At 32.0% G+C, this 121,896-nt stretch overlaps 1 protein-coding gene across 5 annotated transcripts; it reads left to right on the forward strand.

Moving 5' to 3' along the window:
• The first annotated feature begins 42,263 nt into the window (after positions 1-42,263).
• Positions 42,264-119,667, forward strand: LOC134716089 (myoferlin-like). 5 transcript variants are annotated; one of them, XM_063578845.1, is made up of 54 exons: positions 42,264-42,467; positions 42,690-42,745; positions 54,030-54,121; positions 54,485-54,590; positions 56,833-56,929; positions 57,810-58,000; positions 61,460-61,654; positions 62,330-62,380; positions 63,255-63,401; positions 65,171-65,214; positions 65,642-65,724; positions 66,731-66,831; positions 67,427-67,495; positions 67,864-67,907; positions 70,594-70,670; positions 74,439-74,539; positions 74,832-75,045; positions 75,652-75,854; positions 76,522-76,628; positions 77,033-77,228; positions 79,205-79,357; positions 79,617-79,760; positions 80,440-80,526; positions 81,105-81,184; positions 81,482-81,596; positions 82,382-82,484; positions 83,239-83,369; positions 83,846-83,869; positions 90,431-90,451; positions 93,429-93,596; positions 93,895-93,961; positions 96,130-96,207; positions 96,577-96,758; positions 97,304-97,453; positions 101,049-101,147; positions 101,479-101,640; positions 101,888-102,053; positions 103,563-103,640; positions 105,236-105,312; positions 108,561-108,680; positions 109,005-109,130; positions 109,630-109,785; positions 110,015-110,106; positions 110,587-110,757; positions 111,611-111,756; positions 113,148-113,296; positions 113,742-113,830; positions 114,255-114,398; positions 115,132-115,222; positions 117,197-117,296; positions 117,546-117,745; positions 118,018-118,127; positions 118,570-118,717; positions 119,333-119,667. In XM_063578845.1, the coding sequence occupies exons 1-54, from the start codon at positions 42,371-42,373 to the stop codon at positions 119,363-119,365; spliced, it is 6,231 nt and encodes a 2,076-aa protein (XP_063434915.1). In that variant the 5' UTR covers positions 42,264-42,370; the 3' UTR covers positions 119,366-119,667. The 5 variants fall into 5 exon arrangements, with proteins under 5 accessions (XP_063434915.1, XP_063434914.1, XP_063434919.1 ...); XM_063578844.1 differs by lacking the exon at positions 70,594-70,670 and adding an exon at positions 71,522-71,598; XM_063578849.1 differs by lacking the exons at positions 70,594-70,670; positions 103,563-103,640 and adding an exon at positions 71,522-71,598.
• Positions 119,668-121,896: the final 2,229 nt, after the last annotated feature.

Here is a 121,896-nt window from a genome sequence, read left to right on the forward strand (position 1 = left end):
TTGGTTCTTTAATCTAACCTCCCTGTTATTAAGAAGCAGGAAAAATTGAAGAATAAGAGAGGGAAAATGTCAAATTTGCTTGGTCTTCAACAAAGAAACCCTTTTGTTTTATTGCTGTGCTTCATATACAAGTTGACAGACCAGTCCTTCAACAATGAGAAAATGTTTAAAATAAATTGTGTATTAAAATGTTTTGATTTGTGTACATTAATCTGAATAATAATGACTTTCTTTTATTTCCAATTCTACCAAAGAGATTGACAAAAGAAGCAACCCAAAGTGAAAGACTTGAAGAAATATACTGGCAATGTAAGTAGGATTAAGTGATTTTGCTGTTTGTGGCGTTTCCTGGAAGTAGCTGGTTTATATCTCCAAATGGGACGACAGTCATGGATGTTGAGATGGCCTACGTCGCAGATTCGCGAGGACGGGCGGCTCGGATGTTCGCTAGCGACCTACGACAGCTACAGGCTTCCTGCCTATGCCTGTAGAAGGGGACTTTGAGATGTCATGCTGAAGTTTTCTGGAGATTATCTGGTTTCATTTTTGGGAAGCAGTCCACATGGAAAAATGATGCAGCCAAACTAAAGATATGCTCGATTGGTTCTTTAATCTAACCTCCCTGTTATTAAGAAGCAGGAAAAAGTGAAGAATAAGAGAGGGAAAATGTCAAATTTGCTTGGTCTTCAACAAAGAAACCCTTTTGTTTTATTGCTGTGCTTCATATACAAGTTGACAGACCAGTCCTTCAACAATGAGAAAATGTTTAAAATAAATTGTGTATTAAAATGTTTTGATTTGTGTACATTAATCTGAATAATAATGACTTTCTTTTATTTCCAATTCTACCAAAGAGATTGACAGAAGAAGCAACCCAAAGTGAAAGACTTGAAGAAATATACTGGCAATGTAAGTAGGATTAAGTGATTTTGCTGTTTGTGGTGTTTCCTGGAAGTAGCTGGTTTATACCTCCAAGTGGGACGACAGTCATGGATGTTGAGATGGCCTATGTCGCAGATTCGCGAGGACGGGCGGCTTGGATGTTCGCTAGCGACCTACGACAGCTACAGGCTTCCTGCCTATGCCTGTAGAAGGGGACTTTGAGATGTCATGCTGAAGTTTTCTGGAGATTATCTGGTTTCATTTTTGGGAAGCAGTCCACATGGAAAAATGATGCAGCCAAACTAAAGATACGCTCGATTGGTTCTTTAATCTAACCCCCCTGGTTCTTTAATCTAACCCCCCTGTTATTAAGAAGCAGGAAAAATTGAAGAATAAGAGAGGGAAAATGTCAAATTTGCTTTGTCTTCAACAAAGAAACCCTTTTGTTTTATTGCTGTGCTTCATATACAAGTTGACAGACCAGTCCTTCAACAATGAGAAAATGTTTAAAATAAATTGTGTATTAAAATGTTTTGATTTGTGTACATTAATCTGAATAATAATGACTTTCTTTTATTTCCAATTCTACCAAAGAGATTGACAGAAGAAGCAACCCAAAGTGAAAGACTTGAAGAAATATACTGGCAATGTAAGTAGGATTAAGTGATTTTGCTGTTTGTGGCGTTTCCAGGAAGTAGCTGGTTTATACCTCCATATGGGACGACAGTCATGGATGTTGAGATGGCCTACGTCGCAGATTCGCGAGGACGGGCGGCTCGGATGTTCGCTAGCGACCTACGACAGCTACAGGCTTCCTGCCTATGCCTGTAGAAGGGGACTTTGAGATGTCATGCTGAAGTTTTCTGGAGATTATCTGGTTTCATTTTTGGGAAGCAGTCCACATGGAAAAATGATGCAGCCAAACTAAAGATACGCTCGATTGGTTCTTTAATCTAACCTCCCTGTTATTAAGAAGCAGGAAAAATTGAAGAATAAGAGAGGGAAAATGTCAAATTTGCTTGGTCTTCAACAAAGAAACCCTTTTGTTTTATTGCTGTGCTTCATATACAAGTTGACAGACCAGTCCTTCAACAATGAGAAAATGTTTAAAATAAATTGTGTATTAAAATGTTTTGATTTGTGTACATTAATCTGAATAATAATGACTTTCTTTTATTTCCAATTCTACCAAAGAGATTGACAGAAGAAGCAACCCAAAGTGAAAGACTTGAAGAAATATACTGGCAATGTAAGTAGGATTAAGTGATTTTGCTGTTTGTGGCGTTTCCTGGAAGTAGCTGGTTTATACCTCCAAATGGGACGACAGTCATGGATGTTGAGATGGCCTACGTCGCAGATTCGCGAGGACGGGCGGCTCGGATGTTCGCTAGCGACCTACGACAGCTACAGGCTTCCTGCCTATGCCTGTAGAAGGGGACTTTGAGATGTCATGCTGAAGTTTTCTGGAGATTATCTGGTTTCATTTTTGGGAAGCAGTCCACATGGAAAAATGATGCAGCCAAACTAAAGATACGCTCGATTGGTTCTTTAATCTAACCCCCCTGTTATTAAGAAGCAGGAAAAATTGAAGAATAAGAGAGGGAAAATGTCAAATTTGCTTGGTCTTCAACAAAGAAACCCTTTTGTTTTATTGCTGTGCTTCATATACAAGTTGACAGACCAGTCCTTCAACAATGAGAAAATGTTTAAAATAAATTGTGTATTAAAATGTTTTGATTTGTGTACATTAATCTGAATAATAATGACTTTCTTTTATTTCCAATTCTACCAAAGAGATTGACAGAAGAAGCAACCCAAAGTGAAAGACTTGAAGAAATATACTGGCAATGTAAGTAGGATTAAGTGATTTTGCTGTTTGTGGCGTTTCCCGGAAGTAGCTGGTTTATACCTCCAAATGGGACGACAGTCATGGATGTTGAGATGGCCTACGTCGCAGATTCGCGAGGACGGGCGGCTCGGATGTTCGCTAGCGACCTACGACAGCTACAGGCTTCCTGCCTATGCCTGTAGAAGGGGACTTTGAGATGTCATGCTGAAGTTTTCTGGAGATTATCTGGTTTCATTTTTGGGAAGCAGTCCACATGGAAAAATGATGCAGCCAAACTAAAGATACGCTCGATTGGTTCTTTAATCTAACCTCCCTGTTATTAAGAAGCAGGAAAAATTGAAGAATAAGAGAGGGAAAATGTCAAATTTGCTTGGTCTTCAACAAAGAAACCCTTTTGTTTTATTGCTGTGCTTCATATACAAGTTGACAGACCAGTCCTTCAACAATGAGAAAATGTTTAAAATAAATTGTGTATTAAAATGTTTTGATTTGTGTACATTAATCTGAATAATAATGACTTTCTTTTATTTCCAATTCTACCAAAGAGATTGACAGAAGAAGCAACCCAAAGTGAAAGACTTGAAGAAATATACTGGCAATGTAAGTAGGATTAAGTGATTTTGCTGTTTGTGGCGTTTCCCGGAAGTAGCTGGTTTATACCTCCAAATGGGACGACAGTCATGGATGTTGAGATGGCCTACGTCGCAGATTCGCGAGGACGGGCGGCTCGGATGTTCGCTAGCGACCTACGACAGCTACAGGCTTCCTGCCTATGCCTGTAGAAGGGGACTTTGAGATGTCATGCTGAAGTTTTCTGGAGATTATCTGGTTTCATTTTTGGGAAGCAGTCCACATGGAAAAATGATGCAGCCAAACTAAAGATACGCTCGATTGGTTCTTTAATCTAACCCCCCTGTTATTAAGAAGCAGGAAAAATTGAAGAATAAGAGAGGGAAAATGTCAAATTTGCTTGGTCTTCAACAAAGAAACCCTTTTGTTTTATTGCTGTGCTTCATATACAAGTTGACAGACCAGTCCTTCAACAATGAGAAAATGTTTAAAATAAATTGTGTATTAAAATGTTTTGATTTGTGTACATTAATCTGAATAATAATGACTTTCTTTTATTTCCAATTCTACCAAAGAGATTGACAGAAGAAGCAACCCAAAGTGAAAGACTTGAAGAAATATACTGGCAATGTAAGTAGGATTAAGTGATTTTGCTGTTTGTGGCGTTTCCCGGAAGTAGCTGGTTTATACCTCCAAATGGGACGACAGTCATGGATGTTGAGATGGCCTACGTCGCAGATTCGCGAGGACGGGCGGCTCGGATGTTCGCTAGCGACCTACGACAGCTACAGGCTTCCTGCCTATGCCTGTAGAAGGGGACTTTGAGATGTCATGCTGAAGTTTTCTGGAGATTATCTGGTTTCATTTTTGGGAAGCAGTCCACATGGAAAAATGATGCAGCCAAACTAAAGATACGCTCGATTGGTTCTTTAATCTAACCTCCCTGTTATTAAGAAGCAGGAAAAATTGAAGAATAAGAGAGGGAAAATGTCAAATTTGCTTGGTCTTCAACAAAGAAACCCTTTTGTTTTATTGCTGTGCTTCATATACAAGTTGACAGACCAGTCCTTCAACAATGAGAAAATGTTTAAAATAAATTGTGTATTAAAATGTTTTGATTTGTGTACATTAATCTGAATAATAATGACTTTCTTTTATTTCCAATTCTACCAAAGAGATTGACAGAAGAAGCAACCCAAAGTGAAAGACTTGAAGAAATATACTGGCAATGTAAGTAGGATTAAGTGATTTTGCTGTTTGTGGCGTTTCCTGGAAGTAGCTGGTTTATACCTCCAAATGGGACGACAGTCATGGATGTTGAGATGGCCTACGTCGCAGATTCGCGAGGACGGGCGGCTCGGATGTTCGCTAGCGACCTACGACAGCTACAGGCTTCCTGCCTATGCCTGTAGAAGGGGACTTTGAGATGTCATGCTGAAGTTTTCTGGAGATTATCTGGTTTCATTTTTGGGAAGCAGTCCACATGGAAAAATGATGCAGCCAAACTAAAGATACGCTCGATTGGTTCTTTAATCTAACCCCCCTGTTATTAAGAAGCAGGAAAAATTGAAGAATAAGAGAGGGAAAATGTCAAATTTGCTTGGTCTTCAACAAAGAAACCCTTTTGTTTTATTGCTGTGCTTCATATACAAGTTGACAGACCAGTCCTTCAACAATGAGAAAATGTTTAAAATAAATTGTGTATTAAAATGTTTTGATTTGTGTACATTAATCTGAATAATAATGACTTTCTTTTATTTCCAATTCTACCAAAGAGATTGACAGAAGAAGCAACCCAAAGTGAAAGACTTGAAGAAATATACTGGCAATGTAAGTAGGATTAAGTGATTTTGCTGTTTGTGGCGTTTCCCGGAAGTAGCTGGTTTATACCTCCAAATGGGACGACAGTCATGGATGTTGAGATGGCCTACGTCGCAGATTCGCGAGGACGGGCGGCTCGGATGTTCGCTAGCGACCTACGACAGCTACAGGCTTCCTGCCTATGCCTGTAGAAGGGGACTTTGAGATGTCATGCTGAAGTTTTCTGGAGATTATCTGGTTTCATTTTTGGGAAGCAGTCCACATGGAAAAATGATGCAGCCAAACTAAAGATACGCTCGATTGGTTCTTTAATCTAACCTCCCTGTTATTAAGAAGCAGGAAAAATTGAAGAATAAGAGAGGGAAAATGTCAAATTTGCTTGGTCTTCAACAAAGAAACCCTTTTGTTTTATTGCTGTGCTTCATATACAAGTTGACAGACCAGTCCTTCAACAATGAGAAAATGTTTAAAATAAATTGTGTATTAAAATGTTTTGATTTGTGTACATTAATCTGAATAATAATGACTTTCTTTTATTTCCAATTCTACCAAAGAGATTGACAAAAGAAGCAACCCAAAGTGAAAGACTTGAAGAAATATACTGGCAATGTAAGTAGGATTAAGTGATTTTGCTGTTTGTGGCGTTTCCTGGAAGTAGCTGGTTTATATCTCCAAATGGGACGACAGTCATGGATGTTGAGATGGCCTACGTCGCAGATTCGCGAGGACGGGCGGCTCGGATGTTCGCTAGCGACCTACGACAGCTACAGGCTTCCTGCCTATGCCTGTAGAAGGGGACTTTGAGATGTCATGCTGAAGTTTTCTGGAGATTATCTGGTTTCATTTTTGGGAAGCAGTCCACATGGAAAAATGATGCAGCCAAACTAAAGATACGCTCGATTGGTTCTTTAATCTAACCTCCCTGTTATTAAGAAGCAGGAAAAATTGAAGAATAAGAGAGGGAAAATGTCAAATTTGCTTGGTCTTCAACAAAGAAACCCTTTTGTTTTATTGCTGTGCTTCATATACAAGTTGACAGACCAGTCCTTCAACAATGAGAAAATGTTTAAAATAAATTGTGTATTAAAATGTTTTGATTTGTGTACATTAATCTGAATAATAATGACTTTCTTTTATTTCCAATTCTACCAAAGAGATTGACAGAAGAAGCAACCCAAAGTGAAAGACTTGAAGAAATATACTGGCAATGTAAGTAGGATTAAGTGATTTTGCTGTTTGTGGCGTTTCCTGGAAGTAGCTGGTTTATACCTCCAAATGGGACGACAGTCATGGATGTTGAGATGGCCTACGTCGCAGATTCGCGAGGACGGGCGGCTCGGATGTTCGCTAGCGACCTACGACAGCTACAGGCTTCCTGCCTATGCCTGTAGAAGGGGACTTTGAGATGTCATGCTGAAGTTTTCTGGAGATTATCTGGTTTCATTTTTGGGAAGCAGTCCACATGGAAAAATGATGCAGCCAAACTAAAGATACGCTCGATTGGTTCTTTAATCTAACCCCCCTGTTATTAAGAAGCAGGAAAAATTGAAGAATAAGAGAGGGAAAATGTCAAATTTGCTTGGTCTTCAACAAAGAAACCCTTTTGTTTTATTGCTGTGCTTCATATACAAGTTGACAGACCAGTCCTTCAACAATGAGAAAATGTTTAAAATAAATTGTGTATTAAAATGTTTTGATTTGTGTACATTAATCTGAATAATAATGACTTTCTTTTATTTCCAATTCTACCAAAGAGATTGACAGAAGAAGCAACCCAAAGTGAAAGACTTGAAGAAATATACTGGCAATGTAAGTAGGATTAAGTGATTTTGCTGTTTGTGGCGTTTCCCGGAAGTAGCTGGTTTATACCTCCAAATGGGACGACAGTCATGGATGTTGAGATGGCCTACGTCGCAGATTCGCGAGGACGGGCGGCTCGGATGTTCGCTAGCGACCTACGACAGCTACAGGCTTCCTGCCTATGCCTGTAGAAGGGGACTTTGAGATGTCATGCTGAAGTTTTCTGGAGATTATCTGGTTTCATTTTTGGGAAGCAGTCCACATGGAAAAATGATGCAGCCAAACTAAAGATACGCTCGATTGGTTCTTTAATCTAACCTCCCTGTTATTAAGAAGCAGGAAAAATTGAAGAATAAGAGAGGGAAAATGTCAAATTTGCTTGGTCTTCAACAAAGAAACCCTTTTGTTTTATTGCTGTGCTTCATATACAAGTTGACAGACCAGTCCTTCAACAATGAGAAAATGTTTAAAATAAATTGTGTATTAAAATGTTTTGATTTGTGTACATTAATCTGAATAATAATGACTTTCTTTTATTTCCAATTCTACCAAAGAGATTGACAAAAGAAGCAACCCAAAGTGAAAGACTTGAAGAAATATACTGGCAATGTAAGTAGGATTAAGTGATTTTGCTGTTTGTGGCGTTTCCTGGAAGTAGCTGGTTTATATCTCCAAATGGGACGACAGTCATGGATGTTGAGATGGCCTACGTCGCAGATTCGCGAGGACGGGCGGCTCGGATGTTCGCTAGCGACCTACGACAGCTACAGGCTTCCTGCCTATGCCTGTAGAAGGGGACTTTGAGATGTCATGCTGAAGTTTTCTGGAGATTATCTGGTTTCATTTTTGGGAAGCAGTCCACATGGAAAAATGATGCAGCCAAACTAAAGATACGCTCGATTGGTTCTTTAATCTAACCCCCCTGTTATTAAGAAGCAGGAAAAAGTGAAGAATAAGAGAGGGAAAATGTCAAATTTGCTTGGTCTTCAACAAAGAAACCCTTTTGTTTTATTGCTGTGCTTCATATACAAGTTGACAGACCAGTCCTTCAACAATGAGAAAATGTTTAAAATAAATTGTGTATTAAAATGTTTTGATTTGTGTTCATTAATCTGAATAATAATGACTTTCTTTTATTTCCAATTCTACCAAAGAGATTGACAGAAGAAGCAACCCAAAGTGAAAGACTTGAAGAAATATACTGGCAATGTAAGTAGGATTAAGTGATTTTGCTGTTTGTGGCGTTTCCCGGAAGTAGCTGGTTTATACCTCCAAATGGGACGACAGTCATGGATGTTGAGATGGCCTACGTCGCAGATTCGCGAGGACGGGCGGCTCGGATGTTCGCTAGCGACCTACGACAGCTACAGGCTTCCTGCCTATGCCTGTAGAAGGGGACTTTGAGATGTCATGCTGAAGTTTTCTGGAGATTATCTGGTTTCATTTTTGGGAAGCAGTCCACATGGAAAAATGATGCAGCCAAACTAAAGATACGCTCGATTGGTTCTTTAATCTAACCTCCCTGTTATTAAGAAGCAGGAAAAATTGAAGAATAAGAGAGGGAAAATGTCAAATTTGCTTGGTCTTCAACAAAGAAACCCTTTTGTTTTATTGCTGTGCTTCATATACAAGTTGACAGACCAGTCCTTCAACAATGAGAAAATGTTTAAAATAAATTGTGTATTAAAATGTTTTGATTTGTGTACATTAATCTGAATAATAATGACTTTCTTTTATTTCCAATTCTACCAAAGAGATTGACAAAAGAAGCAACCCAAAGTGAAAGACTTGAAGAAATATACTGGCAATGTAAGTAGGATTAAGTGATTTTGCTGTTTGTGGCGTTTCCTGGAAGTAGCTGGTTTATATCTCCAAATGGGACGACAGTCATGGATGTTGAGATGGCCTACGTCGCAGATTCGCGAGGACGGGCGGCTCGGATGTTCGCTAGCGACCTACGACAGCTACAGGCTTCCTGCCTATGCCTGTAGAAGGGGACTTTGAGATGTCATGCTGAAGTTTTCTGGAGATTATCTGGTTTCATTTTTGGGAAGCAGTCCACATGGAAAAATGATGCAGCCAAACTAAAGATATGCTCGATTGGTTCTTTAATCTAACCTCCCTGTTATTAAGAAGCAGGAAAAATTGAAGAATAAGAGAGGGAAAATGTCAAATTTGCTTGGTCTTCAACAAAGAAACCCTTTTGTTTTATTGCTGTGCTTCATATACAAGTTGACAGACCAGTCCTTCAACAATGAGAAAATGTTTAAAATAAATTGTGTATTAAAATGTTTTGATTTGTGTACATTAATCTGAATAATAATGACTTTCTTTTATTTCCAATTCTACCAAAGAGATTGACAGAAGAAGCAACCCAAAGTGAAAGACTTGAAGAAATATACTGGCAATGTAAGTAGGATTAAGTGATTTTGCTGTTTGTGGCGTTTCCTGGAAGTAGCTGGTTTATACCTCCAAGTGGGACGACAGTCATGGATGTTGAGATGGCCTACGTCGCAGATTCGCGAGGACGGGCGGCTCGGATGTTCGCTAGCGACCTACGACAGCTACAGGCTTCCTGCCTATGCCTGTAGAAGGGGACTTTGAGATGTCATGCTGAAGTTTTCTGGAGATTATCTGGTTTCATTTTTGGGAAGCAGTCCACATGGAAAAATGATGCAGCCAAACTAAAGATACGCTCGATTGGTTCTTTAATCTAACCCCCCTGTTATTAAGAAGCAGGAAAAATTGAAGAATAAGAGAGGGAAAATGTCAAATTTGCTTGGTCTTCAACAAAGAAACCCTTTTGTTTTATTGCTGTGCTTCATATACAAGTTGACAGACCAGTCCTTCAACAATGAGAAAATGTTTAAAATAAATTGTGTATTAAAATGTTTTGATTTGTGTACATTAATCTGAATAATAATGACTTTCTTTTATTTCCAATTCTACCAAAGAGATTGACAGAAGAAGCAACCCAAAGTGAAAGACTTGAAGAAATATACTGGCAATGTAAGTAGGATTAAGTGATTTTGCTGTTTGTGGCGTTTCCCGGAAGTAGCTGGTTTATACCTCCATATGGGACGACAGTCATGGATGTTGAGATGGCCTACGTCGCAGATTCGCGAGGACGGGCGGCTCGGATGTTCGCTAGCGACCTACGACAGCTACAGGCTTCCTGCCTATGCCTGTAGAAGGGGACTTTGAGATGTCATGCTGAAGTTTTCTGGAGATTATCTGGTTTCATTTTTGGGAAGCAGTCCACATGGAAAAATGATGCAGCCAAACTAAAGATACGCTCGATTGGTTCTTTAATCTAACCCCCCTGTTATTAAGAAGCAGGAAAAATTGAAGAATAAGAGAGGGAAAATGTCAAATTTGCTTGGTCTTCAACAAAGAAACCCTTTTGTTTTATTGCTGTGCTTCATATACAAGTTGACAGACCAGTCCTTCAACAATGAGAAAATGTTTAAAATAAATTGTGTATTAAAATGTTTTGATTTGTGTACATTAATCTGAATAATAATGACTTTCTTTTATTTCCAATTCTACCAAAGAGATTGACAGAAGAAGCAACCCAAAGTGAAAGACTTGAAGAAATATACTGGCAATGTAAGAAGGATTAAGTGATTTTGCTGTTTGTGGCGTTTCCTGGAAGTAGCTGGTTTATACCTCCAAATGGGACGACAGTCATGGATGTTGAGATGGCCTACGTCGCAGATTCGCGAGGACGGGCGGCTCGGATGTTCGCTAGCGACCTACGACAGCTACAGGCTACCTGCCTATGCCTGTAGAAGGGGACTTTGAGATGTCATGCTGAAGTTTTCTGGAGATTATCTGGTTTCATTTTTGGGAAGCAGTCCACATGGAAAAATGATGCAGCCAAACTAAAGATACGCTCGATTGGTTCTTTAATCTAACCCCCCTGTTATTAAGAAGCAGGAAAAATTGAAGAATAAGAGAGGGAAAATGTCAAATTTGCTTGGTCTTCAACAAAGAAACCCTTTTGTTTTATTGCTGTGCTTCATATACAAGTTGACAGACCAGTCCTTCAACAATGAGAAAATGTTTAAAATAAATTGTGTATTAAAATGTTTTGATTTGTGTACATTAATCTGAATAATAATGACTTTCTTTTATTTCCAATTCTACCAAAGAGATTGACAAAAGAAGCAACCCAAAGTGAAAGACTTGAAGAAATATACTGGCAATGTAAGTAGGATTAAGTGATTTTGCTGTTTGTGGCGTTTCCTGGAAGTAGCTGGTTTATATCTCCAAATGGGACGACAGTCATGGATGTTGAGATGGCCTACGTCGCAGATTCGCGAGGACGGGCGGCTCGGATGTTCGCTAGCGACCTACGACAGCTACAGGCTTCCTGCCTATGCCTGTAGAAGGGGACTTTGAGATGTCATGCTGAAGTTTTCTGGAGATTATCTGGTTTCATTTTTGGGAAGCAGTCCACATGGAAAAATGATGCAGCCAAACTAAAGATATGCTCGATTGGTTCTTTAATCTAACCTCCCTGTTATTAAGAAGCAGGAAAAATTGAAGAATAAGAGAGGGAAAATGTCAAATTTGCTTGGTCTTCAACAAAGAAACCCTTTTGTTTTATTGCTGTGCTTCATATACAAGTTGACAGACCAGTCCTTCAACAATGAGAAAATGTTTAAAATAAATTGTGTATTAAAATGTTTTGATTTGTGTACATTAATCTGAATAATAATGACTTTCTTTTATTTCCAATTCTACCAAAGAGATTGACAGAAGAAGCAACCCAAAGTGAAAGACTTGAAGAAATATACTGGCAATGTAAGTAGGATTAAGTGATTTTGCTGTTTGTGGCGTTTCCTGGAAGTAGCTGGTTTATACCTCCAAGTGGGACGACAGTCATGGATGTTGAGATGGCCTACGTCGCAGATTCGCGAGGACGGGCGGCTCGGATGTTCGCTAGCGACCTACGACAGCTACAGGCTTCCTGCCTATGCCTGTAGAAGGGGACTTTGAGATGTCATGCTGAAGTTTTCTGGAGATTATCTGGTTTCATTTTTGGGAAGCAGTCCACATGGAAAAATGATGCAGCCAAACTAAAGATACGCTCGATTGGTTCTTTAATCTAACCCCCCTGTTATTAAGAAGCAGGAAAAATTGAAGAATAAGAGAGGGAAAATGTCAAATTTGCTTGGTCTTCAACAAAGAAACCCTTTTGTTTTATTGCTGTGCTTCATATACAAGTTGACAGACCAGTCCTTCAACAATGAGAAAATGTTTAAAATAAATTGTGTATTAAAATGTTTTGATTTGTGTACATTAATCTGAATAATAATGACTTTCTTTTATTTCCAATTCTACCAAAGAGATTGACAGAAGAAGCAACCCAAAGTGAAAGACTTGAAGAAATATACTGGCAATGTAAGTAGGATTAAGTGATTTTGCTGTTTGTGGCGTTTCCCGGAAGTAGCTGGTTTATACCTCCATATGGGACGACAGTCATGGATGTTGAGATGGCCTACGTCGCAGATTCGCGAGGACGGGCGGCTCGGATGTTCGCTAGCGACCTACGACAGCTACAGGCTTCCTGCCTATGCCTGTAGAAGGGGACTTTGAGATGTCATGCTGAAGTTTTCTGGAGATTATCTGGTTTCATTTTTGGGAAGCAGTCCACATGGAAAAATGATGCAGCCAAACTAAAGATATGCTCGATTGGTTCTTTAATCTAACCTCCCTGTTATTAAGAAGCAGGAAAAATTGAAGAATAAGAGAGGGAAAATGTCAAATTTGCTTGGTCTTCAACAAAGAAACCCTTTTGTTTTATTGCTGTGCTTCATATACAAGTTGACAGACCAGTCCTTCAACAATGAGAAAATGTTTAAAATAAATTGTGTATTAAAATGTTTTGATTTGTGTACATTAATCTGAATAATAATGACTTTCTTTTATTTCCAATTCTACCAAAGAGATTGACAGAAGAAGCAACCCAAAGTGAAAGACTTGAAGAAATATACTGGCAATGTAAGTAGGATTAAGTGATTTTGCTGTTTGTGGCGTTTCCTGGAAGTAGCTGGTTTATACCTCCAAGTGGGACGACAGTCATGGATGTTGAGATGGCCTACGTCGCAGATTCGCGAGGACGGGCGGCTCGGATGTTCGCTAGCGACCTACGACAGCTACAGGCTTCCTGCCTATGCCTGTAGAAGGGGACTTTGAGATGTCATGCTGAAGTTTTCTGGAGATTATCTGGTTTCATTTTTGGGAAGCAGTCCACATGGAAAAATGATGCAGCCAAACTAAAGATACGCTCGATTGGTTCTTTAATCTAACCCCCCTGTTATTAAGAAGCAGGAAAAATTGAAGAATAAGAGAGGGAAAATGTCAAATTTGCTTGGTCTTCAACAAAGAAACCCTTTTGTTTTATTGCTGTGCTTCATATACAAGTTGACAGACCAGTCCTTCAACAATGAGAAAATGTTTAAAATAAATTGTGTATTAAAATGTTTTGATTTGTGTACATTAATCTGAATAATAATGACTTTCTTTTATTTCCAATTCTACCAAAGAGATTGACAGAAGAAGCAACCCAAAGTGAAAGACTTGAAGAAATATACTGGCAATGTAAGTAGGATTAAGTGATTTTGCTGTTTGTGGCGTTTCCCGGAAGTAGCTGGTTTATACCTCCATATGGGACGACAGTCATGGATGTTGAGATGGCCTACGTCGCAGATTCGCGAGGACGGGCGGCTCGGATGTTCGCTAGCGACCTACGACAGCTACAGGCTTCCTGCCTATGCCTGTAGAAGGGGACTTTGAGATGTCATGCTGAAGTTTTCTGGAGATTATCTGGTTTCATTTTTGGGAAGCAGTCCACATGGAAAAATGATGCAGCCAAACTAAAGATACGCTCGATTGGTTCTTTAATCTAACCCCCCTGTTATTAAGAAGCAGGAAAAATTGAAGAATAAGAGAGGGAAAATGTCAAATTTGCTTGGTCTTCAACAAAGAAACCCTTTTGTTTTATTGCTGTGCTTCATATACAAGTTGACAGACCAGTCCTTCAACAATGAGAAAATGTTTAAAATAAATTGTGTATTAAAATGTTTTGATTTGTGTACATTAATCTGAATAATAATGACTTTCTTTTATTTCCAATTCTACCAAAGAGATTGACAGAAGAAGCAACCCAAAGTGAAAGACTTGAAGAAATATACTGGCAATGTAAGTAGGATTAAGTGATTTTGCTGTTTGTGGCGTTTCCCGGAAGTAGCTGGTTTATACCTCCATATGGGACGACAGTCATGGATGTTGAGATGGCCTACGTCGCAGATTCGCGAGGACGGGCGGCTCGGATGTTCGCTAGCGACCTACGACAGCTACAGGCTTCCTGCCTATGCCTGTAGAAGGGGACTTTGAGATGTCATGCTGAAGTTTTCTGGAGATTATCTGGTTTCATTTTTGGGAAGCAGTCCACATGGAAAAATGATGCAGCCAAACTAAAGATACGCTCGATTGGTTCTTTAATCTAACCCCCCTGTTATTAAGAAGCAGGAAAAATTGAAGAATAAGAGAGGGAAAATGTCAAATTTGCTTGGTCTTCAACAAAGAAACCCTTTTGTTTTATTGCTGTGCTTCATATACAAGTTGACAGACCAGTCCTTCAACAATGAGAAAATGTTTAAAATAAATTGTGTATTAAAATGTTTTGATTTGTGTACATTAATCTGAATAATAATGACTTTCTTTTATTTCCAATTCTACCAAAGAGATTGACAGAAGAAGCAACCCAAAGTGAAAGACTTGAAGAAATATACTGGCAATGTAAGTAGGATTAAGTGATTTTGCTGTTTGTGGCGTTTCCCGGAAGTAGCTGGTTTATACCTCCATATGGGACGACAGTCATGGATGTTGAGATGGCCTACGTCGCAGATTCGCGAGGACGGGCGGCTCGGATGTTCGCTAGCGACCTACGACAGCTACAGGCTTCCTGCCTATGCCTGTAGAAGGGGACTTTGAGATGTCATGCTGAAGTTTTCTGGAGATTATCTGGTTTCATTTTTGGGAAGCAGTCCACATGGAAAAATGATGCAGCCAAACTAAAGATACGCTCGATTGGTTCTTTAATCTAACCCCCCTGTTATTAAGAAGCAGGAAAAATTGAAGAATAAGAGAGGGAAAATGTCAAATTTGCTTGGTCTTCAACAAAGAAACCCTTTTGTTTTATTGCTGTGCTTCATATACAAGTTGACAGACCAGTCCTTCAACAATGAGAAAATGTTTAAAATAAATTGTGTATTAAAATGTTTTGATTTGTGTACATTAATCTGAATAATAATGACTTTCTTTTATTTCCAATTCTACCAAAGAGATTGACAGAAGAAGCAACCCAAAGTGAAAGACTTGAAGAAATATACTGGCAATGTAAGTAGGATTAAGTGATTTTGCTGTTTGTGGCGTTTCCCGGAAGTAGCTGGTTTATACCTCCATATGGGACGACAGTCATGGATGTTGAGATGGCCTACGTCGCAGATTCGCGAGGACGGGCGGCTCGGATGTTCGCTAGCGACCTACGACAGCTACAGGCTTCCTGCCTATGCCTGTAGAAGGGGACTTTGAGATGTCATGCTGAAGTTTTCTGGAGATTATCTGGTTTCATTTTTGGGAAGCAGTCCACATGGAAAAATGATGCAGCCAAACTAAAGATACGCTCGATTGGTTCTTTAATCTAACCCCCCTGTTATTAAGAAGCAGGAAAAATTGAAGAATAAGAGAGGGAAAATGTCAAATTTGCTTGGTCTTCAACAAAGAAACCCTTTTGTTTTATTGCTGTGCTTCATATACAAGTTGACAGACCAGTCCTTCAACAATGAGAAAATGTTTAAAATAAATTGTGTATTAAAATGTTTTGATTTGTGTACATTAATCTGAATAATAATGACTTTCTTTTATTTCCAATTCTACCAAAGAGATTGACAGAAGAAGCAACCCAAAGTGAAAGACTTGAAGAAATATACTGGCAATGTAAGTAGGATTAAGTGATTTTGCTGTTTGTGGCGTTTCCTGGAAGTAGCTGGTTTATACCTCCAAGTGGGACGACAGTCATGGATGTTGAGATGGCCTACGTCGCAGATTCGCGAGGACGGGCGGCTCGGATGTTCGCTAGCGACCTACGACAGCTACAGGCTACCTGCCTATGCCTGTAGAAGGGGACTTTGAGATGTCATGCTGAAGTTTTCTGGAGATTATCTGGTTTCATTTTTGGGAAGCAGTCCACATGGAAAAATGATGCAGCCAAACTAAAGATACGCTCGATTGGTTCTTTAATCTAACCCCCCTGTTATTAAGAAGCAGGAAAAATTGAAGAATAAGAGAGGGAAAATGTCAAATTTGCTTGGTCTTCAACAAAGAAACCCTTTTGTTTTATTGCTGTGCTTCATATACAAGTTGACAGACCAGTCCTTCAACAATGAGAAAATGTTTAAAATAAATTGTGTATTAAAATGTTTTGATTTGTGTACATTAATCTGAATAATAATGACTTTCTTTTATTTCCTATTCTACCAAAGAGATTGACAAAAGAAGCAACCCAAAGTGAAAGACTTGAAGAAATATACTGGCAATGTAAGTAGGATTAAGTGATTTTGCTGTTTGTGGCGTTTCCTGGAAGTAGCTGGTTTATATCTCCAAATGGGACGACAGTCATGGATGTTGAGATGGCCTACGTCGCAGATTCGCGAGGACGGGCGGCTCGGATGTTCGCTAGCGACCTACGACAGCTACAGGCTTCCTGCCTATGCCTGTAGAAGGGGACTTTGAGATGTCATGCTGAAGTTTTCTGGAGATTATCTGGTTTCATTTTTGGGAAGCAGTCCACATGGAAAAATGATGCAGCCAAACTAAAGATATGCTCGATTGGTTCTTTAATCTAACCTCCCTGTTATTAAGAAGCAGGAAAAATTGAAGAATAAGAGAGGGAAAATGTCAAATTTGCTTGGTCTTCAACAAAGAAACCCTTTTGTTTTATTGCTGTGCTTCATATACAAGTTGACAGACCAGTCCTTCAACAATGAGAAAATGTTTAAAATAAATTGTGTATTAAAATGTTTTGATTTGTGTACATTAATCTGAATAATAATGACTTTCTTTTATTTCCAATTCTACCAAAGAGATTGACAGAAGAAGCAACCCAAAGTGAAAGACTTGAAGAAATATACTGGCAATGTAAGTAGGATTAAGTGATTTTGCTGTTTGTGGCGTTTCCCGGAAGTAGCTGGTTTATACCTCCAAGTGGGACGACAGTCATGGATGTTGAGATGGCCTACGTCGCAGATTCGCGAGGACGGGCGGCTCGGATGTTCGCTAGCGACCTACGACAGCTACAGGCTTCCTGCCTATGCCTGTAGAAGGGGACTTTGAGATGTCATGCTGAAGTTTTCTGGAGATTATCTGGTTTCATTTTTGGGAAGCAGTCCACATGGAAAAATGATGCAGCCAAACTAAAGATACGCTCGATTGGTTCTTTAATCTAACCCCCCTGTTATTAAGAAGCAGGAAAAATTGAAGAATAAGAGAGGGAAAATGTCAAATTTGCTTGGTCTTCAACAAAGAAACCCTTTTGTTTTATTGCTGTGCTTCATATACAAGTTGACAGACCAGTCCTTCAACAATGAGAAAATGTTTAAAATAAATTGTGTATTAAAATGTTTTGATTTGTGTACATTAATCTGAATAATAATGACTTTCTTTTATTTCCAATTCTACCAAAGAGATTGACAGAAGAAGCAACCCAAAGTGAAAGACTTGAAGAAATATACTGGCAATGTAAGTAGGATTAAGTGATTTTGCTGTTTGTGGCGTTTCCCGGAAGTAGCTGGTTTATACCTCCATATGGGACGACAGTCATGGATGTTGAGATGGCCTACGTCGCAGATTCGCGAGGACGGGCGGCTCGGATGTTCGCTAGCGACCTACGACAGCTACAGGCTTCCTGCCTATGCCTGTAGAAGGGGACTTTGAGATGTCATGCTGAAGTTTTCTGGAGATTATCTGGTTTCATTTTTGGGAAGCAGTCCACATGGAAAAATGATGCAGCCAAACTAAAGATACGCTCGATTGGTTCTTTAATCTAACCCCCCTGTTATTAAGAAGCAGGAAAAATTGAAGAATAAGAGAGGGAAAATGTCAAATTTGCTTGGTCTTCAACAAAGAAACCCTTTTGTTTTATTGCTGTGCTTCATATACAAGTTGACAGACCAGTCCTTCAACAATGAGAAAATGTTTAAAATAAATTGTGTATTAAAATGTTTTGATTTGTGTACATTAATCTGAATAATAATGACTTTCTTTTATTTCCAATTCTACCAAAGAGATTGACAGAAGAAGCAACCCAAAGTGAAAGACTTGAAGAAATATACTGGCAATGTAAGTAGGATTAAGTGATTTTGCTGTTTGTGGCGTTTCCTGGAAGTAGCTGGTTTATACCTCCAAATGGGACGACAGTCATGGATGTTGAGATGGCCTACGTCGCAGATTCGCGAGGACGGGCGGCTCGGATGTTCGCTAGCGACCTACGACAGCTACAGGCTACCTGCCTATGCCTGTAGAAGGGGACTTTGAGATGTCATGCTGAAGTTTTCTGGAGATTATCTGGTTTCATTTTTGGGAAGCAGTCCACATGGAAAAATGATGCAGCCAAACTAAAGATACGCTCGATTGGTTCTTTAATCTAACCTCCCTGTTATTAAGAAGCAGGAAAAATTGAAGAATAAGAGAGGGAAAATGTCAAATTTGCTTGGTCTTCAACAAAGAAACCCTTTTGTTTTATTGCTGTGCTTCATATACAAGTTGACAGACCAGTCCTTCAACAATGAGAAAATGTTTAAAATAAATTGTGTATTAAAATGTTTTGATTTGTGTATACATTAATCTGAATAATAATGACTTTCTTTTATTTCCAATTCTACCAAAGAGATTGACAGAAGAAGCAACCCAAAGTGAAAGACTTGAAGAAATATACTGGCAATGTAAGTAGGATTAAGTGATTTTGCTGTTTGTGGCGTTTCCTGGAAGTAGCTGGTTTATACCTCCAAATGGGACGACAGTCATGGATGTTGAGATGGCCTACGTCGCAGATTCGCGAGGACGGGCGGCTCGGATGTTCGCTAGCGACCTACAACAGCTACAGGCTTCCTGCCTATGCCTGTAGAAGGGGACTTTGAGATGTCATGCTGAAGTTTTCTGGAGATTATCTGGTTTCATTTTTGGGAAGCAGTCCACATGGAAAAATGATGCAGCCAAACTAAAGATACGCTGGATTGGTTCTTTAATCTAACCTCCCTGTTATTAAGAAGCAGGAAAAATTGAAGAATATGAGAGGGAAAATGTCAAATTTGCTTGGTCTTCAACAAAGAAACCCATTTGTTTTATTGCTGTGCTTCATATACAAGTTGACAGACCAGTCCTTCAACAATGAGAAAATGTTTAAAATAAATTGTGTATTAAAATGTTTTGATTTGTGTACATTAATCTGAATAATAATGACTTTCTTTTATTTCCAATTCTACCAAAGAGATTGACAGAAGAAGCAACCCAAAGTGAAAGACTTGAAGAAATATACTGGCAATGTAAGTAGGATTAAGTGATTTTGCTGTTTGTGGCGTTTCCTGGAAGTAGCTGGTTTATACCTCCAAATGGGACGACAGTCATGGATGTTGAGATGGCCTACGTCCCAGATTCGCGAGGACGGGCGGCTCGGATGTTCGCTAGCGACCTACGACAGCTACAGGCTTCCTGCCTATGCCTGTAGAAGGGGACTTTGAGATGTCATGCTGAAGTTTTCTGGAGATTATCTGGTTTCATTTTTGGGAAGCAGTCCACATGGATAAATGATGCAGCCAAACTAAAGATACGCTCGATTGGTTCTCTCTAACGTCCCTGTTAAAGAAGCAGGAAAAAATAGACGATCAGTAAAAGATGGAAAATGTCAAATTGACTTGGTCTACAACAAAGAAACCCTTTTATTTTATTGCTGTTTTTCTTATTCAAGTTCACAGACCAGTCCTTCAACAATTTGAAAATGTTTCAATGAAAAAAATTGTGTATAAAAATGTATTGATATGTGTACATTAATCTGAATAATAATGACTTTCTTTTAATTCCAATTCTACCAAGGAGGACAGAAGACTAGCAGCCTACAGTGAAAGACTTAAAGAAATATAGGCAATATAAGTAAACTGACTTGATAGAGATATATTGGGTTGGCTTTTTAAGTTAGGTAAGTGAAAAAGGGTTTTCAAATGGATGACACATTTGCAGTGTTTTGTTTAAAATTTAAAATCAATAAAGAGGAAATATTTTTGTTTTTTTTTCAGTTTTTGGTATATTGAATCCAAACTCATTTAAACAGCTTGAATAAAATTAATAATAATTGAATAATAATTTGCTTTTTAAATTTTCATAAAATTTTGGCAAAATATTTACTTTGAGTCGAACAAAAAATTTAGCCACACTATCAGAATAATTTCATTTGATATATATATAGCAGTTTAACAAAGACTTTTTGATCATTGAGAAGCTTAGCTCCTTAGTTTTATGTTGGCGTCAGACCACCAATTGCTCCTTCAAATTTAGAACATATGTAAAAGAAGGCCTACTCTTACACAAAACAGTGCTTTTGATGTCATTGTTTACTTAATTTAACCAACAAATTTGCAGAAATGAAACTTTTGGTGAAAGAAAAATATATTTCAACCATTTTGAGCCAAAATTCACTTGTCTATAAGTTTGCATTAAAAATTCAGGCTGAATGCGCTCCATAGTATACTAATATTTCCAGAAAACCAGGGTTATTTTTGGAGTACCTCCGTTTCAAAGGTTAGATGTACCACCTTAATAGTAGAAAACAATTTGCTATTGACAAAACAAATATATGATCATTTCAGAAATACATTGTGCTTCAAGTGCAAAGCCTTTTCTAACAATTAACAATTAACATAGTTGTTTTCTGAGCTAGTTCTGATTGGTCAGGTTTTATTGTCTGTTTCTTGCTTTTTTTCTATGGATAGTTCAGTGGTATCTTGTTTTTCAGGACATGGTGTGTGTTATTCAGAGGGATCTTTTTATGTAATTTTGAAATGATATACATTTGATATTTTATATTAATTGAGATTGAAAAGACCAAATATTATAGTGCATTAAGGTGGTACGTCTTTCTATCTATAGCAATTGTCACCTTGTCATTAATTGGAAGGTCAACGATTTGCTGACAAAATTGGCCAATTAAAGTCATAGGAAATTGACCTCAAATGTTAATAATAGGATGCTGCAAAATAAACAAGTATCTCTTAATTAACTTCATGGTGGTATCGCAGATAAATGACCAACAAGCGTGTTAACATGTTCTTGACAAACTGAGCCGGTATCTTTCATTCCCTTAAGAACTAAGTAGGGTTATAAATGTGCTAATTTCTGTTTGATTTTCTATCAGTATAAGGCCACGGTTTTTTAAGTTGTTGGTTTACGAATTTTCTCCATGAAAAAGTCCGGTCGGTCGGAAAAAAAAGAAAAAAAAAGATCTTTCAAGACATAAAACTGATGTGCAAAATAAATATATATATTTCACCTTTCTAATGATATGTTTGTCATACTATTTTGTCATCATTCTTAAATTTTAGTTCGATGAAATAGTATTTCTAAGCTGTAATAAACATCGCATGACATTGTCTAATAATTTCCCGTAAAAAAGGGGTGCACGGACAAAGACAAAATTAAATCGTCTTTCACTGACAAGAAAAAGAGATTCATGTCGCTGGCTCTTAATTAAAACTTGGTGAATAATAATAAGCATGAAAACTGAAAAAGACAAAAATGTAAAAACGTCGTATGAAAATAAGTTTCAACACACGTGTCAAACACGTAATAGACTCGTCCATTGGAAAAACGAAAATATCGGGTTAAATACTAGTTATCATGCATTCCTGTTTTTTATCCAAATGGACGATATTTTTTTATTATCTATGAAAACAAGAAAATTTCAAATGATTTGTTAAAATTCAATACTTTAACTCGATGTCTTGAACTTCCACCTGTCCACATTTGGACAAGTCTATTTCTATGAGAACAGGCATCTTACGGACTGGTGACAAATAAAGGAAACGAACTTATTGTGTAACTGGTTTTAAACACAGGTTTGGTTCCGCAAACAACATTTCAAGGTCATTAATAATTGATTTGTCTATTTTTAGAAACGTAAACTGAAAGTTTCATTTTTTCACAAAAGAAAATGTCATCAATTCTGTAAGTGATTTATGCATTTCCTTTCATATAAAAGGATATTTTAATTATTTTTCAGGGATAAAGCATTTGTTAGGGTCGGCGAGAATAAAAAAGCATGAAAAGTCAATTTTATTTTTATTCTGGAAATCGGCAAAATAGGGTCGGCGGATCCGTAAACCAACAAATTAAAAAATCCTGGCCTAATACATAACCAAACATAGTACATGATGTACTAGTCTCGTCAAATTATTAAATCCCATGGTCAGAATTATGACCAAGGGATTTACGCCATACCTGTTGTCAGTGTAGCGATAAGTGAACACAACAGGGATCCAGTTTAGGTGGTACCTAACACTATAGGGAGATAACTCGTTAAAATCAGCTAAAAAAAAGTTTTAATGACGTTGTGTTGAGGGAATATTAAGCTTCTCAATGATCAAAATTAGTGTTTGTCAAACTGCTAGTATAATTTTTCTGATAAAAAGGTTGGTTCAAATTTTTTTGAAATTTTTATATTTTTGTCAAAGGGTCAAAGTAAATACTTTGTCAAAACTATGAAAATTCAACGAGCCAAATTAATTTTAGTGAAGGTGTTGGGTAACACCACCTTGATCTTTAGATTTTGTTTATAATTTTCAAAATAAAGTTAAAAAAACATTTTGAATCAAAATCTATTTAACATTGTGTATGTTGAAAATGTGACATAACCAATCAATAAAATTAAAAGTTGGAAGAAATAAATGTTTGTTTAAAAAGTGAGGCTTGAAATTTTAAAGTTTCACTGTTTTCAACAATTTCTCCAATGCCCAAGCTAAAGGCTGGTAATCTTTTTATTTATTTTTGAAAAAAATAGGCTATGTCACTAGTCCTTTCTTTTCATGTTTGAATTAATTATTTTTTAGGAAACTCATATTCAATGTCAATCCTTTTTGGTTGGTTAATGTTTTTTTTTATTGGTTGTGTCAATGAATTTAAAATAGATTCTACTCTTGTAAATTAACTTCAAATCCAAAGTTTTAAGTTAACTTTTTCATTTTTACTTTTAATTAGAGGGAGGGGAATGGAGAGACATGTTCTCCATTTATTTGTTTAATATTTTGCATTTCTATGTTTTAAAGGAGATATCTTGCTCATCATTAAAATAAGTTAACCCCAATTAGGAAATGTGTTATATTACCATACAAACCTTCGTTGGTTTTCTCATTTGAATGGTTTTAGGGAGCTACCATTTGATTTTTATGGGGGGGGGGGGGGGGGGGGGGGGGGGGGGGCTAGGATGAAAAATTTTGTCCTGCATTTTTTTTAAGCTGTAATCTCTGTCCTGCATTTTTATTTTTCACTCTGTTATGTTCTGCCTTTTTTTTAAAGTTTAACCTGGCTTTTTTTTTAACCTAAATTGTCCTCCTGACTATTTTTTTTTTTGCAAGTGTCTCATCCTGCCTTTTTTTTTTACTCAAAACTCCTGTCCTGACTAAATTTTTTTTCAAATTTCATCCTAGCCCCCCCCCCCCCCCTAAAAATAAAATGGTAGCTCCCTTACAATAGTAATTTTTAGGCCCTTCATAGATCTTTATAGCTTGTTGTTCGGTGTGAGCCAAGGCTCAGTGTTGAAGGCCGTACCTTGACCTATAATGGTTTACTTTTATAAATTGTTATTTGGATGGAGATTTGTCTCATTGGCACTCATACCAAATCTTCCAATACCCATCATAAGCTTGTTGATATTCAAAAGAAGAAATTCGTTAGTTTTGAATACATTTTGTTCTCTTTTAAAGAAAGCATATTTTTCTCGGAGCATAAACTATTTCCTCCTTGGAATCTTTTTTGAGTCATTTTAAAATTATTGCAAAAAATTTTGTAATGTGGTTTTTAGCTCACCTGGCCCAAATGGCCAAGTGAGCTTTTCTCATCACTTGGCTTCCGGCGTCTGTTAACTTTTACTAAAATCTTCTCTAAAACTACTGGGCCAAATTTAAACAAACTTGGCTAGAATCATCATTGGGGTACCTAGTTTAAAAAATGTGTCAGGTGCCCTGGCCAGCCTATCAAGATAGCCGCCATGGCTAAAAATGGACATAGGGGTAAAATATAGATTTTGGCTTATAACTCTGAAACCAAAGCATTTACAGAAAATCTGAGATAGGTAAAATTGTACAACAGGTCAAGATCTATCTGCTCTGAAATTTTCAGATAAATCGGAGAACCTGTTGTTGAGTTGCTGCCCTGAAATTGAAAATTTTAAGGAAATTTTGCTGTTTTTGGTTATCTTGAATATTATTATACCCCACGCAACGAGTTGCAGAGGGTATAATGTTTTTGACCCGTCTGTCCGTCTGTCGTCAGTCCGTCCGTCCGTCCGTCAGTCCTGTTTCTTGTCATCGCAACTCCTCTCAAACCACATAACAGAATTTCACGAAACCTTTTCAGATAGTAAGGACATACTTTGTAGTTGTGCATATCGACAGGAAATTGCGATTCAATTTTTTTTCTAGGAGTTACGCCCCTTTGAACTTATTTACTATAATGTACTACTGCAACAGTTTGTCATCGCAACTTCTCTCAAACCACACAACAGAATTTCACGAAACCTTTTCAGATAGTAAGGACATACTATGTAGTTGTGCATATCGACGGGAAATTGCGATTCAATTTTTTTTCTAGGAGTTACGCCCCTTTGAACTTATTTGCTTCAATGTACTACTGCAACAGTTTGTCATCGCAACTCCTCTCAAACCACACAACAGAATTTTACGAAACCTTTTCAGATATTAAGGACATACTATGTAGTTGTGCATGTCGACGGGAAATTGCGATTCAATTTTTTTTCTAGGAGTTACGCCCCTTTGAACTTATTTACTATAATGTACTACTGCAACAGTTTGTCATCGCAACTTCTCTCAAACCACACAACAGAATTTCATGAAACCTTTTCAGATAATAAGGACATACTATGTAGTTGTGCATATCGACAGGAAATTGCGATTCAATTTTTTTTCTAGGAGTTACGCCCTTTGTACTTATTTACTTTAATGTACTACTGCAACAGTTTGTCATCGCAACTCCTCTCAAACCACACAACAGAATTTCTTGAAATTTTGTAGATAATAAGGACATACTATTTAGATGTGCATATTGGCAGGAAATTAATTTTTCTTATACAATTTTTTTTCTTTCACTTATTTAATTTCTCCAATGACAATGAGGGGACGTGGGGTATGTGGGCGTGCTCACTAAGGTTCTTTAATTGTAGAAAGAGATAAACTGTAAACAGCATTTATGTTCAGCAAAGTAAGATCTACAAATAAGTCAACATGACCAAAATGGTCAAATGACCCCTGAAGGAGTTATTGCCCTTTTAAAACAATTTTTAGCAATTTTTTGTAAATTTTTATAACCTTTTACAAAAATCTTCTTCTATGAAGCTACTGAGACAAATTTAACCAAACTTGTCAACAATCATCATTAGAGTATGTAGTTTAAAAATGTGTCCTTTATAGTCAATTTTTTACATTTTTCATAAATTTTGTAAATTTCTACAATTTTTTTTCCACTGTAACTTCTGGGACGATTTAATTATAGATAGATAATTGTAAGCAGCAAGATTGTTCAAGAAATTAAGATGTATGTACAAACACATCACCAACACCCAAGAACAATTTTGTCATGAATCCATATGTGTTTTGTATAATATACACATAGACCAAGGTGAGCGACACAGGCTCATTAAAGCCTCTAGTATTTGACTTTAATTTCAATTTTATTAAAACTGTCTCTTATATTTGTAGTAGATGCAATCTTTTTATTGCTATACCATGAGTATGTAGCACTATTTCATAACTAGGTGCAGTATTAATCAATCAATGGTAGTACGCCGGAATAGAAGAGGTATTGTATACAACTATTCTGTCAAAGGAGTAGGTCCGGTAAGGACCGATTTTGGCCTCAAATTTCAGGTTCATCTGACGAATGATTTAAGTGTCTATTTCTTTTGAATCAATTAGTTTATGTGAAAGATTTTTACTGGTTTAGTCATTAAAAACGATCCGATTCAAGCTCAAATATGAAAATCTACCAAATATGTCGAAAAATTTCACTTTTTAGGTTGTTTTTGTCAAAAATGAAAGTGGCCGCATCCGTGTTCATCCAAAACCTTTGTACAACGTATATGTTATGTATTATCATAAAATACAACTCCCATTTCAATTTTAAGGATGAACACGAATGCGGCCACTTTCGTTTTACACGAAAACCGTCTAAAATTTAACTAAACTGATAGAATTGTGAAGATTTCTGTAATTTAGCTTGACTTAATGGTGCTAGTACTCGATATATGTGCATTGTATTGCCAAAAACAACCTATATTTATGTAGCAGAAGCATTCTACTGTCCAATAAATGACTAAAAGTTTTCATTTTGACAATTTTGTAAAATTGCTATATTTTGGGGCCTAAAAGGAGTCTTACCGGACCTACTCCTTTAAGAAATGGTAGATGATTTATTTTAAACGATTAAATTTTGATGTGGGGGCCTCAGTGGCAGAGTGGTTACTACTGTAATCACTAGCTATTTAACACTGAGGTTGTGAGTTCGAACCTGCTCTTGTGTGTGCACTAGACTCCAATCTTAATTGACTATAGGGTTGCCAGTTTCATTATCAAAGGTCAGTGGTTTTCTCCTCGCACTCCGCCTTCCTCCACCAATAAAAACTGGTCACCAAGAAAAAAACACCAGCAATCAATCAATGTTTCTGTGCATTGTTTTGTCTAGTCTTGGAACATTTAGAAAGACAATTGACAAAATTAATTGATTTTTGATTTTAAATTTCATATTTATATATAAACCCACATATGTTACTATTAACTGATGATGTTTTTTGGTTATTGTGGTATCCTAGCAAATTTCATAGTAGGTTGAAATTAAGGGAAGGTAATACCCCTGTTAACTTCTCATTATTTGATATTTTATGCATAAAATTTTTAAAAGGTATTTGATAATTCATGCATGAAATATTTAAAAGGTATTTGATAATAAATTGGGGGCATAATCTTTGTGTTGAGTAGTTATTTGGTCCATTTAAAAAAGGTCAAAAACTGAAGCTGTCAAATTGAATTTTAGAACCCCTTTCCATAGAATTGTCAATATTTTGAGTTACAGCTGTTTGATATTATAAGGGCCTTAGGCCAATAAAAATTAATTGATAGATTTTCAACCCAGCCCTACCTTCTGAAATTGCCCCGCTCTGATTTTTTTTATTTTGCAAAAATTTACAATTTCTGGATTTTGTTCATTTCCGTTACCGGTAACTGTCAATAATGTTGTTTCATTCAGAACATCGTTTCATTTGATCCAACATCAGCTCAACTTTTTTATCCACCTGCGTTTTATTGTGGTTTTTGTATTTCTTCAAGAAAGGTAACTTAAATGATTAAGACGACATATTCTGTGCTCTAACACTAAATTTGCGTTTTGCATAAGCACCAATCCTAATATTTTCAACACTGTTTGAGTTTTCATTTTATGATGAATTTATAATACTTGTGTAGCATACCAATGCATTTGCTTCATTTCCTGGGGACTACATACCATCGCTTAGAAAGCAACTCACTAGATGATGATTTTTAAGGGTAGACTAAATTGTGGTTTACAACCAGTTTTTTGCAAATTTTACAAAATATTAGATATGTTTTAACCCACATCTGGTACATAATGCGTAATATTATAATTTAATCCAATAAATCATCATGATTGGAAAACAGAAAGTATTGTGAAGAAAGAAATAAACATTTTTGTGATATTTCAGTTATTTAAATGGACATAGGATTTTGATATCATAAAAACCAATACTGAAAAGCTTTTCGAAACAGCTTTAAATCAATATCAGCTCTAAGAAAGATGGTTAGAGAGATCTTCAACCAAATCTGAGGCTTAACCATGAACTAAATCAGGCAAGTTTATTTAAGCCGTACAATTTTTATAGATTTTATAGAAATGAAAATGTAGGTCAAATTATTTGTTTAAACATTATAGATCAGCTTTGGGTTTGTCCATAAGGATTGAGACTAGAAATGGCAATTGAATCAGACTTTTAAAGAAAGTTTTATTCATTACATAGATTTTTGAATTTCTGAACCCAAATGATGTAAAATGTGAATTTGCTTTGGGTATATTATGTTTTTGACCTGTCTGACAACCTTGTTCTTGTCATTGCAAGTCCTCTGAAAGCACACAACAGAATTTATAAAACAAGGTAGAACATACACAATACTATGTAGGTGTGCATGTAGTACATACACAATACTATGTAGGTGCATGTGCATGTTTACAATAAATTAGGATTTTTTTTAGTTATGTTATGCCCCTCTGAACTTAAAATTTTGGCCTATACTGTTCCAACAGTTTCACTACAAGTCCTCTGAACCTGCACAACAGAATTTCATGGATCTTTGAAGTTAATGAGGACAGAATGGCATATCCACAAGAAATCTTTATCAGTTGACTTTTTTCTATCAATACAAACACAATGGATTTGTTTAACAAAAAAAAGTATGTGTTAAAAGTAAATGTTTTGTGAAAGATATCTATGTTTGGATTGACCTGTAATAGGAATATTTCATACAAGTATATTGCTTTTATTATTTGTTTATAGGCTGATGTGATAACTGATTCCATGGTGTTGGAAGAAAGAACTGGTGATTTGATACAGCTAACATATTGGTACATATACCCCAAGTTTTTATCCCCCACGCAACACATAATACAAGGCATAATATCACAATAATGACAAGTTCTATAAAGGTGGACAATCAACTTTTTTTAAAAGAGTTATGTCCTATGGAAATATAAAATAAGTGCAACAAGTTACATTGGAACTATATTCTTTAATTTTAATCTAAAAGTGTTTGATGTCAATTTAATAATGGTTCAGGTATCATAAAGATTGAATTACATGGAGATATTCAGCTCCAGAGGAAAGGGGTACAGAATTGTCCAAGATAGTAAAGATACTGTCAAGCTTTGAAACAGAAATTGTTTTTGCCTTTTTTTCTATTTATCAAGATTAAAACTAAATATCCACTGGATTTCTTTAGTAATTATGAACCACAAACTGAAATGTTCAAAGGACCAATTTTCTATCAACCAACTTTATCAAATATCTACAGAAATCCAAGTTTTCCTCAATCACAATGAAAATCATTTAATCCACTTTAGATTTTTGAAGAGTTTAAATAACTGATTCAACTTTGTATTACAGGTTAGTATCACAACTTGTACTTTTGAAAAATGGCTGGAGTAGAATTTGGATCTTTTTGAGGTGAGAATATATTATATATAACCAATAATTGTAAAATTTATTACTGAAAGATGTAAAATTTGGAGCATGCAACAAAATGTAATCTTAGATAATGAAAAACTCAAACAAATTTTGATAAATCAAGTGTTATTAATCCAAAAAATAATGGTAACGATCATTATTTGAGACCTCCTTACAAATCATGAGAAGGAAATTTTTCAATCAATTTGATGCTAACAGTAGCTGATAATGACTGCTTGACGCCTGATGGTAAAGGGCATTACTACCCTCATACAAATTTAATTAATTGATGGAATCTTGTGGACAGTTTAAATTTCTATAAATCTTTATTATTTGCAATTATATTTATATTTTCTACTGCAGCCTTTATAGATGTAAATCAGATGTTTTTAATGTTCAGAAGGATTATAGTCCTTTTTAACCACTTTCTCTTATACCATTTTTAAACTTTTACCTAATAACCATGATCTGAATCATGAAGAGAACCACTGTTTTTATCATATTTAAGAATTGTGAATACTTGAAAAGGGGAGATAACCTCACATTTATTTGCAATAAAATGGCAAGTGCTGTCACATGGATAAGATATTAAACTTTTCTTCTTAATCACTATTGTATTTCTTTCAAATCAAATTTCTAAATAATTCATTTCTTCATTCAATATATGCAGAAAACAAAGTAAATGTCATAAAATTAGAACCAAACAATGTAAGATTATCCAAATATCCTGAATAACTATAATTTTATCAAATTTTCAGTTTAATAGGGTCTGCTTTTGTTTGACACTCAATAAATGATTAATTCAATATTGGTAATAGTGATGTTAACACCTTGAAAATCAAAATTAACTTATCAAACAAATTCGGCTGCACAATCTCTATTGCAATATTTTTCGGTAAAGCAATAAATTTGAATAGAAAACATGTATTTTTATATACAACAAAATCTGTCTATTTATATGAAAAATTAACACTCAAATACTTAAACATTACCTAATTCATATATTTTAACATTACTTGAAATTACTATGGATTGTCAAGAAATGAAATATCATTTTATTTCTTTTACAGGTGCCCTTGTGTGGTCAATCCAATGGACAATAACAATCATGCAGACCAGATATATATTGCTCTTTTGAATATTATCTTTAAAAGATAATTCTGAAAGCCAACTGATTTATTTTTTTTATGCTGTTATTTTTTCCATTTACTGTAAATTAACAAATTATTGTTTTTAATGCTGTTATTTGTTTGGCTCCAAAGTAGTATACAGATATTTAGTTCCAGCTTTTGATATGTATTCCTTTGCAAATAAAAACTGGTAGTATAGCTATAAAAAAAGTTAATTTATACTTATCATTTTATAATTACTATTTGATGAAATGGGAAATTATAATTGTAATGGTTGACAATTTGATAGAATAAAATAGTCTTTTATGGTAGACTGGTGATCATTGGTAGACAGATCAACAGGTTGACAAGTCAACAGATGCCTATATTAAGATGGTACCCAACACTTTCACTAAAATTAATTTGGCTCATTTAATTTTCATAAAATTTTAACAAAGTATTTACTTTGACCCTTTGACAAATATATAAAAATTTCAAAAAATTTTAACCAATCATTTTGTCAGAAAAAATACACTGGTTATATAGCAGTTTGGCATACACTTATTTTGATCATTGAGAAGCTTAATATTACCTTAAGACACAACATAATTAAAATGTTTAGCTGATTTTACAGAGTTATCTCCCTGTAGTGTACCACCTTAAGGAAGCTCACTTGTCATATTTTGGGAACTCTGGTCAGATTTTCGGAATCCTCTGGTTTTATCCATTTGAATGCCTTAACAAATTTTGCTTGGTGACCCCCATTTTTTTTTTATTATTATTTTTACATGTATACTTATAAAGCTGTCTGTTATAAAAGTCTTATAAAATTTTAAATTTTAATTATTTTTTAATAGTTTTTGAGGTCAATGATAAAGCTATTAAAAGTTAAGAGAGAACATTTTCCCGCCAAAATGTTAATGGCTTATTATATCAAAACGAGCATGATGACCTATGTATTTTTTTGCTCTTTGGATTCCTTTATTAATCCCCTATCAATATAAACTAATCTTTTGAAAAGTTAATTATTTTAAAACAGAGACGCAAACTCCCTTAAAATAATCTCTTTCTTTTTTATCTCACTAGTTAAGGTCACTTAATTACACATTAATAGAACATTTCTTTAACCCTAACCCTCACCCTTAATCTAACCCTTAAGGAAGTTTGTTGCTCAGTTTTGAAATAAATTACTTTCCATAAAACTAGAATATATTGATAGGGGATTAATTGAGGAATAAAAAAAGCCAAAAAAAAATATAGGGTTGATGTGCTTATTTTTAAGCCATTGGAATTTTTGCGGGAAAATGTTCTCTCTTGATTTTTCATAGCTTTATCATTGACCAGCTAAAGTTCTCTAAAAGTATTTAAGGCCATGACTAATATTTTTTCTTTCTATGAAGAAATAACTTAAAAAATTTGGTGCACACTGAATAATGCGTGTAGCGGGTTATTTAACAGTGTGCACCAAATTTGTTATGTTATTTCGAATAGACAGAAAAAATATTAGTAATTTCTTATAATTTAATAGAAACCATGAAAAAACGTTGATGACGTCACGGTCACATGACTCAATTATGTATATGGTCTCATAACAAAATAACGTCAGCCAATCAGAAGACATGTTACATTCAAAATTAAATTATTAAAAAATAGATTAGATTTCATAAGAATTTTACAATTTATGGCTTATAATACATGTAAAAGATTTATAAAAAGAACAAGAATGTGTACATAGTACACAAATGCCCCTCTTGCACTATCATTACACATGTTCAGTGGACCGTGAAATTGGGGTCTATACTTTAATTAGGCATTAAAATTAGAAAGATAATATCATAGGAAATATGTGTACTAAGTTTCAAGTTGATTGGACTTCAACTTCATTAAAAACTACCTTGACCAAAAACTTTAACCTGAGCTTTGCACTATCTTTTTATTTTTTCAGTGGACTGTGAAATTGGGGTCAAAACTTTAATTTGGCAATCAAATTTGAAATATCATATCATGGGGAACATGTGTGCTTAGTTTTAAGTTGATTGGACTGCAACTTTATCAAAACCTACCTTTTGATAAAGCTGAAGTCCAATCAACTTAACAATTAGTACACATGTTGCTTATGATATGATCTTTGTAATTGTATTGCCAAATTAAAGTTTTGACCCCAATTTCACAGTCCACTGAAAAAATAAAAAGATAGTGCAAAGCTCAGGTTAAAGTTTTTGGTCAAGGTAGTTTTTAATGAAGTTGAAGTCCAATCAACTTGAAACTTAGTACACATATTTCCTATGATATTATCTTTCTAATTTTAATGCCAAATAAGGCTTTTGACTCCAATTTTACGGTCCACTGAACATAGAAAAATGAAAGTGCAAGTTCCAGGGTTAAGTTATTGGTCAAGGAAGTTTTTGAGGAAGTTGAAGTCCAATCAAATTGACACATAGTACACACATTCCCTTTGGTATGGTCTTTCTAATTTTAATGACAAATGAGATTTTTATGCCCCACCTATGATAGTAGAGGGGCATTATGTTTTCTGGTCTGTGGCTTCATCCGTTCGTTCGTTCATTCGTTCGTTCGTCCGGCTTCATGTTAAAGTTTTTGGTAAAGGTAGTTTTTGATGAAGCTGAAGTCCTATCAACTTGAAACTTAGTACACTTGTTGCTTATGATATGATCTTTCTAATTTTAAAGCCAAATTAGACTTTTGACCCCAATTTCATGGTCCATTGAACATAGAAAATGAAAGTGGGAGTTTCAGGTTCAAGTTTTTGGTCAAGGTAGTTTTTGATGAAGCTGAAGTCCTATCAACTTGAAACTTAATACACTTGTTGCTTATGATATGATCTTTATAATTTTAAAGCCAATTTCTAATTTTAATGCCAAATTAGATTTTTACCCTATTTCACGGTCCATGGAACATGGAAAATGATTGAGTGGGGCATCCGTGTACTTTGAACACATTCTTGGTTTTTTTAAATTTCACAGTCCATTGAACATGTAAAATGATAGTGCATGTGGGGCATCTGGTACTTTGGACACATTCTTGTTTAAAGTTAAATTGTCTTCCTGTGAATTAAAACACTTAAAAAAAATATTCTACTGTCAACTTGACGACTGTATCACATATTTAAGAAAAGAAGATAGTCAGTAAGGAACTACATATTTGTATACTCTAGTTTATTCATTTATTTTCCAACAAGGATTTGTATATAAATCCTTGTTTTCCAATGACTAGAAATTCACAGATTTTTGATTCATTTATTTTAATGAAAATTGCTACACCAGTATAGATTTCACAAAATAAAATTATATTGCAAGTTTCGATAGCATGATTTATTTTGGACACGTCCTTAAATGACAATAATTATTTATTCTTCTTGTCCAATGTTTGCAATAAATACTTGGAAATTTTGTTTGAATTTACAGTATAAATATGTTTTCATTTTTTATATATCCATGATATTATTGTACATTTTATTTTGCTATATAATAAACAAAATTGTATAATTATTGTTGAGAAGTACCTATTTTACAAAGCATCCTTGAGAACTTCATCTGTTTACAGTAGTCATTAAAATTTTGCATGTTGGCACAATGGAACAGGGTGTGTCTGTTGAAGGTGACTACCTTTGATATGATTGGCTTTATTTTAAAATAAAAAGCCGCTTGGTACATCATGAACAGTTGGAGCAAGTATGGACACAACATTCAAGATTGATACAGGTCGAATTTGGATTGTGGTTAAATATAAGATACAGAATAGGTTTCTGACACACAATAAATGTGGTCTAAGAACTTATAAATTTAGTAGAGGGGCAATATTTACGGATTATAAAAAGTTGTGGTATGATGCCAATAAGACAACTCTCCACAAGAGACCAAATGACAGAAATACAGCTATAGGTCACTGTACAGTACAGCCTTCAACAATGAGCAAAGCCTATACTGCATTGTCAGCTATAAAAGGCCCGGAAATGACAAATGTAAAACAATTCAAATGAGAAAACTAATGGCCTAATTAATGTTGAAAAAATGAATGGAAAACAAATACTTGTATGTTACACAGCAAAAAACCACAACCACTGAATTACAGGCTCCTGACTTGGAACAGGCACATGCATTCAGAATGTGGGTGGGGTTAAACATTTTAACTGGAACAACATTAGAAAAAACTATAAAAATTAGTTGAAAAGGGCTCAACTCATCAGATGGATACCAATAGAAATACATCTCACAAAAACAGAGTGGACGTGACTGGGTACTTGTTCATCCCAAGAACAAAAAAGACCCTTAGAACAGATCGGAGAGTACTCACATATACTGATGGCAAGTTCAAAGCCTCAAAAACTAATCGATTATTCATGCAACTATGATTAAATAATCAATCAGTGCACATCCAATAGATTTAGTATAAAGATAGTCAGAGGAAAACATAACCTTGTGCAATGACAAGATACAGGAAAAACGAAAAAATATCAAGATAAAGGGAAGTGTTGTTGAATTCATCAATTTAATGCAATTTAGATGGGTCTCTACTGAGTTTGGTCATAAACGTTTCATAACAGTACATTATTAAATGGGTGCAATAAGTTCCTGTAGGAATACCTATATCTGTCGATAAACTTTGTTATAGAAACCTACATAAATATTATCTAGGAGAAAATTAACAGCTTCAATCATCTCATCACACCTTCAGTACAGTAAGTATATCTAGCATAAATACCTTTCTCATTAAGAAAAGAAGGCTATGTACTATATTAGATCATATGCCTAAAAACCTAAATCTCAATACATTTTTAGATTCAGCTTATGAAAAAACTCTGAATATCCAATCCTTGTTGCAACCAAACAATGTTTTAGTTTTGGAGACCAGTTAGAAAACCGAGTTAAAAACTAGAAATCTAAATAAATGGTGAGATTTTCACAGGCACTTGTCTCAGAATTTTTTTCTTATATACCTTAATAAAGGTATATAATCTATATCTTAATAAAAGTATGTATGTAAAAGAAATTCTGTTGCCTTAGAATTTTCCCGTATATACCTTAATACAACAATTAAGTTTTGGTGATCAATATAAAAAAGATGTTGTATTATTGCCAATCCGCAAAAAGACCAAAATGACACAAACATTAACGACTAAAGGTAACCGAACGGCCTTCAACAATGATCAAAGCCCATTCCACATAGTCAGCTATAAAAGGCCCCGATAAGACAATGTAAAACCATTCAAACGAGAAAACAAACGGCCTTATTTATGTAAAAAAAAAAAAAAAAAAAAAAATATATAACACACAAACAAACGACAACCACTGAATTACAGGCTCCTAACTTGGGACAGGCACATACATACATAATGTGGCAGGGTTAAACATGTTAGGGGGATCCCAACCCTCCCCCTAACCTGGGGCAGTGGTATACAGTACAATATAAAATGAACTATAAAAATCAGTTGAAAAAGGCTTAACTCATCAGATAGACAAAAGATGCAAGACACAATGAACAGATCTGAGAGTACTCACAGTTATCTGACAGTTGGTTCAAAGCCACTAACAACTAATAAAAAAATCATGCATCTAAGACTAAACAATCAATCCATACACATCCAACATCCAATGGATTTAGTGTAAAGACGTCATAAACAGCCAGAGAAAAACATGACCTTGTGCAATGCCAAGTTACAGGTATCGAAAGATTGTAGATCCATGAATATGTATATGTATATAACATACTAGTAATATTTAGTTAGCTTTTAATCTACTGATAACAAAATCAATATTTATACCAATAAAAACACTATTCAATTATCTCATTACAGTGTTGAATAGGTAACCTTTTAGAATAAGTTCATTTAAAGGAGCGACAAGTTTACATGGATCATTTCTAAATTTCTGAGCACGGTTAACAATATTTCCGTAAAAATGAGGATGCACTATACCGTTTGAAATAAGTTTTCTACAGGTTCAACCAAACTTCAAAACCAAATCTTTATATCTATGGAAAAATTTAGTAAATGTTTTAAGTAATTTATGGTAACGATATCCCTGGTTTAATAATTTACCAGTAATACATAGGTTGCGTACGTTAAAGTAAAAAACGTCACAACAGACACGGGCATAACGAACAAGTTGTGAAAAATAAACATCGTAAGATGGTGCCAAAGGAACATCGCCATCTAAAAATAGAAAATTAATAATAGGGAATGGAAAATCATCTCGCTCATATTTCAGATACTATAAGCAATAGGTCTACTATATTTGGTATATGGAATCATAAGATTTTATGACCTATTTGTCAGTCGAGCAGTGTTTTTTTACCTTGACCTCATTTTCACGGTTCATTGAATAGTGTTAAGCTTTTGTGTTTTGGTCTTTTTTTTTTAAACTATAAGCAATAGGTCAACTAAATTTATATTTTTTGTATGGAAGAATTGTTAGCTGTACATGCCTGCCCTTTAACTCATTTTCATGGTTCATTGGTCAATGTTTAGTTTTCTTGGTTAATGTTAAGTTTATGTAACAGTGTTATAAATCTTCAAATTTAGGACGATCAACATATATAAAGCCTTAAATTTAGGACGATCAACATATATAAAGCTTTAAATCTAGGACGATCAACATATACAAAGCTTTAAATTTAGGACGATCAGCATATATAAAGCTTTAAATTAGGACTATCTATAATAGTAATCAATGATTAATAAAGAAGGTGAAACATTTCAGTGTGTTCACTCTTGTGATGAAAAGTAATAAGAAAAAGTGGTATAATTTCATTCCAATGAGACAACGGCTTTCCACCAGATACCAAACGACACAAAAGTTAAGAACTATAGGTCATCGTACGGCCTTCAACATCTAGTTTAACATTGACAAAAACAATTGTACTGCACCATATGTGAATTTCGACAATAAGGCAGCAACCATTTGATTTTCGGGGGGGGGGGGGGGGCTACGGATTTTTTTTCCGGACAATCTACTTTTTTGACAATTTTAGCATTACATATAGTGGCAGCTGATGGTGAAACAACCAATTTTTTTTTCTCAGTGTCAAAAACTAATTATTTTTATCTCCAAAGTCTGAAAACAAACTTTTTTCCCAAAAAAAAACCATAGCATAACACCCCATCCCCCCCTCCCCAACAACAACAACAAAAATAATGGTTGTTGTCTAAATGTCTTTCCAGTGATTCTAAAGGGCAAAATACTTAAAAATCAAAAGCTTATTTAAAAGATGAAGAGCTATAATAATCCAAAAGGTTCAAAAAGTATAGCTAAAGCCGGGAAAGGAATTAGAGCTTTGCATGAGGGAGATATATTCCTTAATTCAAAATTATCTCTTACATTTTGTAACAGCAGAATTTAATAATAAAATAAAATCATATGTTCATGCTTGCTAGTACCGAAGTCACTCAATCTAATTAATGGAAGTCACTGGCTACTGGACTGGTGATAACCTCAGGGACTATCAGGTCACCAGCAGAGGCATCAACCTAGTGGTACTAATAACATTAAAGCTAAAATGTTTTCTGCACCAGATGCGAATTCAGTCTACAAGTAATGTCTCTTCAGTGATCATGCTCGAGTCCAGGCAAAACGTTAGTCACAATGTTGTCTTTCATTTATTATTTTAAATAAAACAACAAAATATCCGTCTGAAAATTTTAGAGCATAACCAACTAATTATTGAAAATGGGAACATATTTCAGCTCGTACACCCTTGTGAAAGGAGTTCCAGTGTTGAAATTTTTAGAGCATTACCAACTAATTATTGAAAATGGGAACGTATTCCAGCTCGTACACCCTTGTGAAAGGAGTTCCAGTGTCGAAATATGCATATAATCACCCGCCTTAGCGCCATTTTCAGATTGTCAATGTAAAATATCATTGAAAATTTTGGCTGAGTATCAATTAACAGTATCTCTGTCGAATAATCTTCATGCTGTCCCCGTTAATTTCAAATAGACTGATGATTATCCACTTAATTTTCAGCTAGGACTTTTGTCACTGGATTCCCAGCAGAAAATATCATCTTTTTTTTATTAATGAAAGCGATTGCTCTTCAGACGACATTCAAACAAAAAGGCACGGTATTTATGTAATATTTGTCTGGTATTCCCCAAAAAAGAATAAAAAGGGTGCCAGATAATAATAATTAATTATCAGAATGTTCTATTTAAAAAAAATTGTTACTGTTGCTGATATAAACACTTAAACTTCTTATCTAAAAAAAAAATTAAAATATAAACTGTGTACACATCGAAAATTTGACAATGATAAAAATATGGTGAATCTATTATGAATAAAAGTGAAGTAATAAGATTTATCGCTATTTAGCGCATTTTTCTTTTGATCTTTTTTGTGATAATTTTCATATCATTCTTCTCGCTTGAGATGGAAAAATTATCACTAGAAACTAAGCAAGCACGTGGCGTTGCTAACGAAATTGACATGAAATTGACAACGTTGTCATAGGTAAAATAGCGATAAATAGATTATCATTGGTCATCTCAACTCGATTGCTTTTCTCACTTTCGCTGTACCAGCTCAAGCGAGAAAATCAATCTCGTTGAGATGATCAACGATAATCTATAAATATTTAAAAGTAAAATACAAATATGATAATAGCCACTTTGTAGCTATACTACATTCCGGACACTAGTATACTTTTTTCATTTTCGGTCGGAACCAGCATTGTGATTGTGTTGTGGATGCAACCGCATAATGGTCTTTCAGTACCATGAGAAGACTTGAGAACTACAATTATAATCAAGCGAGTATCTGGCTTGGACTTTTAAACAAAAACCGTGAAAAAATTAAAATTTCATCAGACACATTTTTTTTCAGTATAATAAGGAAATGTTCCTTGATTTGTAGAACTATATTTGAGAATGAAAAGGTGAAAAAGACTAAAACAAAGAGAAAAGTAATTGTATTCATTTATGTATTTTCTCATTTTGAAAAAAAAGCATGTAAGTTGCACAGACGCTGCTACTTATTATCAAATCTAGCTCACCCCAATACACATTGGAAGTTTGTTTTTCTCTAATTATTTTTTTTCTTCAAATTATTATATGATTTTTATGAGGTCATGTTAAGTTCCAGGAAATTGCGAGAATGCAGAATTTTTCACTATTAACACCAGAGCTTCCAGGGGCTTTGAGGGGGCCCCAAGACCCCTCGCGATATGACTTAGCCTCGGCTTTGAGTACGCATCATTTTGGCCTATCTACATCCCTGGCTGTTTAGAGAGTATATAAAGAGGAGAAAAGGAACCCTTTCTACATATGTAACATATGCACACAAGATGTAGATTCAAAGGAAGTCAAGCCAGTGATATATCTAGTTCCTGTTTTGAGTGGCAACATTTATCTTGTGCTAAACTAAACAACTTCCAAAGGCAAAGAATTGGTTTTGTAACAATTGCAAAAGTTAAATCATGTGTCCATCTAAAATTCATAGCAAACGACTATTGATATTGTCTGTCATATCTGTTTTATGATGTAGTTTTGCATAACACTATTTTTATCACTGGCAGAATATTTAAACCATAGATTTTACATAGATTTAAATTTGAAAATCAACATTTTGTTATGAATATTTTAGAAAAAAATATATTTAATAATGTATTTACAAATGTGTTTTCATGCTTTTAATTAATATTATAAAGTTATAAATTATTTATTTATGAAAAAATATATTTAATAATGTATTTACAAATGTGTTTTCATGCTTTTAATTAATATTATAAAGTTATAAATTATTTATTTATGAAAAAATATATTTAATAATGTATTTACAAATGTGTTTTCATGCTTTTAATTAATATTATAAAGTTATAAATTATTTATTTATGAAAAAATATATTTAATAATGTATTTACAAATGTGTTTTCATGCTTTTAATTAATATTATAAAGTTATAAATTATTTATTTATGAAAAAATATATCATACAGTAATGTATTTACAAATGTGTTTTCATGCTTTTAATTAATATTATAAAGTTATAAATTATTTATTTATGAAAAAATATATTTAATAATGTATTTACAAATGTGTTTTCATGCTTTTAATTAATATTATAAAGTTATAAATTATTTATTTATGAAAAAATATATCATACAGTAATGTATTTACAAATGTGTTTTCATGCTTTTAATTAATATTATAAAGTTATAAATTATTTATTTATGAAAAAATATATTTAATAATGTATTTACAAATGTGTTTTCATGCTTTTAATTAATATTATAAAGTTATAAATTATTTATTTATGAAAAAATATATTTAATAATGTATTTACAAATGTGTTTTCATGCTTTTAATTAATATTATAAAGTTATAAATTATTTATTTATGAAAAAATATATCATGCAGTAATGTATTTACAAATGTGTTTTCATGCTTTTAATTAATATTATAAAGTTATAAATTATTTATTTATGAAAATCTTTTATTATTTATTGTCGTTGTATTTTTAATGCTTGCTATTGTGATAAAATGATTTTAAATTATTATTAAGCATTTTTATTCCATACTAATCACATCAATGAAAAGTTTTATTAAATGCCGGCTAAATAGCAAATTTGCTATTTTGCCGGTGCCGGTCAAATAGCCACTGCCATATTATTAATACTATAGGTACAGAAGTTTAATATAAGGAATTTATAAATCAATTACATGCTACAAAAACTCGATATTCTTAGAGCTGATAACCATGCTAAGCAGTTTTTGGAAAGCTGCTCCTGACAAATTTACTCTGATACATGGGTCACATCATTTTCGTAATCTTCACTCTGTAAGTGATAATTCATTCTATTTCGGCTTAAACAGTTGGAAACCCTACTGAGTGACAAAGAAAACTTTTCAATCTTATAACGTTTTTGTTAGCCATAAAATACTTAACTTTACTTTACTAAACAATCAGCAAAAAAAAAATATTTATCAAGCTGTGAAGACAATCAGGTTCTTAATGCTATTGGAAAATTTATTCAAGTCACTATATGAGTTAGATGAGGGTCTTAGATGTATTAATTTCTCATATAAATAAGTTATGCATTATAAACCAAAGGCTTGATTATTTACCGTTTAATTATATTGTAATTGTGTATGTAAATTCTGTGAATCTATGCTAACCAATGTTTCTTTTCTTTAAACTTGTATTCTACAGTGGCGGATCCAGTGGGGGAGAAAGTGGTCCGGGGTTGGAACTCCCCTTTTTTGCCCTATCAATGCCTAATTTGAATGGTGACATACCGAGTTGGACCCCCCCTTTAATCCTTGGTTGGGAAGACACCCCTTTTTAAAATGGCTGAATCCGCCCCTGTTCTCTATATCTCTATATGCCCCCTGTGGGCCCTTAATTGATATGTCGCAGAAGGTGACCATGATAATCTCTAAAGTAAATTTGATTGGGAGTATTCGAAACTGAAAAAAAAAAACAATCAGGTAACTCGTAACACGGATAAATTACATGCAGGTTCTTAGTATCAAATGAATCCCCCCCCTCCCCCCCATAAGACCACATATTAATAAGTGGTGCTTTTAGTGACGTCCACACTCGCTTAGTGGTGCTTTCGTGGAGGTTCGCTTCTAGGTAATCTAATGTATTTAAAATTTCGCGGTATTAAAAGTTGTGTGGGTGAATCATTCGGAATATTTCGGATGACACTCATCAATAAACATTCAGGAAATTGGTTCGTGTAGACCATTACAACCGAGGGTGTGGACGTTCGATGTAAGATGAAGTAGTGAATTCTTAGGAGATACAAAATGTCCATGCTTCAAGTAATTGTAGTAGGTGCTACTAATGTACCGAACGTTGAAAAGTTTGGAGAAAGTGACCCATATACCACCGTTGAATTTAAAGGTGAGTTAGTTGCAAACTTGCTAAATTTCCCGAGTGCATCCAACCAAAATAAATACACCTGTTTACCTACATACACATACGTAAAATGCCGGTATTGTCAGAAAATGAAATGTCATATTAAACGACTGCATTACTTTGCATTATATTCGTACATGTAAAGCATTATATTCGTTCATGTAAACTTCACTTTTTAACATGAAAACTTTCACTTTTATATTCCAGGTGAAAAGAAAAAAACAGAAGTTCAAAAGTCATCACTAAATCCTAATTGGGGAGAGGTAAATAAATGAGTAATATTAAGTAACAAGCTACAACGGTTTATGTTTTCCTGTTTAGTTTCCTACATGTCATTCTTTATGTACATCTTTGTTGTGACATTATACAATACATATTATAGGTGTACTTGTTTCATTCATGACTGCACCATTGCTGGGGAATCTGAGGGGATACACCTGGGACTATAATAATATACTATAAGTATATAAATAATCCCAGGATACACCAACACATATGTGACAAGAACTTTCAAACATAATACATGTACAATGTAATATAAAAATAAAATGAAATACATCGACTTTTGATCTACACATGTACCATATTTTTGTAGATACATGTTACACATATGCGGATCCTGGGGGGCCCGAGCCCCCCCCCCCCCCTTTCGTGGGAATATTTGGTTGCTTATAAAGGGAATCACTGAAGCATGACTGGACCCCCCCCTTTAGGAAAAGTTCTGGATCCGCCACTGATGTATCAATTGCTCTTTAATGTAAATCAACAAAAAAGGATTAAATAGATTGTAGATCATTTAAACTATGACCGTAGACTATTATAACACAGTTATAGATTGTTGCACCAAATTCTATGCTTAAACAGATTTCCTCATATGTATCTTTGATTCTTAGCTTCCTTCAAATAGATTTGCCAATAGTTTGTATTATACTTTTCTGCTTTTTGCCATAGCAAAAGTGCTAAGCTCAGAAAATAGAAAATTCAAATTGAGGATTTTACCCGTTTCCACAATATTGGACAGAAATTATTTTGTCTTAAATTGGTCTATTAGTCACTGGCCAGTAGTTCAGTGGTTGTTTGTTGGTTCTTGTCTATCATATTTTTGTTTGTATATTATTATCTTATTAATTAGACTGTTCCTTTTCTCAATTGAATTGTTTCATATTTTTCATGTTTGGGCCTTTTATAGCTGACAACATGTATATCAAATGGGTCTATCCAAGAACATATTTCTGATCAACATACATTGTACATGTGACACTTCAAATAATGGTATGGTTATCCTTTGACCACAATTCATGTTATGGTACCTATTACTGAGCTATAAGATTTTAACAAAATTTTTGTGGCACATTAATTTAAGCCTCTGTTAGTATTGTTTACATTTTCAAGTTCAGCTTCTTACATTATATTGTTAAATGCCCTTTCACTTAGTTGAGGGTTATTGTGGCAATTAAGCATTTTTGTGCTGATGCAGCATAAAGCAATCACCAACCAAATTAATCAATAGTTTAGGGAAGTATAGATGTGACAATACAATGAGTTGTGTCCCTTTGAACCCTGTTTACCCTTTCATACATGGGTCACCATACTGCTCCATTCATTGAATGTAGTGAAGGATTGATACATGTTCATGTATACCATACACATTTAAATGATAAACTTAATGATAGTTGCAATTAAATGTGCATAAAGTCATAACATACACTTTGTATTTCAACTATCTTTTAAGTTTATCATTTAGATATGTATGATAAATATGTTTTAATCCTTAGCTATTTGGATGCACCTTATGTACACATCCAATTGATTAATATAAAGTTTTCTTTAGTTTTGTAATTAATTTTATAACAGCATATTTTTGTTATACATTTACCCAAACTGAATTACAATAGGCTATGAACGGTAGAATTTTTAAGATATAAAACAGTTTACTTTTTGTAATATGAAAAACAAGAACTATCTTTAAAAAAGATATCCGAAGTATTCAAATTTGAGTATATGTTTAAAACTATCATTTCGATAACCTTCAGAAGCACAATGACTTAATGATGCAGGACCTCTTAAATAAAATCTCCATCTGAATGTAACTACTAGAAATTCTTTACTAAGTCTGGTTATATTAAGGCAATAACATAAATAAGAATATTGTGATGACACCTAAAAATTTTATTTGTCAAAATATCTAGTACAAATAAAACGAAACACATATACTACTGTTTACATTAAACTTAATTCATGATTAACAAAGCTAGAAACTATTGGTAGTGTAAGTAGTTTCATTCTGTTAACATTCACCAAAACCACACGGAATTCTCACATGTGTAGATGCGTTCTAAAAGTCATGCACGTTGGTACAACAAAGTTTTAAATTACAGTATAAATTAAATAATTATATAATTGTCCCGAATAAACAGCTGTCATGGATGCAAAGAGCTATTGGAGAAACAATTATTTTTAGTAAAAATATAAATCTTTGTAAGATCTAGTTCAAATATGTATAGTTTTTCACTTGCTTTCCATCACGATATAATATTCGAGACGTTTTTTCAAACACAACCAAATCACCCATCATGACAGCATTTTGTCCAATCACAGAAAGGATTTTTGAGCATGCGTAGTCTGTTGCCATAGTGAAGCGTCCTTAAATTCAATATGCACAAACCGAAACTATACCGACATGAAAACATACTAAAGTTATATTAATTCTGATGAGATTATCATAAACCAGTAGCTTAAACTTTCATCAATAGCATCTCAAAGTAATTTTCAAGAATAAACACTCTTTTCACATTTACAAAGAGACATTTCAGTGTGGGTATTCTGCTGGGTTGCTCCTGTGAGAAAACAGCTACATTTAGCTGCCATTATCAATAATTGACATCCTAACAATATATATTCTAGGACATTACTTTTACATTAAGTTTGGCCTTGTTGGCCAAAGGAAACCTAATATTGCTTTATATACCTGTGAAATTGTTATTTATGACATCATCTCTACTCAGGTGTGACACCATATATGTATAAGTATCTTTTACATATCTTTACATTTTATATAGATACCTCCGTATAACATGTCTAGTCAATTTTATGTAGATTTGTGTGTTCTTTTACATATGTATATCTAATCCTTCTTACAATGTAAATACTCATTCTATCGCAGCTTACAATGTCACGTAAACTTGATAGAAATATATCTTGTAACATTTAAAGAATAAAAACTGATGTGAGAGAAATGTCAATGAGACAGAGACCCAACAACACAATCAAATCCTAACCTTGGAAGAAACAATTCTGAAATCTATATTTTTCCTCTACCATTTGTAAGTTCATTGCATTACACCTGATCAGAAGGCATATTTTCATGTACATAAGTTCATTTGGTTGAACATGCAAAATGGAGCATGAATCATTATTTAAAGTACCAGAAATTCAAGCTTAATATGAAAAGAAATACATACAAATTTCAAATACATAATTATTTTGAAGCTGATTGGCATTTCTCAAGGTACATGTATATTAAAGATGGTAATCCTTATTCAAGAAAAGTTTAATTTTGAGAGCCTTGGACACTTTACTTTTGCAACATTCTAAAACCATTTTTGAGGAGTTAAAAATTTATCACTGACTCGATCAATTTTACTTTAAGATGTTTATTTGTGAAATGCAGGCTTGGTCATTTAGTTTGATTTTTTTTTTGACAATTATAATAAATGGTCACATTTGATTTAAAACTGGACAATTCCAATGATATTTCTATGAAGGAATTTAGGATATTGTTTACTTTTTATGATAAGTCAACAGATTTGAGCTGTAATCTGTGATAATTTAAATTTACATAAGTGTGGGCTGTAAATACTGGAGATAATTGTGTAAATACACCCATGCATTTTATACTTCAATCTATTATCTCTACAATTCATTGATATTTCAATCACACCCTTGATAACAATTTTCTTTCATTTCAACCTACAAACATGACAAGTATTGTTTTATACTAAAAAAACAAAAGTGCAAACGGAAATGACAGTGTGCAGTGCCTTGCTTCAATAAATTTTGTTTATATTTAGAAATTACCAAATCTAGCAAGTTATTCAAGTTAATGTTTGAGAGAGCTAGCAGCATTTTAGCCGTCTTGTGTATTCATTTCAATTCTTTACAATGCAAATGGTTTTACACTAGTTAATTGGCAACAGCAATTTCCTTCCCCTTTTGAACTTACCTTCTTTTCCAACATGTTTTAAACAAAAGGTATAGTTACTCATATAATATATATCAATTCATGTACCAAAAGCAGACAAATTTCTTACATAACAATTATAACATGCAAAGTGCATTAAGAAGGCAAAGTTTATAGCTTAATCATAAAATTGTAGAAAAATATTGCACATAAATGATACAATAATAAGTACATATGTACAAAATGTACTTAGTCATTTTATGTAATATTTGGTAATTTTGACAGTCACAGTGTCCATGGAAGGTCATCTCGTAGTATTTCACACCAATAGCAGTAGTACATTCACCATTAGCCTGAAGTGATATGCTTTTACATGTATGTGTAATCATTGTCAGATTATTTGATAATGACTAAATATGCATGTCATTTTCATCTTCAATTAGAGTACATGTATACTTTGAAAGGACAGCCAGGGTTAGCTGGAGATTGAGAAAAGGAGGGTTGTAAAAGCAAGGTGTAATCTCTTATATAATCATAACAAAATGGGAGAAAATCAAAGAATTTGAAAAGGAAAAAGGAATTTTTGGATAGTGATATAAAAAGGGGATACAGGGTAAGGGAGAGATTTTGGTGTCACCAAACTGAGCTTAACCCTGCCACATTCTGTATGTACCTGTCTCGACTCAAGTCAGAACCTGTAATACAGTGGTTTTAGTTTGTTGAGCAAGTGTATATTATTTTTTTTCTTGCATTGTTTTGTACATAAACCAGGCTGTTAGTTTATCTTTTCCAGGCCTTTTTATAAAGCTGATTCATTATGTAGTATGGAATTTGCTCATATTTGCCATACAGTTCCTAAATTTGTAAACTTTGTAACAATTTGGTCTGTTGTAGAGAGTTGTCTCAATCATACCACACCTTCCTATCATAATATGAGATGTGTTGTGTACAATTAGTTTTCCTACAACATAAAGAAGATATGAAGTATGATTGCCAATAGTTAAGACAATTATTTAAGGAAGATTGTGAATAACTACAGGTCATGGATCGGCCTTCAACAATGAGCAAATTCCACACATTAACATTCATGGGATTATAAAATATTAAATGAATTAAATTAGAAAACCAACAGCCTAATATAAATTTTTCATACATATTTCATCCTGTATGGATTATATTTCACAATAAGAAAAATGTGTAGTAATTTTGTAAGAGTTATATTTCAGCTTCTCACACTGTGACACATATGCATGTACCTATTTAATTCAAATATTTACAAGCCAAATGGTTTAGAATTAATAATTAAAACTTTAAGAGAGTAGAGGTAACCCTGCTTTGGTAATATTGTAAGAAAAAGTAATGCATACACATGTATATTTAAATCTCAGTGAAAATGATTATCATGATTATTGACAGGTATATTTATCAAAATTTTCTTTTCTTTTCCATTTGTCATTTTGACAACATTATAATAAACATTTATTCATTTATTCATGCATTTTAACTTATGTCAATGTTTGCTGAAATAGACAAGGAAAAATAATTATGTAGAAAACATTGTGATCTAAGTTTTATGATTGTTAACCCTCATGTTTTGTGGTCAGAATTTAAAACAAAATATGTAGAACCTTCGCCTTTTCTTCAGCTCTAGAGTGATTGATAACAAATGTTTCAAGTTGGATTCACATCCATTGTCAAATACATATACAGTTGACCCTTGTTATCTCAAAATTCCTTTAATAGCAAAGAAGAATTTTAATTGAAAGTTTTGTATGATATATTTAATCCTGTTATCTCCTATTATGTTTGTTAGTCTGATTGAAATTCATCTGTTCTCATTTCTGGAAATACTAAATGTTGCTAAATACTGTAAATATGGACAGCATCACTTTAAAGGTGCGAAAAAATTTCTCCCTCACAAGAGGATAGAGAGTAAAGGAAAACCAATCCTTCCGCAAATTTTGAAAAAATTTTCGTCGTATATTGCTATCACGTTGTCGTCGTCGTCGTCGTCGTCGTCGTCGTCGTCCGAATACTTTTAGTTTTCGCACTCTAACTTTAGTAAAAGTGAATAGAAATCTATGAAATTTTAACACAAGGTTTATGACCATAAAAGGAAGGCTGGTATTGATTTTGGGAGTTTTGGTCCCAATATTTTAGGAATTAGGGGCCAAAAAGGGCCCAAATAAGCATTTTCTTGGTTTTCGCACTATAACTTTAGTTTAAGTAAATAGAAATCAATGAAATTTAAACACAATGTTTATGACCACAAAAGAAAGGTTGGTATTGATTTTGGGAGTTTCAGTCCCAACAGTTTAGGAATTAGGGGCCAAAAAGGGACCCAAATAAGCATTTTTCTTGGTTTTCGCACCATAGCGTTAGTATAAGTAAATAGAAATCTATGAAATTTAAACACAAGGTTTATGACTATAAAAGGAAGGTTGGTATTGATTTTGGGAGTTTTGGTCCCAACAGTTAAGGAAAAAGGGGCCCAAAGGGTCCAAAATTAAACTTTGTTTTGATTTCATCAAAATTGAATAATTGGGGTTCTTTAATATGCCGAATCTAACTGTGTATGTAGATTCTTAATTTTTGGTCCCGTTTTCAAATTGGTCTACATTAAGGTCCAAAGGGTCCAAAATTAAACTTAGTTTGATTTTAACAAAAATTGAAACCTTGGGGTTCTTTGATATGCTGAATCTAAAAATGTACTTAGATTTTTGATTATTGGCCCAGTTTTCAAGTTGGCCCAAATTGAGGTCCAAAATTAAACATTGTTTGATTTCATCAAAAATTGAATAATTGGGGTTCTTTGAAATGCCAAATCTAACTGTGTATGTAGATTCTTAATTTTTGGTCCAGTTTTAAAATTGTTCTAAATTAAAGTGCAAAGGGTCCAAAATTAAACTAAGTTTGATTTTAACAAAATTCAAATTCTTGGGCCTCTTTGATATGCTGAATCTAAACATGTACTTAGATTTTTGATTATGGGCCCAGTTTTCAAGTTGGTCCAAATCAGGATCTAAAATTATTATATTAAGTATTGTGCAATAGCAAGTCTTTTCAATTGCACAGTATTGTGCAATGGCAAGAAATATCTAATTTCACAATATTGTGAAATAGCAAATTTTTTTTTAATTAAGAGTTATCTTTCTTTGTCCAGTAAAGTAAGCAAGAAATATCTGCAAGAATTTTTTTTAATTGGAGTTATCTTTCTTTGTCCAGAATCAACTTAAATCTTTGTTATATACAATATACAATGTATATTCACTTTTTACTACCAACTGATTAATTTAAATTATCTTTACCATTCAGTGATAACAAGCAGTTTTTATACATCTTAATATTTTATGATGTATTTAAATGAGTAGTAATTGTTGCAAACTCCATTAGCATATTTTAATTGAAATTAGTTTTGGAATAAGGGAAAGGGGGATGTGATTAAAAAATTGGGTTCAATTTTTCTCATTTGAAATTTCATAAATAAAAAGAAAATTTCTTCAAACATTTTTTTGAGAGGATTAATATTCAACAGCATAGTGAATTGCTCTAAGAGAAAACAAAAATTTTAAGTTCATTTGAATACATTCATTCTGTGTCAGAAACCTATGCTGTGTCAACTATTTAATCACAATCCAAATTTAGAGCGGAATCCAGCTTGAATGTTGTGTCCATACTTGCCCCAACTGTTCAGGGTTCAACATCTGCGGTCGTATAAAGCTACGCCCTGCGGAGCATCTGGTTGAGGATGTAACTGAAACCAGTATTAGTTACGACTTTTGTCACGAGAAAATATCTTCTACCCATATACATGTATATTCCTTAAAATATACATGTATTGTCAACATATATTGATTTACATTCATGCTTTATTTCTCTGGTTGAATCATATACCTTTGTGGATTATTTGACGGTTAATAATTTACAAAGATAATATTATTATAATGTGACCTTGAAATTTAAAGATATTTATATACATGTACAAAAATGTATCTTCATATATCTTAAAAATTATATGCACTACAATGGTATCTTGTCTTCCATGTCCTATTAATAATTGATTTTGAAGCAGTTTGGAGATATCAATGTCCATGTCAAAAATATTGAATGAAGACTAGGTTTCACTATACAAATTTAATAATTTCAATATATCTGCCCACGTAAATATAAGGAAGTACATAAGCTACACACACCTATGTTACCTGACAGATTTCTACCTGTCCGCCTTTGATCTATCTATTGTAGAAAAATATTTTATTCATACCCTGTGAATTAATGAAAATATTTTGAAACATTGTTGTTAAAATGTGGGGGAATTGATTAAATAGGATGTGGACAAAAAAATTATATCATTTCATGTTGTTGTTTTTAGGATTTTAATACACATATTTGATCCTTAAAAGGTCGGCTCTATGTCATGAACATCCTATTGCCTGAATGATAAAGATTTTAAAATGTTTAATAGGATCAGAAAAGAAAAATTGCTGAGCCACATATAATCATTTCAACTGAGGTACAAATGAGGACAGATTCGTTCATTTTGTCATCTGTAATCTAAAATTAGGATTTCATAATCAGGATAAATAGATCGAATACATCATATATTTTTCTACCTTCAACATTTTTTTTACACTTTTAATTCATTATGTAAAATGGATCAATAGGAGCAACCCCCACACTGATGTTAAACAAGGATAGGTGAAAAGAATTTTTTTCTGGTTCATAATTTTAATTGCTCCCTTTTTTCACGAAAGAACCATCTTAGCTCTGTCACATTCTGTTTGTGCCTGTCCTAAGATTGTTGTCGATTGTTGTTTGCTGTCTACAAAATTTCCCTACTGTTTAATTGCTTCTTTGGTTTTCTAGAACTCTTTAACTGTTTTACATATTATTTTGTCAGGGCCTTTTACAGCTTTCTGTGGGGTATGAGTTTTGGTCATTGTTGAAGGCTGAACTGTGACACATAGCTGCTTACATCCACATTGTTTGGTGTCTGGTGGAAAGTTGGCCTAGGCAACCAAACCATATCTTATTTAAAATATACTTGTTCCTGGAATGTACTTCACTCTTTCACCTGGATAAAACTCACATCACTTAAAAAGCTAAAAAAATAAAAATCTCTGAATCTGACCAAGCAGTTATTATTGATAGAAATTTATTCTGAAATTAGACCCTAGTAGATCTTTTCCCCCTCCATGTCTTTATGCTGTTTAAAATAATTATCTTCTTTCTATCCATCTTTTTGCTCCCCTTTTTCTTCCTCATTCCTTTCAACTGTTTTATTATTATTATTCCTTCGACACCAAAATTGTTGATTTGTGGAAAAAAGAAAGCCACAAAAATTGTCCTGTCTTTCCATTTGTAAGTCATCCATTTTCGTTTCTGAATTCTAATTTAAGTTTTCCTCATCCAGATTTAATGTCACCAGGTCGGCAGGATATGGTCAGACGTCTTTGTTGCTGATGCTGAGTAAAAGCAATCATTAATCAATTAATGATAATCTTATAAAATTCTTAATCAATGCTGAGAACCAAAATATACAGATTGAGTTTGGGCAATGATTAACATACATTTCTAGAGTTATCCTTCTTTTTAACTTTGAAAATTGCAAAGCTTGATCAGGGTTTTTTTGTGTCCTCTGGTACATTCTTTTTTTTTAAAGTCTACACCTAAAATATTATAGATATCTTTTTTCTTCGTCTCTCATATCTCATAACCCATACTTTTCAATGTTGAACACTATTAGCAAATGAAAATATCCTAATCATTCTTTCAATTTGATTACTAAAGATAATAAACAGTGTACATATTGACAAAATCTCTTATTTTGGTTGAATACAAATAAAAATTGTAATAGATACAATAGAATTATATTCAAATAGCATGGAAGACTTTCCTTTTTACCATGAGTGGACCCTCTGTTGACCAGTTGTACAATTTAAGCCAGTTCCCCTTATTCTATTTTTTACCCAAGACAACATGTTGTAATCTAGAATTTATATATGTATATTTAGTTTAATTTCGGAAATACTTTTTACATGTATAAAATGTTGTCTATTTATGTCTGTCTTGATAATAGTGTCTCATAAGGTCATTTCAGTTGGCATCCCTTCACTAAATGTTAGGTTCTTATGACTTTGTGGGAATATATAAAGATGATGTAATGGATGGTGACACTTTAATAACATTAATTATCTATTACTTATCTATTAGCTGCTACTCAATAATTATACCCAGGCTCAATTAGTAATGTGACCAAAATATCAAACATGAATCTTAAATAAATAAGCTTTTGACAAAGAATATAAATGGAACTTAAAAAAGTCATGCTGTAAGGGATGAAAATAGCGTGAAGCTTTAAGGGCATATAATACAGTTACAGGGGAGGTAATGACCTTTTAACATAAAAAAAAGTTATGTACTTCTGTCGAAAGGAAAAGTATGTTCACAAATCTGAATTTTTAACAAATATATAAAATTGGGATCTCATTTTACTCTAATAGTAGCAAATGAAAGTATATTTTTATGCCCCACCTACAATAGTAGAGGGGCATTATGTTTTCTGGTCTGTGGCTCTGTTCGTTCGTCCGTCCGTTCGCTCGCTCGTCCGTTCGTTCGTTCGTCCGCAGGTTAAAGTTGTTTGGGCAAGGTAGTTTTTGATGAAGATGAAGTCCAATCAACTTGAAACTTGGTACACTTGTTGCTTATGATATGATCTATCTAATTTTAAAGCCTAATTAGACTTTTGACCCAAATGATAGTGCCAGTGGGGCATCTGTGTACTTTGGACACATTCTTGTTTATTATATACTTGATTTAATCAGGCAAAAAATAGCCCATATGCAATTCTCAGCAAAATTTAATAAGGGATCAAAACTTTATTGTATGCCCTTAAATCAGTATATGAAAATTGGGCTACTAGCATACTGTGGTATACCAGTTTATGCCTTTTTTTGGGCAGGGGTATTATAAGCATTGACATACAGGTGAACATGGTGAAGAAACAGATTCAAATGGTTTCGTGCCTAGCTGTTTACATTACATTTATACTTATAAGATAAGGGACGACATCAAAAGATCGATGTAGGATAAAAAACTTAAATCAAATTTGGTGGTGGTAGTGGGGGGGGGGGGGTCAACATTGCTGCAAATTTTCAAGTTTTGTTAATCCAAAATCAATTTTACATATATAACTTTTGATGTCGTCCCTAAGTGAAGCAGTTGTGTTAAAATCCTTTATAGCCACATCCCAGTCTTTCTAGCAATCACAATGGTTCAGATAAATGAACAATGATATAAAATTAACAATTTTTTGAAGTCAACATGTTCTGTATTTATTAAAAGAATTTGTTTTTTTTATCTTTCAGACATTTGATTATGACTTAAAAGGTCAGACGTTGGGTGGTAGTGATGAACTTTTGGTAGAAATCAAAGATTGGGAAAGAGTTGGAAGAAACAGGTTTGTGTTACTATATGATAAATGTATTGTAGCAGAGAGTCATATGCATGAATCTGTCATTTAAGATATTCCAATAAGATTTTTAGATGACTTTCAGATCAAGATTTTGTTTCATTCAGAGTCACCAACTCTTCATGATGAGACTGCAGGGGGTGGGGTTTTCATGTTGATCCTATGTATCTAGTTTTAAAATCTTCTACTTATAGAGGAGAAATCTTAAAATAGTGTTCAATCACCAACTTAGTTTGTACTAATGATTTTAAAGATGGAAAATGAAGTAGAGGTAAAAATTGATACATTGATTTTGTATGACATAATTCTTATGAATAGATATTATTGAGCAAATCATCTTTTCAATTTCAGATTACTAGCAAAATGCAAAGTACCTTTAAGGAATTTACTGAAGGGTGGAGCTCAATCGGAAAATATGAATCTGACCATGCAGGATGGCAATGGGAGACCAACACAGGTACAGCATAAAAGATATGTGTTTTTATACACATTTAACTGTATAAATAAGATTTAAGTTTAACCTGAGATATAATATTTGCAGTTTTCCCTTATTGGTATTGTTTTGTTTCCTTTTTGTTTTTTAAACCCCATTTTCATAGATACATCTATATATATATACCCCCTTGTTTTAATTTTATAATTAGGTTTATTTTCCATTTAGCAAATTTGAGACACTTTTTAAGTGATTATTGAATATTGAATGTCTTATGATAAGACTGACATTTATATGAAACTCTTTGGCCATTTTCTTCAAAAATCTTGTGACAATCCCTTATAATGAAAATAATGTATAAATAACAAAAAAAAGGATTTTTTGGGGGATTCTGTTTTTGAAAAAAAAGCTACCGATATAGTAGAGATAAGTTAAATTAAGAGTCTCTCATTTATATGATGATCATGATTTCTATCATATAGGCAGGAAAGGAATCTGTATGTATCAGAGTTCCATACAATAAGCATAGCGCATAAACGTTTTATTACAAATTCTTTTTGATTCTATGTACAAAAATATATCTACATAAGACTCTATTTTGGACATTATTATGATTATTACTTCACCATTATTATGATTATTACTTCAACATATTTTATATACGAATGAAAGTGTTATCTATAATATACTGAGTAGTATCAAAAATAAAACACTTAATAAAAATTTAAGTCTCTTTAAAAGTTGACCTTTTGTTCTCAGATTTAGCAGATATTTTTAGTTCATGCATGTGGGTAATTTCTGGCAGTAAACGTTACTTAAAGAACTTACTACAATTGAAGTATTATTATTCAATTGTGACATGGCCTTCTATTTATGATATGTAGGGATTTTTCTTGTCTCTTTTTGTATTATTGTTACATAATTTTAAAATCTCTCTACACCATGATATTTAAAAACTTTTTTTATATGTCAATTTCAGGACCATTATAGATGAGTGGAAATTAGTATTTTCCTATTTCGAAATATCTGTTCTATTTAATTTGTACGATTTAAAAAATAACCATAAGTAAAATTTGGATCAACATGTATTATTTGGTAGTTCTTTGTCTTGGGGAATATTAAACCTATTATTTCTGACCCTCAAATTTTTCAACTGTTTATAGGAAACACAACGATTAATTATGTTGTTATGCCTGCAGTAGGAAGAGATAATAGAAATTATGAGATGTATTCTCAAGGACATATAACTAACATATCTAATATAAGTCCTTGGTATTCTGAAGGAGATAATTTTTATGAAGTGACAATTGATTTTCATAATTATTTTTTTTTTAATAAAGAAGAATATAGATAATTATAGATAAAATGAATAATTATATTTAATATATCCATATTTGTGTAGTATATTTTATTTTATTTAAAAATTATTGATGTAGAATTAGTCATATATGTGTTTAAGTATATATTGCATATCATATAAAAATGAATTTCAACATATGGCAATAAATGTATTATAAAATCATTATCATTGTTCAAAGTCTTCTAAATGTTCTAATTCATAGTTATAGTAAAAGGTTTCTAGGAAAAATCAATTGATTTCTAGCAAATGAAGGTTTGAATTGAAAAATAATTCTTGTCCAGCTTGATTTGACATAGATATCTCTTAAAAAGAATACAAACCTATTAAAATTATTGTAAAATCCCAATGAACTTTCCTATGCAGTATATTTGATGCAGTAAGCATAAACATTTATATAGATACATGCGTTCCTGACTAATACAGTTAAGAATGCTAGTTTTTTTCTAAGTAATGTATTTTGAATATAAATATTTTTATGATTAAGTGATTTAAAACTTTTTATTTTGGAAAGATTTTGTGAGATTTAGATGTTGTTTCACCTGTACTCATGAAATCCATGAAATACACGAAAATTGAGATCAAATTTGAAATTAAGCAAATTTTCATGGATTTTTTTGGTATAGGTTAACCACAAATTTAAAAGTTCAATAAAGTACACATTTTCTATAGGAAAAAAGGCTTGGTATCAAGATTGTGCAAAGCCATGAAATGAAATATCCCTGAAAATATAATATATATATCCTTATTCCATGAAAATTGATCCACAGAAACCTAGTTCTATATGAAAGTTTACAAAACGTATAAAGGATTTCTGTATTTGATGGGTTTACAAGATTTTCAAATTTACTCAAATGAGTAATTTTACAGTATTGTGTTAGATCTGAACATTCTTTCATTTTCATTTAGTGTCAACTGAATATCAAAGTAAACTACAAACCACCGCCGTCTGCTCAACCAGCAGCTCCATCTGGTGGTGCCTCAGGACAGATAGATCAAGAAGGAGGTTAGTCCATATTTTTTCACTTAACGGATTGGCAAACTGGTTAAGCAAATTCTCTTTTACCAAATTGACAGCATTTCCCCTAACGGATTGGCAAACTGGTTAAGCAAATTCTCTTTTACCAAATTGACAGCATTTCTTAGCATATAAAACCAAGTGTAGGATGACAATCTACAATAAATTCTACAGACTGACCCAAATACGTAGAATTTGAATATGGCAATTTTCAACAACATTATAAGAATCTAACTGCATTAATTCTATTATGGAACACAATTAAACAGTCAATTGGTGGGGAAAATAATTGATGTTAAAATTCCATTTAATTGCCATGTTCCAGTACATTTATCAGAAATATAACCATATTTTGGAATATATTTCCATACATATTCTTTATTGACAAGGTAATTTTGATATAATTTGCTGACTGCTATTTTCCATTTAGGAATTTTCCTTTAACAGTTCATGTGGATCACAAGCATATATTATCCGAGGATCGTTTGCGCAATTTTAAGACTTAATTCAATTCAAATAGTGTTAGTGTAGTGAGGGAGAATGTGTTGTATAGAATTTTTTATACATATATATATAGGAATATATTTCTAACAAATTAGGAAAATTCACATTTTTTTGGAAACATTTGCTGTGTAAAATTTCTCAATTATAAATGGATATGCTAAAAATGTTGAAATCCAAGAAGGAGAAGGAACCAGACTACTTACTGGCTGGTATGTTTATTATACAGTGAATGGGCTTTGCTCATTGTAAAAGGCCATACAGTGACCTGTATTTGTTATTTTCGGTGTCATTTAGTCTCTACTTGGCTGTCATATTGTGTCAATTTTGCTTAATATATAACCAAATATTTTTTTTTATTTTCCAGGGGATGTGCTAGGAGGTAATATGATGGACTTGGCTGATGGAGAGGAGGAAGAGGAGGAAGACACGGGACCTCCACAAATAGACCCTACCACTGGACAACCTGTTCCTAGACCTAAGAAAAGGAGGAGAGCTAGGGGCTCCATGGCAAGAAGGATGCTGGGTAATCTGTCTACAAAGGCTACTGATTTCCAGGTAAAGGTTATGATATGTCAACACACTTTCTAACAAAAAATACCAAAAAATATGCACAACTGCTATGTATGAAACAAAAAATATAAATCCAAAGTGAAAACATTTAAGCAATAAATATTCAAGAAATTTGTAGACAAATTATGACAACCTTTTGATGACCACCTTTGGAAACTGTGCCAGAAGAATTATAATCACTAGTCAAGGTGAAATCTTTTATTGCAGTTAGATAATCTGGGACGGAACTTAATTTTAACAATAAAGGACTAGGGGCTATAAGGGCCATTTTTGGCCCCACCCCCAAATTTCATTTAATTGGTCATGTTGTAAGTCTATACCATAGACCTTCAGAAAATAATTGAATTTAGGGACTAGCTCGTTTATTCTGTTGCCTAGCAACCAATATAATGGTGGAGTTAAACTCATGAAATATGATTATTATACAGCTTTAATTTATCTATATTTGATATTAAACCTGTTTAGCATGTGGTGAACTTTACACTTATACACTATTTAAGTATTACATAATTAAATTCACAGTTTTGCCAAATTTACTGTTGTTTCTCCCTAGCAACACATCTGTGTCCATGGCAACCGCAATTAGTTTTCTATTTTACCAGATTTATTTTTAAATATGTTGAAACAGCAAGGCAATTTGAGATGCGAATTGTAAAAAGTAACAAAGACTCCAAAGTAAATGTTAAGGGGAAAATCAATATTGAAACATCAACAAACAAAAGAAAACACCGGTTATTGCTGATTGTGCATCTAGTGCTGGGTGTGGTCTCACTCATCAGCGACAAGAAGAATAATACAAAGACAAGAACACATATTTAGCGCTAAGAAATCTTAAAATTTATGATCTAAAGTAAATAAATACAGACACATGCATTAAATGGTGTTTTAAATGTCTGTGTATTTCCATTACAGTAGTGATGTTTCAGGTAGGGTTGAGGTTGGAGGGGGCCACTTCCATATTCAAGATGATAGGACGTGCCTCTGAAATAATTCACCTTTTGAAGCTTAAAATAAGTGAAAAGTTAAGAAAACTATCAGATATAAGATAAGGACAATAAAGTTCCTATAACTTCATTGACTGTCAACTTGTTTGGTGTTCCAGCTGTGTCTTTCTTTATCAACCAATTTTTCTCTTTTGACACTTGAATATTCCTCTTTTACATAAAACCACATGAAACTAAATCAATATGGCAAAAGGTAACTTTTCCTAAGCAATATATGAAAACGTCTATATTTTTTAAAATGTAAAACCGGGTGAGGTAACAAAACAGTGACACGTATACCCCTATCAATTAAGTGTTGAAGTACATCCCCCCTCATCTATACATATGAAGAGGATCGTTATATTGATTTTTCGAAATTCATCTTATTTTGATTATATATTTCAGATGTTCAGATTTATATCGTTCATATCATTCTTTAGCATTGCAAAACTGGTACATGCTACTACATTTTGTATCTCAAAAAATCTGTATTTTTTTTTTTTCTATATTCATTATATATATTATTTGTTTTATTGTAGTTCTTGTCACTGTGACTAGTCTGTGTGATTTTAGTCACTTGTGGACAGCTGTCTCATTGACAATCATACCACATCTTCTTTTTTATAGTTTATCTTTCGCCTTCACTAACCATAGTGTCGTATGACCTTGGTCTTTGATTATCATGACAATATTCATTTTGCAATGTATATATATTACGTCAAAATAGTTGAAAACAAGAATATATCTTTAGTACATGGATGCCCAAATCGCAAGACTTACACAGGCCAGATAATCTTTAATTGGGACAGGCGCGAAAATCGGCGGACTTAAAAATGTTATTTTGAGATCTCAAACCCCCTCCTCCTTTACCTCTAGCCAACGTAGAAAATAATAAAACACACAACAATAGGTACAATAAAACATAGTTTAAAAGAAGTCTGAGTCTGATGTCAGATTAAACTACCTTGACCGTAAACTTAAACCTGAAGCAGGACACAAGGACGATCAGACGAACAGACAAACAGACGCAAAGACCAGAAACATAATGCCCACAAATGGGGCGTAACAAAATTCTTAAAATTACACTTTATTTATACACATGATTATAAAACTATTCAAAACATAACCTTTACAAAGGTAACAGACATGTAGGATGCGTACAGACTTCAGGCACTTATTTCTATACATGGGAAGGTCAACTACTAGTATCCATAAATATATATACATGTAGATATACAGATATATGGATAGTCTACCTCATGCTGTTTCCGTTCTCTTACCATCAAATTTTATATAACTTGTTCTCTATGCTCATTATCAACAAAGACACATCCAATTGGAATATAGGTAAATTGTAGTTTCATTTTTAAAATAAAAGTCGTTTTTTTTGCCAATTTGTAAATTTAAGGAAACTAATCTTTTTAAATCTCCCCCCCCCCCCTTTTCCTGACATAAATCATGGTTCCGACCCTAATACCAGAGAGAGAAGATTGCCCCATACAAACACCAAATTTTGAATTGATAATTAGCAGAAACATAAGAAATATACAGATTGATTATTGATATTGAAGGTCTATCTATAATTTCATAATTAAAAAAAATTTGTCCTCGAAGATGTTATTGGCTACCTTCCAATATGTAGTTTATTGGTTTCGTATTTTTTTAAGACATTTAACTAGATATACTTATGGAAATAATATTAGGAATACACGGTACATTCATAAACAAAAAAATAAAGTTCCTATAGGCATACAAATGTATAAACTAAACTTTGTCAGATGAATAGGGTAAATTTGGACGTCATATTTCAGCTTTGTATTGCTCTGATTGGCAATGAAAACAATAAAATAAACTATCGCACCAACCTTGCACCAAAAAGATTTTTTGTCCGAAGTTTGATATGTATGAACTTGTCAAAATGCTAAAATTTCTTTTTGGTGCAAGCATGGTGCGGTGGTCAACATTTAGAAAAAACATCAAAATTTCTGTATTTTTGCTTATTTTCCCAATTATGACCTCATTTGCACCTACCATTGTGACGTCATTGAACCTTTTTTTGTTAGATAAAAACATTTTTTTCAAATCATTGACTCATATTCTAATAATTTATGGAGAAAAATCTGCTCTGTTATAATTTTTATTATCTTGTAAATCTGGGGCCATTTTAGGCCATTATAGCCCCTACTCCTTTGATGCCATTTTTTCTGATGATGCATCCAGTCTCAAAACCAGTTTTTTAAACAAAGTTCCAAATAGGATTACAAATTTGAAGATTTATCCCAAACTTAAGTTGAATATTATTTCCATATGTAGGTATTTTTGTTGATTTAGTGTTGGACATATTGTGTTGATACATGTCTTGTGTCAAAGACTTATACCTTTAAATATCTATTAAAAAAAATACTGTTGCAGCAGTAATTGATTAAACTGAAGATTTTTTTTTTTTTTTTTTAAATTTCAGATAAGAGTGAAGATCATAGAAGCTCGCCAGTTACAGGGAGACAATATACAACCATGTGCCAAAGTAACAGTTGCTAATCAAACAAAAACAACCAGAGTGAAAAAATCAACAAACAGTCCTTGTTGGAATGAACCTTTCTTTTTTAACTTCCATATGTCACCTTTAGAACTTTTTGAAGACTATATAGAATTCAAGGTAAGAATTTACAATAGACACTGGAGGATGATAATTCTTGACTTTGTCTGCAGTAACAAAAACAGTGAAATGAATATTGATTGAACAGACTTACAGTCACTTAAAGTGTGATCTTAAAATATATAAGAGTGACAAGCACAAAAGGAGAGAAATTATTGAGATAAGGTTTCATAAGGAATGATGAAATAAAGGCTTCCACTGAAATTCGTAATTTCTAGTGATATTTTTTTTTTTTTTAAAGAAAAAATGGATTCATTTGGTCCATTGAGTCTTTTAAGAATAAACATTGATATCATAGAAACCACATTTCATAGTGATTTAGAAAAAAAAATTTGGTCCACTTTCAGGACTATCAACATTAGTTCAATCACAATTAGTAAAGCAGGTTTTGTAATGTTTGTGTCATTTTGGTCTCTTGTGGACAGTTGTCTCATTGTTAATCATACCACATCTTCTTTTGTATATTGTCATAAATTTCAGCATGTGTATGAATCTGTATGAATAGACTAAAAAATCCTAATTAATTGGTGCATGTCTATGCAGAACAAATGCACTGAATAAGTTGGATGTATGAACATCTCAACACTCAGATCATCATAGTGGTGTCTTCTTATAAAGTTACAATAACTTCAATTATATAATGGTCACTGTATTTCTTTTGTAATTCTATTTCAGGTGTTTAATGCCAAAACATTTAGAGCTGATTCAATGATTGGATCATTCAAGGTTGGTACAGATTATAGAACTAATTACACCTTATGTAAGAATCAGGGGTTTTGATTGGTTGATAGCAGGTGTATTTTTCTCCAATTTACTGTTATCAAATGAATGTTGTTCATTTTTAACGCCTTTTTTGATTTGCTTAAAGGATATTCCTTTTTTACCCTCTCTGCCGTGGTATTTGCCAAAAAATACTCTATCCGACTGGACGCTTGTAACGTCACAATCATCAATGCGTTTTAGTACATTAACATTCGGTTTTCTTAAACAGATATATCATGTTATTGAGGGGTATTTGTGAAAAATACCAGTCTTGAGATTGAATTTCCCTCGCCTTACGGCTCCTGAAATTTAACATTCTCTCGACTGGTATTTTTCGCAAATACCCCTCCTTAACATGATATATCTTTTCAAAATTTATTTAAGATGTAATTGAAAGTTTTATTTTTCTGCTGTAAGAACACTTTTGCATAGTGATAAAAGATGACTTTTTTATACGTATACCCATATACATGTATGTCTATATTTTATGATGTGTTGACTGTGACTGTTTTATATTTATAGGTGATTTATAATTGAATACAAATTTTCATAATGTAACAAAAAAATTTACCCAACCATGTACTCTAAATTTCAATCTGATACCTATTTTTTTGTCACAAATATGGAAACTAGAGAAAATATCACAAAACATCATTTATTTAAAACCAAATATTCTTATGTAAAATCTGTACACAAACCTCTAATACTCTTAAATTTAATATGTAAATTTTTTATTGTCTAAAAAGTTTACACTTTAATGTCATGATAGTTATTTTGTGGTTTAGACATTGCTTTATCACTTTAGAATGTTTTAATGCTTGCTACTATTTATCAACAGATGGAAATAGGTCAGGTATATTTAGAAAATCGACATGCTTACATGAACAAATGGCTGCTACTTAGTGATGAAGAAGCAGAAATGAAAGGGGCCAAAGGTTACCTTAAGATGTGTGTTTGTATCGTAGGACCAGGAGATGATGCTCCCGTAAGCTAATTTTACAGTATTTATAACTTGTAATCTGCATTATACAAAATCAGATATCTTCCTTAAAATCTCCTTATTCTGAGAATGATTGTGAAAAAAAAGAAAGAAATGTGAAATGATAAATGTAGTGTCTTCCTCATAACATTTTCTGTCTTCAATGTATAATATTTATAAGGTTATAACAGCAATTATTTATTGTCCCTGTGGGATGCATTGTGGGAGATATAGATTAACCAGGCGTCATGTTGTGTTAGCGATCTAAAAAAACAACTCTTGTCATATTTTTATGAAACTTATATCTTAGGTCTATATCAGCAATGTCTTGGATGAAAATCATTGCTAATGAATTATTTTTAAAAGAGTTATGTCCCTTGGAATCATTTATTCTAAGGAAAACTGCATTTTTAGTGGTCTTATGTGTACAATTTATGCCAGAGTTCTGTGACACTGCTTATCAATAATTTTTAAAAAGTTATGCCCCTTGGAATTATTTTAAATTATTTGGCAATTTGCCATTTGAGCATTTAAAATGTGTATTTTAGGCCTTTATCGTCAATGTCTTTGATCAGTTCAAAGAAATTGCATTGTTAGTGCTCTCAAATGTTCACTTATTGCCAGAATTTCATGAAACTTATTTCAGAAAAGACTTGACCCTTTCAAAAATAAATTTTGATAAAAAAAATCAAAGTTATGCCCCTTGGAAAATTTTACTTAGAATTGAAATCGTAATGCATTTGCTCTTAAGCCTTTATTTCTGTAGGTTATTAATAAAAGGTTTTAAAGAACATAAGAGCACACTTTTAGTTAGTATCCTTGTAAGTTGGATAGATACTGTGAAAGTACTTTAATTCGTGGGTATCAATTTTCGTGGTTTGAGCAATATTTAAGTGTTCCTGGTTTTTTAAAATTTGTGGATTTTAGTTTTCTAAAAAAAAATAAAAAAATTAAAGCCTTCAGAAACGAATTTACAAATAGTCTTGATTGAAGGAAATTGCAAAGTAAAAATTGACCTGTTTAAATTGTAGTGATAACACTAATTAACCCATTATAAAGTGATCAACAGATTAAAGACCATCAAAAGTGTTAATTAGGCCATAAACACGTCACCTAAAGAAAACAGTAACATAAGCAAATGCACTAAATGTATCTTGAATTGTCAAAAGTCTTATTAAAATAAAGCCAGCATGAAAATATTATTTCCCATATGTACGAGAACTATGAAGATATAAAATGAACACTTTATCATACTAGCATATCAACACCAGAAATCTTGACTTACATCGATCAAAAATGTTTTTATGAGAATTAAAAGATAAAAAGTTGTACAGTTTAGGTTAGAGAAAATCAAATGGGTATAATCCTGCATGCATTTGTAGTTCCGTGACTGTTATTAAAGTATTCTCAGATTTGGCGTTATTCTATATTCTCTAGATCATACCAGTAGTCAAACCTACCGATGGGGATCTTTGCATGTCTTGATTTGGACAATGGATGTTTTATTTCGTTGGACACTTATATTCGTGGATAAAGTCATCCACGAAAACCACAAGAATTGGTTCCCCACGAATAAAAGTACTTTCACAGTAAGATATGTGCAACGTGGTGGGACAATGGAACTCTGTTCTTTAATCTCTTCCGCATGTTAAAGTATTGGGTTTTTAATTGTTTTATAATTTTTTTCTGAATTTGTATTTAGTAGGGTAAATAAGATGGTATATTGTAAGAGCATTGTGAGAATTATATAACAGTGCAAAATAATTTTATTTAAGAGTTTTAAAAGTTTACCAGCAGAAGGAGAGGATGATATTGAAAGGTATGTATTGTTTTCTGTTCTAATTTTATCTTACAGATTTTGCTTTTACCTTTTTTTGATGATGTCATATTTAATTAGCTCTTGATTTTATTTGCCTGACAAATGATAATATTTTTATAAATGAGAAAAGACTTTTTTTGATTGAATTTAAAGAAATGAAAAGTGTCTGTCAGCAGTTTTTAAATCTATTGATAAAAGTTTATAAGCTTAAATGTGATCAACCCAGTATAATCTATACAATTGTGCCACTGTAAAAATACAATAACCATTCTTGAACTCTGATTTTTGGGGAGGAGAGGGTTGAAAATTCATTGAAGATATCTTGACATTAGCTTTTTTATTTGACCCATAACCTTTACTTATAGTTATGTGATGTGATGATGAGGATAACAGTAATTTAACTGACAAATAACCTTTTTCTTTACAGTAATCTATTGAGACCAGCAGGTGTCCAGTTACAGCCTGCCACATTTACAGTCAATCTGTTTAGGGCAGAAGATATACCAAGAAGTAAGTAGCATCACAATTATAGAAAGAAATCCTTGAGAAATAAGAACAGTTGTTTCACAAATTAAAAATATTTTTTTGTTACAAGTTGTGTCCCCTCTATTTATTTAATTACCCTTGAATTTGATTATTGATATCCGGAGTGTAACATAGAGAATAGAGTTAAAGGATTAAAAGTTAAGGCCACAAAATGTGTAACAATTGCTCATCTTTGATATATATTTACCAGTTTAGTGTGCTCCCTATTTTCAGTACCTGTTTGAGTTTAATGATATCATTTGTTATGAAGATTCAACATAATCAGAATAAGTGTTCTCTCAAAGGAGTAGGGGCAATAAGACCCTTATTTGGCCCAAAAATTACTGCAAATTTTAAAGTTATCATACATATTCTTAAATTACTGAAAACTTGTCTAAGGTATAAGGTACAAACAAAAACACAAAAAAAATTGACATCAAACAAGTTACCATGGCAACAAATCATAACCTAATTTGCATATTTTGTTAAATTTCGTGATTTTCCTTGTTTTTTCATCAAATTTTAAGTATATTTTAGACTGAAAAAGTATGTGCGCACCCAAGAAACAACTTTATATTTGATGAGATAATGCCAATAGTTATAATAAAGCTTTTGTAAAATTATTTTGTTGTTTCTAAGCTGCGCAGGATGTTTCCACAACGGAAATAAAGTCAGAAAACAGCATAAATTCTGTATTTTCATGGTTTTTCTGAAGACAGTACTTTATTATGACGTAATTGTGACATCATCAGATAAAAATCTTAATGTTTTTCATTTGTACTTCTTGACCCTGTGCATTTCTAAACATTATGTGCCAATTTGAAATAGTTATCAAACATTTCATTTTCTTGGGCTAAAACTAGGCCTTAACACCTTCCTATTATTAAAAGAGAAAGAAACGGAAGTATATAATTTGTAGAGTTTTGATTTGAAAGTATCATTCAATAAATTGAAAGCAACAACAGATAATAACAAACATATTTGTTTTCAGTGGACTCTAACTTCCTTCAAGGAGTAAAGAAATTGTTTGGTTCAGATGACAATAAGGAGTTAGTCGATCCTTATTTTGTGTTGACATTTGCTGGAAAACAGGTTTGTAATTTTTGCTGATTTAAAAGTATTGATTGTTCCTCTGGATTCTGTTAGATTCAACATAACAACATCCAATTTCAGTTAAATTTGTAAAATTTTGAAATAAAGAGGCTTTGTCAAACCTATTCTAAAATTTGAAATTATATGATTGATTGAGTTATTGTTGGCGTTTAATGTCACTTTCGGTACTGTTGGTTGTATCATGACTTCCTGAAATAGAAATAGAAATGTCTTGAGCTAGATAATTGAAATGTGTATGATTAAATGTGGTTTAAGTGTTTATGGACCCTAAAAATTACATTTTGAAATCAAACCAACTTGAATATAAGGTAAAAATGCACCATCACAGAATTTTTCTATGAGACTACTCTAAAAGCAGAAATTTTCGTGGACGATTTAATTTCCTTTTTTTTCGTGAAAAGAATATAACCACAAAATTGAAACTCCCATGAAAAGTTAAACCTACAAATAATATCACTTCCATTTACAGGAAACCATGAAATTAAATCCCAATGAAATCTTATATAGGGACAAAACCCACGAAATTTTAACCCCCAAAAATTAATGTTTCTACAGTATATACATTTTTTTTCAGGCACAATCAAAGATTATGTATAACAATGACCATCCTGATTGGAATCAAGCCTTAAGTCTGGGAATACAGGTAAACTCATTATTTCTTTCAAATTATGGAAATCAATACAAATGGGCCATATATCATAGTCAGCTATAAAAGGCTGTGAACTGACAGCTTAATTTATGTACAAAATTATGAATGAAAAACAAATATGTAACACAGCAACAAATGATAACCACTGAATTACAGGCTTCTGACTTAGGACAGGCACATGCATAATGGGGCAGGGTTAAACATAACCCTCCCCTTATCTGGGACTTACTATGTATCTTATTCCCTTTCATTTGTGATATCATCAAGTTTATTTTAGATGATATTTTTTTTTTCTAGTTCATTTCCATTTGTTATATATGATCAAGTCTATTTTAGATGATATTTTCTTTCTATTTTTCTAGTTCCCATCCATGTGTGATAAAATCAAGTTCATTATAAAAGATTGGTAAGTTGAAAATAGCTCTTAAAATAGTTGATAATGTCAGGGACGTATATAGTTCTTGATAATGTTTAAATAATTAAAAAAAAAAAAACTCTAAACAAGGACTTATATTAGATATACGTCCCTGCTCTAAATAGTTGATTTTGTTTAAATAATTTATTAAAACCAAAGGCATGCAACAGTTTTGAAATGCTATTACAGAAAAAAATATGAATGACATTTTTATTTTTTTTATTAAAAACTTCATATTGCAGTTCTCAAATATGAATTTTCACTATCGAATAAGATAGTTTCTTTATTAATTTGATAAGCATAATTTGATTAATTACAATACACATCTAATGCAAAAGATATTTGAGTAAACATCAATATTTATTATATGTACAAGTAGAAAGTATTTTGTCAATGATTAAATAGAAATAGTCCAACTATGTACTCCAGTTATATGTGCCTTTGCATTTATAGAGGATATTGATATTTGTTTATTATATGATCAAGCTAATTACAAGTTATGATTAAGTGGCTACTGTGGATTCTTTATTTTTGTGGGTACCAATATTCATGGATTGATCAAAACATTTTGGTTTCTTGGTTTTGACGAAGTCTGTATACTTGCTTATAGAAGATTTGTAATATGTTTAACATTTAAATTTGTAATTCACCTGTACATGCAAAACTCATGAAAATTAGCATCCCACAAGTTATATTGAATCCATAGTTATATGTTTTAGGTATTATTAATTCACATTGTTGCACAGAGTGTGATAGGTTCTCATAATGTTCTTGTTAACACTACAACATTTAGATAACTAATACGAGTTCATATACTTGTCACAGTGTTTAAAAAATTTATGGTTGAAATTTCAACCCCCCAAAAATACTTGTATATTACATACCACATTTGACATCTGATTTCCTGCATATAAATAAAATAAACTTGTGGTGTTATCTTATATCATTGCTTCATTATAAGTCACTAAGGTAGGTTTGTTAAAATTCTCAAAACAAGATATAAGAAATTTTAAAATTACTTTAAAAATCGTGTTAATAACTTTGGATGTGCACAGGCAGATAGATAGCCTTAACAGTTGAATAAAAACTTCCTTTATTTTTCCTGAAAGAACTTCAAATTCTATCAAAGTTTGTGCAAGTCGTGTACCAAAAAGAGAGAAGCATTTCTAAATTTATTTTATATATTTTTTTAATATTTTGGTATTGTTCTGGATACTCATGAATAAAACTTTGAATAAGTGATATGCTATAAACTTTGATTATCCTACATCTTTATAAGTCCTTTTTGAATGAAAATATATATACCTGAAAAAAATCTTCCTCTTTCAAGTGAAAAAAAGCTTTTTGATTAAGACACACATTTTTATTCCTTTCAATGTTCAGAAAGACAAGGAAAATGGTATTACACTGTATTTTAATGATGTTGTCACATTTTCATTGCTTGGTTTTTATCATATTGATGCAATACAGTTTTAAGCTATGCTATGTAGTTCAAGATTAATAAAAATATGGACTATGGTATTTAAATGATGTTGTCCAGTGATTTTTTCTTTGCTTGGTCGTAATTGGATAGAAACAATACAGTTTAAGCTTTGCTATGTAGTACAGGAATATAATCTTTTTGGATTTTTTAGTAGTTTATTAATTAGCTTTTTTTAATCAGCTTTTTTTTTAAAATTTAAAAATCTTTTTTATTTTCTTTAAAATAGATAAATTGTAGTAATGTGAAATAACATATATTCTGGCACTGAAGGGTTGTTAAACAATACTTTTTTGCTTAAAAAATGAAGTTTTCTAATATGAAATGCAGGGCATGCCAAATATTTGAAATTAAATGTCAGTGTGGAAAATATATATCTCATGAAAATTATTATATGATATGGAGTCAACTTTTATCTTTTTTAATGAAATGCTAATAAGTTGTTTCCATTCTCTGAAATTTCAAACATCAAAACCACAAATAGATTAACAAAACCAGTGGCAGATCCAGGGGAGGGTTCCAGATGTTGGAAACCCTTTTTTTTGGACGATCAATTCATTTAAATGGGGACATATAGTTCGAACTCTCCCCCCCCCCTTTTAAAATGGCTAAATCCTATCCTGAAAACGGCAATTGTCAGATAAGGTGACGAAAATAAATCATTTAATTAAAAAGTTCTGTTTGTTGACGACTGTTTGCTTTCATAAGGATTTTCTATACTTTTTCGTAGGATTTCTTTTTTCTATACTTTTGCTATATCTATAACAGCTGCTGCAAAGGTGCTTTTGTTACTTTAAATGAAGTAATATCTGGCACAGCATTAAATGTTAGTAATGAACTGGCTTTTACTTTTCATTGACGTCTTTAAATGAAATTACGTAAGCTTTTATTCAACTGATTAATTCCGTTAAAAGTGGTTTTAGTAGAAGCACTGAACAACTGCTTCCTGCTTGATTTTTTAAAAGTTTAAATATCAATACCACCACTGTGATTTAACATGAATAAGATAAAGTTATAATAAAAAAAAAATTCACAAATTATCACATGTATCAGAGTCTACAAGTTAATATCTGCCAATGCTTTTATTTATTTATAGTTCGACATTTTTTAACAGTTCTTCTTGTTTTGAAAACTATGTTGCCAATTCCCTAAAACCTGATATTTCTGTTAGTTAAAATTATTGCCGATTTGCTTTAGGGATCGTATTAGCGAGGATGATCCTATCTCATCTGCCAGACTTGAGATACCAACGATATCTGTGGCTGGGGAAACTGGTTGGTTTAATCACTTATAATTCATGCATGTTTTCTGTCGTTTATTTTTAATTATTTTCTGTTCAGTTTCTTAGATCCAAAAGGGGAGACAACAATACATACAAAAATATATTTTAATTTTGAACCAGCTCGCTGTTACCTTCAATTTCCAATTAGAAATAAATATAAAATATTGAAATAGTTTCAAAAAAAAAAAAAAAAGAACTTTGAATAAAATCTGTCACCAGAATTTTTATTTAAATAATTTTAAAATGAAACTTTTCTTAGTTAGGAAATAGGTTTCAAAGTAACCAGGCTTTTAATTTGATATGCCAGACGAGCATTTCATTTTGAAAAAGATATGAATGAAAATGTAGTAATATTATACTTTTTATGTAAGTTTTCATACTTTTGGATCTAAACTATTTTAATGGTTATTGCTGTAGTCCACACGCTTCTGCACCACTGATAACACATACTTTTATCCAGACAACAATTATACAACCCATATCATTATAACACAGAAGGTAGGTCCAGTATCACAATGTTGTTTACAAAATAACAGGATTGAAGCGTGTATATTTGAAAAGAAGTGGCATAAGTATATCAATTTATTGATTCCACTGATTTTGAAAGCTTATTAAGAAGAAAAGATTCAGATGAAATTTTGAAATTTGACTTTAACGATTTTTAAATGCTTTAGATGTGTTTATCTTTTAATAAACCACTGACACACACAAAAAACATGGCCATGCAGTTACTTTGTAAACAAAACTTGTGATCTTGATGTTTAATATTCTTATCAACAATTATGAATTAATGTATAGTTATTTATGTGTATTAATATTATATTTGACTTAAAATTTCTGCAGGGATCGTGTGACGGAAGATGATATCATCGGAACCTATGCGCTACCATTATCACTTCTCTCTTCACCGGGTGGCGAGGGTACCATGTTTTTTTTAGTTTCTCTTAGAATGTTTCACTATTAATCTGTGCACTGGTATTTTGCTACTCGAATGCTTATCAATGACAAATTTCTATAATGAAATCTTACTGAGCAAAAATTTAAAGTTTTTTTGTAAATTACCTGTTGTTTTTAGGTTTTTAAACTTGTATACCTCCTTTGTAGGTCATTACCTCAAATAATTTATATATTTTTTTTATATATATATTTTTCCTAACAGTATGTCATATCTATATCACAAACAAAGGAATATATATATTTTAATGAAATTCATATATTTAATTTGCTTTTAAAAATTTAAGTATATGCCATTACTAAAATTTATTATGCTGTAAGATTGTCATCTCTTACTTTACTTATATTCTGCTTTTTATGTATCTTGTTATTGTGTTTGGCTTCTTAGAAGTGAAAAATTGAACATTTTGCATACATTTATTTTCCTTATTTTCATAATTCTGAAAGTTTTTTTGACAAGAGTTGTCTCTCTTTATTGTTTATTTTTACCTGTGATGTATGATTTTAGGGATATCATTATTATTTTAGACAACTTTAATTATTTCAAAACACAAGTAGAGAATGAGTTGAAAATTTAGAAATATTATGAAAATTGATATGTAAAAAATGGCTTTTCATGTTCGCATTTTTGAAATTTTATACCAGAAAGGAAACTCACTCTTTTTGAAATTAAATTATGAATAAAGGAATAAGTTGAATGTCTAAATATGCCGAAATGAAATTGTCTTTAGAACTTGTATATAAAGTAGGTTATATTATGCATACTTGCAAGCCCAAATAGTTTATCATATATATGGAGCGTAGCTACTGTTTAAAATCTGGTAAAAGCAAATATGCATGAATATATAAATCAGTTTGATTGTTTGATAAAGAATTGAAGAAATTGGAATTAAATTAGAAATTAGATTACAGGAGAGTATTTGTATAAATACGTTTTTTCTTACGGAGGTTATTTTATGATTAGTATGATTTTGTCTAAATGGAGCATGTTTTTTCATTTATTTGCTACAAGGCTAGTTTTACATAAACAATACTTACCAAGAGGTTTCATCTTATCAATTAGTGCTGTTTACTTTTTCAAATATAGAATATTTTTTCAAACATTAGGATTTTGTCATTGATTTAGTATATTGAAAATTTTTGGAGTGGACATTGGGTTAAGGTTTGAAAATAATTTAATATCACAGATGATACATCTGTTTATATGTTGTTTACTTTATTAATTCCCCCAAAATAGTGTTGTATTTCTTTATACTAACCAAAAATAAGTATTAGAAATCACTCTCCTGATTCATCCTGATATTAGATGCTCTTTTTAACGTGACACATTTCATCAAGTCTTTTTGAAATGATCAAATTATCTTTTTTTTGGGGGGGGGGGAGGGGGGAGTGATCATTTAAAGTTTAGGGTAGTCTTTGAGCATGGGGTAGGAGTTCTTAGTTTTATGGTGCAAAATAAGTCATTTATTGAGCATATTCCTGTCAAGTACATTGTCCCCCTAGCTGGTAAATTCTTAATGTGTACTCAGATAAAGTTGATATCTGCATAAAAAAAGCAACAGATAAAAAAAACCTGATTTTCTTTAATTTTTTTCTGGTCAAAACGATGAATTTCAGACAGAGGTCTGCAGCAAATATATTGATGTTCAAAATTCTTAGGAACTGTAAGACTGTTATTACTGCAGATTCTTAAAAATTGTATTTAATATACAATGTACATGACTTCAACTTGCTGATCTGTCTGCAATGTTCTCTAATATTGCATTTTATATTCATTTATATATGCAAACTTTTTCAACTAGAATGTATCTAAACATATACATTTATAATTATGCTGCATGGCTAATGAAGTCTTGTCCCATGTAGATCATAATTAAATTTAATATTTAAATAAAATTGTAAAAATACACAGGATTGATAGGAAACAAGCTATATAATAAGGTATATATATAAAACTTCAAAGATTAATTTAATGGTATTTCTAAATACATTTTTGTAATGTTTTGATAAAAGGACACAAATTAAATGCCAATCATTTTATATGTCAAAGTTATTTTTGTGTTTTTATTCCTTTTAAATCGGATGACTTTATGAAATCTGCCTGAGCAATATTGCTTTCATCAATTGGAAAGTTTCAAATGGGGCTTGATAATATTGATATAGACCATTTGCAAGAAACGTTTGGTAAAGCAATGATAGTTTCTGGTTTCAATCTAATGATAATGCCCCTCTTCCCTAAACCATTTCAACCACCTGAAAATTATTATTTTTTAGTTTTTCCTTAAGTGTGATTTTTATGGCCTTTTCTATTTGGTGTTGAAAATTTGGATTATGATATCATCCATATATTCAGTCCATCATTAGTTTGGTATCACTGTTTTATTTATTGTTATCCCACATGTCGCTCTTTTATTGAGCATAAACAAGATGGCATGGCTTAAGTGAAAGGAAAGGATGAGAACATGATTTTACTTATCACAGCATATTAACTCTCTGTTGTAGCTACTAACAAATATATATGTGTGCTACTATATAAGTCCATAAAGGATGAAAAACAAAACTTTATATATTCTTGACTATATGACAATAAGTGTAATGTATCTTCAACTTTTATAGCTTTATTAACAATTATGTATTTGGAATATAAAGTATTTCTTTAAAAATAATATTGTTCTTTAACCTTTCAATTGTAATTTGATTTGAATTTAAAAAAAAAAAAATTAAAGTTGAACTTCAAAATGACATGCAAAGTAATAAAAACAATTTGGATTTCAATTTGACATATAAATTATTCTGTGTATTGTAGGCTTCCTACCAACATTTGGACCATGTTATGTTAATTTTTATGGATCAACCAGAGAATTCTCAGAACTTCCTAATGACTATGAAGATCTTAACTTGGGAAAGGTTTGTGTAAAAACTTTTATTATGATACATGTGATTAGGCCTGTAAGTGACATATTCATATATACAAGTCATTATAGTATCTATTATAAGTGATACAATGAAATTACAAATGTATTATGAAAATCTTGAATCTAAGACTGATTTTTTTAGCAGGATTGAATCCAAAATCCTAAACTTATATCTGGTTTCATTTAATTTTACCAGTATTCCATTCCTTTTAGCACATAAGTACAGAGATTAGTAAGAATTGAGTATGATCAGAAAAGTTTTGAATTTACATGTTTTTTTCCAGGGAGAAGGTGTGGCATACCGTGGAAGGGCTTTAGTAGAACTGGCCACCACATTGGGTCAGATGCCAGATCAAAACGTTACCGAGATAGAAAGTGACAATGTGTTAAGAGTACAGAAATTTATGAGGAGGAGGAAGTTTAAACTACATGCTGCCTTCCTTAATGCTACTATGGTATCAGCTATAGATGCTCCTGTCGAGTTTGAACTTAGTATAGGTAAGGCATAACAAACCTATGAAATAAAAAAAACAAAAATAAATGATATACTGTAAATTCAGAAAATTTTGCGTCCATTTATTAATGCGATTTTGCCAGTTTAGATTTGAATGCGATTTTAATTTTTTACGATTTTGAGAAAAATCCTGTTCAATTCTTATAAAATATTTCAAAATGCAAGTTTTAGTTAATGCATTTACAACTCTGTCACATTTTTTGCAAAAACAAAAACCTCGCAATTATTTCTGAATTTACAGTAGATGTTACTACAGCTTTTCATGGACTCTTTTAGATAGAGCTTAGAATTGGTTGGTCAATTATTGAAAATTATGTATTAAAAAGTGTAAAGAATTTCTGAATATATAATCTACATTTTTTTTGTCTCATTTTCAAATTGCCAGACGAGGGTATTGATTATACAGTACTACAAGTATGATATAAGAGAGCATGTTTATCCCACAATTTTTCTTGATGTTTGCCCTATGATTCTTTTTACAAGTATATAACTCCCAACATTTAACCAGAGCTTTAAAACAATTCAAATACTAAATGTGGAAAACTTTTTGTTTTTGTTTTTTATTTCTGTAAATCTATTTATTTTTACAGGTAACTATGGCAACAAACTTGATGATAATGTACCACCATGTTCTTCAACAACTCAGCCAACTAATGCAGTATTTGATGGATGTCATTATTACTATCTGCCATGGGGAGGAACTAAGCCTTGTGTGGTGGTGGACTGCTCATGGGAGGATATTAGCTTCAGATTGGAAACTCTCAATTTACTTCTTACCATTGTTGATAATCTGGTATGTTTTATTTTTTGCTTCCTTCAGATATGAAATGAGAAACAAAAAGATAAATGATACTGTTTTCAGTGCCCAAAGAACATTTCTATAGAATACTTCATCAAGTACTGTCAAGCCCAAAAATATATGAGGCTAAAGTTATTAAACAATTATGTCCATTTCTATATTAAATTGTTACAACCTTGAACAAAATCCATGAAAATACAATTTGTCCTTAATCCACTTAAGATTTAAAAAAAATCCACAATTATATAAAGTGTTTATTCTGGATTATGATTAAAAGAATATATATTATAGATCATTTTTGCAATTAAGAATTGAATGCTTCTTTTTGTAAATTTATTGGGTGGTAAAAGCGTTGACCGAAGTACATTTTGTATGAAGCGCGGAAGCGCTTCATTCTAAAAATGTACGCACGGTCAATGCTTTTACAACCCTATAAAGTTTTTTTAGCTAGGATCATGAAAACATGATTTTTATCCAGTTTTATTTAATTCACCTGTGCACTTTATTGTGGGACCTCGTGTCAACATGCATGATAAATGTTATTGTCTCATGCAATTGTTTACGGAATAACATGTGATGTGCAGTTAGCCAATCAGAATACCGTATTATAATGAAACTTACATCTAATGTAATTATTTAAATATGTTTCTGTTTTTTTTAGGAGGGAAATATAGAACAAGTGAAAATAGGAACCAAAGCCAAATTACCAACCCCAGAGCTGGCTCAGTTGTTAATGTCATTGTTAGAACAACTTGTCAATGACTGCAGGTTTGTAACTCAATACTAAGTACTACTGCTACTTTGAGTAGTGGCATGAATTTTTTAGATTTGTTTGATTCCATATATAAAGATTGAAGAAATATTCTTGTATTGTCATCCATTGCCAAAATAATAGGATAATGTAACAAGAAAAACTGCTAAGTGCAAATTCATTGTGATAAAGAATGAAATACTTTGAATTATAATACAATTTATTATTGCAAAAAAATAACAAATAACTAAAACACATCCAACATTTAAACCTCACATCTTAATTTATGATGGTTATATTTATGACAACATGTAACGGAATTACAATTTTGATGTTTGTCACTGATTACCTCAATAAAAACACAACCAGAATCTATAAAATAAACAAGATTGTAAAAAAATATTGTGTACTATTTGAATAGGAAGCAAGTGGCTTTACCACAACAAGGTCGACATGTGGAAAACAACCTGGACAAATTGTTACGTACTTATCGTAAAGAAGAGTTACAGTATATTATAGAAGAGGCAAGCAATCTGAGAGAAAATGCAACAGATATCAATGAAGCCATATCTGAAGTGGAAGGAATATTGCAACGTCTAAAGAACTTAGCACAAGAGGTAAGACATTTTATAAATGGATTTTTGAATAATTGATTACTTTAAGAGAGCCAAATCCCTTATGCATTCTGAAATTTACAAAAAAAAGTAAAAATTGGATGACTATTACAGCTTTTACATTAATGCTAGCAAGACAAATCTTTGTTTGTCTTGCTTGCTTTGCTTGTATCAATGTTTGCTCAAGCATGGCCATTAAGATAGGCGGGGCTTCAGCTTGTATACATCATACTTAAATTTTATTGGGCGTTATGTTTGAGGTTAAGGACACTTAATTTTATAACATCACAAGATGACAAACATAAAGTGTAATCGTAGAAATGGAACCAAAAAAATGTATTTTTTTCCCAAAGATATGCATTTTCATCATCCAATTTAAATGACTGTCGTCAAGTACTTTTAGTAAAACAAAATAGCTATTCGAACACACCTACCCTGATTTTGTGGTTCATTACATAGGTATTTCATTTGACCCATATATTTCATCTTTTAGTACTGTGAATTTTTATGTTAAAAAAGTCAACCTGTAGCTTTGCTATATAAAAATGATAGAATCTGAAGCGAGATGATGTATCAAATATTCTTGCTTTGTACGTTTTCAAGACAAAATATTCATCTCAAACACACCCTAACAAAAGAAAGTGCACTCGATTTTATAATACAAGGGATAAATTTAGTAGGGGGAATTGACTTAATTCATCCCTTTTATTTATTATGAACATTGTCATTGAATATTGCGCACTTTGGATTCATTTGCTTTTAAACCTTCAAACTGATTATTCTTTGTTTATAGAGAAGGCGATAAATGCTTTGAGTAAGGTTTCTACAGTAACAAAAATTTTAAAAGTTAATAGAAACAAATAAAATAACGATTTTCTTTTCAAATACGAAGTGTTTTTATTGTTAAAAACAAACATTTGCATAAGTTTTCAATTGATCTACTTCATAGTTAAGCAGAACAATTATTATATATCAAGTTGACGTCGTGGTAATCTATTAAGTTGGATGAAGAAAATGTATAACCTCCGATTTTTTTAAATAACCACATACGGAAAACATGATATCAATCTATAAGTTCAGTTATTTTCGTGTCTGCCCTTCCATTATGTGACTCAAGAAAAAAAAAGAAAAAAAATGGTAATAATTGTATCAAAAGAGAAAATCGAGTGCACCTTCTTATATTAGCCAATTAGGGTGTGTTTGAGATGAATATTTTATCTTGAAAACGTACAAAGCAAGAATATTTGTTACATCATCTCGCTTCAGATTCTATCATTTTTATATAGCAAAGCTACAGGTTGACTTTATAACATAAAAAATCACAGTACTAAAAGATGAAATATATGGGTCAAATGAAATACCTATGTGATGAATCACAAAATCAGGGTAGGTGTGTTTGAATAGCTATTTTGTTTTACTAAAAGTACTTGACGACAGTCTTTTAAATTGGATGATGAAAATGCATATCTTTCGGAAAAATAATACAATTTTTTGGTTCCATTTCTACGATTACGCTTTATGTTTGTCATCTTGTGATGTTTTAAAATTTAGTGTCCTTAACCTCAAACAGCGCCCAATAAAATTTAAGTATGATGTATACAAGCTGAAGTCCCGCCTACCTTAATTGCCCTGCTTGAGCAAACATTGATACAAGCAAAGCAAGCAAGCCAAACAAAGATTTGTCTTGCTAGCATTAATGTAAAAGCTGTAATAAAAATTATCATTAAAAAAATCAGCTTTAAAAGTTTATGATTCCAGGAAAGTTTACTATCACATTAAATAGTGACTGATACAAAGGCTCACTTACTAATGTTTCTTTTGAGCTTGGTGTAAGTTTTTATTTATTTTATTGCAGTTATTACAATTCTTGTTTGAATTTCATATAAACTTATGTATACATATGCTCAGTTACTAAATGTTCCTATAGAGACTTGTGTGTATTTAAATAGCAGTTATTACAATTTTTGTTTGAATTTCAGCCTCAGAATAGCATGCCCGATGTGATACTATGGATGATTAGTGGTGACAAGAGGATAGCTTACTATAGAATACCAGCCAATGAAGTCTTATATTCCTCACATCCAGATTATATTGGTAGAAAATGTGGCAAAATACAGTCAATTCAAATGAAGGTAGAATAACACATATAAATCTTTGTGCTATAATAATTGAAGTACTGATCTTGGTAAATACAACAGGTAATTGAAAAGTGCTAAAATGTTTGATATTATTATATCTTGATTTTTGCATGATCATTTTTTAACGGGATAGGAGAGTAATAATGATATGATTTAAGTTTAGATTTCGGAAAAAAATAATTGTGGTTATTATTTTGTTAAATTTTTGTTTCTGCAAAATGAGTCTATTAATTTTTATTTTCTATAATTTTAGTACCCTGGACGACTGGGTGATGAAAATAAGAAACCTGAAGTTCCTGCTCTTGTCCGATGTAAGATCTGGCTCGGTCTAGTCAATGAAGAACAAGAATGGCATAAAATGCAAACAGAAGGAGAACTAGCAGTATATGCTGAAACTGTAAGTAATAAGTTATCTTAGAGATTGGAATCCTGTGTAAGGCTGTTTTTTTTAATAAAAATCAATGAATTTGATACTATAGATTATAGAAGTATAAAGGATTTTGTGTCACCTGGTGTCCCATTCATTATAGAAAAATAATTTAATACTTATATATTCATAATTAGACACATATATTTAGAACTTGTAATTCTAAATATTTACTACAAGAATAGCATTTTATGGCGGCTTTCTGTGCTATAGAGTTAAAAAATTTAGTTTAAAATTTGTCCGATGTTTTAATAGCAGAGTAATGTGTTATGACATTATTTTATTGCCAAGGAAATTTTCTTCCTCTCTGTTCCTCTGTAACTTATATTACATTTTCAGTTTGGGACTCTTTAAAAAAAAAGTGAATTATGTATAAAGACTGGCCACAATTAACCTATCATAAATGACATTGAATTGGTCCTATGTCAGACATGTCAGAAAATGTATAAAAGAAAAACATTTTTTTATGGATTTTTTTTGTGTGTTCCGTTTCAGGTTTTTGAATTTGATATTATAAGTATTATATGAGGACATTGTATGAAGTAGTGGCTTTGGGATTTTGCAACAAAACCATAGTTTCTACTTTTTGAAAATGTAATGAAATAAAAACATCAGCTCAGTTTATTTATTAAATGTTGTATAATTGTAGTATGAAAATCAACTGTCATTACCAATTGTTGGATGGACAAGCAAGGGACCATTAAATAGACCAAAATGGTCAGACAGTCAAGGAAAAGTAAGATTTTAATCTTGTTGAAAAAAAGTACTTAAGATTATAATGCAAGGAAACATATGGTCTGATACCGTATAGCGGGTTATTTTCGCGGGGTGCAAATTTTCGCTTATTTTCGCGGACAGAACTTAATCGCCAAAATAAATTCCGCCAAATTAAAAGTGTACATACAATGGTATTAATAAAAGTTTTAATCCGCCAAAATAATAACCGCCAAAATATTTCGTATACCTTGTTCAATGAAAATCGCGAAATTTTACACCCGCGAAAATAACCCGCTATACGGTAAATGTTTTACAGAATACTATTTAAATTAAGAATATTAGATTTAAAGATGAAGATCGATTTCAGTTATATGAAATTTTTTGTATTAACCATTTAAGAAAATTACTTGTAAAGATTCCCTGTTTTATTATACATATCAAAGAAATCTCTCAATAACCTGAATTTGATAGGAATTGACTTCCTTACTCAAATGCAATTTATTATTAAAGTGTACTAGAGAATATTTGTTTTTATTATATTTATTATGACAATTTAAGTATGAAACCAGATATTTATTTAGAGTATGCTATTTATAGGTTAAATCTCCTAAAGATAAATTTGATCCACCACCTGGATGGAGATGGGACAGTGAATGGTATATCAGTCCAGAATTAAGGTAAATGTAATGATTACATGTATCATCAATTTACAAGTTCAACCACTGGTATTGCATAATCTTCATATCTTGTTGTATGGTGTCAGGATGATAAATGTCATAGATTCCAAACTAGTGACTAGAATTAGTGTGTCTTAATGATGGCCTCATCTACATTTGCATGGCCAATTTTTTAACTACACCCTTCTGCAACTTGGAAAATTTCCCTCAATATTAATAGAATAACTTCACATTCCAGAGTTTCACTTAAATGCTATTAAAGTACATGATGTTTTATTGTATGAATTTGTTTTGTAGTATGTTGTATGACAAAGATGCTGGACACAAGACTTTCATGGAGGATGTATATGAAGTACAATCTCGAATGCCAGGAACTCGTTGGGTAGAGGCTTCTAGACCATGGACAGATGTGGTAAGTACAATCTTGAATGCCAGGAACTCGCTGGGTAGAGGCTTCTAGACCATGGACAGATGTGGTAAGTACAATCTCGAATGCCAGGAACTCGCTGGGTAGAGGCTTCTAGACCATGGACAGATGTGGTAAGTACAATCTCGAATGCCAGGAACTCGCTGGGTAGAGGCTTCTAGACCATGGACTGATGTGGTAAGTACAATCTAGGATGCCAGGAACTCGCTGGGTAGAGGCTTCTAGACCATGGACAGATGTGGTAAGTACAATCTCGAATGCCAGGAACTCGTTGGGTAGAGGCTTCTAGACCATGGACTAATGTGGTAAGTACAATCTAGGATGCCAGGAACTCGCTGGGTAGAGGCTTCTAGACCATGGACTGATGTGGTAAGTACAATCTAGGATGCCAGGAACTCGTTGGGTAGAGGCTTCTAGACCATGGACAGATGTGGTAAGTACAATCTAGGATGCCAGGAACTCACTGAGTAGAGGCTTCTAGACCATGGACTGATGTGGTAAGTACAATCTCGAATGCCAGGAACTCGCTGGGTAGAGGCTTCTAGACCATGGACAGATGTGGTAAGTACAATCTAGGATGCCAGGAACTCGCTGGGTAGAGGCTTCTAGACCATGGACCGATGTGGTAAGTACAATCTAGGATGCCAGGAACTCGTTGGGTAGAGGCTTCTAGACCATGGACTGCAATATCTGATTTTGTGCCTAGACAAATTATTTTAATTGTTTTACAGAACTTTCCATCTTGCATCATTTATCATTGTGTTTTACAGAAAGGTGACCCCCTTCCCAGTAGAACAGAGATCCAGTTACCTATAGGCTGGTCCTGGGAAGATGAATGGGACATAGATCTTAGTAGGGCTGTAGATGAAGAAGGTAAACAATAATACAGTAGTCTCCCTTTTCTCTAATTTTTGTGCTATTTTCACATTTCCTGACCGGTGTGAGAAAAATATTTCTCCTCACTGGTGAAAAATCTGTTCTCAGCAAATTATTGGTTGAATTTTAATTGTGATGTTAAATTTTCTTGTGTTCTTCTGAATTTTCTTATTGTGACGTCATGAAAAAAGGCGACCATGCCTGATAACTTCATATCAAAAGTACACAACTTTCCTCAAACCTTTGAAAAGGATAGATAAAAATCATTAGAGAAACAGATTCCATCACTGGAACTTGTGTTTTACCATATTTCTCCACTCTCAACAGTTAAATTTTAATTATTTAAAAAGCTCAGCAAGCCTTGTGCTTTGAATATTGAAATTTAACTGTCTTGATTGGAGAAATATCTTCATGCACTTGTTGCAGTTGTGGAACCTATATTTCTACAACCGATACACAAACAGTCACCTTATGTAAAATAATATTCACCTGAAATGCTTTCCGCTCTCAGATTTCAAGCCAATGAAATATCTCATGTGTGTATCCACGTAAGGACTGTTCCAAAAATAAATGTGTGGGGAGGGGGGACATTTCATTTAAATGTTCAAGCAATCTTTTTTAAATAACCACCACCCATCAAATTTTAATAAAGTGCCTTCCTTCTCCCCATACAATTAATTCTAGAAAAGCCCTAATGCAAAGATGTGAATAAGATAGGTGTTAGAGTTCTACATTTGGTATTTGCTTACAGGTTTTGAATATTGTGTAGAAGCTACCATTGGTGGGTATGGGCCAGTAGAAAAAACCTACCATTTGTGTAGGAGGAGACGGTGGGTTCGTAACAGACGTCTGGTTGACTCATCAAAACAAAAGAAACAGGAAGTAAGTAAATTTTCCGAAATAATATAGTCACAAGCAAATTATGTTAATGCTCAAGAATTGACTTTCCATTTAAAAAATCCATGATCCCTTTATTCAATCCCACTTCCTATGTTTTATAATCTTGTTAGTAATTTTTTCAGTTCAAATTAAAGATTGTTTTCCTTCTGAAGGATATCTTTCATTATAGGTTTTACTGAGTTTTATAGACCTAATATAGTCTGGGGAAACTTTGATGCATTTATTAAAAGGGATCCTAGCCCTCATGTATATTTTAGTTACTGATAGCTTGTTCAAATCCTGATTTAAATTGATAAATAAACCAAAACTAAAAATATTAAAAAAAAAGATTGTGCACACATGCACACAATATGTTCAAATTCAAGACAACGTCATATGAAATATTTATTGCTGATATTAGATATTATTAGTTTACCTATGGTGAAGAAAAAAAAACCTAAATTGATTACAAATTACAGATGAGGTCTAAAGCTAAAGCTAAAGTGAGTGAATTGAAGTGATGAACATTGTCATCTTATTGCATCAGGCCTGATTGTTTAATGTTGTTGACTTACTAATGTTTGAAAAGTCGCTTCCAAGTGGTTGCTTTTTTCTTTTGAAAATAAAAATGCATGAATGTAGGGACATGAAAGGTTGTTTATAATAAATCAAGCTAATGTAGCATACTGGTGTTTACAAAGAGTTCTATATTATACTAATACAATGTTTAAATCTATTTATATCCAGCCATCAGTTTATTTACTGACTATATAAAGCTTACTTATATGAAGCTTTGTTACATACATCTGCAGTAGATATATAAAGCATCTTTTGGCGCAAGACAATGTTTTTTCATAAAATGTTTCGTTGTTATCTATTTTGTTGTGCTGTTTGTTAATGAAGTTTTGTGTGCAGTAATTTTCATACCCCCACTCCTGATGAAAGAGGCTAACTGATTGCATTTACATTGTCTGCCTGTCTGTTTGTATAACAAACAGGTTCCTCATGCTTTTCTTAGGAACTGCTTAATAAATAGGATTTTAAAATGTTCTTTATATTCAGATCTGTACGAGACTAATTTTCAGTTTGTGGATATTTTGAAATGTTCAATATGCTCAAGCATTATTAAAAAAATAATAAATTTGTAACCCTTTAAATCTTTTCAGAGCTGTCATACATATAATTTATGGCTTTCAATATTTGGAGTTAAAAGTGAGCTTTTCTCATCACTTGGCGTCCGTCCTCCGTCGTCGTCGTCGTCGTTAACTTTTACAAAAATCTTCTCCTCTGAAACTACTGGGCCAAATTAAACCAAACTTGGCCACAATCATCATTGGGGTATCTAGTTTTAAAAAAGTGTGGCTTGACCCACCAAACCAACCAAGATGGCCGCCATGACTAAAAATAGAACATAGGGGTAAAATGCAGTTTTTGTCTTATAACTCAAAAAGCAAAGCATTTAGAGCAAATCTGACTGGATAAAATTGTTTGTCAGGTCAAGATCTAACTACCCTGAAATTTTCAGATGAATCGGACAACCCGTTGTTGGGTTGCTGCCCCTGAATTGGTAATTTTAGGGAAATTTTGCTGTTTTTATACGACCGCAAATTTTGAAAAAATTTTCGTCGTATATTGCTATCACGTTGGCGTCGTCGTCGTCGTCGTCGTCGTCGTCGTCGTCGTCGTCCGAATACTTTTAGTTTTCGCACTCTAACTTTAGTAAAAGTGAATAGAAATCTATGAAATTTTAACACAAGGTGTATGACCATAAAAGGAAGGCTGGTATTGATTTTGGGAGTTTTGGTCCCAACATTTTAGGAATTAGGGGCCAAAAAGGGCCCAAATAAGCATTTTCTTGGTTTTCGCACTATAACTTTAGTTTAAGTTAATAGAAATCTATGAAATTTTGACACAAGGTTTATGACCACAAAAGAAAGGTTGGGATTGATTTTGGGAGTTTTGGTTTCAACAGTTTAGGAATTAGGGGCCAAAAAAGGGCCCAAATAAGCATTATTCTTGGTTTTCGCACAATAACTTTAGTTAAAGTGAATAGAAATCAATGAAATTTAAACACAATGTTTATGACCACAAAAGGAAGGTTGGTATTGATTTTGGGAGTTTCGGTCCCAACAGTTTAGGAATTAGGGGCCAAAAAGGGACTCAAATAAGCATTTTTCTTGGTTTTCGCACCATAGCGTTAGTATAAGTAAATAGAAATCTATGAAATTTAAACATAAGGTTTATGACTATAAAAGGAAGGTTGGTATTGATTTTGGGAGTTTTGGTCCCAACAGTTAAGGAAAAAGGGGCCCAAAGGGTCCAAAATTAAACTTTGTTTGATTTCATCAAAATTGAATAATTGGGGTTCTTTAATATGCCGAATCTAACGGTATATGTAGATTCTTAATTTTTGGTCCCGTTTTCAAATTGGTTTACATTAAGGTCCAAAGGGTCCAAAATTAAACTTAGTTTGATTTTAACAAAAATTGAAACCTTGGGGTTCTTTGATATGCTGAATCTAAAAATGTACTTAGATTTTTGATTATTGGACCAGTTTTCAAGTTGGCCCAAATCGAGGTCCAAAATTAAACATTGTTTGATTTCATCAAAAATTGAATAATTGGGGTTCTTTGATATGCCAAATCTAACTGTGTATGTAGATTCTTAATTTTTGGCCCAGTTTTAAAATTGGTCTAAATTAAAGTGCAAAGGGTCCAAAATTAAACTAAAGTTTGATTTTAACAAAAATTAAATTCTTGGGCCTCTTTGATATGCTGAATCTAAACATGTACTTAGATTTTTGATTATGGGCCCAGTTTTCAAGTTGGTCCAAATCAGGATCTAAAATTATTATATTAAGTATTGTGCAATAGCAAGTCTTTTCAATTGCACAGTATTGTGCAATGGCAAGAAATATCTAATTTCACAATATTGTGAAATAGCAAATTTTTTTTTAATTAAGAGTTATCTTTCTTTGTCCAGTATAGTAAGCAAGAAATATCTGCAAGAATTTTTTTTAATTGGAGTTATCTTTCTTTGTCCAGAATCAACTTAAATCTTTGTTATATACAATATACAATGTATATTCACTTTTTACTACCAACTGGTAAATTTAAATAATCTCTACCATTCAGTGATAACAAGCAGTTTTTTACATCTTAATATTTTATGATGTATTTAAATGAGTAGTAATTGTTGCAAACTCCATTAGAATATTTTAATTGAAATTAGTTTTGGAATAAGGGAAAGGGGGATGTGAATAAAAAATTGGGTTCAATTTTTCTCATTTGAAATTTCATAAATAAAAAGAAAATTTCTTCAAACATTTTTTTGAGAGGATTAATATTCAACAGCATAGTGAATTGCTCTAAGAGAAAACAAAAATTTTAAGTTCATTTGAATACATTCATTCTGTGTCAGAAACCTATGCTGTGTCAACTATTTAATCACAATCCAAATTTAGAGTGGAATCCAGCTTGAATGTTGTGTCCATACTTGCCCCAACTGTTCAGGGTTCAACCTCTGCGGTCGTATAAAGCTACGCCCTGCGGAGCATCTTTTTTGGTTATTATCTTGAATATTATTATAGATAGAGATAAACTGTAAACAGCAATAATGTTCAGCAAAGTGATATTTACAAATAAGTCAACATGACCAAAATGGTCAGTTGACCCCTTTAGGAGTTATTGCCCTTTAAAGTCAATTTTTAACCATTTTTCGTAAATTTTATACATCTTTTATAAAAATCTTCTCCTCTGAAACTGCTGGGCCAAATTTATCCAAACATGGCCACAATTATCACTCGGGTATCTTGTTCAAAAATTTGTGGCGTGACCCGCCAAACCAACCAATATGGCCACTATGGCTAAAAATAGAACATAGGGTAAAAAGGCAGTTTTTGTCTTATAACTCAGAAACCAAAGCATTTACAGCAAATCTGACATGGGGTAAAATTGTTTATCAGGTCAAGATCTATCTGCACTGAAAATTTCAGATAAATGGAACAACCCGTTGTTGGGTTGCTGCCCCTTAATTGGTAATTTTAAGGAAATTTTGTTGTTTTTGGTTATTATCTTGAATAATATTATAGATAGAGATAAACTGTAAACTGCAATAATGTTCAGCAAAATAAGATTTACAAATAAGTCAACATGACTGAAATGGTCAGTTGACCCCTTTAGGAGATATTGCCCTTTATAGTCAATTTTTAACCATTTTTCGTTAATCTTAGTTATCTTTTACAAAAATCTTCTCCTCTGAAACTAATTGGCCAAATTTAACCAAACTTGACCACAATCATCATTGGGGTAACTTTTAAAAAAATTGTGTCTAGTGACCCAGCATACCAACCAAGATGGCCGTCACAGCTAAAAATAGAACATAGAGGTAAAATGCAGTTTTTGGCTTATAACTCAATAACCAAAGCATTTAGAGCAAATCTGACAGAGGGTTCAACTGTTTATCAGGTCAAGATCTATCAGCCCTGAAATTTTCAGATGAATCTGACAACCTGTTGCTAGGTTGCTGCCCTTGAATTGATAATTTTAAGGAAATTTTGCTGTTTTGGGTATTTATCTTGAATATTATTATAGATAGAGATAAACTGTAAACAACAAAAATGTTCAAAATGGTCAATTGACCCCCTAAGGAGTTATAGCCCTTTTTAGTCAATTTTTAACAATTTTTGTAAAATTTGTAAATTTTCACTTACATTTCCACTGAAGCCATTGGGCAAGTTCATTAAAGATAGAGATAATTTTAAGCAGCAAGAATGTCACCAAAACACAATTTTGTCATGAATCCATCTGCTTCCTTTGTTTAATATTCACATAGACCAAGGTGAGCAACACAGGCTTTGTAGAGCCTCTAGTTTTTATACGACCGCAAAATTTGAAAAAATTTTCGTCGTATATTGCTATCACGTTGGCGTCGTCGGCGGCGTCCGAATACTTTTAGTTTTCGCACTCTAACTTTAGTAAAAGTGAATAGAAATCTATGAAATTTTAACACAAGGTTTATGACCACAAAAGGAAGGTTGGTATTGATTTTGGGAGTTTTGGTCCCAACATTTTAGGAATTAGGGGCCAAAAAGGGCCCAAATAAGCATTTTCTTGGTTTTCGCACTATAACTTTAGTTTAAGTTAATAGAAATCGATGAAATTTTGACACAAGGTTTATGACCACAAAAGAAAGGTTGGGATTGATTTTGGGAGTTTTGGTTTCAACAGTTTAGGAATAAGGGGCCAAAAAAGGGCCCAAATAAGCATTATTCTTGGTTGTCGCACAATAACTTTAGTTTAAGTGAATAGAAATCAATGAAATTTAAACACAATGTTTATGACCACAAAAGGAAGGTTGGTATTGATTTTGGGAGTTAAGGTTTTAACAGTTTAGGAATTAGGGCCCAAAAAGGGACCCAAATAAGCATTTTTCTTGGTTTTCGCACCATAATGTTAGTATAAGTAAATAGAAATCTATGAAATTTAAACACAAAATTTATGACCATAAAAGGAAAGTTGGTATTGATTTTGGGAGTTTTGGTCCCAACAGAATAAGGGGCCCAAAGGGTCCAAAATTAAACTTTGTTTGATTTCATCAAAATTGAATAATTGGGGTTCTTTGATATGCCGAATCTAACTATGTATGTAGATTTTTAACTTTTGTCCCTTTTTCAAATTGGTCTACATTAAGGTCCAAAGGGTCCAAAATTAAACTAAGTTTGATTTTGACAAAAAATGAATCGGTTGGGTTCTTTGATATGCTGAATCTAAAAATGTACTTAGATTCTTGAATATTGGCCCAGTTTTCAAGTTGGTCTAAATCGGGGTCCAAAATTAAACTTTGTTTGATTTCATCAAAAATTGAATAAATGGGGTTCTTTGATATGCCAAATCTAACTGTGTATGTAAATTCTTCATTTTTGGTCCTGTTTTCAAATTGGTCTACCTTAAAGTCCAAAGGGTCCAAAATTAAACTTAGTTTGATTTTAACAAAAATTGAAATCTTGGGGTTCTTTGATATGCTGAATCCAAACATGTACTTAGATTTTTGATTATGGGCCTAGTTTTCAAGTTGGTCCAAATCAGGATCTAAAATTATTATATTAAGTATTGTGCAATAGCAAGTCTTTTCAATTGCACAGTATTGCGCAATGGCAAGAAATATCTAATTGCACAATATTGTGAAATAGCAAATTTTTGTTTAATTAGAGTTATCTTTCTTTGTCCAGAATAATAAGCAAGAAATATCCAATTGCACAATATTTTGCAATAGCAAGATTATTTTTTAATTGGAGTTATCTTTCTTTGTCCAGAATCAACTTAAATCTTTGTTATATACAATATACAATGTATATTCACTTTTTACTACCAACTGAAAAATTAAAATAATCTTTACCATTCAGTGGTAACAAGCAGTTTTTTTACATCTTACTATTTTATGATATATTTAAATGAGTAGTTATTGTTGCAAACTCCATTAGAAATTTTAATTGAGATTAGTTTTGGAATAAGGGAAAGGGGGATGTGATTAAAAAAATTGGGTTCAATTTTTCTCATTTGAAATTTCATAAATAAAAAGAAAATTTCTTCAAACATTTTTTGAGAGGATTAATATTCAACAGCATAGTGAATTGCTCTAAGAGAAAACAAAAATTTTAAGTTCATTAGAACACATTCATTCTGTGTCAGAAACCTATGCTGTGTCCACTATTTAATCACAATCCAAATTTAGAGCTGAATCCAGCTGTGTCCATACTTGCCCCAACCGTTCAGGGTTCAACCTCTGCGGTCGTATAAAGCTACGCCCTGTGGAGCATCTGGTTTTCATTAGCAGCAAAAAATGAGGTTTATTATTTCTTAAAATGCTGCATACAACTTTTAATGAGAATTAAAAATCTTAAATTATATTTCTGACCATACTAATCCAATCGCATTTATTAACTAAAAAATACATTAGAACATGAACCATTTATTTTATAAATCAAGAAAAAGTTTTAAAGTGATTTTTGCATGTCTCTTTAATAATTCATAACACTTTTTATATTTAAACCTTTTTTTGTGTAGAAAACCAGTGATAAAAAGGAGGTATATTTCTAAGTCTGTTTTAACAATTTACTCATTCTTTAGAGCTATTCTTCTGTAATTTTCTTTAAGAAATAATATATTATTATTTGAAACATCAGAAATTAGTTTTTATTATCAGAAATTTAAGTTTCTGGTTATTACAAATTTATGCTGATTTATCCAGAAAACCTAAATTTGTGGTAGTAAATTTTAAGATTGAGGATAGCATGAATAACAGTTGTGTGTAAAATCTAATGCACTGGACAAAATTTTCATTATGCAGGGTTCTTTAGTAGTGGAAGATTTCAGATGAAGACAAAATTTAAATAAAAAAAGAAATAATATCCAATTATGTATAAAATAGAACATTGCATTAGTAGAACTACATTTTGAATGCCACTGTTTTAGATCAAACCAAAATTTAGAATTGAAGAATCATTGACTCTCAAGCATGTATTTTTACTCCAAGAACATTACAATAGTTTTTTGGTTTAAAACTTTTTATACGACCGCAAATTTTAAAAAAATTTTCGTCGTATATTGCTATCACGTTGGCGTCGTCGTCGTCGTCGTCGTCGTCGTCGTCGTCGTCGTCGTCGTCGTCGTCGTCGTCGTCCGAATACTTTTAGTTTTCGCACTCTAACTTTAGTAAAAGTGAATAGAAATCTATGAAATTTTAACACAAGGTTTATGACCATAAAAGGAAGGCTGGTATTGACTTTGAGAGTTTTGGTCCCAACATTTTAGGAATTAGGGGCCAAAAAGGGCCCAAATAAGCATTTTCTTGGTTTTCGCACTATAACTTTAGTTTAAGTTAATAGAAATCTATGAAATTTTGACACAAGGTTTATAACCACAAAATAAAGGTTGGGATTGATTTTGGGAGTTTTATTTTCAACAGTTTAGGAATAAGGGGCCAAAAAAGGGCCCAAATAAGCATTATTCTTGGTTTTCGCACAATAACTTTAGTTAAAGTAAATAGAAATCAATGAAATTTAAACACAATGTTTATGACCACAAAAGGAAGGTTGGTATTGATTTTGGGAGTTTCGGTCCCAACAGTTTAGGAATTAGGGGCCAAAAAGGGACCCAAATAAGCATTTTTCTTGGTTTTCGCACCATAGCGTTAGTATAAGTGAATAGAAATCTATGAAATTTAAACACAAGGTTTATGACTATAAAAGGAAGGTTGTTATTGATTTTGGAAGTTTTGGTCCCAACAGTTAAGGAAAAAGGGGCCCAAAGGGTCCAAAATTAAACTTTGTTTGATTTCATCAAAATTGAATAATTGGGGTTCTTTAATATGCCGAATCTAACTGTGTATGTAGATTCTTAATTTTTGGTCCCTTTTTCAAATTGGTCTACATTAAGGTCCAAAGGGTCCAAAATTAAACTTAGTTTGATTTTAACAAAAATTGAAACCTTGGGGTTCTTTGATATGCTGAATCTAAAAATGTACTTAGATTTTTGATTATTGGCCCAGTTTTCAAGTTGGCCCAAATCGGGGTCCAAAATTAAACATTGTTTGATTTCATCAAAAATTGAATAATTGGGGTTTTTTTGATATGCCAAATCTAACTGTGTATGTAGATTCTTAATTTTTGGTCCAGTTTTAAAATTGGTCTAAATTAAAGTGCAAAGGGTCCAAAATTAAACTAAGTTTGATTTTAACAAAAAATAAATTCTTGGGCCTCTTTGATATGCTGAATCTAAACATGTACTTAGATTTTTGATTATGGGCCCAGTTTTCAAGCTCGTCCAAATCAGGATCTAAAATTATTATATTAAGTATTGTGCAATAGCAAGTCTTTTCAATTGCACAGTATTGTGCAATGGCAAGAAATATCTAATTTCACAATATTGTGAAATAGCAAATTTTTTTTTAATTAAGAGTTATCTTTCTTTGTCCAGTATAGTAAGCAAGAAATATCTGCAAGAATGTTTTTTTAATTGGAGTTATCTTTCTTTGTCCAGAATCAACTTAAATCTTTGTTATATACAATATACAATGTGTATTCACTTTTTACTACCAACTGATAAATTTAAATAATCTTTACCATTCAGTGATAACAAGCAGTTTTTTTACATCATGTATTTAAATGAGTAGTAATTGTTGCAAACTCCATTAGAATATTTTAATTGAAATTAGTTTTGGAATAAGGGAAAGGGGGATGTGAATAAAAAATTGGGTTAAATTTTTCTCATTTGAAATTTCATAAATAAAAAGAAAATTTCTTCAAACATTTTTTTGAGAGGATTAATATTCAACAGCATAGTGAATTGCTCTAAGAGAAAACAAAAATTTTAAGTTCATTTGAATACATTCATTCTGTGTCAGAAACCTATGCTGTGTCAACTATTTAATCACAATCCAAATTTAGAGCGTAATCCAGCTTGAATGTTGTGTCCATACTTGCCCCAACCGTTCAGGGTTCAACCTCTGCGGTCGTATAAAGCTACGCCCTGCGGAGCATCTGGTTTGAATTTTTAAGTATATCTTTACTAGCATGAAAGATTTTTCTGATTCTTATAACTCAAAATTGAATGATAGTTTTGATACTTTAGCTATCTTTTAGAAACTAATGCTATCTTTAAGAAACTAATGTTTTATTTATTTGTCTTAGAACCATATGCATCAAGAATAAACATTTTGTGGATCAGTTTTCTAAAATATTTGACATATTTTTTTTTAAATGAATTTAAATAAAAAAATAAATAAAGTGGTTTTGGTGGAACAGTTCCTGGACAAATATGTCAAAAATTATTTTTTTTAAATTTAGAAAATCATAGGAAAACAAATGTCCAATAACACATTCTTAAAAATGTAATACATTTGTACTGTGGAATCAATTCATTTTGATAATTGAATGTTTATTATACAATGTACACTTTGAGGTATTTTTGAAATCATGAGCTGATTAAAGAATGAGATCATAAAATGAATGTAAAGTGGTATTTAGAAATGTTTATTTTTATACATTGTACTTAATTTTTGTAGGCAAAGAAGATGGGTGAAATGAAAGAGGGATGGGAGTATGCTCCCTTGTTCAACTTGAAGTTTCATTTGGAAGAGAGAACAATGGATCTGGTCAGACGAAGAAGATGGCACAGAAAGATGGTGGCGGAAACACTAGGGGCCCCTTGTTTCTTTAGCCTTCAAGTAGAGGTAGGCTAAGTTTGATTTTTCATTGATTGAGTAGTAGACACAGGGGGAATACACTATACATTTAATAAAATAATTATACCCTGTTAATTCAAAGTTTTGAATTGAATTTATATATTATTTCACAAGCGTTTGTTTACGAGTGGAGTCTCAAGTCAAATACAGCTAACTTTGAATCTATAACAGGGCCAATACAGAAACAACCACTTAATAATGCTATAATGCAACAATCTGTATCTTTTTCAATGAACCCCTGAAGGACTTTAATTTGAAATAAACCAACTATGTTGTATTGTTGTAGGATGAGGATGATAAGGAGAATATTGAGTCTAACCTTACAGCACCTAGAATGTTTCTGACATTTGATAGTAAGTATATCAAGGGACCATTAGAATATAGTATTACATAAACTGTTTTGGGGCTCTCTTTGTGTTAAAACATTAACAAAAGTGCACATTTCCTAGGTAAAAGTGCTAAAGAGGAGGGGTTAGACAGCGGTAAGGGGTATAAGTAAGGAAAAAAAAGGGATGTTCTAGGGATTTTTGTATTGGAGTAAGAAGGAGGGAAGTGGGAATGAGGGACACCGTGTTCACCTCCTCACAGAGGAGGGCAGAAAATCATGTAACAGCTAAATGATATCCCATAGTGATAACATCTCTATTACTTTCCAAATTTTGAATTAAGGATGGTAAAAGCAAACTGATTAGTTTTTCCTTAGATTTATAAAATTGGAGTAGATATATAATTTATTAATTTGCACTAAAATCAGTGCGATTCATACTGGTCCATCTAAAGCTTGGCTTTTAGTTGAGCCTTCGACTTTAGTAAAAAAAATCGAGACTTAGCGATCCTACATTCCGTTGGCGGCGGCGGCAGCTGCGTCCACAAATATTCACTCTGTGGTTAAAGTTTTTGAAATTTTAATAACTTTCTTAAACTCTACTGGATTTCTACAAAACTTGGACAGAAGCTTGTTTATGATCATAAGATAGTATCCAGAAGTTAATTTTTTTAAAATAAAATTCCATTTTTTCCGTATTTTACTTATAAATGGACTTATTCTTTTCTGCAGTGAAACATAACATTCACTCTGTGGATAAAGTTTTTAGAATTTTAATAGCTTTCTTAAACTATCCTGGGTTTGTACCAAACTTGGACAGAAGCTTGTTTATGATCATAAGGTAGTATCCAAAAGTAAATTTTGTAAAAAAATAAATCCATTTTTTCCGTATTTTTCTTTTAAATGGACTTAGTTTTCTGCTGGGCAACATTACATTCACTCTGTGGTTAAAGTTTTTAAAATTTTAATAACTTTCTTAAACTATCCTTGGTTTGCACCAAACTTGGACAGAAGCTTATTTATGATCATAAGATAGTTTCCAGAAGTAAATTTTGTAAAGAGATAACTCCATTTTTTCTGTATTTTACTTTTAAATGGACTTAGATTTTCTTCCAGTTAACATTACATACAGTCTGCAGTTAAAGTTTTCAAAACATTTATTAGATTTATCAACTATCCTAGATTTTTACCAAGCTTGGACAGAAGCTTCTTACAATCATAAGATAGTATCAAGAAGAATATTTTTATTGATTTTTTTCCTCATTTTTGTTGAGTCTGCGATTTACAGCAAAAGTAGGCGAGACACTGGGTTCCGCGGAATCCTTACAATTTTTTTTATTACACTTAGAAAATAAAATAAAGATTAATAGCAACAACAAAACAGAAAGATGATTAATCTATTAAAGATTTTGCGAGTGTCTGGAGACATCTGTAATATGTGATTTTATATAATATTGATAACTGTAAACCGGAAAATTTTCGCGCCGTCTTTATTTCGCGTATTATGACCACAATCTAAATTCGCGCCGTTTTTAATTCGCAATTTCCTTGTGGCCATATATATTTTTCATACGGGATATAATAAAGCTTTACATGTATAGAAAATCAAGTGATAAAATCAATTAGAAATCTTTTGTTTTTTCTGTTCATTAATGTTAAAAGAGATCAAAAGTTGTGTCCTGTCTGCTTGTAAAAACACATACACAATAACAGAAAAGAAGACCTAATTAAGAATGAATTAAATGCTGTCAGTATTAAAGCTAATTATTCGATCTTTTGAACTGATTTATCTGTGAAGCAGATTCAACTAGGTAAAACTTTTATAACTGATTGACAGGCGTCATTAACATATTTGTACCAAGTGTTGATTTCATAACAATATCCGTCATGTTCGCTTGCTAGATATGTCTTCAATTCTAGTGAGATTAACTTGAGTTAAAGTAATGATTTCTAACATTGCTTTCATTTAGAAATACAGTTACGATTTCAGTTATATATGTGTGGTCTGTAAAAATCCGTGTTATACAGTGGTCCTTTACATATCCTAATCATATATGTATTCATGTCTGGTATTCATTTAATTAATGAATAGAGTTTCCTTGAAATTTTCGCTGTCGTTTTATTTTCGCGTTTCAAGTCTTACGGCGAAAATTTCCCTGTTTACAGTATGTTAAATAAGACTTTCTTTAATTATAGAACCCTACAAGTACCAGTTGAGATGTTATATATACCAGGCTAGAGACCTCTTGGCAGGAGATGAGTCTGGATTATCAGGTAACCAGTTTTCATAATGAACATTCATATAATACAATTGCATGATATTGGTTCGAGTAAGTCTGACACTTGTTTTTTTAGTAACAATCATACATAATTGAATAAAAAAAATGGTGCCAAATAGACTGTTTGTGAGCATAAAAAAAAAAGAACAATTGCCAAGTGGCATAATTTTCCAGTTAATAATTTCCTTGTAAATGTTATTGAGTTCATCTGTTTAATTATATGCATCAATGGCTTAAAGATAAAGAATAGCAATAAATGCTATGTTCCTTTGCTTTTTATAGTTTTTGCTGTTCATGTCTTGATTTTGTAATATGAATGGATACCTTTTCTATTATCATCTTTTTTAATTTCTGCTTTACACAGATCCTTATGCAAGAGTATCATTCTTGACTAACAGTATGGTAACTGAACAAGTGAAAAAGTCTCTTTGTCCAGCCTGGGATCAAACACTGATATTTGAAGAACTTGATATTTATGGAGACCCTAGAGTAATTGAGGCTCAGCCCCCAAATATTACCATAGAGATCTATGATCATGATAAATTCGTAAGTACTTATGTAAATATGTTCTACATTGTATATTTTGATAAATTTTACATATTTCATAAGACTTTGACTTCAAAGCACACTTGAGTTATCAGAAAAAGTATTTCAGAATTAGTTTAATTTTCAAGGCATGATAGGTCAACTGTATTTGGTATATGCTTTTGTTGCTAAAAGTATATGTTTGTCTGGCATATATCATTTAACCTTGACCTCATTTCTATCTGTCATTGAATTTTGTTGATAAGGTAAGTTGCACAGAATTATAAATGACAGTTTAAAAGCTTTCTAATTAATTACATGTACTTAAACATGTGTACTGAACAGATTTTATTTGACCAGTGATTTTGCCTGTTTATGAGTTCAACAACCTTTAACAAAATTTAATTGCAGCTGGCAATATATTTTAGTTTGTCACTCCTGTCTAACTACTAGCTATTTTTTTTAATCCCAACCACTGCAAACTTTAGCAACACTTACATCTCAAGGAAATAAGTTTTAAGATTCGTTTTAATATAGAAACCTGATGTTTTGAAACTCTCTTTCAGGGTGCAAATGAATTTTTGGGAAGATGTGTGGCACAACCAATGGTCAAACTTGATCCTGCAGATGCTCGCATGCCAGTGTTACAGTGGTATGAAATTAAACGCAACAATGACCATGGAGGAGAACTTCTGGCAGCTTTTGAATTATTTTTGGTAAGAGAAAGTATATTTTGCTGTAAATTCTGATCGAAACATAATTAAATTAATAGATGAGAATTCACATAGTTATTGATTTTTAAATTATTTATAGACAAAATGGGTCCTAATAATAAGATTAATAATAAAAAAGAAAATGGTATCAATTTGAATGATAATAACGTTTAGCCATTTAAATTATTGGTTTAATTGTATGTGAAATGGTTAGGGTATGTTTTCATAATTTCAAAGAGAACCATAGTAGTTATTTTTATAATTTTTTGTTAATTTTGTACTGTTAAATGCATATTCAATAGGCCCCAACCAAACAAAGTAGTTCTTCAGAGTCGGTTAGTACTAAGTAGTTTGCATCTTGTTTGTAATTATTACTTCCTGGTTGAAGTTTTGCATTGTAGCTGATTTGTAGTTAACTATAACCTATAGTAGTTAAATATACTGAAGTTCACAAATGATACACAAGTAAATTCTACATTTCTAAAGAGTTTTCAACCTGGGAATTCCATATCTTCTATTTAAATTTATTTGTTAATCTAAAAAGTGTTTTTTTTTTTTATCAAACTCATTCACAAATTGAGATCTTACAAACATGTTTAACCCAGCCGCATTTTTGCGCCTGTTCCAAGTCAGGAGCCTCTGGCCTTTGTTAGTCTTGTATTATTTTAATTTTAGTTTCTTGTGTACAATTTGGAAATTAGTATGGCGTTCATTATCACTGAACTAGTATATATTTGTTTAGGGGCCAGCTGAAGGACGCCTCCGGGTGCGGGAATTTCTCGCTACATTGAAGACCTGTTGGTGACCTTCTGCTGTTGGTTTTTTTATTTGGTCGGGTTGTTGTCTCTTTGACACATTCCCCATTTCCATTCTCAATTTTACAAAATCAGATGGTAATCAATTGGGTTTTTTTTTATCAGAAATTTTTCTTAATTATACTTTTTTTTAATTTTTATTACATAATAAATTTTGTCATCTTTTTATAATAATTGGTAGTACAGTCAAATCTGCTATAACGGTCATCTCTATGAAACAAAAACTTGTCTTTTTAGGCCAACCTCTTCTTAGTAAAAAACCCTTTGTATTTTGATGCTAATTCACAGGTCACCTGCAAGGTCAATTTTCTTTTGTGGGTGAACTTTATATTCAGGTTTGACTGTATTTTTTTCCCCCCCATTTTGGTATTTGCTGTAAATCAATAACTTTTATGAAAGTAAATGAATCATTCTGATATTTTGACACATTTAATTTTATCTGAAATAAAGCTTTTAATAATTAAAAGCAGAAATGCACATTCAGCCACAAATATTTCTTTTTTCTATGAAAATGTCTATTTCAAAGCATGCAGATAATTAGATTTTCCCTCATTTATTGCTTGGATCAAGGGCAGGCACTTCATAACCAGAATGTTTATATAGGGAAATCACAGGATTATTTAGGGCCATGATGCTCTGACTTAAATAGTAAAACTTCAGTTTGAAAGGTCAACTTAAAATGTCGACTAAGCACAGACTATACAATATTTCATTTCTATGCGTATGTTTAAATCAAAATGCATTTTTTCTTATTAATGACTTTCAAAGGAGGTGAGAATTTACTATTTTTATTGTTGTTGGCTTTGAACAGTTGTTGTAAATTTTCTTTTTCTTATTCTGTTTATTTTTTAAAAAGGAAAACAAAATTTACCATTTTAAGAGGTATAGATGGCACATGAGTATAATGTACATATATAAACTTAAGAATAAGTTCAGACCACCTAAAACATTATGGTTATTTGGAAGCTATACAAAGTATTGTCTAAAAATATTGTTGTTACTATAAAGCTTATAGATCAATATCACAATATAAGAATTGGTAAAATGATAAATCAAGAGAAAGGATTAACCAGTAATAATATCAGGGTCAAAGGTCCATAGTCAAGGTCACCTAATAGTGTGAAGGAAAAACTGTCAAGGTCACCTTATAGTGTAAAGGAAAAACCATAGTTGACCTTGCTGAGCTTATCAATTTAATCCCATATTTATTGTTTTTTGGCAAAATTAGTCCAATTGCAAAGGTTCCCATATCAGAGCTATGGTGTCTATTATGGCATAACATTAATTTAATGGTGTAAATTTGACAATTGATGCTTAAATTAACTGCTCTTGCTGGTGGTAGTACAAAAATAAAAAAAAGGATAATGTCGCTTTCCAAAAAAAAATGTTCTTATGTTGAAATTTTCAACTTATTTCATGCTGTTCTTTGTTCAAAAGAAAGAAGAAATTTATAGGTTATTTTCAAAAAGAAAAAAAGTAATGGATTGTTGATTTGGTTTATAGATATAATGTTGTACATTGCATTTCAATCCTTTTTCTTAAGCATGAAAAATAAGTGAATAACTGTATTTGAGAAATGTAATTTGTGTTTATTAAATTGAAGCAAACAAACTATACAATATTTCATGTGTTTGTTTAAATTGATATGAATATTTTTCTTATTAATGGCTTCCAAAGGAGGTGAGAATTTACTTAATTTTACTATTTTAGACTTTGTAGAGGTGTTGTACACATTCCTCTTCTTATTCTAATATCTCTTTCCAAACCCTTGTTTCTATTTATAAATGTTTAAAGGTTTAAATAATATGATATATTAACATTAAAATCATGAATATGTAAGAAAAATATCAACAACAAACAATACTGATTTAAAAAGTTCAAAATAAAATTGAAATAAACTTAATGCTTTGCCAGGTTAATTAGCATGATTGGATTGTTGGATACAATATATATGATCACTGTTAATTTTACATTTTGCAAATATTATGCAAATATAAAGAGTGGTATATTTAAGAAACTAGAGTTACCTCTTTGTTTTCCTACTTGAATGATTTGTGTGTCCATGTTTTCTGTTTCTGATGTGAAAACTTTGCAGTGAGGCTAAAAGTATGCTAAATTATGAACAATAGTAAATGCTTATTTAAGAAAAATTTGATAAGCATTCTCATGATAGAAAATTATTTTCTTAAACAAGAGTTCTTTTATTTGCCAGTTCAGAATCTACCGATTTATTAAGAACAAAGTGTTGTTTTTTATTGCAAACGTCATATAACCAGGATATAATGCCAATGAGATGATGATATTTTCATATTGATCTACTCAATGAAATTGACCATAATTCTGAAATGGTTTACTGTATGTATTCATGATTACAAAGTCACCTTAATTAATCCTACATAATTTGCTTCATACATCTACTTGTGTGGCTTGCTCTTTTATGCACTACATACAGATTGAAAAATATGTAAAGTAAACAAATAAAATGGTATTTTCGATTTGTGCTTTTTAGTGTCTTTTTGGCCAACTTTTCCACTCACTTCAGTGGATAATACTGATAATCATTGTATGATTAATTGTGGCTGATAATATGTGATCTTTTGGATTTAAAGTGTAGCACAACTGGTATGCTATTATGTGAATACAATATAATTTGTGGGGTACGATAGTTTTGTTTTTAGTTTTCTTGAGGTAAACAACAAAATTCAATATTGAGGGATAATTATGAATTTTCTCAATGATTATAGACAAGGATAAAATAATTGATGTTGAATATTTTTTTGTAGCTAAATGGTGCAGACTTGCCATTCTTGCCACCAAAGAAAGGATCACTATATCTTGTCCCTAATGGTATCAGACCAGTCATGCAGAGAACTGGAATTGAGGTTTGTTTAGTTCCATAATGCAAGTAAAACAAGTGACTAAGAAAGAATTCAATCTCAACTTGAACTTAAATGATACCAAACATCAAACTCTTTGTTAAAATTTGCATCGGTGCTAATGAAATTGAAAAAAAATCTCCCACTTTTAAAAATGTGCAGCAAATTAAAAACATCAATATGTATTTCTTTTTATTGATGAAGGTAGTATTTTTCAACAGGATAATTAAGTTAACATGCACTTTTCTATTCAACCATAATACCCCAATTAAAGCCCTTAATGTCAATGTTTTTTTTCATGTATAAAATTGATTTCTATAATTATTTACTATTTTAGGTACTATGTTGGGGTGTCAGAAACATGAAGAAGTTCCAGCTTTCATCAGTTACCTCCCCTAGCATTGAGTTTGAATGTGGAGGACACGTTTTGGAATCAAAGATCATCAAAAATACCAAAAAGAATCCAAACTTTGAAGAACCAATTCTATTTTTTGATGTGGTAAGTTTATCATAAAAAAATGGGAGAAATCTTGGGAACTGGTTACTAGTTCCCAGTTATAGATGTACCTGAAGCATAAAAATTGGAGAAATATTTAATGATGCAGAAAAAGAAAGATCAAATGTATTCAGTGTTACAAAGACTTGATTAAGACATTGCACGATCTTCGATCAACATATAAGAAGAAACCGACAGTATGTTGATCATGTTCGTTTTAAATTTTAATGTAAACATGTATTTATTCCAGATGTTACCAAGGGAAGAACTGTACATGCCACCTATGAATGTAAGAATCAAAGATCATCGTGAATTTGGAAGAAAGCCAACTGTTGGTATCCATGTGATTAAATCATTGGAGACCTTCCGTTGTAATCCCCTCATGCCTGCCGAGGAGGAGCAGACTGAAGTTCAAGGTAACCTTGGATATTCTAATTAAAAATGGAAATTGCTAGCTATTGGCAGGCTGCTATTTAAATAAATTTTCAGTTTCATATGTTTATAGAGAGGTAGGGGTTGCTTTATTGAAACAATTTTTGCTTAATCATAATTTACAAATCCAGATTTTCAGTGCAAATAGGTCATGTGTCCATAACTGCTTTGGATAATTTAAAGTTGGAATTTTGTTTTAATGAATATAAGTGATATTCCGAAATCCTTCTCATTATTCATGTTTCATTTATATTGTTTGCATACTTAAAATAGGTGTTAAAATATTTACCCTGACAAAAAGTACCCCATGAATAATAATGAAGTAGCTAGTGATACAAAACAGACTGCATTTTTATTGTGATTCTTAGTTTAATTATTATTTTAGAGACATTCATGTATTATATTCATGAATTGAAACGAAAATTTTAAACTATATGAGAAAGTTTTCACCAAGAAATCATCACTTGTGTTTGACAAAGTTCTATAGCCAACTGCATATTTATCCAAAGGAGAGTTTATTATCAATCTGATTAAAATTCAGATCATATGTCCGTGCTATACTTACAATGATCAGATGACACTTCAGTCCTTTCAAGATCCTTTTAGTTTTGTCTTATGATACACACCTTCAAAAATTTGAAAGCAAAAGTTTCATTGGTTGATGTAATAATCACCAGAACAGAATGCTATCAGAACCTCAAATCAAATCAAAAATCAAATATGTTTATTTCCTAATCAAAGGGCCCTTATAGGCATATGAATTACAAACAAAATGGATAATAGACAAAACATAAATTAAAATACATATTTAGAAACAATATGAAATTTAAACAATAAAAAACCTTCTAAGTGTAGTATGGACACAGGACCTGGATTTAATGTGATTGGTTTATTATATACTTTTTAACATTTTAATGTTTTAATGTCATTTTAACACTACATCATATCTTTGCATGTGTTTCTCTTTAGAATTAAAGCTAGTGAGAAGAGGATTGTTTCAAATGAACTTGTTGGGATTTTCTAAATTATATAAATAAAAAATTAAGGGCATTGTTTTATTTTAGGGGTACCCACCTGTACAATGTATTAAGAGTGATTTTATTAGAGTTTGATAGGAGCTTTTGAATGAAAGTAAAGATAAGGAAGTTCATAGGACCACCTGGACCCCATTATTCATAGAAAAATGTTTAGTGTTGATGGAAGGTCTTTGAAAGTCACTGATAAATTTATTGACTTTTTGCTGACATGCTTTTTTAGATAACCTCTGATAAATTGATTGAATTTGAGAATGCAATTGAATAGTTTGTTTTTGGTGTATGTGAAATTTACAAGGTTTATTATAAAATTTTATTGAATACCAAATATAGATTTCTTACTAATAGTTCAAAATTTGTTTGCATTAATCCCTTCAAAAATTGGTTATGCTGTAGTTTTAAGTTCAGCTTGTCAAAATCTCGATACATTCTGAAATTTGTCTTCTTTCCTTTTTACAGGGGAATCCCAATCCCATGCAGATTATGTTCAGCTATTAGACGAGGCAGTGAGCCGAGTGCAATCCTCCTCCTCACAAAGTAAAAAATAAAATCGCCTAAAATCTTTCTGCTAACGACTAATACATATTAACTGCTAAATTAGTGATTCTTTTTGTACTGAAGTACTTACTCTGCACTTCTCAATTACTAATGGCTTCATTACTAAATAAACTGGTCATCCGCTGATTGACACAGCCTTAGAGCTGTAGATAACAGTGGAGCAACTGCAGGAGTACAGTTTACATTACTAAATAAACTAGTTACTTATATCTGGCTACTAATCTACTAATATCTCACTTTTACACAGCTGGAATATTTAATGACAGATTATTTAAATTTTCACATTATGACTTTGAATTTTATAGCTTTGAGTCAAACATGACATGATTTATCTTTATGTGCTTTGTAGGAGGCATTCAAATTTACAACATTAATTTTATTTTATTACCAGATATTTTTTAATTATTTATGATTTTTATTTGTTATGAAATTTTTGAACTTATTTTGATTACTTATGTTATGGTTGTTTATTTTATATCAGAATTTGGAATTGAAAAAAAAGCAATAATTTATACTCTTCTTTGTACTCTGAACTACAGTGCATGGTCATCAAAGAACAGAAAAACTCTCGATGAAATATATGATGTTATGACATGCTTAATTTCTAACTTAATTAGTGGTAGTGCAAACATTTTAGTATATAGTGAATCGTTTGCTTCTTTATTTCCCTCCAAAATGTCATTAGATTTGCATGGTAAACAGCATGTTAAAAGTATTTACCATTCTACAATAGCCAGTGTTATATTGAGAATGAACTATTAGAATGAAAAGGTGGTTTTACAAATAAACAAGATATTTTTAGTGAAATAAATGTTATTTTTTATGTTGAAACTTGATAACTAGATTCATTTAATTGGTCTATCAACCAACAAAGAGATAAGATCAAAGCTTTTTTTTTTTTGGAAACGCTGTATGAAAATAATTTTGTAATCTAAGAAAGATGAATTTACATTATTACTTTAGTTTGTGAAATTCTGGCTTTTTTATATCCTTTTCTGCAATATTTGTTGACGTATACTGAACTGTACTTTGAATATAACTATATCCACTAAGAGTTTTTTTTTTTTCTTCAATGTCTAATAAAAAGTTGAAGTTGCTTCCACCTTTAGATTTTTGTCTCTTGATCCCTATGACACACTTTTTTTTTCTTGACTTCTTGTGGACAAGTAATTTCCTGAAATTTATATTTGATTGATAAAATTGATATGTCAAGCAAAAATAAAAAAATAGATAAAAAGCAATCTCATAGGTACTAATCAGAAAGACATTCTTCACAGAGAAGCATTTTTTACCATCAAAGATTGTTTTATTACACCTGATAGATTACAAGATATCCCTCTTTAGCATGAGTTGAAGTTCAAGGTGGCACTTTTTCTAGATCCTTTTCAACCATGGGAGTCAGAACATTAGTTTATCAGCAACACAATGGGCAGGCTAATAATAGTGATAGCAAAAGCCAATGTTATTAATTCCGCTGATTGTTACAAGTAGAGGCTTATCATTTTGGTGTATGTTGTATTCTGAATTGGTCATGTATAGTACTTTTATCTACCTTTATTTTATTTATTTTGCAGGAGCAATAATGCCAGTAAATGGCCCAAGTGGAGGGGAACATGTTGTAGAAATGCCAGACAGTGGGGAGAAAGGACAGGTAAGGGATTTGATTCATTATAAAGAGGGGTGGGAACTTTGACCAGGGTTTGACAAGTAGTATAGGTAATTGAGTGAGGAGAATAGTTTAAAAGATGAAGAGAAATCTGAACTATTGTACAAAGGACAGGTACATGATTTTTGGGATTAGTAGATTACTAAGATAGTAAGAATGTTGTTACTGTATGGTGGTAAGGACCTTGGTCCAGAAGTAAGCAAATTGATTTGGAGCATGTAAAAGAAATATCCAGATCAAGGGATTAGATTAAAAATAGATATTACCTCAATGAGAAATCATTTACAAGAAATGTTTTTGTTCAGAAATTCAAATGATAGAAGGGAATGGTCCTGGCTAAGAAGAAATGACAAAAAATGCCATTGGTTATACTTAATATATTTAACATTTGACATTTTGTAGATATAGGGAGATGTGGTGTGAGTGCCAATGAGACAACTCTCCATCCAAATAACAATTTAAAAAAGTAAACCATAATAGGTCGATGTATGGCCTTCTGTACATGAATTTAATATCTTTTGGAAACCATTAAAACATTATTTGGTGAAAAGAAAACTCATTACCGTATGTTATCAGATTCATAGTTTATCTCTGTTGAGTCCCTATTACTTTTTTTGGAGGTTGCATCATTCATTGTTCTGTATTTTTGAACACCATGTGAATTATATTCCAAAAATAATTTATCTTGTTTCTATAAACTACTTAGATTCAATAGAGGTTATAAAATTACATGAACTATAGTTATGATGTGATTCAGAAATGATAAGTTGCTACCATTCTATTTATGCTACCAAGGATAATCCATCATTTGATCCATTGGGTGATCTTGTTGTACAATTTGAAATGGTAACCTTTATAATGTTGCTTTATTATGGTACTCCTTGGAATTTGGATTCTCCTCATTTTGCATTATTTATACTAAATATTTACCATTTTAATAATAAAATATTGGTATACATATGTGACATTCAACACTTGAAACTTTGTCCCCCAATTCTTCCTTGCTAAACATTACTGGTAATGATACCATGAAAAGTTGCTTCAACTCATTTGGTGGTGGTTTGGGATATTTTATTTTATTCATAATTTTATGCTTTTTGTCTTATAAGAGGAAGGAAATGCTTTATATACTACTTCCATAAAGTATGCGTACTATCAATAATTGCTTACTTTCCCTCGTTTGGAACCCTGGTGGATATTTATCTCATTAACTATCATACAGTATCTATTTTTTTTCACAATATATACATGACAATGTAGTTAATCAATTTTAAAGATCATGATATCAGTTTCATAGCCATATGCATTTTAGTCACCTACAAATAGCTTCACTGTAGTAATGTAAAACCATTGCATACAACAACAAACAATAACCAAACACTGTAATATTTTAGTCAACTTATACCTTGTCCTTCTTTACCCTCCACTTTCCCCTTTTCCAGAAGAAGAATAAAATATGAAATGTATTAAAACTTGCATGTTTTATATAAAGACTTTTAACAATGTTATTTACTAACAATAGTTTGTAATATTTGTACTAACAGGGTATATGTAATATTTGTACTAACAGGGAATATTGGCTAAAGCTAGAGAGTTTGTGCAGGCTAAACTGCCTACTACGTTTTACAGAGACAGAAAGGTGACAGCATGTTCAAACTTGGAAAGGGGTTCAGAATTATTTTATTTTATTACGTATGGCAGGTGCTGAGGGAATCAAATTTATTATTTTGATTTTACTGTCTTATCGACTGCTTTTGTCATAGGAATGCATTGAGATATATAAACACTTAAAACACAAAATCTCCAAAAATGTTATAGCATAAGGATGATCATATACTTTGTCAAATGTTTTGGAGTAAGCAAAATGAAAAGAAATAAGGCTATGTTTTGCCATTTATTTGCAAAATATTTCATTTTGTTTTAGATGTACGTTTTTGTACTTCCATGTATTCTTCTAAATTTTCCTTTACAACAATGTAAAGGGCTATTAAGCATTTGAATTCAATGATATTTGTACAAATCATAAAAAATCTTTCTAGTTTATAAATTAAATAATTAAATTTTCTAGTCTAGGTTTCATAACCTTTCTGATTTTGACACTTAGTTGAGGAAATACAGAGCGAGTAACCATATCTCTTTGTAGCTTGTAATTGCATGGCATTTTAGTAGACAAGTTCAAAATACCTTAATTTTTGTTGAAAAATTCCTGCATGGTTTGAGAATGAATTTTGATTTTGATACCAATTTTGTTTTTGTTTTGTTTGAAGCAACCCTTGCTTGACGATGTATCCCTTACTTTGGAAGAATTGCCACCATATCATGCAGTCTGGATGGAGGTTGATATTTGTTTGGAATATTAATATTAAAGCACTAGTACTTGTTTTCACATGTCTTATTAATTACTACTTGACATGACTTAACCTGCTTCTGTTAGTACTACCTGTAGTTTGGATAATTATGTTTGTGGTGTGGTTATGCTTCATTCTCAACAGCTATTGGTTATTGCAAGTTTTCCCACTGAAGTGAATATTCAACTGGTTGATATTCAATAGACTGGTCAGCTAATAATTTGCAACATACATGTGGTACAATCTTTCAACAATAAAACAAACAAATTTTATTATATATTAAATTGTTGGGAGGAAAAGTAAGATTTTATTTTAATAAATCAAATTTGATATAAATTTCGCAAGAGATTTAAAGAGAACTCTTAAATCACATGCACTAACTAATCCTTTCATTTTAAATCTTTAAATATTATTAAAATAGATAACTGTACCACATGTATGTACAGGTGCTAAGATGTTTTAGTAGCAGTTTGTAGCTATTGTTTTTTTTATCATTGATGCTTCTGAATTATTTTACTATAATAACTTATCATGGCCAACTGTCATTATGATATTTTTTGCCATTTATATATACATTAAAGTCATTTATTCTCATTTGAAAAAATCATTTCATCATTTGTTAATCATCTTAACAACATAAATGAATGGACTATATTGTTGTGCTATTTGGAAGACAGTTATGGTTTTGAATTACTTTGTGATCTGGTTTTAATGTTTAACCCTTGATGTTGATCTCACACATTGGCAAACAAATTTAGATTTGCTGCAAAGTTTGAAAATTGTGTGCTCTGGCACCTTACATGGTTATTGAGTAAACTCTGTTGACATTGTTTCACTAACAGTTTTATTTGTTATTCTATAATAAGAAAGGATTTGTCATTTCAGGCTGAGGCAGCAGAAGCAGAAGCTGACCTAGATTGGTGGTCTAAATACTATGCATCTGGTGACCCTAAAGACAAGGATAAGTGTGCTAAATACTTAAAGAAAGGCATGGATAAACTCAAGGTAATAATTGCAGTTTAAGTCAAAATTTCACCAAGTATTTAAATAGTTCTATTTATACTGGCCATGTATGAAATTTTTGTCTTTTTTCAACAGAACTACAATTAGTCGTTCTTGATATTTGCTATCAATCTTCATGTGAACATGCTATACTGTGTAATGCATTTTTAGGTTCATTCTTGTGTATCATAAACTTAAAGCATGTGTTTCTTTAGTGAGCAATAGCTTCCACTTTACTTTATTTTAAGTTAAAAAAAAAGTGAGTACAAAAATTGCTTGTGAACCTATCCAATGTTTTATTAGTGTTTATATTTTTGTTTGTTTCAGATTTATGACACGGAGTTGGAGAAAGCTGACGGTCATGGAGACTTTGCAGATTTCTGTCATTCCTTTAACTTTAGTCGAGGGAAAGACGAGGAGGATGAAGAATGCAATATTGTAGGAGAATTGAAGGTAGAAATCACATAGATATTATAACTAGACTAATTTAAATTACAAAGTAGACCGTTAGTGAGATCCACAAGAAATCATATAGTTTTGAATGTTTAATATTTTTTTCTGGGTCAAAAAGCAACAAAAATGGTTTTAATTTCCATTGCTAGCATGTATCATTATGGTGGGTATTTTATGGGTGTAAGGGAAACATGGAAAAAACAACATTAAAACATGTTGTAATAGAGATATTTCTTATAGAAGATCACTTGACAAAATCATGTCACCTCATAGTTCATATCTAATGAACCTGTATTTTGACACATTAACTTAAAAAACATTTTTTATTGGTCAGAATTGTTAGTCTTCAAAATTATATACAGAAGCATAAAAAGGGTGAAAATAAGATAAATGATAATAGATATATTTGACTCCCTTTGATTATCAACATCACATATAAATAAACCATTCCTTTCAAAATATTAATGGCATCATATTAACCTTTTTTTTCCTTTTTTAGGGAGGATTCAGGGTATATCCTCTTCCTCCAGATCCCAATGAACCAGTACCTAAGAAGATGTTTAGTACTCTACCACAGCCAGACCCAGAGGAGTGTACCATTAGAATCTATGTTATAAATGCCAGTGATTTACAACCTGCTGACAGTAATGGAAAGGTATGCACAGTTTTCTCCCTTTTAATATTATGCTTCAATGTTCTAACATGATATAATCATTATAAGAGAAATAAATATTGAAAATACAAAAAAAATATAAGTTTTATTTGTACTATGTTTTATATGGTTTTCAATATTTCCTCGGCTGAACATACAGCATCATCTGTGTCCCATGGAAACATTCACCATTTATTTATACCTTAAAAGTATTTTTTCTCTTCCATTTTAGGCTGATCCTTATATAGAGATCGAGCTTGGTAAAAAGAAGATAAATGACAGAGATGATTATGTTCCAAATACCACAGATCCTGTCTTTGGAAGGTATGATTAAATGTTTGGATTGATAAACATGATTACTTATGAATTTTCTTAAGGAGTTTGTTCAGTGGCAATGTAGTCTTTAGGTGGCTTCTTGACCAAAAGGGGTGTAAAAGACTTGTAACTGCTAATATATATAGTTTTTGAAATGATGATAATACTTTACTCAGAAGAAGTACTAGAGAATAGCAGAGACCTCCTGATAGTTTAAAAAAAAAACCAAAAAAAACCATTAAACTGTTTGTTAACATCAGCCTGTTTAGTCTATTATTCTTGTATTCTTGTTTCAATTATTCACAAGACCTGAATAATCTTCATCCATTCATAGTGAAATTAGTAAAAAAAAATGTGACAACTGCAGATGACAAGCTTTGGTTTTGATTGATTTTTGGAGATGAAAGCAAAATGTATGGGCATAAAATTCACTTAACACACACTTGATAGGGTTAATGTTAAATTCTTTAAATAAAGGTGTTTTTTCAGAATGTTTGAGTTAAATGCTGTATTACCTGTGATGAAGGATTTGACCATTCGATTGTTGGATTATGACATCATCAGTAGTGATGATTTGATTGGTGAGACAGTTATTGACCTTGAAAACAGATATCTGTCCAAGCAGAGGGCAACATGTGGTATACCTAAGACTTACTCAATGTAAGTGTTGTAAAATTAGAGTGATCACACTTTCAATAAACTGTTCTCCTGGATGATTAAGAAAGAATGAAATCTTGATATATACCATTGTACATTGTATACTTATTGTATGGGTATGAGAGTAATAGTAAGTTTAGTGTCCTGAGGAGCAACTTTTGTCTTGAGGTGAAGCCAAGGGCAATTAGTTTTATCCGAGGGACAATGAACTTACTATTCTATGAATACCCAGTCAGTAGGTGTTTTATTATATGGAAAAAAAACAACAGACAAATAAATGGCAGAGATAAATCAACTATCGTAATATTTAAAAGAAGAAACCAAACCATAAAGTTTACTTCATAGATATGTTCAAATGCTAAGGCTATGTCTTGCACCGACGTCAACCCTATACTAGATACAATAGATATATCACTACATGATTACTCCAGCATTATTTTCAAAATCCTCCAATAGCGCAGCTGCATTTAAAATTCCGCAAAATAAAATGACGCTTGCAGTCAAATAGTTTTACCCAGGTCCAATAGTTATAATTTTTTTACCAGTCCAATAGTTTAAAGCTTGGAATTTGAAAAATAGTGAAAATATAGTGTACTTATTTTATATAGAAAATGATAACTCAGAGGTATAATAATTTCTAGTGTTGGACAGTACAGTGTATATAGGACTTCAAAAACTAAAAGAATATTTGTATCTTTGGTTACTGAATTAAAACTTGAAATTAGTTTAAGAATACAAACATAAACTATTGAAAAAGAGGTTCCATTTTGTTGAAAAAAGAAATGAAAACATGTCAAAGCTATTTTAGCGAAAAGTAAAAAGATAATCTGTACTTTTGTCCCTTGTTCTCTTTCAGAGCTGGTATAAATCAGTGGCGTGACAGTCAGAAACCAAAGGAGATTCTAGAGATGTACTGTAGAAAGAACAATATAATAGGACCATTGTTTCATGGAAACAACAGTGTTAAAGTAGGCAGCAGGGTTTACAATATCTCAGATTTTGGTAAGTTAGGAAAAAATAAAAAATATTGAACATAAAACTTTCTGCATATGTCTTTTGTAGTCCCCCAAAAAACAAAGATTGATTACTTCAGGAAGGACTTATAATAATCCAAAAAGGGTTAACTCCATATGTTATGACCTTTCCACTGATTACTTAGTTGGCCATTTGTAAATTTTGATGAATTGAGTACGCTTCAGTTAGTATTTCACTGTAAACTTGAAGGCTGATTGCTTCACTTAAAAAAGAACTTTTAGGTGATTAACGCTATAGCAACCTTCCTTAAAGTCTACCTCTTTGAATACAAATATTTAGAGTGTATGCCTAAAATTACATTAATAATTGTCAGTAATGTTTGTTGTCATAGGTGTTGGTTCATTTGTCTAGTATAGTAATGCATGTTGCAAAATTCATGTCTTTAAATCAATAATGAGATTACAATTAGACATATCCCAACAAATTAAAGCATAATTGACTTTTAAAAATTTCTGTCATTATCAATTTTGAATATTTGAGAAAAAAGTCAGCTACCTTGTGAAAGTGACCTTAAACAATGCATAAGTGTCACTGATTTATGTGATTTTTTTACACTTTATACCTTGTGTATGATATATGAGCATGCTATCTCTCAACCTGTTAATCTTTTATTCGTTCATATTAAAACTTGCACTAAGGGATTGAACAAGTATAACATGACGGTACCCAAATTACACCTATTTTGACAGTTTTTTCACCTACGTTTTTTTATGATCAAGAAAAAAATGTCCATACTGTGTTTATTTTGTAGCCCTATCCTTCTTTATTGAATAGGTACACCAGTTTAATTTTTAATCCATATTGAGTCATAAAAAAATTGGTTTGAATCAACCTCCAAACTATCCATGATTCTGTAATGAGGAGTACCCAAATTGCATCCATGCATAAATTCACATCGTCAAAAGTCTAGTAACCGAGCTTTTGTTTAATTTCTTCAAATATTTTGAACAATTGGATATTAGTCCATGCTTACTCTTCATATTTTACGAAATGGATACTTATGATATATTGTATTTGCTTATTTGCCTATCACGTTTTGATGACGTCGCATGGTGACCTTTGCGTCCATTTTACTTTTTCAGTAAACAGTTCATCTGTTGATAAATATTGTTAACGTTTTGTGTATATCTAACTATGTTTACTTATGTTGAAAGACGTGCATAGTATCAAATCATAAAAGTACAAATTGTTTAGTCTCTAGGAAATTTTACAAGATTTCCTTTGCTATTTATTCTAAATAGGTGCAATTTGGGTACTCGGTGCAATTTGGGTACCCTTACGTTAAGTTTATATGAGTATTTCGGTCACATTAACCTATATTATAAATTTTGTACTCAACAATTAACTATTAATTTCAGAAAGCCAAAACAGATCAAAGAAAGATTATCCAAATGATGGACCAATAGATGAAAGACTAGCTCTTCATGTACTGAACACATTCCCAATTGTCAAGGAACACATTGAATCTAGACCACTGTTTAATCCAGTCCAGCCTAACGTTGAACAAGTAAGAAACAGTTTTGATTTACTTTTAAACCAGTTCAATTTCATATTAAACAGATATTACGTATATTGTAACTACAATCTGTTCAATTGTATCATAGATTTATTAAAAGTTTGGAAACACACCTAGATAAAATTCTGCAAGACCAAACTAAACAATTTAATTGTACCGTGGATGAATTGATGGTTAAGGAACACGCTGAAATAAAACTTATCTAAGAACCTAATACACTTTTCAATTATAACAATGAATTATTGATGGTTTAGGAACTAATGAAATAAAACTTCTCTTATTAAGATGTAACTGTTAACTAAACCATTGGTGATGATTATGCACATATATTTAGATTCTTAAGTTCGACAGCAGTATATCAAGTTCACTCTGGAAGAAAAAAAAGCATACTAATTGTAAATACATGACAAAAATTTATGTGACTTTTTATTTTCAGGGAAGAATACAGATGTTTGTTGACATATTCCCTACCTCCCTTGGACCCCCTGGTCCACCATTCAAGATAGAGCCCCGTAGAGCAAAGGAGTAAGACATTCATTTTATTTGAACCTCTTGTACAATATATATTGGCCTTTAACAATAATAGATAAATACAATATGCCTCAGTTTATTATAACCATTCTGACAGATATTATTTTCAAATGATGGTAAAACATTCAGGCAGCTGATAGAAAAAAAATCATCAAGGTACACTTTTAAAACATGTGACAATAATTTAGTGACTGAAAATTTCATGCCTTAAGTTCTTATCAGATTTTAATTTGATTCATGTCAAATATTTGCAGATTTGAAAATCAATTTAGTTTGTATAGAAATTATGCCCCTTTTTGATTATAAAAGATATGGAAAATTACAGTATATTGATGAGGTCATTGGCTACTCTGTAGCAACCTTGTTGATTCTCTTATGTGATAAAAACAAAGACTTATTGAATACTTTATTTCTGTAGATATGTGCTAAGATGTATTATATGGAACACAGTAGATGTCAAACTTGATGAGACGTCACTGGTGGGAGAATCTATGAGTGATATTTACGTCAAAGGCTGGGTATCTGGAATCGATGAGAAACAGAAAACAGATGTACATTACAGGTTAGTAGAAAATTTATACCAGCAAATAAAACTGCTAACTAGCCTCAAATTTAGTATTTTGTGTTGTACTGTGGACTCATTTATTTTTCGTTGAGTGAAGAAACTTTGTATTATATGCAAATATTTGATTTCATGATTTTATCAAGTTCTGCATAGAAGCTTAATGAAAATTGGTACTTAAATGAAAATTTAATGTCATGGTTGACCTGTAACTACAAAATCCATGAAAATTGGTATTCTATAAATCATTATTAATCTACAGTATATATTTGATACATTTTCAATAAATACTCTGGATTCATTAGTTTTCCTGATTCCTATTTTCACAGATTTACTAAGGTATCAATGCATAGTGAATTTACATGTTAAACAAAGCACACATTTTTAATAAACTTGTCGCGAAACCTATTATCTAAGAAAATACAATTTTACCTTAATCCGGAAAAACTTGTAATGCATGAAACTAAATAAATCCAAAGTATGCAAGTGTGTAATTTTGTACTTCAGTAACATTTTACAAAAGAAAACATATCTTTTTAGATCATTTTGCCAAGTGCAGCACTTATTACATTTTTTGGTAGTAATGCAAATCAAAATGGAAAATTCTAAGATCTTAAAAAAGAAAGATCAAGAATATGAATGTGTAAGAAAAAACTGCCACCTTAGGTTTTCATAACATTCAGTAGTAAAAAACCTTGTCATCAATTGAGTAATACTTATGTTTGTATTACAGATCATTAGATGGAGAGGGAAACTTCAACTGGAGATTTGTCTTCCCGTTCGAGTTTATCCCTGAAGAACAGCAAATGGTTATCAAGAAAAAGGTACATTACTTAAACAAACAGTTAGATGAGAGTTTTTTGCTCTATGTTAAAGGCCTCACTGTGACTTTGAGATGAAAAACAGCAATAAAAGCACTGTTCCATTACTATTTTGTGGATGGATACCCGATAACCTTTTTTTAGCTCACCTGGCCCAAAGGGCCAAGTGAGCTTTTCTTATCACTTGGCGTCCGGCGTCGTCCGGCGTCGTCGTCGTCGTCCTGCATCCGGCGTTAACTTTTACAAAAATCTTCTCCGCTGAAACTACTAGGCCAAATTTAACCAAACTTGGCCACAATCATCATTGGGGTATCTAGTTTAAAAATTGTGTCCGGTGACCCTGCCAACTAACCAAGATGGCCACCATGGCTATAAATAGAACATAGGGGTAAAATGCAGTTTTTGGCTTATAACTCAAAAACCAAAGCATTTAGGGCAAATCTGACGTGGGGTAATATTGTTAATCAGGTTAAGATCTATCTGCTCTGAAATTTTCAGATGAATCTGACATTCCGTTGTTTGGTTGCTGCCCCTGAATTGGTAATTTTAAGGAAATTTTGTTGTTTTTGGTTATTATCTTGAATATTATTTTAGATAGAGATAAACTGTAAAAAGCAATAATGTTCAGCAAAGTAAGATCTACAAATAAGTCAACATGATCAAAATGATCAGTTGACCACTTTAGGAGTTATTGCCCTTTATAGTCAATTTTTAACCATTTTTCATAAATCTTAGTAATCTTTTAGAAAAATCTTCTCCTCTGAAACTGCTTGGCCAAATTATATGAAACTTGGCCACAATCATCATTGGGGTATCTAGTTTAAAAATTGTGTCCGGTGACCCTGCCAACTAACCAAGATGACCGCCATGGCTATAAATAGAACATAGGGGTAAAATGCAGTTTTTGGCTTATAACTCGAAAACCAAAGCATTTAGAGCAAATCTGACATGGGTAAAATTGTTAATCAGGTGAAGATCTATCTGCCCTGAAATTTTCAGATGAATTGGACAACCTATTTTTGGGTTGCAGCCCCTGAATTGGTAATTTTAAGGAAATTTTGCTGTTTTTGGTTATTATATTGAATATTATTATAGATATAGGTAAACTGTAAACAGCAATAATGTTCAGCAAGGTCAGATTTACAAATAAGTCAACATGACCAAAATGGTCAGTTGACCTCTTTAGGAGTTATTGCCCTTTAAAGTCAATTTTTAACCATTTTTCGTAAATTTTATATATCTTTTACTAAAATCTTCTTCTCTGAAACTGCTGTGCCAAATTGATCCAAACTTGGCCACAATCATCTTTGGGTTTTTTTGTTTAAAAAATGTGTCCGGTGACCTGGCCATCAAACCAAGATGGCCGCCACGGCTAAAAATAGAACATAGGGGTAAAATGCAGTTTTTGGCTTATAACTCAAAAACCAAATAATTGAGAGAAAATCTGACATGAAGTAAAATTGTTAATCAGGTCAAGATCTATCTGCCCTGAAATTTTCAGATGAATTGGACAACCTGTTTTTGGGTTGCGGCCCCTGAATTGGTAATTTTAAGGACATTTTGCTGTTTTTGGTTATTATATTGAATATTATTATAGATATAGGTAAACTATAAACAGCAATAATTTTCAGCAAAGTAAGATCTACAAATATGTCAACATGAACGAAATGGTCAATTGACCCCTGTATGAGTTATTGACTTTAGTAGTCAATTTTCAATCTGCTTCCTTTGTTTAATATTCACATAGACCAAGGTGAGCGACACAGGCTCTTTAGAGCCTCTAGTTTTATTACAGTACAAGAATTGTAAAATTTAACAAATTGGGTTTGGTTGCCAATAATTACGGTAGTTAATGTGGTTAATGTCAAAACTAGTCCAGAGAAGATTACTTTAATATCTGTTTAGAGCCTGAGCATTTTAGTTATTCATCATTTTTTTGGTTTGGAATATAAATCTTCATTATATATTTTTATTTAGGAACATTTCTGGAGCTTGGATGAGACAGTACAACATCTTCAACCCATTATAATGATGCAAATCTGGGACAATGATATCTTTAATCCAGATGACTTCTTAGGTAAGTTATATTAAAATTGATGTATTATCAATAGGTAATTCCAGTTTGAGGACTTTATAACAAACATTACGTATTAATGCATTGTTTTGGACCAATAACTTGAAAACATTTATTTTCATTAAAAACTTTGTTTATATATCTTTTATTGCACAATATATCTTATTTTGAAAAAAAATAACGCTATGTTTTCATCTTGATATGTGATGGCATCTTTTACAGTTACTCAATATATTTTTTATTATATTTCAGGAACATTATCTCTTAACTTGAATGCAATGCCTAAACCAGCAAAGTCCAGTTCTAAGTGTCAATTAGACAGACTTCCAGACTTTAACCAACAAGTGGAACTCGTTTCATTGTTTGACCAAAAACGTCTGAAAGGTTACTGGCCTGTTTATGGCGAGCAGGTTGGAGAAAACGGTGAAAAGACAGGCCAAAGGGAACTTACAGTAAGTATAATACTACTATAAACACAAGATAGCAGAAGTTTATAGTATTGATAAAGCTACTATAAAAGACAAGATAGAGGCTACAACCAATACGTAGAAAATTACTGATAAGACAGCAAGAGAATGGACTTTAAAATCACCAGGTGTGAGTTATTGAACAGCAAAAAATGTTCAGGAAGTAAATATAAATCTATTATACTTGTAGTTTGCTGAAAATAAAAGAATTGTGAGAAGTAGATGAAAAGCATATATGACTTTTTTTTTAATTTCAGGGAAAAATAGAAATGGAATTAGAGTTAGTAACAAAAGCAGAAGCAGAAGAGAGACCATCAGGTCAAGGTCAGGAGGAACCAAACATGAATCCTAAACTGGATCCACCAAAGTAAGTTGTTGTTTAACAATAAATATACAATCAAGTGTGGTTATTTTGTTTTTTCCATTCATTTGTGTTCTTTGTTGACTTAAATGTACTTTCTTAATGACTTTGTTGACTTAAATTTACACATTTAATGACTGTTGAATTAAATGTAGACACTTAATGACGTTGTTGACTTAAATGTACACATTTATTATGTTGTTAACTTAAAAATGCAAGATGGATGATGGTAAATAATTTAATTAATGTTGTTGTGCCATGATTTATAAAAGTATATCAATGGATGTTGAAAAGAATTTAAGGCTTTCAATAGCTAAGCAGCTGAACTCTTGAAAGGAATTTTGATTCTATCAAAAACTTTATTTCAGGCAGCTGCTAAGATATCTTTTTGCATGAATTTAAAATGTCAGATGCAAGTTATTACATTTATCATCAATTTATTTTACAGACGTCCAGAGACCTCCTTCTTTTGGTTGGCATCACCATGGAAATCATTCAAGCATATAATTTGGCGTAATTACAAATGGTGGATCATTGGTTTTATTGTGCTAGTCTTGGTTCTTCTCCTGTTATTCCTGTTCATCTACTCATTACCTGTAAGTATTACCAAAATTAAAACATTTCATCTTCATCTTCCATTTATTCTTGTAGATTTGAGGGTGACCTTGCGTTGTAATAAAGCCTCCAGTTTATGCAGTCTGCTATAACTTCAGTGTAATGTGTGAAAAATAATTTTAAAAAAACTTTACAAAATATAAATATATATATTTAAGTCTGAAAATTACACACAACAGTTTTAGAGTTAGATTTTGTGCTGAAATTTATTTGTCTGTTCCTCAACGGGATTCAAACTCACACCTTTGACACACCACAGCACCAATCGCTTAGCCTAATGTCCAGCCCTCTAGACCACTCGACCACATCTGCTTTATAAAAATATAACTTTAATAGTCATAGTGTTACCTTGTCACAGAAGGTGAATTTAGTGATAGACATAAGACATGTGTTTTAAGCTGTGTAGATGTTATATTATAATTTTATACACAATGTAATCTGACTCAACAATTTTTATATATTGTATGGGATCATGATTCAATTCATACATATTTATATGTACAAGTTGTTAAAACTTCTGTTTTGATATGATACTAATACCTGTTAGTGTTTTCTGTTAATAAGATTTCAGAATATTGTTTCTTTTTATTTTTCAGGGAGACATTTCTGGGAAGATAATTGGCAATTAATGATACTGTCTGAATCACCTTTTTGGTCTGAACTTTAGAAATGTTAATAGTGGTAAAAGTGTGGTGTTTGTCAAAAGACAATAATGAATGTGAACAGCAACTATTGCATTATTCAATACAGTTTTATTAGCTGTAATGACAATTGTTTTTTTTACTGGATAAAAATATCGGCTGTTGATCATTCATGTGAGATTTTAAACTTTATGTACAGTTAGACCAATTATATTCTAGATCCTTTACGATCATAAATTATAGTTTGTAGAATAGTATTCCATTAAATGAACATCTAGTTGGATTTATCTTCAGTTAAAAAGTATTAAACGCTTAATAATTTGATACAGATGGGGAATCTTGAATTTTTTAAAAGGGGTCATTTGCAATATTGGTGGACTAAAGACCCAAATAGTCCTTAGTGGATTACTACCACATTTAAAAATAAAATACCAAGAAAGGAAGGTATTTTTGAGACCTCTTCTCCACCAATGTATTATATGTCACGGTCAAGAAGAATTGGTAAGGCTGTAGTCTGGGCCAAATACTTTTCCATCAACTGCTCTGGAGCATCAGACTAGTGGCTAACAGTACAAACTATAAGGGTACAAGCAGCTGTAGGTTGCTTTTTCTTATTTAGTCTTATTATGTATTGTTAAAGGGTTTCAACTTTTCATGTATAACTACTTACTTACTTTGTATTAGCATTGAGCTTATGTATTAATTGTTTTTAACATAGGTCATTGAAATGAATCTGGAAGTTCAATGTTTACTATGGGAATGATGGTACAATTGAGCAGAATGTTATAACAAAATAATTTATTTTTATATGATTCTTTTCTTTTTTAATAAAAAACCAAATTAATTCTAAATCAAAAATTACATTTATCCTTGCAGAAATCAAATCTGTTGTTAAGATATCTTTTAAAAGGTCAGATCAAATTTAATTACAAATATGTGAGTATGTCATAACCTTATTTAGATACACTTTATCGCTATTTGTCCGCCATTACTGGACAACACGCTGGTTCCCATAATATTTTGAAGTCATAATACAAAATATCTGAAACTATTAGGGAGAAGTGATTGTTGTATGATGTCAATAGTTATGGCAGGACCGATTCTTTGATCAGCCGGGAATAGCAATAAGGTGTATACATAAGGTTCAGATAATATGAAATGATAATTGTTTTTAATTTACTCTATAAAAAAATCAATTTAGATTATATTTGAACATTTATTTAGAAAACTAGTCAAAAATATGTTACTTGTATTTTTCTATGAATTTTAATGTACATTATGTATAAAAATTGCAAGTATCCGGTACATGTATTTCTATCTTTTGCGTTGTAATTGGCATTTTTGATATTAAAAGCTTTTAATATTTTAGTGAAACATGGCATTGGTTACTATTTTATGAATTTTTTAAATGATTGTTTTAGAAGATATATGTAGCATGACAACGAATAATGTGATGTGTTTGTAATATAAATTTGATATATACAATCTAACTTTTTGAATTTATTTTCATAGTTTGTGATATTTTGTGGGATCTTCCTTTGAAGAGATATTGTTATGGGACAGTTTCACTATGCAAATATGTTATCTTATTTATATAATTTTTTTTTACATAAAAATAGTGTTAAAAATGTTCAATTTGAAGTTTGGCATTTTTTTTTTATCCTGGTCTATGAACCACAATTTTCTAAGTGAAATTGTTACTGTTATTAGATAAAAAGAAGCAGGGTTTAACAAGATGAAAGAAGTTGTTTTTAAATGGTGCTTTTGAAGATTGTCTAAATATTTTTTCATGTGGCTGTGCTGTTAAACCTTTAGAAAAAAACACATTTTTCACTCAGAATTATAATGTACTTCCTGGTTTCAGTTTATCTAACACATGCAATACTCTCCCTATAACTTGATAATCTGTGATATGCCATTGTTCGAAAAATTAAAATAACCATACTTAAACCTCAAAATTTGTAATGATGCTCATTTATTTTATGTCATTATTTATTATAGACACATGAAAATGGACAGTAGCACATCTTGTTCGATTTTTAAAAACATAAAGGCAATAAAATACTTCCATATTTTTTTTTTAAAGATATTTCAAGTAACATTAAGTTTGAGTGATTTTTTTTAAATTATTTCAGCGATTTCAAGAAACTTGAATCTTTTTTTTTAAATATTCTATGACAGAACTTTATATGATGTCATATAAGTTTATTTTTGTTCTCTAAATCTTCTAAGTTTATGCAAATAAAGTTTTCTTGTCCTTACAGATCTTGTACTATCACATTTAATTTACACATATATTGTTGAGATATTATTAGGCACACTGCTTGTATTTGTTATATAAATCATAAAGTGCAATTGTATCTATAGGACTGTTAGATCTTTAGTTATATACTTTGATATATTCTTTGTAGATTAATTTATAAATATAATCAAATAATAATAAAGTTGTTCTGTTATTGTTGTATTTATTTATAAGTTATTATAACTTGTTGTCTCTCCTGCATTGAAAGTTATGGAAA

The sequence above is a fragment of the Mytilus trossulus genome, chromosome 4 (genome assembly GCF_036588685.1).
Source record: "Mytilus trossulus isolate FHL-02 chromosome 4, PNRI_Mtr1.1.1.hap1, whole genome shotgun sequence".
Lineage (NCBI taxonomy): Eukaryota > Metazoa > Mollusca > Bivalvia > Mytilida > Mytilidae > Mytilus > Mytilus trossulus.

What these genes read in the sequence shown, in the direction of transcription:
- LOC134716089 (XM_063578845.1), top strand. Translation starts at nt 42,371, where the DNA reads ATGTCCATGCTTCAAGTAATTGTAGTAGGTGCTACTAATGTACCGAAC. An exon ending in TGACATTTGCTGGAAAACAG is followed by an intron (nt 66,832 to 67,426) that starts GTTTGTAATTTT and finishes ATTTTTTTTCAG; the next exon opens with GCACAATCAAAGATTATGTA. An exon ending in TCTTTAGCCTTCAAGTAGAG is followed by an intron (nt 93,597 to 93,894) that starts GTAGGCTAAGTT and finishes GTATTGTTGTAG; the next exon opens with GATGAGGATGATAAGGAGAA.